Source organism: Antennarius striatus, chromosome 5 (assembly GCF_040054535.1).
Source record: "Antennarius striatus isolate MH-2024 chromosome 5, ASM4005453v1, whole genome shotgun sequence".
NCBI lineage: Eukaryota > Metazoa > Chordata > Actinopteri > Lophiiformes > Antennariidae > Antennarius > Antennarius striatus.
Window position 1 is genome coordinate 16,294,758 of NC_090780.1, and position 144,179 is coordinate 16,438,936.

Genomic DNA, 144,179 nt, shown 5'->3' on the forward strand with positions numbered 1-144,179 from the left:
TTTAACTGTGTGAAGGAGAGAGGAGACGTTGCATTCTCAGTGGGGACTAAGGGAGACCCATTGACTGTCTGCTCAGTCTGACATGTAACTGTACACTGTTTGTGTTTTGGGGGTATGGGTCTCTGCGCCCCACAGCAAGGTATAAATCTCTCCAGGTGGGATGAGGGCGTCAGGGACATGGGGAGACAGCGACGATCCCGCCGGCGATGCTATGGGAGTAACCTGAGGGTGCTGCTTCTGCTACAAAAATCAAGGAGGCAGAGGACAGGTGACGGAGTCAAGGGCAGGAAGACAGAAAAAAACAGCAGGAAAAAATAAAACCAAGGAAGTATAGAAGCTGAACAGATTCTCCTTGTTGCCTTATTTTCACCACTTCCAACCTGTTCATGAAAGAAAAGCAACTCTGACGGAGAAAAAGAAAGCAAAGACAGGAAACGACTAAATTAAAGGAAAGAAAAACAAGAAAAGGTAAATCTAATTACAGAGGCCAGATATGGCAGCAACGTTAGTTAACACTGAGACAATAAACATGGGTCTCATGCAACCAACACTGTGTGTGTGTGTGTGTGTGTGTGTGTTTGTGTGTGTGTGTGTGTGTGTGTGTGTGTGTGTGTGTGTGTGTGTGTGTGTGTGTGTGTGTGTGTGTGTGTGTGTGTGTGTGTGTGTGTGTGTGTGTGTGTGTGTGTGTGTGTGTGTGTGTGTGTGTGTGTGTGTGTTTTCATGGGCTTGATAGGGACCAGAGGAGGGTACTGGGAAAGACGAGCCCATGGCCATGTTTGTCTGTATAGATGGCTGTTTCTCAGGCCCTTGACACTGGCATTCCAGAGCGACATTCCCTGTTGCTCACACAAACAAACACACAAATACAAGCACTTATTAGTTGCTTGGAATAGTAGACTGAAATCCATGACATGGCTCCTGTCAGGTCTGAAGGGTTGAACTGTGTTTACACTGTAAAGCCAAGAAAGGAGGAAAGGAGTTAAAATTTGAAACATCTGATAGTATTTCGTGAAAACATAAAGATGTGATGCATATTTTGTTGATATTTTAAAAATTGAAAGTGCAAATGTATGCATCCCCCACTCAACCATCCTACTGATGGACAGTTTGTGCTGCTGTGGATAAACCACAAACCAGACATTAAAGTTAAAATGCCCTAAAAAAGTGAGAACCAATTATAAGATGCCACCTCAACCACTGGACTTTCAACCTCGCCACGACCTCCTGCTCCCACCATGACTGAGACCGTCATCACTGCAAACCTGGTGACGACAACGCTGCGGAGGCTCTGTTCCTATAAGGCGGCTGGACCGGATAAGGTCTCCCCAAGACTCCTCCGAGCCTGTGCTACGGAACTAGGGGACCCCCTGCAGCGATTGTTCAACCTCAGTCTGCGGCTGGTGAGGGTCCCGTCACTGTGGAAGACCTCCTTCATTGTCCCTGTACCCAAGAAAAGATGCCTTACTGAGCTCAACGACCACCGACCGGTCGCTCTTACCTCCCACGTAATGAAGACCCTAGAGCGACTGGTCCTGGAGCTCATGCGTCCACAGGTGCAGGGTGCAATGGACCCTCTCCAGTTCGCCTATCAGGCCAAGGTTGGGGTTGACGACGCTGTCTTGTACCTCCTCCACCATGTGCTCTCCTACCTGGACGTCGGGGGCTGTGCTGTCAGGGTGATCTTCTTTGACTTGTCGAGCGCCTTCAACACCATCCAGCCCTGGCTCCTGCAGGATAAACTGACCTTCGTGGCTGTGGACCCCTACCTCGTGAGCTGGATCACGGACTACCTAACGGACAGACCCCAGTGCGTCTGTATGGGGGACTGTTTGTCTTCTATCGTGACCAGCAGCATGGGGGCGCCACTGGGGACTGTGCTCTCCCCCATTCTCTTCACCCTCTACACATTGGACTTCAAGCACAACTCGGATACATGCCACATACAGAAGTACTCCAATGACACTGCAATTGTGGCATGTATTCGGGAGGGTGATGAGGGGGAGTACAGGGCATTGGTGGCTGACTTCGTGGAGTGGTGCCAACAGAACCAGCTCCAGCTCAACATCTCCAAGACTAAGGAGATGGTGCTGGATTTCTGGCGGGCACCCACCTCTCCACAGCCAGTGATCATCGAGGGCAGTGAGGTGGAGGTGGTAGGTAACTATAAGTACCTGGGACTGCAGCTAGACAGCAGACTGGCCTGGTCACTCAACTCGGTCTGTGTGTACAAGAAGGGGCAGAGCAGGATGTACTTCCTGAGGAGGCTGGCCCCCTTCAACATCTGTCCTAAGCTCCTTCTCATGTTCTATCAGTCTGTAGTCTCCAGTGTGCTGTCATACGCCATTGTGTGTTGGGATGGGGGGGCCAGGAAAAGAGATATGGATCGTCTTAACAGACTCATCCGCGCAGAGCGGGCTCAGTGGTCGGGCTGAGCCTGGACTCTGTGGAGACACTTCTGAAGAGCAGGACAATGTCTAAAGTCAGGGCTATCATGAACAACACCAGCCACCCCCTACACAACACCTTCTCCCAGCAGAGAAGCACCTTCAGCAACAGACTGCTGTCACACAGCGCCTCCACAGAGAGGCTGAGGTCCTCCTTCATGCCCCGCGCCATCAGGGGGTACAATGACTCTCTTAAGAGGAGCGGGGGAAAGGTGGTGAGGTCTTGCACGCGGTTGAATGGAGGGGAGGAGATGTCAGCCTGTGCTGCAGTGTAGTGTGGCCAAGGTGTTGTGATGTTTTGATATTCGATAGTGACGCCTTATATTTTTGACCATTGTGAGATAGATATTAGATAGATATTAGATATTAAGATGTTGTGATATTAGATAGTTGTGATAGTTGTGATATTAGATTTAAGATATTGTGATATTAGATAGTGATGCCTTACATTGTAAGAAGGATGTACCTTTCCCACCATGTGGGCCTCCTGCTAATTTTCACTCGCACTTTTTATTTTTATTTATGTTATTTTTTTTATTTTAATTTTGTACTGTTTATATTTTAGTGATCTATCTATGAACATAGTAGCACACTTAAACACCATAAGTGAAGTTTTGCTATAATCTATCCAGCAGTGTTGGATCAAATGGGGATGGACTATTCCTCGGCGGACGTCCGATGGATGGACAAGGCTAAGTCTATGTGCCCCTTTTGGCAGCGGTGAAAAATTGCAATTAACATTCCTGCGAAACATGACATTTCCTGTCAATGCCCAGTGCCTTATGTCATCCCTTTTTCCCCCTCGCTAATACTTATTCATTCACTGAATGAAGATGTTTGCAGCAGTTTTAACTCACTTACACCTTGTTGTTTTTAATGTTGTCTGTACTGTGTGTGCATGCATGTACGTGTGTATGTATGTCAGACATTGGGAATCACAGCTTCAGCTAAACGTTTAATAGAGTAGATTTTAATTCAGGTAAACTTTCACGAAACCTCTGAGTCAGCCACAGAGAACTTGACTTGCGTTTGATTCAAAGCCCTGATGATCCAGTTTGCACACACACACACGCACACACTCACACACACACACACACACACACACACACACACACACACACACACACACACACACGCACACACACCGTCCACCTACCCTTGGTGCCCCATCCAGGAGGTCAGAATGAGGAGGGGGTGAGTAGCATACCATTGTATTAGTGTACTTTTACCGTGGATAAAGAATGGCCATAAAAGGTAAAACCATCCTGTTCAGACCTGCTTACTGTAAACAAGTAGAGAGGAAAGTGGAGCGGATGAGAGATGCCGTCTGGAGAGGTGCAGAAAATGAGGAAAGCAGCGAGGAGCTGAGGAGCTGAGGAAAGGGGGAGTTGATGGGTGGCAGAGGACTGGAGAGTTTCATGATTCATTTGCTTCAATATAGACATTGTTCAAATGGTCACAAAATTTCAATTTCAGACACGTTTTATTTTCAAAATTTTCTTAATTCTCATTACTGTATTCTTTCCGCTGCGTTTTGAGCCATAAATCCTAAAAATAGATAGTGAACAACAAAACTTATATCTGTAGTTACATTCATAATAGAAATTTAGGTTTAAAATAAGAGAAAACAGAAAAGATCGATGCCCGAAGTAAAAGCTTAGAAGCTTCAAATGCATTCCACCATTCCACTATTGAACTGAAACATGTATGGCAACACTCCCTGAATTATTGCATATCAGATTTATTAACAGGCTGTCAATGTGTATTTTATCCACCTCTACAGGTGCTATCTTTTCAATATCAGGCTGTTATTTTGCTTGTGATTTTATAGTTGAATTTAGATTTCCAACTATAAGACAGATTCCCCTGTCATCTGCAAGACAATAATCCACAGGTCAGACAAGACGATCACTGTCAGAAGTATTTACTGTATAAAACAAGAACATTCAGAGTAACATTTTCCGTCTTTCTTATTTTGGAATTTCCCCACTGTGGGCCTAAGAAATCTTATGCTATTTTACCTTATCTTATCTCATCTCATCTCATCTCATTTCATCTCATACACAATGAATTAAATATAAATTAAACAACCATTGCTATGCCACTTGACACTGACGTTCATAGGTCATCACAATTTGAACGGTAGGAAATATCCTTTTTAAAATTATTTCCCCTCCCAAATATAAAGATAACTGACTCCATCTCCATTGTCCCTGACTCTTGCTCCATCTGTAGAATAAATCCGTGCATTTTCTCTAAAAATTAAACAATCATCAATTTGTGTTGAGAACATTCTACAAATACTCTGAAGACAGTGCCGTCTTCTCTCTGGGAACACGTGTTTGCCTTTGGTGTTTGCTACTCTTTGTACCTAATGTGTTAAAACATTCACTTTTCCAAACTTTGCTTTAAGATGGTTCCTTTCACTGCAGGCAGTTTGTGCATGACGGTTGATTAAATTTCTGGTTTGAGGGCATCAGCTGTATCTTCATATTACTACAACAACACCTCCCGGTTTGAGACCAGAACACTTGGTCAAAATTGTGGAGAACAAGAAAAGCGGATGGATTTAAAAGTGTACGAGACAAATAAATGAAAAGACAGAAAGATAACTAAATAACTCGCACTTCACTTGTAATAGTTAAATTGTATTGACCAAAGGCATTAAATTTTGGAGGAGTAATAGCTTCTGGGCTGGGGGGTTTTAAGCGTTGAAAAGGCATGGACAAGAAATTTGCATATGCATACACACACACACACACACACACACACACACACACACACACACACACACACACACACACACACACACACACACACACAAGATTGGCTGAGGGCAAGGTAAAGGTGCAAAGTGGAAAAACATCAGTTGGGCTGTTTAGCGTGAAAAAAACATGTCTTCAAATGAATTGTTTAAACCACAGCAAATGAAGAGATGCATCAAGGTGGAGCAGGATGAATGAGAGATGAATGGAAGCAAAAGGGTGAAACACAGACATGCTGATTTGTGTAATCCCATAGTGGAAATTGACTTCTAAATGCAATATTCAATTTCCACACTCCTGGATACGAGAGAGAGAGAGCGAGAGGCTGGCTTTTTTCGTCAATAATAATAACAAAATAATATACTTGAGACATAAAAGCAAGTGAGAATAGGCATGCTTTAGAAGGTAGAGACACATCTCTGAGGCGTGAAAACAAAGTCTGACAGCCTTCGCTAACAAGGCTGACAGAATTTCTTCTACTATGGCCTCAAACTTTCAATGAAAGTTCAACAACTTGTTTTGTATTCCTTCAACAGATATGTAAACGTAATAGTGCTGTGCAAATTACATTATTTTATGCAGTAGCTTCATTTGTGTTTGGATAACTTTCATGCGTTTAATATTGGTAAACAAGAAGATATGTGACATAAAACTGTTCAAGGTGATTTTTCGTATTTGAAAAATACGGACTGGAATGGAATGAAATTCAAATAAAGTGAAATAGAACCAAGTGTATATACAGGCAAAAATGTCAAAAGTTCATCAAAGTATTTTCACTGTTAGTGAAGCAGAAGAACAGTCAGCGTGCCGACTCTTAGAACACATAAAAGAAGACAAATGATAAAAATTGATGTATTTATAGGGGCAAGGTTAAAATAATAGTGTCAAAAGATGTTATTATACCTTCGGTTTGATTGAGATGGAAACACTCAGAAAATGTCTTGCTCTTATAAGATAAAGATTTTAATGACACATATAGTAGTGTTGTACGCTTAATCAAAATGTGCGTAGAATGGTAGCTTCCTAAACATATTTTTATAGTGGGGTTTCACAACTTTCCGTATTTTTCACATCAATCTGTTATCTTCAAATAAATGGTGCTGGTTAGGGTTCGGGGCTTTAAGACTGTTGGACTGTTTCACTTCAGTCATTCTTGGTGACACTGATTGCAAACCACTGACATAATGAGCCCTAAGGGCAAAACAATTTTTATAGTTTTCTTCGATTACAGAACACATCAGTTTAGCTGCTAAATTATATGAGATATATTGAATTTTCTTGCATGCTGTAATTTTTATCATCAAACCAAAATATGGGTAAACTCACAGCCTGATTGGAGAGTTTGTCTGACATTTGGATGCATATTCTAGAACAAATTAACCATTTTCCAAAATAATGCTGCCCACTGCCCTAACTTGAATGTGAGTGTCCATGGTAGAATATTTATCAGCTGAGATGTTTCCAAAACTTTTAAAATATAAGGTATCAGAAGAGTGCCAGGAGTTGCACTCACACACCAGAAGGGAACCACAAGGACATGACAGTTAATGTCCTGTTTGCTCTGAAGCGGTCCCTACTCCATCTGTTTGGGAACTCTTGCTCCATTTTTGTCTGACAAGTGGCTTCAGGCAGCAGTGTTCACTACTGTTCAATAGAACTGCTCAAACAAACTGGAATTTATTTTTGTCAAACCACACCTCGAGAGTGTGAATGCACAATTAAGCAATCATTTCTGTTTGGACTATAAATATACTAAACTTGGTGTCAGTATAATAGTTATTACCTGTATGTAAAATACAGTCAATAACTATGTTAGATAGACACATTTGATGGGTGGAAATATCCTCTAACAGATGATGGTTCTAAACATGTGGATGCTATTACCTGTTGAAGGTCTATGTATTTTCATTTTTCGTTGTATATTTGGATGTATTTACTATTTCTATAAGGTGATGATCTATAACTGTATGTCTATGATTATCTAGGCTTAATAAAGTCAGATAGTATGGCAGCACACCAGAGTATTATTGTAAGTCATCTCTTTAAACAAAAAATGAAGCTAACCTGTTGGAACAGGTTGAGTGAAATAAAAACTGAACACGAGTGAGACTTACGGATGTGTGTGATGGTTGACAGACAGGACATGTGCCTATCCTCATGTACAACTTAAGTATTAAATCCAATTTGCTAGTGATTGTATATCACACAAACATATTTATATATTGAACATATTTTGAAAAGATATATTGATAAGTAATCCTATTGTTTACAACAAAGAATGGGAGAGACCGCAAACGTCTAAGAAAATACAATACATTAGATAGATAGATAGATAGATAGATAGATAGATAGATAGATAGATAGATAGATACTTTATTAATCCCGGAGGAAATTGCATTTAATCACAAGATAAGGATTAGTAAATTTAAAAAAGTTGTGGTTTAGTCAGTAGCATCTGCACTGTTCATGTGAATGGATATAAAACCTCAGCAAAATAAAAGTATGCCGATAGTGAAGCATTAGCCACTTCCTGTGGAGCACCAATCCCAGACGGAAACTGCAATCATCTGATGCAGTAGACCCCTGTGGCATCTCAAAGACAGGGAGGCACAGTGACTAAGGTAGCCGATGCATAGCAACAGCAGGGGCCATAACTTTATGAGGGACCACTTGTACAAATGGCTTTATAAGCCACTTTAAAGGTTCTGAAACAACTGCAGAAAGCAAAATTCTCATCACGGCAAAGAATTTATTTTCTAAAGGGAAACATTTGATTCAACAGTTCTGATTCAGCTGAAAGAATGTTTCAGTATGCAGCAATCCAATCAATGTCCCAAGGGCACAATGTCAGTTCAATAATGACAGCGATGGATATCAAAGGGCGTTACATTGCTGAGTGTATTTTATTCAGTTAATTTGACATTCTTGAATTACCATGGAAAAAATGTGAAATGTGTATCTCCACACATGAACCTCTGTGAAAGATGTTGCTGTTGAGTTAACATTTAAACACAGGTGCACAATAGGCATTAGTCACTCACACACACACACACACACACACACACACACACACACACACACACACACACACACACACACACACACACACACACACACACACACACACGTCCGATAGCTCGAGCTATAATCAGTGTGTTTATATGAAGTGTCAAGAAACCTGGGTTGCTCTGACAAAAAGCACAGGGTGAAAAGAGAAATGGCAAGACAACGCTCTAAATGGAGTAGATCTCATCGTTCCATTGTGAAACATGCACACACACACTTGCACACACAAAGTGGCAACTGCCGGTCACTGACGAGGACTGATGGAGGCAACGGAGACAGGGACAGAGGAGTCAAACAAACGAGTGAAATATGAAGACAGCAGGAAACAGAGAGCCAAAATAAGAGAGGAGGAAGCAGAGGGATGGAGTACAGGATGAAGATGACAGTTATTAAAACAGCCAGAACAAACCGAGAGAGCTTTCCCTTCCTGGGAGCTAATATGTGGAGATTAGCTGGAAGGTGTGTGTGTGGGGATGGGGGTGGGGGCTGTTCAGGAGAGCGAGATGGGCAAAGAAAACTTCACACCTCACTTATCAGTCTTCCCCAAAACTAATTCCTATTTCTAATATTTCTTCAATAGGATTTCTGTGTTAAATGAAGTCAACTGGACTTGTAGGAAAAACAATTTCACCTCTTATCCGAGACGTTCTCTTTTTTTCTGAACAACTGCTACACCTCATAGGTGAAACCTATATGACCAGTTTTTAATGACTGTCATTATCTCGACCCCTCCCACCTGGTTGAATATCTGGAACTCCCCAGGAGCCATTCACAACTGAAGAGGAAGTCTATTGCATGAGAGACGGAATGTCTTCAAGCGTTTCCTACAAGTCCGATTGACTGATAGGACAGAGGTCCATCATTACCTGATCACAGACTGAGAATCTCCATTGACATTATCAATAAATAAGTGGCATTCAGCAGTGAAATCAGAAGATTCATTTGCTTTTCAGTTTTTTTTTTACCTACACTGTTCAGATTCTTTTATGGTCTATTTTTCCCATTTGTGTAAAAGAGATAAATAAATCTCAAGGTAATTTCAGACAAGATGACCATGTGTCTTTTTTACACTATCAAGCTCACAGCAAGAATGTCACACAAAAACACATTCACAACTCTCCATCTTCCTTCTCCAGTGTGTGTGTGTGGGGGGGAGGGGGGTAAAGAGGAAGGTGGGGAAACTAATATTTCTCTTGAGAGAGATTGATGTGATCTGTTCAGCACTTCATTGTTTGAGGACGATTCCAGCGAACAGCCTGTTCTCAGCAGACCTGGCGGTCTGCATGGGTGTGTGTGTGTGTGTGTGTGTGTGTGTGTGTGTGTGTGTGTGTGTGTGTGTGTGTGTGTGTGTGTGTGTGTGTGTGTGTGTGTGTGTGTGTGTGTGTGTGTGTGTGTGTGTGTGTGTGTGTGTGAGTCAACAGCAGACCATGAGCATTAAGGAAAGAAATTGCTCTATTATTTTAGCGACTGCAACAAATCAGTTGCTTCACCTTTGTCCCTCTCAATTGTTGAAGCGAACATGGGCAAACTCAGGCGGCACACGTGGGACTGGCTGCTATTTCGTGCACTGCATAAGCCCAGCCAAGTGAATAGACCCTTTCACATTCAAAGATAAAGGGATGAAGAGTAATAAAATCTGTATACTTTATTCTCTAATACACTTGAGCTATCCTTTCATGCAATTCACCCTCACCATCTCTGCGGGTAGCAGCAACACAGAGTCACACTCATAATGTACTACCAGAGAAACTTTACAATCTGTCAGAAATGTTTACTTAGAGCGCTGCCATTATGTAATCATAAAAGACATCCTCTGTATGACTGGCCACTCAACACCACATTGGCTACAAATCATGGTCATCATGTACCGATATCCTGCTTTAACGTCAATCTCTTGTAATACGCTTTAATACATTGTAAATAAGTAATAAGGATATTCCCTTTAGGGTATAAAAGAGATGACTACTTAAGCTCAGGGGGGAGGGGGAGGCCAGCAGGCCCAGAAATAAAACCATAACCAGCTAACAACTCTCCTTCACATGGAATTCAAACACCATCTGTACATCAACAATGTATGTCACCACTGCTTCCCTCTGTTTATGAACACTGTTGATATAATGTACCTGATATTATTTGTCACCATCAACTCACCAATTGAGTACTTCACCATCCAAATGCAGACGAAACCACTGATCTGTCTGAAATGGAAGGAACCTTACATTCATTATCATCTTGAATAAATTTTAAATTCAAAATGCAGTGTGTCCTTTTCCATCAGAATCTTCATGAAATATTCTATGGATGCTTCATAATGCCTCATGCCACTTCAGACAAAGTGTTGGTTCTTTTTTTTCTTTGTCATGTCAGGATAATGAGAAGTGTCAGGTTTCATCAAGCAGAAGAGGACAGGTCCACATTACAGATGCATACATCACTGCTCTGATTTCAACGTAATAACACCTACTGGGTTTGATAAGACGGGAGGCAGGATGGCCCAGTGTGAGAGGAGAGCAACAGATACACACATACACACACACACACACACACACACACACGCACACATAGTCACACGTGTGCTCAAACACACGCCAAACAATCAATTCAGTGATAAACATGTCACAGAATGCATGTTGTCCAGTACTGTTATGCTTGCCTCTTCATCATGTGATGACAAGGATGTTGATTACGCGAAGCTTTTCCTTACTGTCACACGTCAGCATGTATTTTAACCTGAAATCACCACTGGAAAAGGGAAAACGTGTATCTAAAAAATGTAAACGCTATCATGGTAGATGGACAAAATAATCTGAACTCATCACAAATAATTAGTGACAATTAGATTGTCTAATATCTGTTTTTGTTTTCAAAGGGTCTGGTTTTGTATAGTGTGAAATTAAGAGGTTACATCAGCAGCAGATCGGTTGGAACCTTCTGAAATAATAAACATAGCATCAGCTAGAATTGATGCAGGTTAATGCATTTAATTCAATAAATGAATCCTATCTTCACAGTTGAACCTCAAACTGAGGCAGATGCATTTAGTGACATTTCTTGAACATTAGTCATATAAATGAATTTTAAATACTATGATAAGCTCCCTGTGTAGCAGCTGCCGCGCCACAAACCACAGTCACCACGATAATGCCAAATCAACACCTCTCTAAAAGCATCCAATCAGAAATAAAATTACCATAAAAAATTTTCACAGCCATAATGAAGCTAGGCATTAACTGTTGTAGTAGACTGCATTTATTTTTTTACTGAATAAATGGGCTACAGCATGGTCACATGATCCACTTACACATTATTCAAATATTCTCTTGATGTGTAAAACATGCAGCAACACAGAGGTTGTATATGGAAGAATACGGGACCAGGCACTGATCTGAAGTGAACTTTTAAGAGTAAAAACGATCAAAGGTCAAAATAGTTATGTAATATATTGTAACCACTATTAGTGATGCACCAAATATAACCGGGAAGCTGGTGATATTGTAATGATCATTACTCAGTTTATATTACAGGTTCAAACTCATGTGAAAAAAGACATTCCTAGACACAGCATGCAGCAGATGTTTCTGTTCATTCACATATCAGACTGAAGGAGTTGCAGACCATTCAAAGCTCTTCAGGCTTTGTCGCTCTAACCGTCATAAAAGTCACACCTTATCCAAACGCATTGTTCCGCCGCAGCAAACTGTAACGATGCTGTGGATTTCTTTTCCTCAAACTGAGAAAATATTTGTATTTCACAAAGGCTAATCATTGAAAATGAAAAGCAGCCTCTAGCAAAATAAACTAATTTAATCAGTACAACATATAGACCTAGAGGTTTCCTTTGTAATCGTCAAGGGAGTGACAATGTAATGGCCATCCGCAACCCTACAGCCCAAAGCACCTGTCAAACAAACAATGTGATCCTGACATCCTTCCATTCACATCATGTGACCCTAATAACTCACACGATGGTCGATTAAGTAAATGACCCCATCGTGACCTTAACAACTCTCGCTGTGTTAATGACCTCACAGGAGGTTGCATCTGTAACACCCCATCAATCCCTTTAGCCAGCTAAACAAACCATATATCACTTTTAAATCTCAGAGGGGAAAGAAATAGGTTGTGTATGTAAGTTTGAAGTTGTATTTGTAACCTACAGTGTCCAGAATGCAAAACCGATCCCTTTCAGCTCTCTTTTGGTCTCTACCAACCCCTAAATGAAATATCTGACACTTTCCAACCCTGACAGCCGAGTCATAATTATTACATGTGCTCGAGGGCTTCTTCTCTTGAACGTAGACACACATGTCATTTTTCACGTTTGACACAAAAGTGTAGTTTTTATTAGTTTGTTTTTTTTCACACCTTTCAACTTCTCATGGTCTTAATCAGCAAATGGGGCCAGCTATGGTGTCATCACATGACCCAAGGGATGACAAATGGACCTATTTATAAGCCCACCTGTCATACGGATGCTCTGCAACCTCTAATTTCAATAGGAGGTAACACACAGCATTGTCCGCCTCAGACACATGTTCATACCATGTAGCTGGCAGATGTCTGCAATTTTTGAAAATTAGTAGAGATTAAGGGTTAAAACCTGGTTCTTGTTATATGTTATGTTTGTTGTTTACATTGATGCTTAAGCCATTTAGTAATATGAAGTATAGAGGTAACATATTAATTTAAAGCAGTATGTGTTCTAATTGTTCATTCAGTGCACCAATCAAAGCATAGCAAGAACATATTATAAATTTAGAGGTGCTTCATTAGAAATATATGAGAGAACAAATCATCTAATCGAGATATACTGTATGTTGTCTGAATTGAGACTGTAACTGTAAATTCTATTATAAACTGGTGAATAGATATTGATATCATGCTTCAACAAAATTTTGCTTCACTGGGAAGTCGCTGATAGCTTGAAATAATTTCTCATGTTACACCTTTAAGCCACAGTTGCACTCTGAAAAGCATTTTGCAGACAAAATCACACTGTGAAAGGCAAACGACAAGCAGTTACGGTATTTTCCAACAAGTTAATGGCAGGTTTAGTAATATACTCACATTTCCAGCGCCGGCGGCTGTCTCCACCATGTGTTTAAAAAATAATTAAAGTAACAATCAATGGAACAGACTTTTACAAGGACATAACACATATGCTTCATTATTAAGAGATCAGATCTTGCAGGGGTGACTTGAAGAGACTTAAATGGATTGAAATAGAGTTGGTGTTCTGGTAGAACTAGAGTCTGAGTGTATTCTTCAGTTCAGTCACTAATTGTTTACTGCTGTCAGATTCGACGAGTAAACCTCCAACAGAAACATCAGATCCACGTAAACCACATGCAGTAACACACATGTGCATTCACACATACGTACACAGACACACAGCAGAAGCAGTAGAACAAGGCATTACCCAAAATTCATTAGAGTGGTTGAGCAGTATTTATAAACATGTAGAGATGTTAGAGATGTTGTATACAGTGTCTGACTGGATAGATTACACATCTACACAGGCAAGTGAAGGAAACACTCCCAATGTACACACTGTTTACACTGGAGGAGTCAGGGACAGAGGGAAGGGAGAGGGAGAGAAAGGCTTTTGAGTATATCACTCTACAATGTTCCCCCAGTACCATGTTTTACAGAGCGAAGTAAACATCCAATAAAATAAACACCACTCAGCTGCGCTCCAACGCTTTGTTCTGTCCCAGGACGGCGTAGAGACACTCCTGTGTGCATCTGCCAACACAGCAGGAGGCTGTGTGTGTGTGTGTGTGTGTGTGTGTGTGTGTGTGTGTGTGTGTGTGTGTGTGTGTGTGTGTGTGTGTGTGTGTGTGTGTGTGTGTGTGTGTGTGTGTGTGTGTGTGTGTGTGTGTGTGTGTGTGTGCATCGCATCCACAGGTGTGAGAGGCGAGGAGAGGAGAGGAGAGGAGAGGAGAGGAGAGGAGAGGAGAGGAGAGGAGAGGAGAGGAGAGGAGAGGAGAGGAGAGGAGAGGAGAGGAGAGGAGAGGAGAGGAGAGGAGAGGAATATTTTTGGATTATTACAAATTTACATTAACTTTTCTCTTAAGAAACATGCATATAAACACACACACATGAACACATACATGAAAACGCACAAATAATGTCCTTCTTGCAATGAGTGAGAGGTGAAGTGACACCATTTTCATGACAATTTTCTAGTCCGACAGCCACTTAAAGCAGTCAGCTTTCATTTATTCATCCGTTTATTCCTCCATTTATTCATTCATCCATTCATTCATTCATACATTCATTCATTCATTCATTCATTCATTCATTCATACAGCTGGTACACAAAAAAAGATTCACACCACCTTTGATCAGTGCTAACATGTCCCACCTCCACCTTGAACTCCTCTGTCACACCTACAGCACACCTCACCACTGTCTTACAGTCCTCATACATGTCCTGCACCGCTCTAACACACTTCTCTGCCACTCCAGATTTCCTCATACAATACCACAGTTCCTCTCTGGGCACCCTGTCATAAGCTTTCTCCAGATCTACAAAAACACAATGCAGCTCCCTCTGACCTTCTCTGTACTTCTCTATCAACATCCTCAAAGCAAATACTGCATCTGTAGTACTCTTTTTTGGCATGAAACCATACTGCTGCTAACAAATGTTCACTTCTGCCCTTAGTCTAGCTTCCACTACTCTTTCACATAACTTCATTATATGGCTCATCAGCTTTATTCAGTCAACTTACACACTATCCAGTCAACTTACACAAATGCAGGAGGGGTGTGGTCTGGAATGCAGGAGGGCATGATCTGGAATGCATGAGGGTGTGGTTTCGAACCCCAGACATGGCGAACACTATCCAGTGAGAGTCCTTAGGCAAGACCCTTAATGCTATACCAGCCTACCTCAAACATGAGTGAACACAATAAAGACAGAGTCATACCAGCTCGGACGTTGCCCGGGTTAACAAGGTCCGCGTCAGTTGCTAGGGAACCAGGGCAATCTGATGAGAAATGGATTACTGGAACAAGACACACATGGACAAGGGCGGAGAATACGGAGTTGTTGGAAAACTACTACACAAGTAATCCCAGAGAGAGGGGATATATGGGGCGGATGTGGGACCAATGGATGCTTCGAAACCCACAATCAAGGCTAACAAAGAAACAGCTGTTAGCCCAGTGTTCCAACATCCGTAGCAGAAAACTGCTATCACAACTAGATTTCGATGAAATACTACAACAATGCTACGGCAAGGGGGAGCCAGGACGCCAGGTCAGCGGGGGGATTTCACCACCCCCCCACAATCCAAGATTGGGTACCAAGCCCCAAGAGACATAGACAGCCTCAATACAAGAGCTGCTGACCTGAGAAGGAAGATCGTGACCCAAATGGAAACCTGGAGCCTCCGACAAATGCCGAAGCTAAGTTGTCAAGTACCTTCAGAAGATTTGCTAGAAGATGCGAATGCTGCGATAAGAACTAAACCTACAGGGAACATAACTGAGACCAACAAACTGATTCACAGTACAGCAACAGTAATCTTGAGATGCTGGGATATAAGATCAACACAGGGCATAACAAGCAATACCCTCCATGGAAGAGATGGTTAGAGGCCAAGATGAAGGCGAGACGGAGAGAAGTCAGCCAGCTAGCCGAGCTGCAGAAGGGGAACATGGTGAATAAAGGGGTACCCAGGAAATACAGCAAGCTCTCCATACCTGAAGCACTCGAAACTGCCAAACAGAGACTAACGGCTCTGGCTGCCTGACTGAAGAGATACACCAAGGGGATAGAGGCCAGGAGAAGTAAACAAGACCTGCTCCACTCAACGAGCAAAGGTGTACTCTCAGTGGCAGGGAAATAGCATCCGGCCAGACCCACCAAGAGCTGAGGTGGAGAAATACCGGAAGGGCATATGGGAAGAGAAGCATCACACAACACCGATGCCCAGTGGCTAGTGGACCTGAGGACTGACCACAGCTGCCTCCCAGAACAAGAACCAGTAACCATCTCAATGGCAGACATCCAAGAAAGAGTGTCAAAGATGAAGAGCTGGTCAGCACCGGGCCCCGATATGATCCATACATACTGGCTAAAGAAGCTGACAGCACTCGTTGAGCGTCTAGGAGCACAGATGAACCAGCTGCTAAGGAATGGGACGCACCTAGAATGGTTGACTGAAGGCAGGACAGTCCTGATCATGAAAGACCCACAGAAGGGATCTACCCCATCCAACTACCGGCCAATAAGCTGTCTCTGTAAAACATGGAAGCTCCTATCAGGCATCATGGCGGCTAAGATGAGTTGGTACATGGATCAATATATGAGCGGGGCCCAGAAAGGAGTTGGTAGTAACACCAGGGGAGCCAAGCACCAGCTACTGGTGGACAGAGCAGTACACAGAGACTGTAAGAATAGGCAGACCAACTTCTGCACCGCCTCGATAGACTACCAGAAAGCCTACGATTCAATGCCACACAAGTGGATACTGGAATGTCTGGAACTCTATAAGATCAACCGGACACTAAGAGCCTTCATCAAGAACTCAGTGGGAATGTGGAAGACAACCCTGGAGACTAACTCCAAGCCAATTGCCCAAGTTAACATCAAGTGCGGCATTTACCAAGGGGATGGACTATGACCACTGCTGTTCTCCATAGGCCTGAACCCCCTCAGTCACATCATCACAAAGAGTGGCTACGGATACCGATTCCGAAGCGGGACAACAATCAGCCATCTCTCCTACACGGAGAGTTTTACCTAGGGTTTTACCTACCAGGGGGCAGGATAGGAGACATGAAGGACAGCTACAAATACCTTGGAATCCCACAGGCTAATGGCAACCATGAGGAGGCCGCAAGGAAGTCATCCACAGCCAAATACCTCCAGAGAGTAAGGCAAGTCCTGAGAAGTCAGCTGAATGGCAAGAACCAGGTCCGAGCCATCAACATGTATGCACTGCCGGTCCTCAGATACCCCGCTGGGATCATAAGCTGGCCAAAGGAGGAGATAGAAGCCACAGATATCAAGACTAGAAAGCTCCTCACCATGCATGGAGGGTTTCACCCCAAGTCCAGCATCCTGAGGCTGTACACCGAGGACTAGTGAGCATCAGGGCCACTGTCCAGGATGAGACATCAAAAATCCAAGAGTACATCAGGAAGATGGCCCCAACAGATGAACTGCTCATGTGTGTGTGTGTGTGCGTATATATATATATATATATATATATATATATATATATATATATATATATATATATATATTTATATATATATATATAGGGATATATATATTGTATTATTACAAATGCATTATATATATATATATATAGGGATATATATATTGTATTATTACAAATGCATTATATATATATATATATATATATATATATATATATATATATATATATATATATATATATATATAATGCATTTGTAATAATACAATTTTCCTAAAGTGATGTGGTGAGGTTATACATACAGCAGATTTCACACAAAGATTTAGACTCTAAATCTTAGAAGCAAAAACTGATCCGCAATGTTTTGTATTGTTTTTTGTTTGGTTTGGTTTTGTCAGAGACTGCCAAACAGCACTGAGATACAACTGTTTCTTTTGAATTACTGGTGACACTGGCCTTGACACGGGATGTAATAAAGCATGCAAGGGCACAGATGGGAAAGAAGGATTTACAGAAAAAGTGATTTGGGTGTTGATGGTGCAAGAAAAAAACAAACGAGTGATTTGGAGATGTGGTGAAGAGAGAGGGGATTTATTGTCCTGTGGAATAGCATATATAGAAGAGATGTGAGGAGGAGGCAGGAGGGGGAAGGAAATTAGACAGGTTGTACTATGAGAGCACACACAGACGCACTCTGTTTAATGTCTCACTGACATTTCTGTTCTCCATCTCCTCCCCACCGACCCTCTCACCGGAGACAAATGGGCAGAGAAGAAAAGCGAGAGAGAAAAGAGAAAAGAGAGTATCAAGGAGAGTCTGCCAGGAGAGGCATCGTTCTGCTTGTACTTGGCTCAAGGTCATGAGCCCCAGACAAAGTCAAAGGTCAAGGTTCATTGGAGGGCCAGCCAATCAGGAAGTGAGCAAATATGAGAGGGGTCGGATTTCATTCCTGCTCAACCCCAACTCACACCACTGTCATGTCTGCTCTGCATCTTCCTCATTGATCGCCTTTTTGTTTCATTGATACGGCTGTCTCTTATCTTCCCTTTCAGTCAAAGAGCGCATGCCTCCTTTCTCCTCACCAGTTGCCACCTTGTTAAGAAGATATGAATGTGGAGAAATGTGAGCATGACTTTTTCTGCAGGGCATTCTAGTGGCTACCAAATAGTTCACTCCATGAGTCCTTGAGTGGATTCCTTCTGGGTTCCGTCACTCCATTAACCCATGCAGTTAGAGTGTGTGTGTGTGTGTGTGTGTGTGTGTGTGTGTGTGTGTGTGTGTGTGTGTGTGTGTGTGTGTGTGTGTGTGTGTGTGTGTGTGTGTGTGTGTGTGTGTGTGTGTGTGTGTGTGTGCACATGCACATGTGCATCATTGAGGCATTCGTTCACTGTCACTGCTCAGTGTCTGGTACTCATTTCATTGCTCTAAACCAAACCATCTGTGTGTTCAATGGCTGGAATGTTCTATTCACACACACACACACACACACACACACACACACACACACACACGCCGCTGCAGCCTCCACACCTCCTATTGACCCAGCTCTAAATGGTGGTGTCCATATCACCAGATGAAAGATGTTAGCTACCAACTTCCTCGCTGGCCCTGATTTTTAAGAATTGACTCAGATTGACTCAGATAACTATGAGCTCTATGTGCTGCGGTCTGTGCAAAGCTGGTCTTTAAATGGTCCTGGGTATCAGACATCAAAATGAGGCAATAGTAATACAACAAAACCAATCATTTATACTGCCCTTCATTGCATTTCTCCCACCCATTACGCTCCCGGTTCGGTCTGAGCAGAGCAGTCGTCTGAAGTCTTGCACTGCAATGAGCCGCAGAGACAAGAGGCAGCAGTGTGTGGACTCCTGGCCAGACCTGAAAACACTTCACTAACCTGATCAGCACCAAAACAAATAGAGGGGTGATTGCTTCTTCGTGGCACATCTGGCTTCTCTTAAAGCAACAGGAGGGGAGAAGCAGGGGTGGGCGTAGGCTATGTGTGCGAGTGATTGTGTGTGTGTGTGTGTGTGTGTGTGTGTGTGTGTGTGTGTGTGTGTGTGTGTGTGTGTGTGTGTGTGTGTGTGTGTGTCTGTGTGTGTGTGTGTGTGTGTGTGTGTGTGTGGTGGGGGTGTCCTTTAAAGGCTGCCACTTTACATAGGGTATTTCAAACACACCGCCGAGTTGCTGACCAATTACAGCCAATCGATGCTGTCGGCCCGGCTGCTTTCACCCGTCAATAAAAACATTTTCGTTGGGGCTGCTCAGGCCTCTCTGGACCACAGCCCGGGCCCAAACAAACAGCTCTCTGACATTTTTGACATTCCAAAATGGAAGCAGTAGAATTAGCGGAGGAAGCCAAGAAGCGAGTTTTCTCGTTGAGTCGGGGAGGAGGGAAACAGTTAGAGCGTGTAGGTGTGGGTGGGTGTGTCTGGTCACACTGGAATCATTTTCCATATGGTAGGTATGTGGCTCCGTCATGTCCTCTTTGTCATTTGAAGTGGTCGGCTGCCATCCTGGTGCACGGTGATAACCTGAGACGACCACCTCCACACTAGAACTGTGCCAACTCAGCTCTACTGGGCACCGACTGAAACTGAACCTAAATGCCTCCACCTAAAGGCTAATGATGGGTCAAAATTGGAGCAAAATGTTCTGCAGCGTGACTGCCCTCCTCGCACAGCCCCGCCTGGTGGCCATACGAAGAATAACAGTCAAACATTTCCCAGACAGTTTCAGAGCATCAGCTAAAACAGATGTAAAACATGTCTATATGAGCCGGTTGGAGCATCCGCTCAGACGTGCATCCACAGTTCGCCTTCTCTGTCTCTGCTCTTTCTCTCCTTCTCTCTGTTTCTCTTTCTTTGAGCTAATAGTAAACAGAGATGCTGTGGTTTGGAAGCTGTCCCGAACAGCAGGACAATAATAACTGTTTGTTGTCATCAACACACACTGGAGCATCTGGCTTCTGTTAACTGTAACCAAGCATCTGAGAAACGTGTGTGTGTGTGTGTGTGTGTGTGTGTGTGTGTGTGTGTGTGTGTGTGTGTGTGTGTGTGTGTGTGTGTGTGTGTGTGTGCATGTGTCTGTCGAGACCAAATGTATTGTTGGCTTATAGTCTTTCTTCCACCACCCTCAAACTCGCACAAATTCAGGCAGAATGTTATAAAAATTCATTTTAAAAATGAACTTTTCTGTGTGTGTGTGTGTGTGTGTGTGTGTGTGTGTGTGATTGTGTGTGTGTGTGTGTGTGTGTGTGTGTGTGTGTGTGTGTGTGTGTGTTGTGTTTGTGTGTGTGTGTGTGTGGTGTGTACACGTGTGCACAGGTTGAGACTGAGGAATGCCCTACCCTGTTAGGGAGCAGGGGCCCAGGCTAGGGGCTTTAGGAGAGGGGCTCTGTGTGTGTGTGTGTGTGTGTGTGTGTGTGTGTGTGTGTGTGTGTGTGTGTGTGTGTGTGTGTGTGTGTGTGTGTGTGTGTGTGTGTGTGTGTGTGTGTGTGTGTGTGTGTGAAAGAGAGAGAGAGAGAGAGAGAGAGAGAGAGAGAGAGAGAGAGAGAGAGAGACGAGAGAGAGAGAGAGAGAGAGAGAGAGCAAGTGGGAGCTTAGCAAGGGGGCCTGTGTTTTGTTCTGTTCCACATCAATGGGACGTCAAGCCAGGTTTGGGCCTGACAGCACCCGGATTAAAGGTTTTCTACCAGACTCTTTCTATCCCTCCCCCAACGCATATACACATACACACGCACCACAAACATGCACGCACGCACACACATGCAAACATACACAAAAACTGAAAGAACATAGTCTTAACTCTTGGAGTACTTAATTGTATTTGCAGGTGGCACCAGGCAGAGGACGGGCCTTTTCAATGATGAGAGAAGGGGTTTCAGAAGTGTGCTGCTTCTGTGTGTGTGTGTGTGTGTGTGTGTGTGTGTGTGTGTGTGTGTGTGTGTGTGTGTGTGTGTGTGTGTGTGTGTGTGTGTGTGTGTGTGTGAGTGAGCACACACACGTGTCTCGTATATGTGTGCCACCACAACAAATGAACACAAGCAGTCTTAAGGCATATACCCCTTAAATAACAATCACATTTAGTTTAAAATGTTGGCCCCCAGAAGCTGCTCATTCCTACATAATTTGTTTTTTATTTTTCATGAAAGAGTTGATGTTTTATTGACCGGCATGAGTAATTCAGATTAGTAAAAGAATCTGGGAGGCAGACGGTATAGATAAATACCCAAACACGGTGCATGTGTAGCAGTTGGCAAGTGGGAATAATAAGCCTTGTGATCTGTAGTGAGAGCAGGGAAGAGGTGGAGAAGAAGCTAGAGAGGTGGAGGTTTGTTCTCTCTTGGAGTGACCAGGAAGGATAGGATCAGGAATGAGTACATCAGAGGGACAGCGCATGTTAGAGGTTTGGGAGATAAAGTCAGAGAGGCCAGACTGAGATGGTTTGGACATGTCCAGAGGAGAGATAGTGAATATATTGGTAGAAGGATGCTGAGTTTTGAACTGCCAGGCAGGAGGCCTAGAGGAAGACCAAAGAGGAGGTTTATGGATGTAGTGAAAGAGGACATGAAGGTAGTTGGTGTGACTGAAGAGGATGCAGAAGACAGGGTTTGATGGAGCATACTGATTCACTGTGGCGACCCCTGAAGGTAAAAGCTGAAAGGAAAGAAGAAGACACATGCAGGAAATAAAAGAATATAAAGGCCACACTCACAAACACTGGTAAATTGCAGGAGCGGGAAATTATCAAGAAAAGGAAAGGGTGGCCATAATTCAATATGTGTAGGTTTTGTTTTGAGTGTTGCAATAGTAAGACACAATCAGTACAGCAGATACAAGTAATGTATTCATTCATATCGCAGCATCCTTAAATGTCACAATGAACCCACCTGCAGCATTTTGCACATTCTCTCTTGTTATCTTTTTGTCGATCCCTTCGTTCACAGAACAAAAACATTTTGGCGATGCTTCATTGAAGTAAGTATGGAACAGTTCCACATTTTATTCCTGGTGACAGTCGTTTCATTAATCTTAATTGGTGAGAGTCTTAAAATTAAATAAATCAAGGTGACACTGCTGTGAAAGACAGGTTGGACAATTTGTCTGATTTTACAGGGGGTATTAAAATTATTTTTTTTCTCTGGTTGATTTGTAATTACCACGCTGAAGACAATAACAGCAGCCAAACCAGACTTTGCATTCTTCCCTTTTTGTCATTAGTTTTTCACTTCTTTGAATATAGGGCAAATAACAAAAGAACCTCTGCTCTTGTTCAGCTCTGACATACAGATAGCGGTTATGTTTGATTCAGAGAACTCTGGCATTTGGTGTAAATGTCTGAGCTCTACAAGGGGCAGGAAGATGGAGGGAAGGGTAAAAAAATAAAAGGGAATAGATTCTCCAGTTAGAACTTCAGCTAAGAAGCTGCAGCTCTTACATTTTTCCCCAGGTGGCTCTGCAGATCCAGCAACTCACGCCTCAACCGGACATTCAGCTGACAATAAACACGTTTGATGCTGCTGTTAGGCTGTAAATTTCCCACTAAGCCCCCACGGTCTGGGTGTTGGGGAACACATCCATGCTGGCCTCCTTGGATCCCCCATGACTTAATTAGTGCTCTCTGATTCTCTGCATTAGTTTACTGTATAGGAACAACTTTTATCCTTAACTGTAATCAGCCTACCCAGAAGAATAGTCCACAATAAGAAGCCTGTTTGAAGTTTTCTTTGTGTTATCTTCAGCACTTCAACCAAAGCCCAGTGCTACTTGCTTCAGAGAATAATGCTGGGCCAGTGGGCAGCCCGGTTCTGGAGAATGTACACTGGTGCATTCTTTAAGGTACCTATGGTTCTGTTTCCCTAAACTAAGCTTGGAAAAGCAATTGTTTTTATTACATTTTAATGATGAATTTACTGCACTCAAGCTTGTGGGCATGTTGGTTCCTAGAGGATTGGTTGGTTTGGGTGGATAAGAATTCATCTTATATATAGAATACTTTCAAAAAATTTTTTTTTTTTAAATTCAAGAATCTAAGCAGCCTCTGCACTAGTCTCATGACAGTTTCCTCTCCTGATTAGACGGCTAATTCCTAAAGTGAATAAATTCAGCCATTTATTACCATTTGCCCTCCTCACCCACTAAAAAAAGATCCTTGTGATGAATTCTTGAGGTGTCATTAATATGCATAATCAGCCAAAGCTGGACATTAGCCTAGCCTTTTAGGTCTATTATCAGCAGATGACCATGACAGACTGCACAGCTTTTATGAACCTCTTTATATTTCTTATAAGATATTCTGTTCACTCTGATGATCAAGGTGACCGCTAATTTCATGGCAATCCTCCTCATTCGTCCTAGCAAGTATAGTTATGGCATCCGGTCAGAGTATTTAAATTCAGAATTATTTATTGAATGTGAAAAGGAATAATTATTCTTTTAAAAGGCTTCTTGTGGAATAGGCTTGCATAGTATATAATTTTTGTGCTGAGTGAAATCATTACAGACTATTCAAATTTGATTTCAGAAAATTTCAAGTGCTGTTTATTTGAAGTTTTATTCACCAACAGACGGTATTTTTATTTAATGTTCTTTTCTTCTTTTAATTAGTTGATAGCTGTATATATTCCAGGATAAAGTAAGTGCTTTATTCAGGCATATTTCTTGACACTACGGTGCTATATGGCGTTGCCACTCAGCCGGACTGGCGCACAGTCGGCTTCATTCATGGTATAATTGCGCCATCTAGTGTGCAGAACGTAATATAGTCGTTTTAAGTCAGGCAATTAGCACCTCCTGCTCTGAAGTGAGGACAAGCACCACTTTTCACCTTAAATATTATTACACATCACCTGAGAGACAAATTATGAATGAACAGCTGCATCAAGGCTGAAGTACCCTGATCACAGTCAAATGTGGTTTTAATTCCATGTGTGTGTACATAACACACCTATGCAAACACATGCATCAGAGATCAATGGAAAAATGAAGTTTGGATGTAAGTTTTTTTCTACAAATCTATAATAGCCCAGTTATAAAATCTATTTGGAAGACAAGCAGATACATGAATTGATCCCTAACATACATCTCTCTATTTATTCTAATCTACAGCAACACCTGTAATGTCTAACTGTACGTACAGAAGGGTTTGTCATTGCACCTCTAACCCAGCAGAGGGCATTAGGAAGTTATTTTAAGGGTTTCCTCTCAGGTGTCAAGAACTTGAGTTTGTAGTTACTCCAGTTACTGTGGATTAAAACCCAGCGTATCAGGGTACCAACCAAACCACACAAATGTACGTATTCTTGACAAAATAAGCTATTTCTTTTAAAAATATATGAGTGACTGGTGTCATCCTCACTTTCCTGCTGGCCCCTTTTTACCTTTAAGAACAGGTCACCCATACTTGAGCTGAGAAGGTTGGTGGGTTGACTCCCAGACACTGCAGGTTCCAAATGAAGTGTCCTTGAGGAGGACAATGAACCCCAATTTGTTCTCAGTCTGTGCTGTAAAGCACTGCGAGAGGTCAGTTGTACTAGAAAGGTGCTACAGTATATACTGTATGCCGACAGTCCATTTACTAATTATAATTACTTCACTCTAAGCTGGAGGGTTTTGTCTTTTTGTATATATTTGTAGACATTGTATTTGTAGACACGAAAGTTTGTGCGGTGCTGGATCTTTGACCAAGGAAGAGCTGAAATCAAGGAGAGGCACACCCTAGCAAGGAAAAAGCCCTGAGGGCCAAATGGTCTGACACTTCTTTTTGGAGAGTACACCTATGCCATCAAGTGGGAAAGTAAAGTTTGCCCCTCCAGTGCCCAATTTTTTGTTGAGATCAGGCTGAACACAGCCAGCAGTCCCACTAAATCTCAGGCATTTGGTCAGGAAATATCTGCTCTCCTGGTGAAGGATGTTTTTGCAAAAGTCAATTTTTAGAGCTCCAGAGGCCATTGACTAACTCTAAAAAGAAGCACAAGTTTCACAGTGTGATCAAATGATCACCAAGTCACAACATGAAAAAAGTTCAGTGATTGAGTCAAAGGATACATATTGTGCTTCAATAATGCTGCATCACAAACTGTACCTGCATTTTGCAATCAAAGGCAGAGTGTTCTAGATCAAGGAGCACCTATCCAGTACTTTCCTAGCCAAATTGAATCTTAAGATTAGAAGGGCCAATGATGCAGATCTTTCCATTTTTGGAAGACTGACTTCTCTGCACACTGGCCGAGGACTGGGCAGACCTGGAGGCTGTGGCCTTTCAGCTCCATGTGGCCCCCAGTAGAAGATTTCCATCAAATAGACCAAAAAAGTGTCATTTTAATTGGACTAACACTGGACACCTGTCAGATGCTGACCTTCTCGGCTCCAGAGAGAGGCCATACCTTAAGAGTGTGATCACTAGGGCACTTATAGCCCTACCAAATGTGAAACGATGGCCTCAATTTGCATACACATATGTAAGAGTCACAGCGTTCAGCCAAGACTTTCTTGAATTGATGCCATAGAGTCAGAACATATTTGAAGGTGAGGGGATTTTTTGTTGTTAAAGCCCAAAACAAAAAAATAAAGTCAGTACCTGACTTCTGGATGACCAGCGGACCACTCCGCCACTTGGTGTCATAGCTCAAACATTGAAGGCTTACATGAAATACATACATGGTACACATTTTGTCTCACACTTACTGCACATTAATTTAGAAGACTTTCCGAAGAGTAACATGTGGCCTACATGTGCACAAGACACATATCATTTCAGTGAACAAACCGCCTCAGGCAGTCATCACTCATAGAGCTCTTCAACAGAATAATGCTGAGTAAAGCCCTCATTTATTGCAGCAAGTCAGAGAGGCCAAATAAACAACCAGTTACCAAACAGAGGACACTTTATCCCTACACTGTGTCTGCTCAAATGGCAGCTGTTGTAACACCTGCCCTCTTGTAGTGGCTGTACAGTAAGCCCACACACCTGTCCTCCATTTGCACACAGGTGAAGCTGACAGCTGCCATGTTAGCTTCATACCTGAATGCATGGATTCCTGCTCACTCAAAAAAGTCTGTAAAATTACTAGCAGAGTAATATTCCCCTGAAAGGAAGAAAGTACTGAGCATTTAATGTTGAACAACAACATTAAGAAATACAAAATTGGTGCAGTAGTTTCACCATGCTTCAGTACAGAGGCTTCAGCCCCTGAAGGATTCCATTACTGGAGAAACAGTGATCTACTTGGCAAATAGTAAGGCAAGACTTAGATTACACTCATGTGTTGAAGCGATTTCAACATCAGAACCAACTGACTTTTGCAGTTCATGTTGCTTGAGGATTAAATCAGTGAGTGATGAATGCTTTCCTGCTTCAAGGCCGTTGACGTTGGTTTAAAGGACATTACATTCCAAAAAGCTGGTACTTGTTTTTCACACACAGACTATTGGCAGCAGTCTGTGCATGTTGACACAGGCAGTGTATTGTGAAAACATTTTATGCATGATCACACTTTACTGAGTTCGTAGGAAGATAAAAGAGGAACGCCAAGAGTATAGGATTTAGAGTAGGGACGTTGAGTTGGAACGATGACAGGAAAAGGTAGATTTGGTTGACATGATGAAGAGAAGGAAGGTAGACATACTGTGTGTCCAGGAGATTAGTTATAAAGGTAGCAAGGTTACAAGTTTAGGAGCAGGGATCAAGTTATTCTATCATAGTGTACATAGGAAGAGACATGGAGTAGGAGTTATCTTAAAGGAGGAGTTTGTTAGGAATGTCCTGGAGGTAAAAAGAATGTCAGATAGAGTGATGAGTCTGAAGCTAGGAATCGAAGGTGTGTTCAATGTTTTTAGTGGGTATGCTCCACAGGTAGGATGTGAGCTGGTGGAGAAGGAGAAATTCTGGTTTGACTTTGATGAAGTGACACTGAGCATACCTAGAAGTGAGTTTTAATTGGTGCAGACTTCAGTGGACATGTTAGTGCAGTAAACAGGAGTGATGAGGAGGTGATGGGCAGGTTTGGTATCCAGGAGAGGAATGCAGGACAGATTTTGGTTGACTTTGCAAAATGAATGGAAACGACTATAGTGAGTACTTTCTTCCAGATGAGGCAGGAACATAGGTTGACCTATAAGAGTGGAGGTAGGAGCACACAGGTCGATTACATCTTGTGACGGTGTACTCTGAAGGAGATCAGTGACTGCAAAGTAGTAGTAGGCGAGAGTGTAGCCAAACAGCATAGGATGGTGGTGTGTAGGATGACTCTGGTGGTGAGAAAGATGAAGAGGGCAAAGGCAGAGCATAGGACGAAATGGTGTAAGCTGAAAACGAAAGATTGTTGCGTGACTTTTAGGAAGGAGTTAAGACAGGCTCTGGGTGATCAGGAGGTGCTTCCAAACAACTGGACAACTACAGCTAATGTGACGAGGGAGACAGTAGAGTACTTGGTGTGTCATCTGGAAGGGAAATAGATAAGGAGACTTGGTGGTGGAATGAGGAGGTACAGGAGTGTATACAGAGAAAGAAGTTAGCTAAGAAGATTACCACTGAAAGGACTGAGAAAAAGTAGACAGGAGTACAGGGAGATGCAACGTAAGGTGAAAGTAGAGGCGTCAAAGTCCAAACAAAGCGCTTATGATGACTTCTATGCCAGATTGGACAGTAAGGAGGGAGAGACTGATCTATACAGGTTGGCAAGGCAGAGAAACACAGATGGGAAAGACTTGTAGCAGGTTAGGGTGATTAAGGATAGGGAAGGAAATGTATTGGCAGGTGCCAGACGTGTGATGGGACGATGGAAAGAGTACTTTGAAGAGTTGATTAATGAGGAAAATGAGAGACAACAAAGACTAGAAGGGGTGGCTGCTGTGGACCAGGAAGTGGCAAACATTAGTCAGGAGGATGTGAGGAGGGAATTGAAGAGGATGAAGGATGGAAAGGCACTCGGTCCTGATATACCTGTGGAGGTATGGAAGTGTCTAGGAGAGGTGGCAGTAGAGTCTCTGACTGGGTTGTTCAATAGGATCTTAGATAGTGAGAGAATGTCTGAGGAATGGAGAAGTGTGCTGGTGCCCATTTTTAAGAACAAAGGAGATGTGCAAAGTTGTGGCAACTACAGAGGAATAAAGCTGATGAGTCATACAATGAAGTTATGGGAAAGTAGTTTAAGCTAGACTAAGGGCAGAGGTGAGCATTTGTGAGCAGCAGTATGGTTTCATGCCAAAAAAAAGAGTACTACAGATGCAGTATTTGCTTTGAGGATGTTGATAGAGAAGTACAGAGAAGGCCAAAAGGAGCTGCATTGTGTTTTTGTACATCTGGAGAAAGCTTATGACAGGGTGCCCTTAGAGGAACTGTGGTATTGTATGAGGAAGTCTGGAGTGGCAGAGACGTATGTGAGAGCGGTGTAGGACATGAATAAGAACTGTAAGACTGGTGAGGTGTGCTGTAGGTGTGACAGAGAAGTTCACGGTGAACGTGGGACTGCATCAGAGATCAGCTCTGAGCCCCTTCTTGATCGCTATGGTGATGGACAGGCTGACAGACGAGGTTAGACAGGAATCTCCATGTACCATGTTTGTAGATGACATTGTGATCTGTAGTGAGAACAAGGAACAGGTGGAGGAGAAGCTAGAGAGGTGGAGGTTTGTCCTGGAAAGGAATGAAGGTTAGCCGCAGTAAGACAGAGTAAATGTGTGTACTCTTAGAGGATACAGAAGACAGGGTTAGATGGAGGCAACTGATACGCTGTGGCGACCCCTGAGGGGAAAAGCTGAAAGGAGAAGATGACGACACTTTACCGCGCTAATTTGTTGTGTAACTCAGGGTTGGTCTGACAGGATGTGGGATCTGTTAAGACTTCTATCAGTGTTTTGTCTTTGAAGCAGAGCATGGCCTTCATTGGGGCAGCAAGGTAACAAATTAGATGTACCTGTCCTTTATTTTTCTAGGGAAGGCAACCATGCATAGTGCTGTTCATACATTTGTTAATCCATCATCCATCATCTTGAGAACACTCATCCATCAGCTGATAAAACAACATGTGCAGTCCTGTCGAAGAGCAGATACCTCAGAGATGGTCATGCATTTAATATTGTTTCTTTTCCAAGTTGAAGAAAGTGACTTAATGGGGAAAACAGGGAAAGCCTCACCACTTGTCTCAGATACCACCTAAACCCATGAACGTGTTCCATCACCAGCACAGGATATTTGAGAAGGAATGCCAAATCAGTCAGATTGTTGCACAAAACAACCGATAATGATGCACATGTGCAGATTGACAATCACTCGACCTTCTGAAAGATTTTCAGTGCACAGAACTGAGGTCAGATGCTTCCAAATTTGTTACAACATTTAAATCTAAAGATTAGACATGAAAGTGTAAATCCAGTTTCATGAATTATGCCCTTGAATTAAATGTACTCACCTTCTAAGTAAAATCATCTTTAAACCCTGTGTATGTCAATATAGGACTGTTCACATACCAAGATAAAATGTCTCCTCAGTGAGAACCATTGTCTGTACAGGTAACTTTCCTGTGGATGCCACGAGTAACAAAGGAGTTAAATCAAAAAAATTAAAAATTAAAACAGAGCTTTCAAGATATTTGAAAAAAAAAGTTTATTAATTTAACAAGCATACAAAACAACAATCATCTTTTCAAACTACTGATGCAGTTTCAGTGCAATTTCAAAATATACATTTTTTTCAGCAGGGCATGTTAATCCAAGTAATTCCCATCAAAAACAGCCATTTAAATATTTCATTTGATTATCATTTGACAACTGTCCCAGCCAGAGGAAGCTCACAAGTGGTACCTTCTTCAGGTAAAACTGTACACATCCAACTTCAGACACACAAACAAAAGCACTGTCACAAATGAAATATTAAATACATGAATGAAAACATGAGTACCATAGCACAATACAGTATAAACCAATGGTTGTAAACAAATCTTGTAAACACAAAGGAAGTATGTCATATAGATATTTGGTTCGTGGATTTAATACCTAGCTGATGGTTTTCCACAGAGATTATTTGGTGTGCAAGTGTAGCAGAAGCAGTCAGTTACAATGTTAAGGTGAAGGATACAAAAATCTGGACAAGATTTCCTTTTCAATGTATATTTTTTCACAACAAAAGGCAATAGTATATAAATAAGATAGGAAGCCAATTAAAATAAAGGACATAGGTTTTTTTTTCTCTTTCAAGTAAGATGGGAAACTCCGTATTGGCTTCCTCAAAATTTCCCTGCAACACAGAAATCTCAGAATTATAGCATCACAACAATGAAACAAGAGATGAAGATGGCACTAACTTGAGTTGAGTCTGTGATTGGAGCCTGCAGACGCTCCTGTCTGGCACAACAGGCTGAGGAAAAGGCCTGATGACTTGGTGATGACCAATGAACACACAGCGTTCACCCCTTTTTAGAAGTAAAAGTAGAGTTTTGTGAAGGACTCTACCAACTTAAACTTAATGTTAAATGTGGAATTCACTGAAGGTGATGAAGATGACGTACAGTAACTCCCCTTTATGGAGCTGTACTGAGCTGCTACATGAACTGAGTGGCAATGTGATTAAAACCAGATCAATCTTATCTTACCAAACTTTTGCTTCATGGTCCACATTAAAGTGTTACAGAGCACAGCAAAAGTGCACCTTTTGTTAGTTTCTTCTCAGCCATCAAAACGGAAACTCAGCTGTCCAGACCATATTTTTGGAAGCACACCCAATGCATAATTAGGTTAGTATCAGATAACGCTACAGTCACATCCACCTGGGTTTCAAACATGTAGTACTGTTGTCAGGTGACTGTCAAACACTGTATTAGTAGATCAAGATGTCTCACCGATACGTTACATCTTAAGGTTAATGGAAATTAAATATGCTAGTCATAGTAAAATGCACAAAACTGATAATATACGTGTCATTCCATACTTGTGCTATTTCTCCAATGCATTGAATTTAAAAAAACAAAAACAACTCAGCTTTCACTAAGAACCAGCCACATAATAGAATAAGCCTTTCTGTCATGACTGTTCATAAGAGTCTCCTGTTATTACACCCTATTCAATGTAAATATTAACAGGATTATCGTTAAAAAAGATGGGTCGGTGAATTGTGGTCATCCTGTCACAAAACTGGGCTGAACGCAAATGGTGTGAAAAACAAAAAAACAGTATAAACTGAAAAGTTCAACTGACTGATCACACCACACTCTTAGCCTCTTATGGGGTTGATCAAAACAAATTAGTTTAATGGAGACTGATGAGAAGTAGAATACGCTAGATTAAGGAGTCTAGTCGTTTCTTACTTTCAGTCTATAGCAACATGTTTAGCAGACATGTCTACACAGCCCATGCACACAAAAAAAGGCAAAAAGAGCATGTGTGGCCATGTGTCTGTACTTTTACAATAAAAATGCTATGGGGAACGGCATGGGCACAGGTCAAAAAGTAATTCATCACTAAATAAGTTGTGTAGGGCCAAAAGCTTGTGCTGTACTGTTTCCTATAGGTTTGAATTTTGCACAATAGGAGCTGTGACTTTATTTAGGGTCTGCATCCTTCAAAGGCTGTATTTGAAAACCAAATGCACAGCGACACAACTTAATTTTTTTCTGCTTTTCTTGGGATGCAAAGGATGCATGTGCTCACCCTACTGTGGGAATCATTGTGCGTCAATACTAAAGGATCCCCCCACCCCCAAAAACCGCAGATTAAAAAAGGATGGGGCCCAGCAAAAGTAGGTCACATTTTCAGGAGTCTCCCAATCAGTCTTGTCGTGTCACTGTGATGCATTCAGTCATAAAACACAGCCTTCAAAGGGCGCGGCCATTGAATTGAGACAGTTCTTATGTTTCTGACAAGAACCCAGTTCATGATGTCACAAGTGGTTGTTCAGCTGTCCACAGCAACACAGCTGCTGTGACATCACTAATTGGAATGTGGCCAGATGCACCCTACAATTTAAGAGTTCAATTCATGCAGAGGAGTAAAGTAGCATTTTTCTACCCCATCTGATAGTGTGGTATTACATTTTAATGCCCGTCTTTTCTCTCTTATCTCAATGCATGGTTTGTTCACTCAAATGTTGGCCTTTCACGTCTCCGCCATTGTCCGTATCCCTCTTTACCTAATACACTCCTCCTCTGATGGGCTTTCCGATTCTTCATTCTCACTGTCATCCAGCTCAGGAAGATCTCCCCACAGGAGCAGATTTAGACCTGTGAAGACATCAAATGTTGACTCATTATTCACTGTTTGTTTATTTTTTGGATTCCCGTTAGATTTACAGATCAAAACACTTTGCAATGAATTCTATCTTGGTTCTACATTTAATACATGAAAAGGTGATTGTTATTATGTTTACAAGTCTTAAAAGTTGGCTTAGTGATTGTTTGGATGATCGTGTTTGGTAACCCCCTTCCAGCTTGCCTGGTAGTATGGAGCAAAAATTGGAAAAGGGTACCCATGTTATTCATAGAGGCTTACTAACCTGTTGCATCAAGTCTGTTTAGAGTAGATACAGCATCGCTGTTGAACATCCAGAAATGGCCGTTGTTACAGGAGAGAAGGCAGGGTTTACAGGGGGCCACAACATGATAGCCCACAACATTACCACTGACGGAGGGAGGGTGACAGAATAAAGAAGAAACGTTTGTCAGCATTTTACTGTTCTGAAAAGTGCCAACGTCGCTGGTGGGTGTCTATTATCGAACAGATGTTTGTTGTTGGCTGTGTAGAAAAACAAAAGACTGAAGAACACAAAAGAGGCTCTATGATGCCTCAAAATAATACCAAACTCTTTTAAGATAATAGATGTAAACTTCAAATGAATATAATTTCAACAACAGGCTAACTGCAATACATAATTACAATACAGATAGTTTTCAAGTAGAGGATTTAAATATTCTGATTTGAGCTTCCCAAACTGAGACTATAATCTGCTTTTCTCAGTTTTATACAATTGAAATTTTAGATCTTTGGATGTTAAACTATGTACTGTTGGTCAAACCAAACAAGATGTACAAAGGTTTCACCTTGGGCTCTCAGAAAAATGTAATATGTATTTATTTATTATTTACCATTTATCTACCATTTAAAAATGCAACTAATGAATCACTAAAGATCACATTGACAGGCAGTCTAAATCTAGATCTAGAGGTGTAATCTATGAAAACAGGTTAAATGGCTAGGATCTCTGAGAGCTGTTTGCTTATCAACATATCAGTGTAACAGATGTCTCACATACCATTTGAGACATGCAATGTCCCTCAGTTTGCATTTGCAGCTCTCAGTTGAGTAGCAGCTGGCCACAAAGTCAACAGTTCTTAGGTGGGGGTGGGGGTGGGGAGTCAGATACAAACACAGACATTACATTAATCATGTGAAATCCACTTAAATTTCAGATTTTTAATCATCAAAAACAAAATTAACATATTAGTAAATTGAATGCCTCACATGCATCGGTGAAGCTAGCTTCAGTTCTCCGCACAAGCCATACATTTCTGTCAACAGCAGACACACATAAAAGGCTAGTCGAGATGCTAACTGGATCCACACTTACCGATTAGGAGGTATATCAGTCGAAAAAAGCTCAACCTCGGTGTCTGCAAGAAGCACTGCTTTCATGCCTCTTGTGCATAGCAGGCTGTCACAAAATACGCAGTTAACTTGGGTCACACACTTGTTTTTGAAATTAGCATTTGATGTAGACATTGTCCTGCTAAAACGGACTCGGCTCTCTTTCTCTCTCTCTCTCGCTCTTTCTGCCCCTTGACAGCAAGTGCAGCAGGAAAAACAACTGAGCTGCCTTTTAGCTCAAAATCCCTTCGATTTGGGGAAAACAAAAGTGAATTTGATGCTAGCACAAGCTCCAGCGTCGTTATGCAAATGTTAGCTTTACCCCGACGAGCAAACGGAGAACGGCTAACACCCGATTCTATAACAAACGAAACGATATCGATTTTCACGATTCAGTCTCGACGTGAAAGAAAACGGTTATAGCACAGATAAATACACGGCAACACCGAATCGGACCGCCTCAGCATCCGTTCAGGTGTACTTAACACCTAGCTAAGAGCTGTCAGATTTGTTTATAACTTCCTGGTATTTAACGGCACTTCCTGAAACTATCTTTAAAATACCCCACACCTGATTCTGATTGGATACAATCCACACCAACAAACGCTATTGGTCTATTTCACTCCAAAGTCTAGTCTTAATTGGTTAAAATACAAGCGGACGTTCAAAATCCCTGGAAAATGATTGGTGTTACTCGATGTCACTCAAGTCCTGTTTCCACGCTCTTGGAGTGGAAGTAAAGTGCTTGTCCTGAGACATTAAGCGGATCGTTTGTCTTTGTTGATATAATACACACGACAGAAACCTTAAATACTACTATTCTATGTAAAAAAAAATACTAAACGCTAAGTGTTAACATAGAATAAAATAGAATAGAATAGAATAGAATAGAATAGAATAGAATAGAATAGAATAGAATAGAATAGCATGCAACAACGAAATCATAAAGACAACTGGTGCAAAAACTCAGGTGCAAAAATAGAACGTGTGTGTGTGTGTGTGTGTGATCTATGTGTGTAGAGTTTAAGTTATAGTTTGAAATCAAGCAAGGATCTAGATTAGATTCTAGCTGCAACCGATAAGAAGTTGTTCAGTGTCATACATGCTTCAGTAATAGATCATATAAAGATATCCCGAAATATCTCCACATTGTTATATAACATAAATGTGCGACTCTACCGCGACGTGATGCGTTCACTATCAAACATTTCGGTAAAACATGAGACAGCATGATCACTTTGTAAAAGCAAGACGGAAATGCGGAACTCGTTCCATTCCGTTAACGTCGGCTCCACAAATGAACGCTGTGCGTCCTGCGCACTGAGACTGCTCAGCCAGTCCCTCCATCTCTCCTCGGGTCCTCCTCTCACGTTTCACTCGGGAAGAGGGGAGCAGTTCTAACAGCAGTTGTAGTTCAGACTGCTTTGAGACCGACACACTCAGGGCAAATGCTAAAATAAACTACTTTAGAAAACCTAACTAGTTATGATTGCTAGTTTTAAATTTTTGTTTTGAAAGGGAATGAATCTTCTTTCACTTGGAAGTTGTTTGCACCATAACCGGTTTTGGGGAGGCAGTGAGGCGCGGCGGCGGATGGGAACCTACAGCAAAAGCAGCCTCAGTAGCGCCAAACTCACAATGCGCCTGGAGTGAACCGAGGCGAGGACACAATACTGATCAGCAGACACGTTGAGGGGCTGCGATCTCATCTGCTCTCTTGATCTTTTTTTTTTTCTTTTTCTTTTCAACACTGGTTTAAGAGGGGCATTTTTTACACGATTTTAAGATTTGATTTATTGATTGAGACTCCGCGACGAGGGCAAGTGGGTTGATCTCCAAACTCAGCCATGACGTCTCCAGCGAAATTCCGCAAGGAAAAGGAGATAGTGGCCGAATATGAAACTCAAGTTAAAGGTAAACTTTTGTGAAGCTCCTCCTATGATAATGTATAACTCTTAGCAAAGCGATGTGTCGTGAAATATGTTCTTTGTGACTATATGGTGTGTTTTCCTCCACTTGGCTGAATGCATGGATTTGTGGAGCCTCACCTCAGGCGTAAAGGCTGCGCTTGCCTCCGTTTTCTCCCATCACGAATGATTTGCGGAGTTAAATTGTCACTATGCGGACATGGTCGATTAATAATACAATACAGATAAAGTGATCGATTAAATCACAATGAGAACACGATGACCAAAGTGTCCTCATGCGTGTCATCGTCCGCTTGAACGCATCTCACCGATGACCAACAAAGACGGAAAAATTACGCGCTGAAATATAAGAGTTGTCGTCCAGATGTGGTGTCTGTGGGGGTATTTAAGGAAGAGCCGAGGTGGAGGTGGTGTGTGAGGGGTTTTTATCGACTGCCCAGAGGACTGGGGGTTTCTTCATGGAACAAGGCAGGGCGTTTTCTCTCCCCATGTCTCCTGCGTGTCTGTGCTGCTGCTGTGGACCACCGTCCTTTCATGCCACCGACGTGAACGTGCGCGTTAACGCGGTCCACAATGAAATGATCGATTTGTTTAAAGGCTTGTCCATTGATTACAGTTCAGTGGTGTCGCTTGTAGGAAAGCAGCAGGGCGAGAGCAGAGGCTGCTGATGTGTTAACTGTTTACTGCCTGATCGGTGTGTGTGTGTGTGTGTGTGTGTGTGTGTGTGTGTGTGTGTGTGTGTGTGTGTGTGAGGGGGGGGGGTCGCTGTTAGTCAATTCATTGCTTATCAGAACTATTGGTTTAGGGTTAGTGGCTTGGACCCCAAGCTTGGGAGGACTCACAGGTGGCAGGAAGGAAGGAGAGAAGGATGTGTGTGTGTGTGTGTGTGTGTGTGTGTGTGTGTGTGTGTGTGTGTGTGTGTGTGTGTGCGTGTGTGTGAGGGAACAGGATATCGCCGTCTTTCCACTGCTGCTGTGCTGCCAAATCACCAAATGAAATGAACAACTGCTTCCCTCATCACACCTACTTATCGTTTTATTTAAACATCATCCTCTTCCCAGCCTCGCCTCCATAACTGACACGTTGTTATACAAATTTAAGTATTCTAAAACTGGAATTTCAGGTGTCACTGAACTAAAAGTGTTGAGTGCAGGAAAAGCGCCATTATCACACTGTTTCATCAGATCTGGCGCCAGCAAATTCCTTCCAGTGGCACAGAGGTGGGAGGTCACCTCTGGGAGGATGAGCAGCATTCTGCACAGATCGCCATAGGTGTTCACTTAAGTTGATGTCTAGTGATTGTGAACGCCGTGCAGTGCGATTATCACCATTTTGGTATCTCAGATTACTTTAGCGATCCCCTTGGTTCTTGTGTGGAAGCTGCTGAGTTCACCAGTCCACCCCAGTGGGTCTGATTTGATCTGGAGGAAGTTAAATGACAAAGGAATGAAAGTGATGTCAAGTCTGATTCAGCGTCATTCACCACCACCTACTGGTCACCTGCCCATCTTCAAACTCCTTTAGCTGTCTCCACTCTCACATTAGCTTTGTTGTCTCTGTCTGTCCTGAGGGGCGGGGGGGGGGGTGTCACTGTTTGTGCGTGGTAGCCTGAGTAAAGGTTCTCTGTCAGTGGTGCACAGTGAGGGCTGCCTGCTGCATCTGTCAGCGTATTGACTTTTGGCTTACTGTTTGTCCATCGACACCCTGGATTGATCCCTGGCGTTGGTGTCTTCGTCGCTGAACATCTGTGTTAAGCTGTCTCCCTTCTCCTCGCTGCCCAAACATCATCTTAATTATCCATGCTTGAGCAGATGAAAATATTAACCTGTGCATCCACATTACTGTTTGAGGTGTGTGTGTGTGTGTGTGTGTGTGTTTCTGTGTTTTCACATCTGTGCAGAGATGTTCCAGGTGTATCCGTCCTGTCTGAGAACACACAGACAGTCTGTCATTATCTTGCACGTTGCCATTAGCCACGGTCTAATGGAGGGTCTGGAGCAGAAATGCATGAAGTATCTACACACCTCATCTACTCATGTTTGCTACCACATGTCTGTCTTGTTTCCCCACATCTGAAATGGATGCGCTGTTGCATTCTGGCGATCTGAGGGATCAGACCGGTTTTAATCAGGCAACACTAACAGTTTCCTCACACTGCAGCGTCACATGGTAAATAAATGAAAATCCTCCCTTGACTGGCATTCATGAATCTCTGTGGCGCCAAACGAATCTTATTGATGCGCACAGACGACAGCTTGACAAACGCTCAAGTGCTCAAAGAATGCTTTTTGTTTTCATTTTAAAAATGCTCCTCCTTTGACCTCCAGCAGGAGGTCAGGTGACCTTGTTGCACCTCACCTCACCACCGCTGTATTACCACATTTAAAATAGTGGTATACACGTACTGTAGTCCCATGCATGAACAATATGGACTATGATAATCATGCACGCATGCTGTAAGTAGTTGTGGTTAGAAATTTGGTGCTGATCCATGCTTCTGTTTTGTATTCATCCTACTATGACCGGTTATTGTGATGCTGCTCATATTTTGAAGGAAACATAACTTGTTCATCTGTAATGAGGTCATTATTAATAGTAGGTGTGGAGAAGTGGTGCACACCTTCGTCTTACCTGTTGACGTATGAACTGAAGGATATGACATACACACACACACACACACACACACACACACACACACACACACACACACACACACACACACACACACACACACGTATTGCTGCTTGAATACGTACTCCCATCATTTTCTTAGCGCTACTCTGGGATAACCTGGGATTATGGGAGGAATATCGCTGCTGCTGGGAAGAGAGTGTATGTGCGTGTATGTGTGTGTGAGTGAGTGAGTCAGACAGTGGATGAATGATGGGCAATCGATGAACATCCATAGTTAACAGAGCCTTGGATTGAATTGGATCCAGAAAGCTAATTTGCTTTTTGAGAGGCTGTTGGTGGTTCCATTCGACTCCTCCAGTGATCAAGCATGGAGCTGCTATCATCATTCCTAGTTTCCAGTCTGCAGGGTCACTTTATCAAGAAGTTAAAGCTTTAAATCAGGCAATGGGAAACATTTTAGAGGGAAAATTAGGGAGTGCTGAGTCTTTAAATACATATGACAGATGTTTCATTTTTCAAGTACATTTTGGCTCAACCCATCTCCATCTGTCAGTGTTTTACTCATCAGGGAATGTTAATAAGAGGCTGCTTTTGTAAATAACTGCTGCTTCATCCACTCATAAAACACACTGATTATGTTTTTGGAGTACGTACGGCCATCCTGTCGGATACTGTGCCGAATAACTTGTGTTTGATCCTAAGACTAAGCGCTCAAAAAGAGTTATGGACAGGCGGTATTTTCAAACATATGTAGGCAGTTGTAGCTTTCCAGACTGGCCGTCGAATGTGTTAGGCTCTGCTGATATGTTGATCCATCTCCCCCTGAAGAGGGATGAATGCCTGTTGCCATGAACCCAACCTGTGAGTCCGCCTGCGTATTCGTTACTAAGCTGCCTGTTTACAAGGCCGGCAGAGGAACATATTATTTAGGATAAATGGCTGCTTTCACAAGCTCACAATTGGAAAGGTGGTGACACAGCAAGAGGTTTGTCTGCAAGCAGGACTATGGGTCCGTGTGTGTGTGTGTGTGTGTGTGTGTGTGTGTGTGTGTGTGTGTGTGTGTGAGGCTCCATGCCTGGTCAGAATCTCTTTTTTTCTGTGTGTGTTGCAGGTGATTGATGTGTATTTGGTCAGGAGGAGCTGGGGCGTCCTAGAGGGGCCCCTGATGTAAATCGCAGGTCAAGCCTGTCTCTCATTTATTAACAACTATAAAATAAAAAGAAAAGAAAGGATAAGACAAAACAGAGGTAGAAATCACTCGGCCTGTTATCGTAGCTCTGACTCTTAGCTGCTGCTGCCTTTTTCGCCAGCAAACGTCACATGAGAGTGAGAGGATGTGACATAATGTCCTTCATCTAATTGATCTGCAGCTGATGTGTGTGTTGTTGTCATGACACTTTGCTAATTATGGCCGTGGTTCATTTATAGACCAGACGTCAATCACTTGACTCTCTATGGTGGTGGTTACCTGTGGTGATTGTATGTGTGTGTGTGTGTGTGTGTGTGTGTGTGTGTGTGTGTGTGTGTGTGTGTGTGTGTGTGTGTGTGTGTGTGCCGGGACAGCGTCTCATTCTGTATGGCTGACAAGCTAAAAATATCAGTCAGGAAGGATATTTGTGTGAAACCAGGGTTCAGGAGACACGTGAATCACGCAGGCAGTGTGTGACGCTTCCTGTTTGGCACCCCGGCTTTGTGTCTGGGCAAAGGATTCAACTGCCTTTCACAAAACACCAGCACAAACACATACACACACACACACACACACACTCACACACACACACACACACACACACACACACACACACACACACACACACACACACACACACACACACACACATACTGTCATTTTACACGTAGCGTGGCTGATTTTTAGCCATGCAATCAGCACGCTTGTCTCTGAGAATTAAAAAAAAAAAAGCAGCAAAGAAGCCATTTTTTTAAAAGAATGAAAATCCATTTTCCCTGTGTGTTCCACAGCGGGTGTGTTCAGCAGCAGTCACCATGTGCTGTGTCAGCATGTCAGCAGCTGAAACACTCTGATTTTCTCCCTTTCTAATCCCTTTTTACCCTTAAACATTTTGACAATTTGCGACGATGCTGTTGAGGGACTTGGGAGAAAAGGCACATCGTTATAGCTACCAACACTGTAAGCACTGAGATGACCTTTGTCAGTACACACACACACACACACACACACACACACACACACACTCACTCACACACACATGCACAGCCCTTCTACAAATCAGTGTGTATGTGATACCAAAATTCAGATTGAGGTTTGTAATCCCGCCCTTCCTAAACACCCACATTCTGGATCCAGTCCATAGCAGAGAAAAAAAACAGGAATATTATGTCCGTGACATGCAGATAAACCAGTCCCAACGTTCATCAGTGCGCCACGTCTAAGGCAAACAACAAAATAAACCCGCCTGGAGCCAACTGGGTAAGGTCATAGGTCAGCTGCTAGATGTATGCTGCTCATTGGTGCCAGATGTTCCAGATGCTCTGATTGGGCAACAGATGTCCCGCCTGCCTGGTTGGCTTATCCTAACAGCCGTCCCCTTTCAGACTGTCAGTACAGAGACATGTTTCGATTGGCTGAAATCTCCCCTCTTCACATTTCAACGTGTCACCTGCGGCAGCTTGAACCAGGTATCAGCACTTTCAGATTCAAACTTGTGTGACAAGGCCTTTCTCCATTGTTACCTGATCACCATTTGTGAGCTAACTCTAAATGTACATAATCGCCCCAATGGCTTCTATTCAGTTATATAAAAACAGCAGGATGAAACATGAAAGGTCATATTTTTCTCACAGTTCTTGGGTTGTTTTTCACAGTTTCCTGTTTGAGTGGCGGCTGTCAATGATGTCATGTGGCTGCACTTTTTTCTGCTGTGTGTGTGGAGAGTTAAATTAGCATCTAGCACCACTCGCTGTTTATCTCTGGAGGAGCTAAACTTTTCCATAGGCATTGTGCACCGGACATTGATTCACCACAGGCTTTAGAGGAAGGATGTTTGTTTTAATGTACTTGTGGATGACAACACCTTGAAGAGGGCTCTATGTAAACCCCAGCACTGCAGAGAAAAAAAACCCACTCATATCCTTTGTAAAACAATCAACAGGAGAACAGACTTTCAGCTGTAAATAAATAGGAAAGATGCACAGAGATGGGACGGTGAGAAAACGGTGAGTGGAAAGGATGAATAATGGTCCCGGGGGATGCCAGAGGAAACAGGTTGTGTTTGAACAGTCTTCCTACGTGGCCAGAGAGCAGGACGAGAGAAAAAAAGTGTTTCGAAGGAGGGAAAAGGGAGGAAAGGGGGGGTGCAGAGAGAGAAAAGGGTAAGAGGAGGGATCTGGGAAATATGCAAGAAGAAGCCTGAATAGAGGAGATTTTTTTCAGAGGTATGAAGGAGGGCCCACAGCCCACTTCTACGAGGCTGCAAAGTCCATTCTGCTCACGTCGGTATGTGTGTGACTTACTACAGTATGTACTTGTATCAGTCTTTCTACTCCCCATCTCTATCTCTCCCTCTCTCTCTTCATCTCTCTTTTCTCTCCATCAGCTGCCTCCCGCAGCACGTAGGCACATTTGGTTGCTAGGGTTACTGAATTGCCCCCATTTTTCTGGGTTTGTGAGGAGCAGAGGGAAAATGAGAAAGAATAATGTAGATTTGTCTCCCCTGTAGGGTCTTGCTAATCAGGTTACCACTACACACACAAACACACACACACACACACACACACACACACACACACAAACACACACACACACACACACACACACACACACACACACACACACACACACACACACACACACACACACACACGCTTCAATTTCACATACAACCTGCAGCCCTTGGTCTTTTCAGGTTTTCTTTACTTCACATTCCTGTTTGCAGTCACCTCCTTTATTCCTTCTTTTCATCTCTTTCTTTTTTCCATGGCGTCACTGCTCGCTCCTCATCCCCCTCAGGCTGTGTGTCTGTGTGCTGAAGATGAAGGGAGTCAGGGATTGATTAAGAGAAATTCATTTGTCTGTGTTGTGTCTTGAAACAAATTTGGTTTGTCATGGATGTTTTGAAAGCTGGATGAGTTTTTAAAGGGTCAACAGGTTGCACTAGTGTCAAATGGACAATTTCGGTGTGTGTGTGTGTGTGTGTGTGTATGTGTGTGTGTGAGTGTGGGGTGTGTGTGTGTGTGTGTGTGTGTTTGGACTGGGCAATCAGTGCTAGCTGGCACTCACCATTAGTTTTCACACCTCTGCTAATGCTGTTTTAATGAAGCCATTCATCATCTCTTCTTAGCTGAATCAACCTCTCTTTATCCTCTTTTCTTCTATACGAATGTCTGCAAGGACACGCTGTTCTTCCTCCTTGCTGCGAGGATGCACTGGTTCTATTTTCGATTTTCCCAGCATTAAAGCTGCTGTGGCGGATAATCCTCTCATTTTCATCCACTGTTAGCTGCGCATTTGTGGTCTCATAAGGGCTTGTCTTAATTGTTTTTCCTTTGTAGCCCCACTCCCAAAAAATGTGTGATGTTAAAGCACGCTTATTTGAAAACTGTTCAAAGACAATATATTTGATTTCCTACCTGATCTCAGCCAGAAACCTCACCACATTCTCTGACAAGGACGGATGTCATTAGGCATTTTCTAAATACTTTTTAGAAATTATGGACATCAGGCACTCTTGTCTGCAAAGGTGTGGCATCATCCTCAATCAGCTGGTGCAAATATCATAAACCAGCATCTGTGATGGTGTGGGGGTGTACGAAAGTCCATAGGACGGACACTGGTGAAGGCCCCATTAATGGGGAAAGATGGGGAAAGTACAAGCAGATTTTTGTGCAACATATGCAGATTTTTGTGAAGCATTCCCTGCTTTCGGGGACTTTCAAGTTTATTGCAGCAGAGAAAAAAAATCAGTCTGCATTCTGCATGTTAAATTTTTTTTAATTTCAACAGGCTCTCGACAAATAAAAGAAGTGTAGTAGAGTGTAGGAGTGTGACAATCAGGAGCTAATGATAAGCAAACGATAAGTCTGTTTGAACATTAAATACCCCCCTGTGTTTGTTCTGTGTCACTTGACTTTTGGTCCGAGAGGATTTAGAATTGGTTTAATTTTTGTGTTTATTTGTTTTAAGCAATTGATGTGGAGTTGCACTTTAAACTGTAAATATGGGAATATGATGATTTATTTCGTCATGACTACAACTCACAGGACATATTTTCTCCAATCCAGCCGAATATCCTCTGTCTCTCTGTTTCCTGCTTCAGGCATCTGGATTGATGCTGGTAACGCACCAATACGACTTTCTGTCAGACTCATAAATGCATGAGTACATCCATCTGATTACTTGCTGATATCAGATGATATGAGTACTTGATTACATTGCAGTTCTTCACATTGTACAATTCTGCTGTGCTTTTTGGAGCAAACACAACGTTGCCACCACATCTAACCCGCCGCCTCAGCGACACCTCCCTGAGCCAAAGGCTTCTCGTTAACAGCCGGCTGGAGGGTGTGGGTGACACGCTGCAGGTTCAGGAGTCCAGCACCACTCATGTCCTCCAAAGTGTTTTTAGTGTTGTCCTGGAGCACAACATGAACCAAACTTTTCAGAATGCCTCGTGTCTAAAGCACATTGTCAAACCAACTTGGCACAAATGCAAACCCCTGGTGGGAGACGTTGGGCTGACACCTCAAGTCTAAATATGAGAGGTGAGGCAGAAGCCCTAAATGCTGAATAACAGGCAGCTGATGTGCATTTTCAGTAAGTTGTGCAGCTTTGATAGTTTGGTGTTTCAGATATAATGACCTCTGCTCATCTCGGATTTTGGCTTTGAAAGCTGACAAGACAATGACATTATTTTAAGAGTACCAGAGCCCACTATTGGACTGATGCTTGATTCTTAGTACAGGTAGCCCTCAACTTATGAACATTCAACTTACAAACATTCAGAGATATGAACAATAGTGCGCCGCCATATCCCACTACTGTACTGCAGTTCCCCTTTCTACCACAACCCGCTCTGAGCACCACTTCTGTGCTCATGCATCCACAACACTCAACTTCTTTATCTTGTTCCCTGTTTTTGAGCATCTCATTGCGTCAGGCTTTGTACTTTGGATACTTTACTGTTTATCAAGGATGGTAAGCTAAGGCTAGTGATTATAGTAGTAGTGGCGACTATCTCTCTGATGTCAACTCAGACTCCGACCGACAATAATTCCTCCCTCGTCCTCCTCTTCCTTCACTCTGAAGGTAAGCTACATGCTACATTAACATCAAAAGCTGACTGGTTGGTGTTGTTGGATGTGCTTAAAAACTGGTTGGGAGTTCCTTGAACTTTCCTCTTCTCCTCCACAGGGATTTCACATATAAGGAGCAAAATCTTACCGCAAACTAACCTGAATTCAAACTAATTGCAGGAATTACAAGCGACACATAACGGTAGATATTGTAACTATACGTGCATATTTTAATATGATTACTGCATATGTTTTTATCCCTATTTATTGTTGTACTGGCAATTATGGATTGAAATCTAATAAATACTGACTTATGAACAATTCCGCTTATGAGAAACTTCTGGAACCAATTATGTTCATACGTTGAGGACTTTGTTTATAGGTACATCTCTACTGCACACTCAGATGCACTTACTCTAAATCGATCCACATGTGTCAGCGTCTTAAACAGCACATTGACCTAGCTGGACGTTACCTTGAGGTAACTGTTAGACAGTTTTGAGGCCACAGGAAATGCATGTGGTTATAGGACTTCCTTTCGTTGTCCATCCACATGGCAGATCTCATGACACGAGCACGACATGCAAGAGAATCACACATTTTAAAAGAAATATACCCCTCTTCCCAGCATAAGCTTACATGCACATCCTTGTTCAGGTGAATCTGAAGTTAGGCTTAGTTTCCAGGGGTTCCTGAACCTCTGCCCTTCCAAATCCGGGCAACACTCTTGTCACCTGAGCCAGAGCTACTGTAATTGAGGATGAGGTTGAGCATTTTGACAACATACACAATATGACGATTCAGGAAATTGCTTGTAGCACTGACACGCTAACTCAGAAAATAAGCATCACTTGTGCTTGAAGAATGTTGGCATGTTCTCATTTTAAATGAACGATAGCCATATTTCCCCCCCTTTTTTATGTATAATTCATTAAGGGCTTGATCTGAAAAGGTTTCGAGTGGCAACTTCAAACAACAGTTATTACCTGTCATGGTCTCCAGGCTGAAATCAGGACATGTTGGAAGGGTGTGGTTGTATGAGCATGTCTAATTGCCTGCCTTCCTGAATACTTTTATGCCTCTATATACATGTTGGACTGATATTACAGTGGTGGTGTGTGGTTTGGATGAACACACCCTGAAAATGTGAATGTAGCCGACTGTTGGAGCTGTTTGAATGCAACGGCGCATACCTGAGGCTTGATACTTATCTCCCTGGTTTGCAGGCGCCTGTCAGACTCTTTTCTTGTTCGGCCCCCACTGACTGTGACCAGGGGCAGTTTGGTGTGTGAAGAACATGCTGATATGAGTACTTCTCTCATGCATGTTTAAGCATGTCCTGAGGCTGTGCAATATGTACTATAGAAGTTTTTCAAACTGTCATGTGCACAAAAAAGTCCATTGTTACCCCAGCCCTTCTATTGCACTTGGGTGGGAGTGATATGATAAACAGCTCAGCCGATTCTAATAATATAATCACAGACACACAGATGAGAAAGCATGGCATTATCAAACATATTAGAACCAATCATACACCATGCACCCAGTGCCATCACACATCTATGCTATATTATGCTTGACATTTGGCAAAGTACTTAGCTGTGTGAGCCATTTATCATCAGTTCTTCCGTTGCTACCAGTTGCTCCCAATACTCAATTTCAGTTCTTTGAAATGCAAGATTAAAACAAGCAAAACACATTTACACAAGCCATTCTGTACAAAGATTTTAGGATGAGTGACTCACTCATATATTTAAAGGATGTCATGGAATTGCTGTCACTGTGGTGAGTGAACGTAAACTACTTACTAATGTTAGCAATCTGCAGATATTCATCCACAAAGAAATAATTTTCAGTATTTGCATTTGAAGGATTTTATAGCAATTATAATGGTTGTGAATAAGACTCTTTTAAAATTAATGTGATGAGGTGCTGCTGGTTGTTTGATTGACTGAGGAGGAGGAGGATTAGGCAGGTGAGGGAGACCGGTGCTATCTACCCTACACAGTGAACACGCTGAACTAAACATTGTTTAGGAGAAGTTGTTTAGTCATGATTGCTATATTAAAGGAAATCAGGTTAGCCAGGTGTTGCACTGCGCCAATTTAGCAAAAGCCATTGATTTTTTTTTTTTAATTTACTGTTGGGTTGTCTGGATCAAAGTTCCCATCCAACCTGTTGGGCAGAAATTACAGAAACAGCAAACCACCATCACCACTGAAACTGAAAGTACAAGTACAAGTGAAATTTATGTGGAAGCAGAATTGAAACTGCTGGCTCTTAATTTCCCAACCTTAGATGTGAGAATGAATGGTGAAATGTGCTGAAATAATCGTAGTCTTATGATTTTCAGTGGAGTCTGACTGATGCCTCGTTTTATGGCCGTGCATCGTATTCCCTGACTGTGGCCTGGGATTGAAAGAAAGTCTTTTGTTGGTGATCCTCTCCCTCTGCGCTGGGCCCACAGTGGACTGTGGAGAGCATGTGCTGATCTGAGCTGTGGGATAACCCTCTCAGATTACTGCCTTTGCTTCCCCTTCCCACCCACTGCTGCCCCCCCCCCCCAACATTCCGACTCAGTCCATGTGGTTCAAACAGAATGGAAAGGAGAACATCCCTTATTATGAGTGCAAGCGCGCGCTCGCACACACACACACACACACACACACACACACACACACACACACACACACACACACACACACACACGGCACATACTCATTCCTGCTGTGCAGTGGTCCATACATGACAGGGGTTGGTGTGTTGCTGATGACTGCACACTGTCCAGTCACCGCCACCGAGCAGATAAAGTTCAGTCACAAGAAGAGTGTGTTTTCTTTTTAGTGAATGAAAATGAGCCTCTGGCTTTCAGTTGGAGAATTTAACAAAGAAAAAGGGTAAAAAGGTCTGGTTCCATTTAGCACATATCTCATCAATCACTTCACATTCATGGCATGGCCATGTGACACATGCATGTCCTGGTGCACTCATCACTCTTTTTGTCCACCCCCCCCCCATCTTCCACTCTTTTCTCTCTGTGATGGCTTTCTGTGTGAGGGCAGCGTGGCGTGTTAAAGGTTTCTGTTTCTGACACATGTTCACCGACACATAGGCGTTCTCTGTGTAAAGGTTGCAGTGGGAGGCAGTAGGCTAAGGGGCTGAATGTGAGTGGGGCTCTTGTCATGTGCTGATGGTATTCCTTCTGAGGAATGCGGAGAAGCACTTCCCAGTCTGGGGTGGCAGATTCCCAGTGTTGGACCCAAGCATGACTACAAGCTTTTAGGAATGCGGTCGCATTCATTATCGTACCGTCTGTGTTCTGACTGACTTTTATTGTGCAAAGACTGTCTACCAGTGTCAAAATGTACCAAGATGTATTTTCACTAAATGATGACCAGTCAGAACTTTAAAAACTCTTAATGTGAGTACTGTTTCCAAGCAGAATCTGTTCCTGAGGTATTTGGAATCCTGATAATTGTAGTCAGGCCGATTTGGAAACATCTGCTGTTCTTGGTGGCAACAGCGCAGCGTCGAAGTACACAGCGTTTGAACTACAGGGCTCAGAGGTCTGCGCTTGATCATATCCAATGGGTACATCGACTGGATTGACTCTCCCACCGTGCATCCATTATGTTTTATGTAAATCCATTTTGCATTAGCGTGCAATTTGAATTCTGAAGGTGAAAACGTTTGTGCTAGTAATACAGATATTTTGTTTGTACTGTATATATGTATTATGTGGTAAAATGTTAGGGAGTCATCCCATAACTTTTATGAGTCAGTGTTTTTTTTTCAATGCATTTATTCACAGGTTTCTGTGGTATAACGTGTTTTTAAATGCAACGCACAGATGTTTTCAGTTGCTGTTGATATATTCTGCCAGTAACCTTTACAGCATGCTAGTACATCAAATATTTTTTTAAAAAAAATCTTAAAAACACAAGTTAATAAATTATATTTAAATAGCCTTTGATCTAAAGAATTCCATGCAAGAAAAACCCGGTCTGTCCTTTTTTGCAAAGTCCACACTTACCTCATGACAATGCTGTCGATTTGGATATTCAGCCACATTAAAACACTTTTTAAAATGATTGAAAGTCAAGTGAAAAGTGCAAAAGTTTATGGACAATGTCGCAAAATTCTACTGAACTCCTGTAAAACAAAGAGAAAACCTTGTCATAACCATCCTATCATAAAGCTGCCATTGTATTTCAGCACAGCACATTGTTTGCAGTGTCTTTCTTGCGGATAATGGACAGGATGGTTTACAGTATGTGTGAGTCAGGTTCCTAGTGGTATCTCTCTCCATTGTGTCTGTCTCGTCCTTAGGATGACAATGAAGGCCACTGTCCTCAGTGAAATACAGACTTAGACATAGCTTCTATAACATGGTCTACATGTACACAGCAGAACTGGCCTCCGACAGCACAGAGGCCTTTTTCAATTCATGAATTATTATGTTGTCTTTGGTACAGCAGCGAGAATGGGTCTAATTTCTTGCAAGGGGTAAGAGAGGAGGGGAGGGTGTGTGTTTTTTCTTCTTTTTTTGAAGTATTGGGTAAGGACAGAAAACACAGGGACCTCTCCTTTGCGGAGGGAGAGAGAGGGGTGTTGCTTAACAAAGCTGGTGAGCTGGAACAGCAGGACTGTGGATCAAACAGGAAAGAAGAGAGTACCCTTTCACAGGAGAAAAAATAATTAAAGATGTTTGGCATTTATCATTGCTTCTCTTGATCATCTGTCTCTGTTAGTCTACGGAGGAAATTTTACAACAGGTGTGGACCACATGTCTGCCTTTGGTGACCTTTGAACTCTCAGGGCAGCTTCTCGTGGGCCTCAAGATCCGTGTACATGTGGGCATACGTGTTTATAACGCACATGTGTGTGAAACAGTTCTCTTTTCTCAACCTTCATTGCTATGACAGCATTAATAATTCAAAAAGATATTGCAGAACACAATTCTGCTCACGTAGCTTTTTCTCTCATTTCACCAATATTCATCTGTCTCCTGTTAGACTGCTTCTGCACCCCTTTTTTGTTTTGTTTTTTAACCTCCCCCCCGCTCCATCTGCTCTGACAGCTCACTATTTGAAATGTTTATTACGATAGCAAAACACAGGAAGTTTGGCATCTAGGTCATGAGACGACTCCCTGCAGATATATTTATGTAGAGATGTGGTGATGAGCAAAGTCTCACATCCCCCTTCAGGTAGATGTAGGGGCGCCTCCAGGATGTTGTCCTTGGGGTGGCCTGATGGGGTGGGACACCAAACCCACAAACATCAAATTTGAAGAATTTTCTTGTCTAATCTCTCACGGCTCCTCACATTCATTGATGTGAAGTTTCTCGTTCCTTTTCATCTTCCTTGCTTCCTCACTCACAATACATCACAGAATTCATTTGCGGTGGGTCTGCTCCCACTCTCACACCCTCCCGCTCTCCTGTCTCTTTACTTTTTAAAATCTTGCCAAGGCAGCTTTGAGGGGATGGCGAGGTGGAGGGGAGCCGGGAGGAAAGGGTGTGGCCGCCCACGCTGCAGCGCAGTATTGTTTTAATGATTCCTCTCCCTGACACACATAACATCACAAGGCAGGACATACAGTGGAGTCACTGACCCTATGTTCACTCTCTTCTCTTACAGAGGCGTATGCCTTTGGTATCAGGGCTGTCCATGCATTCCTGAATACAGATAGTTTTGTTTTCTACCATGTATCTGAGCCTCTTTTGACACCGGGCCCCGATAATGTGAAAGGGCAGGAAGGCTGCTGGAGACAAACTTGAACAGTAGGATGCAGGGAGGAGACTTTTAATCTAATAACGTGATAGCTACAGAGGTTTTATTCCATTGTTGGCCCTCCTCTTTGGGAGGTCGGAGCTCCGGGTCAGGGCAAGAGCAACTTCTATTTAACATGCAGCCACATTCCAATGGAGGCTTATTGGCTGTACTCGAGGAGCGAACCAGGCTGTGTGACTTAAAAATGCCTTAATGGTATTTAGAACGATCAAACTGACAGCAGGCCTGCATCAAATAAGTAAAAGTGGCTCCGTAGGCGGGAGCATGTTTTTACAGGTTGTTGATGAAATAAGAATCAGAAAGTCCTGTTTGGAAAAAAACGCAATAGTTTTAGGGCTTGTTGGATTCCAAAGAAAGACAGCTCAGCACACCATACTCCCTCTGAGGCAGAGTTTACAACTAGAAATCAATCACAGCAGCAGTTTCCTCCTCTGAATCCACAGGAGGTAAATAGAGCAATTGGCATGGTATTAAAATTCATGATAATTTGGTTTCAGGTCGTGTTGTTGAATGATACATGAACAATATCCGTGGAAATCCGTGGAAATTCCACGATAAAACAATAATATCAGACTTCATACCAAACATACAAAAACAAATGTATTGTTATTATAAACCAAGCGCACCCAACGTAGTAAAATTCGAAGTGGTGACGTAACAACTTTGTTTTTGTAACTGATGGATTGTGCTGTCCGGGCATTGCGAAGCCGTAGATGAATGTTAGCAGGCTAACTGGACAAAGAAAGATAACTCATCGTGAGATTGGGAAAGGAGCTAACGTTAAAGGAAAAGGCACCTGAAAAAAGAGCAAGGGGAAAAGAAATTTTAGAGAAGTGATAGTTCTGTTAGCTGACTACATGAACAGAACTGTATGTAGTCACATAAAGACCCTTTTTGTCAGTTGCCTGAGGAGCATTTAAGATGCCACATAGATTGTCCCATTCCAAACAGAAACCATAGCTGGACAGACTGTTCCTGCTAGCCAGCCAGTTTCACTCAGAAGTCGTGGCCGTTTGGCTGCTGTTTGGACTCTCTGCTCAAAAACATGAAAATTGTTGGAGCAGTTATGACACTCTAAAATTATGTTAACTGTGAAGTCTGTGTATAGTTATTTCTCCTCCTAACATAGCAGATGCCTTACGCCATATTCTTCATGTGATTCGTTCTGGTAGATGCACCGTGATTGGTTGGGCACTTGATTGACAGGTAGTGGGTGGAGTTGGTGACAGCGTGAGACTTTTTGAAGTGAGCTTAATCAAATATATAGGTGGGGAGATGTGTAACAACATATGGACTGATTTACACGATTAACATGAGCTTTCCTCATTCATCTTTAGTGTATAAAAGCACTCTGTAGGAGGAGACAGTGGTTAAAATCAGAAATATTTGTCAGGCTTCAATCACACACCTGCTGTAGGAAGCTCATCCGTTGCCTCATTACAAGTTTATTCATCATTGTGTTAAAGCGGAGCTGACCCAAAAATCCCTTGTCTGTCCTGTTTAGTGCTTTTAAAAAAATTTTTTTTACTAACTTTCAGTGGCTCCAGGCTGTAACAGGATACCACAGTTGTGCCACAGACATGTGACGACTATAACACTACCCTGCGTTTCAGCGCTCCTGGTCTTGTGAAAGTGCCTTGAGGTTTGGGTTTTGATGATGTCTGACTACATGGTGGAAGACTAATCGTGTACAATCTAATAAAGTTTAATGGAGTGTCTCTGTGCTGAAGCTCAGCTGGATGAAGGAATGTAATTGCAAATCCTCTGAAAGCTGCAGCTTTAGAATGACTGTTGCTCTTCCGAATGCAGAAAATATACATTTATGGTGGCAGAACATTATTAACTACAGGATAGATTTCATGCTGCAATGTATTATGTAATTTCTGAGGGGAATAGTCAGGTTAATCAGGAGTATGTAAAAATAAGACTAGACACCGATTAGTGTATTCTCATTCTCTCTTATGTTAATCCAATAAATGAACTGTCTCTTGCATTTTCTGGAAGCTCCGTTTCCTGCTCTGTGTGGAAACTAAAAATATTAATTGCAGGAGCATTCTCTAATGAGAAGATGTGCTATATCTCAACAGTGACCTGTGCAGCTATGGCACTTCATCAACGAATAACTTCTGTCTGAGGGTTCCAGTGATCACACTTTATGTGGCAAAATATAATCATCACAGCTTAAAGCGATGGACAGTCGGAACTGCTGTGTTAAATGTGGAACATCTGTATTATTTTTCTATTTGAAAAAAATGTTCTTTGTAAAATATCTCTATTAGTGGCATACTTACAGCTTATTTCATATTCGGTAAATATTGCATTTTGGAAATGAAATATTCTCATAGAGAACGTTTTCCAGCGATATATTCCCATTCCAGGGCGTAAAAAAGGAAACTATGGTCGTGCTGGAAAATTTTGTGATAATGGACCTAGAAAATGAAAAATCAGATGCAATAAAGTGCTCCACTGAGGTTCCATGAGGCTGTTATGGATCTAGACTCCAGGACCGAGAGTTTAATCAGTTTTTTGTTCATCGTTGTGTCCATTCTTCATCCTACCTCCCTCAAATTGGAACTGCGTCCTTCAATCGATTCCAGTGGCATGGCTTCTTTTTGACTATCTCGTCCGTATCCATACATGTGTCACATTATTAACCAAGAAACTCTCTGAGTGTTAGTCATGTCTAGAGGACTTTTTTTTTACACTACCAACTGGTGTAAAGGATATGAAAGAGAAGTGAAGAGCGCTAAGAATCGAAAACTTTGTCTTTACCCTTAGTTAGGGTAAGTTAGTTTCCCCAACTATTTACTATTTACTATTATAAGTAGCGGGAACCCGTGGAAATTCCACCACAAAAAAATAATATCAGACTTTGTTTTTTTTCTTTTTTTTCTTCGCTGTCACAAGAAAACAAACCTGTGTCCAACGAAGCCATAACGGCTTTGTGTGTATAGGACGGACGAATGTGAAGACAAAGAACGCTTCGGTGTTACGGTCCGGCCATCCGGGTATAGGCACAGACTTTGTGAGTTTGGTTCTAGTGAATAAAGCAACTTGAGGTCCGCCACATTCAAAGAATATAGACCGCTATGTTTGACGAAGCCAAAACGGCTCTTTAAGTGAGAGACATGGACAAATGTGAAGACCGGAGATAAGTCGACTAGCGGCCTGAACTTCCAGGTGGACACTGGGAGCGTGACAGCGTGAGGTTTTTTAGTGAGCTTATTCAAATATATAGGTGGGGATGATGATGAAGTTGCTTTTTTTTTCATTATAATCGTAAATGTAAAACAGATAAAGAGCAAACAATGCAGACAACCAGAAGGGGGAATAAAAGTCTTTTTCTGAAATGCGTCCCCTGTGTTGCTGCTCTTGAGCTGCTCTACAAAATTCAGCTGCAGTGGTTTGTTGTGCCGAGGTATTTAGTTGTCTTCCTCCCCGGGAGCCTCTTCATGCAGCTTGGCCCACTTTTTTCTCTCCATCTCCCCCATGTTTCTGCACCAAAAAGGTGTGTATATGAGCAGATGGTGAATGTGATCTTCACTGTGGGAAAGAAGTGAGAGCATGGATCTACACGCCCTGTAAGCTCTTCACTGATTGTATATACTATTCCATGATGGGTGCAGCTTTGACCTCCTCAATTTTGGATCGTATGTCCTCTACATATCCTGAGGCTTTTTTTTTAAAACTATATGGTTAACTGTAAACCTTCTGCTGCAGGGATGCTTCATTACAGCCTGCAAACACACATAGGTACAAATGCTAGCAGACGTGAACGTGGGTTAAGCCTCTGGAGCATCTGGTTGGAGAAAAGATGAAATGGGTGCAGGAAAAAAAAAAAGTTCTGTTCTACAAACTAGTTGGGCGACCTTGAGTGCTGAGAAAGACGTCTAATAAATTAAATGTATTATAGTTGACAATGATAGCAGCAACAGGCTTGTAGAAAACTTGACACTTTGTGTTTTGAAGGGCAAACTAAGCCTCGAAGCTCATTTCCAGCAGAAAAGAAATCTGCTGTCAAACTCCTGTGGGATCCGACTGTTGTGTTTGTTTTGCTGATGCAAAAATGTGAAAATTATCTTAACCAGAACGTAAATTTTCTGCTGATGATGTCACAAATGGCATCCCATGTCATGGCTAAAGGATTTCAACTAGTATCCCTTGTAAGTTTTGAGCTGCAATTCAAAAAGGGACACTGAAGAGCGAGTGGTAGGGGGGGGAGCAGAAATAGGATTGGGCCCAAGAGTGTGTATTAAAGTTGGCGTCATCTGAAGGCTACTGTCGCTCCCCGTTCTGCATTGCCATATCTTGTGTGTTTGCTACATACCCCCCCCAACCCCCCACCCTCTGCTGTAAGAAAGCTGTAGCTGGAGAGAGCGATGATGTGACCTCAAGGTGGATGAGGTGATAGCATCTCCTGTTATCGACTTTTGGGTCTCATTCTGTCTCTGATGGAACATTGCTCACACCCCCATCCAGCTCCAAAATAACACATCTACACACACACACACACACACACACACACACACACACACACACACACACACACACACACACACACACACACACACACACACACACACGCACACACGCATGCAGCCTCACTGGCACCTAGATAAGGATTGGCAGCCATCAGCAGATGTAGCCTTAAACTTGCAGCGCCACCCACTCTCACTTTTCCTCCATGATCTCCATCTTTTCCCTTCATGCCACTGATGCCTGGTGGAATGCAGCGATAACAGTTTGCAGCATGAGGGCATCCATAACAGTCACAAATGCATATTTAGTATCATGCATGTTTTCCCCACTGAGGTTGTGTGTGTGTTCTAGCGTACAGTATACTGTGTGACGCAAGCTGTCATGCACTCAAATGATGAAGAGAAGGCTATTATACACTGTGTTAAGATCTAAAGTGCTTACCATGGGGCACTGGGGGGTGATTTCATTAAATCACAGGCATCTACTGGACTAATTCTGACTGGAATGAAAGAAATTAAAAGAAAGACTCTTAAGGGATGACTGCTTTAATCTCGACATAGTGAGTCATTGCACATTTTCACTGGAATAATAATGAGTGCTAACCTTCTGATGGAGATGGGAATGAACCTTTGCCTTCCCAGTGATGTGTCTGCACATGACAGGAGTCCACACCCATTCACTGCTATTATCGAGTCCCACGTCTCAGATGATTCTAGTAATCGGTGCTTTGAGAAAGCACCGTCCAAGATTGTCGAGATTGATTTAAGTTCCGATGCAAAGCCTCAGACAGACCACTCACAAAGCAGAAACACACACACTTCCCACACTTATTTTGAGGATTATTCTAATCCACTGACTGACGGCAAAGATGATTTAGGACGCTGTTCATCATGCTGGTCATTCGAAAAAAGCTGGTTAAGTATGTGACAGAGAAACACAAATAAAAATACACGATGGAAAATCTGAGCATAATGTGTTCTCTCAAAACTGGACCAGGATGATATAATATATGTGTGTGGTATTCTACCTATCTACCGCAAACCTCCTCAGACAGATGGATTGTGTGTTTGTGTGTGTGAAAGTGGGTGTGATGGAAAGAGGAGGAGAAGGAGATGAAATCTGTTGGAACAGACTGAGGTCCAGATGGCTATGTCCAGCAAAGATGGGAAATAGAGGTGACACCAGGTGGACAGGACTCCTGAGGGTGAACTACACAAACACACATGCACCGATTAGTCTGGAAGCCTGTCGTATTCATTAGCATAGACTTTGTAATGGATGGATTAATGGATTGTTTGTGAAAGAATTTGTAAAACTGTCACGATTGTAAAAATGTATTGCTTTGTTACGCAAAGGTGCAAAATATGTTTTCTCAGTCACAAGAAGCTAATTGAAGACGTTGGTTTGACTCGTAAGCGGGTCTCAACAGGTGAAATATTCAAATTAGGATGGTTTTGTGCAAAAATGGCTTCCTGAAAAGTAGGGAGGTGGATGGGATTTGGACCAGAATAGACCTTTCTAAATTCTATTGCAAATCCATTATTCCCTGCATCTGTGTGAGACCCTCCCATGCCAAATACTCCCATTCTATGTTGTGCTTCTTTTCCAGAACGGGTAAGTAGAGCATGAAGGGGCAGTAAATGGGTAAGGAGCTGGTTAACTTTTGATAAGCAGCCCTTTTCATTATGCATAGAGAACCCCCTCTCAATCTCTAACAGTGCAACCCCTTTGCCTCTGCAGGAGAGGAATCAGTGTGTGGTGGCTGGAAAGGGCTGCTGGTGAAAGCTTTGTTAGTAAGACATAGAATTTGTTCCTGGAACAGTTGATTGTTTTAAACCCCTGAAGAGATTATAATCTGGTAGAAGAGGTGACTCAAGCAAGTGTTAGTTTAATGTAAGTCACACACACGTATAGTTTTGTTGTTTCTGATGTTTTGCACCCGGTGGTTGACATGGGAGACTGATCCCCCCTCTGGTAGCTCTGCAATCCTTGACCTTTGACCTGTAATCCTGGCTCATAGCGCGCAGAAACCTCTGACAAGAGCCCACATGGTTCACACTGTTAACAGACACAACTCCCATCTTCTATGAAAGTCCACTCCCCCTCCTGTCACTGAAGATAAAGCATCTCACAAGCAAGTAAAGGGTTAATGACTTCCTGATCTGAGAGTTAGTGCCGAGGAATTTACCCCTGCCGAGTACCACCCCCCCACAACAAAAACCCTGCCCTCCTGTCTCACCTCTTTCTTACTCTCCATTCCTCCTCTTGTCAATGCTCCTTCCATTAATGGTGCAGGGAAAGATTTATCCACACAAATGATCAATCATTTAAGGAGAGGCGTATTAAAAGGCCTCTGTTATTATTTACCACTGGGGGAAAACAATACTGTCCTATATTAATAATAGATGAAATATTTAGATCTCAAAATTCTATAGTGCCTTTGAAATAACTCACATCCACATCATTGCTACAGCCCTCGAAGAAGGTCTGCCTCAATCCCATCTGCTGCAGGGGAAAAATACTTTGGCTATGTTCATAAATCAAACACAGTTGTGTTGTTGTGTAGAGAACTTGTTCTGCACTTTGGGAAGGCATAAAAAGGTGGAAATCCTGCAAAAGGTGACACTCTGTTTAGCATTCTGGTAAACATCTTAAGCGCGGAGGTTGCTATCTTGGAGGTTGCTGTTGTGTCTTGTAGCAACAAGGACTTACAGAACAAGTGAGTTAAGGTCGTTTCTGCTCGGCATTAGAGACGTATGCGGATGTGGACAGAACAATGTCTTCATACACTTTTTTGTATTTTTGACGTGTTCATTAATGTTTTTGGAGAAGTAGATGGAATGGAACAACAGCAGCGTAAGTGGTGGTGACAAATGGCGGCAAGTCAAGCAAAGAAGAAGGAAGTTTCACACATAACAGTTGAGAACATTGTCACCCTCGGTTTTGCAGCGTTGCATTTATTAAATGTATCATAACAATCTCCTACCATTTCCATTTTTGCTGTTGTCAGAACATTTGACTCTTCACTGCCCTCTTGTGGTTTTATCAGTATCATTGTAAAAAATACAGGCAAGTATGTGAGAAATACATCATTTGAAAGGGATATTCCTATATCTATGTCTAATTGGAGTATAAATGAGCCAATAGTTGGAGAATCATATGCAGTTAATCAGATTAAATTTACATGTGATAGTGGAGACCACATTTGGAATAAGTGGGGTGAAGACAGTTGGCCTACTCTATTCATCCAACCAACAAAATTGCTATATATGTTTCTAACATTGCTTGTTGTCTGTTAATAAGATTATGTGAGCCTTACTTCAATATTCTACTCCCTCCAGCATGAAATGTGGGGTTTATAGGGACTGGACTGTCCATCTGTCTGCCTGTAGTCATTTCATTTCCTGAGCAAAATCAAAAAATTTCAATATGTTTAAAACCAAAACTTTATACACACATATCTCTCTTATACTAAAGAGTTTTTTTTTAATATTTGGGGAATTTCAATACTTTCTTTTTGTAATCTACAAAAGGAAACTTTATTTCTGCTGCAAAACATTTTCATTTTTATTTGCTGTAACACATTGAGTTTTATTATGTATTGAGGATGATATTGAGTCCTGATCACATTTTCAAAAATGTATTAATGCATACACGGCATCACGAGAGCCCTTCTGACAACTCTTCTTGTACAACCCATGTCATCAATGTGTTTTTATTAATGCAAGCAGTTTTAGATCATTTTAGTCTGTTTTTGTGTGAAAACCGAAGCTGTAGCAATCATGAACTTGTTTTCTTGCGTAGCTGAATGCATTCTGCAGTATGTATTCAAGAATTCAAGTATTCAAGAAATATATGAAATACCTGAGAGACCCACATAACTTCTACCCTCTGAAACCCCCTTTTCTTTAGCTGCACAGAGCAGCTTTTATTACCCTCATATCCTCCAATCTCTGTCGGCCGTCTTCTTCCTCTCCTGCACGCAAAGCAGGTTTGCAGTGGTTTGGCTTTGGCAGGGTTTTCCATATCTCAAAGTCACAGAACTCATTACTTGGCATCCCTAAGATGACACAGCTTTTCCTAAAGGCTTGAAGCTCTGGGTGAGAGAGGAAATGCCTTATAAGTGTGTGTATGTGTGTGTGTGTGTGTGTGTGTGTGTGTGTTTGTGTTTGTTTATTTTCAGAGGAAAGTCCAGGCTCAAGGAAAAGACATTGCCTGGAATCTTTCCATTCCTTCAATAGTTTTTCCTCCAACACTTACTGTAGTGTAATTCTATCTTTTCCTCTACTCCCTCTCCACTCACTTGTGCATGGCTGTGAATGTGTGTCTCTACAGTAGAGCAATATTAGGTAGGCATGTCTGGAACTAATAGATTCCACCCCGCTCAAGAATCTTACTTGGAAATACTACCTATAACCTGCGGCTTCAGACTACAGACTCAATCAACTGCTTAAAAATCCTGTCTTATAGCACCACCATCAACTCACACCCGCACAAACACACACACACACACACACACACACACACACACACACACACACACACACACACACACACACACACACACACACACACACACACACACACACACACACACCCTAACATACACCGTGCATGACCCTCCCTCAACCTGCAAACTGCTGGCCCAGTTTCTCAGACAGTTTCTCTCCCCTGTTTTCCTGCCTGGTTTCAGGTTTAGAGGTTTGTATTGGTGAAGTCCACAGCTGTCTGTTTTTCTTCAGGCCCTTTCGTTTGAAGAAAAACACACACACACACACACACACACACACACACACAAACGCACACACACACACACACCTCAGTCCAACCCCCGATCTTGCTGCACCTCATCTACGCACGCACGCACGCACACACACACACAAACACACACACACACACACACACACACACACACACACACACACACACACACACACACACACACACACACACACACACACACACACACACACACACACACACACACATCCTGTGGTTGTTTTACTATAACCCTCCCCTCCTGTGTGCTCCCTACTGGCAGTGGACTGGTCCGACTGACTTCCTGTCTCCCTGTCCTCTCTTCCTGTGGGCTCAGGGATGAATGGACATATTATTCGTAGTGACGCAGTGGCTCTCACTCCCCTTACTCACCCTTTACACTGAGGTCTATTCTTTCTCACTTTCTTTATGCCTTTTTCATTCTTCTGAGGACAATAGTATGAGCTCACAGTGGTACAAGTCAACCATCCTGCTCCCCCTCCTTTTCGTCATGGCTTTGTACTACAGTATCAACCCCTGGAGCAACAAAGCCCAGGCCTTACTGTGTAAACACACTGTGGACGTGAGCTCACACACTAAAACAGCAAGATCTAAACACCACAGCTTGTGGTTGGATGTCTTTGATTTCTCAGAACAGTTTAACTGATGCTTTTTCTGATGTTGATCATAACAACGTAGCATATTTATATATGAACACCTATTTAAGACTGGATAAACAGATGCACAGCAACATCCCTACAGGAAAATTTGAGACATGACAGGATAGATTATGTAATAGCTATTATGGAGGCCAACCATAGATATGTCTGCAGCATGAAGACAGAACATCTTTCAAATGTTGTTGAGCTGATCAAGCAGATTGTGATTCTGACCCAATGACAATGATCCTCAATACCTAATATTGACGATCAATATTAATATTTATTCAGTGATAATAAAATCATCTTAATTGAGTTTTTATGTACAGCTTCCATATCAGCTTGGAAAACCCTTGGCTAAGTGCAGCCCTCATCCCTGCAGTATAACAGTGTTATATTTAGTAACATTTATCACAGTGAAAAACTGAAAAAAACAAGACTCAGGTCACGATGAACCAGAATCATCTTTTAACAGAACATCATCCATCATCTTTGTCAGTTTGCAATTCCTCTGTTATTTGTTCTTTGCCTTCACTCTCCAGCCGGTTCAAGCCTTGTCTCAAACATCCATCACTTCTACTTGTTAACAGTTGGCGTGTGTGTGTAAGTGTGTGTGTGCATGTGTGTGTATATCTGCTAACCCAGTTCAGTAAAAATGGAGGATAGATCTGAGGTGAAAGATTCTTCTAAGATGGGTGCTTGAGAGCCGCCGCCAGAATGGTTCAGAGTGACGAATTGTATTAGATGTCACATCAGCGTCGTTGTGTGTGTGGTGTGCTTGTAGCCCTGGGTGTTTTCAGGTGTAATGGTTGCTCGCAGCAGTGAGTATGCCTCGCGTATTCAGGCTAGTTCGGAAAAGTACAAGTATATGTCAGGTTCTGCACTAAAGCTGGTACAAAATCCACCTTCAGCAAGAGGAAGTCATGTGACACAACAGACGGGTTTGGGTGAAATGGTTGGATGGGAGATGAAGACACTCCACTATTTCTATTTTTTGGTATTTCATTCTCACTATTTACCGGCATAGAAAGTCAGATATGTGGCAGGTACATTCTCAGACATATTGAAACAATACCACTTCTAAAACAGGATAGAGTCATGCTAAGGCTGCAAAAGAAAAACTGCAAACAGTGATTTTGGTGTACTGTGATATATTAGCTGCCTGTCAACAAACTCAACATATAAGTTGTCTAAGAGGACAACAAATTTGAGTTTCTAAGACTTATCAACAAAGAAAAATTTAGTTTGGAGAACTTGTGATCCAAGAAAAGTATAGTCTGTAGGATTGTTTAACAAAGTCCATAGGACTTGTGAACAAAAAAAACTCAAGGCTGTTGCAGACAAAGCCAACAGCTGTACGTACAGTAAATACAGATGAGAAGGAGGAAAGGAAATAAGAACGGAGAGCTTCGGTAAAGTAGAAGAAGAAAGAAGAAAATATACTTTATTGATCCCCAGATAGAGAAATTACTTTTCCAGTCAGATGTACACACGTGTGTGTGTGTGTGTGTGTGTGTGTGTGTGTGTGTGTGTGTGTGTGTGTGTGTGTGTGTGTACTACAGGGGCCTGTACTCACTAATATATGTATGCATGCCTTTTAACCATTAACTAGAATGTGCGTTCTTAATTTCCCTTCGGGAATGAAACCAGTATATAAAATTTTTTTAAAAATTAAAAAAAATTGTGTTAGCACAGCACACAAGGGGCCTGTAAGCATGCAATTAGTACACACAAGATCAAACAGTACATGGGGAGGCAGAGTGACGGGCAGCGACTTTTGGGGTGTGCCCCAATTGAGCAGCTTGTAAGGGGGACGGCGCCTTGCTCAAGGGCGCTTTCGGTATAGGCTGGGAGGTTCACCGACACCTCCCATTGTTAGCTCACACTCCGGGTGGCTGGGTGGGAGTGGGAATCAATCCGCCGATCTCTGATCCAAGGGCGCATGCTCTACCGCTGAGCCACTGCCGCCCCCAGAGCACAAGTAGAATCCCAGAGCACAATTACGAGACAGGCTCTCATTGGTCTGGAAAATGTGACTGGACCGTCTGGAGGTCGGTGAAGGCGTCACATTCCAGTTCACATCCCACTTCTTACTGGCTCAAGGGGATGATGTCTGCTCAGAGTGGGATGAAACGGGAAGGAAGTTCTGCATTTATCTTTTGTGATAGCATCTCTCCTTTTTCCTGTACCAAGCACTGCCGGCTCTCAGATAACACTGGTCTCCTTTTGGTGTGAAGAGCATGAAAATGGATCAATTCCAGACGGGAAAGTTGGCTTTGCAGCCAGTATCAACAAGGTGTAGTGCGGAGATCTTGGCATTAGCTTAGGTTGAGTTACCCGGCTTTATGTTTTGTGATGTAAATGGTGCATGCTGTCTGAATCTCTCGTCATTCTAACATGACTGATGGGGGGCCCTGGACGGGTCTTTGGAGCAATAGGTCATGGCTTCCATGTTAAATGAATCTAAGCTCCATTAAAGCTGCTTTCTAAACATCGGGGCCACATCTGGCTGATGTGTTTACATACCCCCCCCCAACCCTCACCTTCCCACCCCCACCCCCTTCAGACTGTCTCCCCTTATGCATTCCTTCGATTTGTTATGCTCATTGTGGACGGATGCGCTTGTTTTTATTGCAGGTGTTGGTGTGTATGGTACGTGCTGTTTTGCTTGGCTAATTACAAGGCCGCTGTCTCGAAATGTGGAGCTGTAGCCCTGAGAGGCGAGACACTGACTCAGTCCCCGTCATTGACAGTGTTGCACGTCGAGATTACACAACATGCGCACACACTTAGAGAAACCACAAGTCAGTAGCACATGCTAACAATGCATATATTGACACCAGGTCATTAGCACAGACGCAGGCCGCTGGTATGCATTTATCGCTCCGTAATTGAGTATCTCTGGCGTGGTAACATAATTCCACAAAACTCCTTTCTGGCCTTTTATTCAGTGAAAGAATGGCATAACCTCTGGGGAATGGAACTTTGTTTAGAACTGTCTTTATGATATAAAGAGAAGTGGGAGATGGGGGTGGAGAGGTGGCGCAGACACATTTAGATATCCCACTTCTCCTTGTGTTGATGAGAAACTGCACTCTCAGCTGTTACAATACAAAGGCAGCATCGACAGTCTCTGTCGGCCAAACGGACAGCTGACTCTCTGTCTGTGGGAGTGTGTGCGTCTGAATCAGTGTGTTAGCGAGTGCCGTCCATGCTGCAGTGAATTTGGTATGGAAGTCAGAACTATTTGCTTTCTCTTTGGCCAGCGTTGTAAAGGTAGGACCATCCTGTTGGACTGGCCACCATGCATCTACGCGGGCTGCCAGTTGGAAAACGGTTGTTGTTTGTGTGTGTCGTTTCTCAGCTCTGTCAAAGGGATGCATGTGCAGTCTGCTTACCATTGGCAGGCGACTGTGGCAGCATAGCATTAATCTGTCAGCTGTCAGCCCTCATCCAGCTTATCATCATCATGTCCTTCGGTTGGATGCGAGCTTGCGATGCTTCGTTCTTCCAGTCCATCGCTGCAGAGGCCCAGACTCTCCAGAGGACCTTTCAGTGTGATTGACTATGGTTACTGAGTGTGTCTGCACTGAGTGCACTCTATTAATTTGAGGCTAGACTGGCGAACAGCATGGAGGAGGGAGAGGAGAAGGAGGCAGGAGGAAAAGGAAAATTGATAAGCTGTGATGAAGGGTTGTATCTCCATCTTCATGTTGGTGGAAAAGATGGCTGATTGCACATGAATATGATTCTGTATTTGTGTTCATGGGTTTATGCTTTATGCACTACTGTGTGTGTAAAATGTTCTTAAATTGTGGTGACAGCGTATGGTTCAGGAGCTCCGTCATTGAACGGAAGACAAGAATGAAGATGTTATTTCACTGTTGACACAGGTCCATGTGACTGGAGAATGAAATGTCTCAGTAGACACAGATGCTGCTGTTGTAAGTCTCTCTGCTGCATGCGTAATGCTGGTATGCTATTTGGAATCACACCCCTCTTGTGTTTTCTGTGGATAGGGACAGAAATTGTTCTGTCACTATTGTACAAACTCTCTGTAAAAAGATCTTCAGAATCCAGGATGTTCTGGGGTTCTACCAGATGTTTGACTGTAGCCGGGCTTCGAATCCTCAAGGTGCACAGAGGAAACTCTTTTAGACCATAATACCTTGCACACTCGTGGGGCAGATCATCGTGATAACGCTGCAGTGATAACAATGTGGAATGTAGCTGGTTCTCCAGATGATGATAATGTGTTTGTACAGACGTGGGTGATAGCAAACATTCAGTGCAGGTCATTGTCTGTGGCTGTGAGTTTTCTGGTGCTACCTGGACTGTGATTAACATCTTAATGTTCACAAAGATGTTGAATTTCTTTTCACCTTCACCCCTTCAGAGATCCGTGCCCAGCTGGTGGAGCAGCTCAAGTGTCTGGACCAGCAATGTGAGCTGAGGGTGCAGCTGCTGCAGGACCTGCAGGACTTCTTCAGAAAGAAGGCTGAGATCGAGGTGGACTACAGCCGCAACCTGGAGAAGCTGGCTGAGAGGTTCCTCACCAAGACGCGCAGCACCAAGGATCATCTACTCAAGTACGACACTCTCAACCAGTCACACGACCATAGCTCCACTAAAGTGGACAAGGATGTTGTGATATCTGCATGAACTTTACAAAGACATAATGGAACGTCATTGTTCTGAGGCAAAGGTAGTAACACACTGGGTTGATATTTGTGTTAAAGGCCGGCGGCAGGGCAGGACTGGTGTGATCCACAACTGGATAATATGAAACAGTTGCAGTTAGGGACCGACTGAAAGAACGATTAGAAACAAGCAAAAATATCTTCAGATTAAGGAAACAAGCCCAGGGCTCGAACACACAGCACACGTGCTTCAAGTCTGTCTGTCTGTCTCTCTGTCAGTCTGTCTGTTTGTTAAACTATAAATTTTGCCAGAAATGGCCAGGTGGTGTTTTTGTGCTCCGACTATTTTGCTGTATCTTGCTGTGTGTGCAACCTTGCCAAAATTGGGATTTTCTCTCTCTTCCTCTTCCTTCACTCACTCCACATGCGTGCACACACAAACACACACACGCACACACACACACGTTCATGCATGAAGTGCATGCAAATACACAGCAGCTGCACTGGGAAGCGTTCTCATATAATTTATCTGGAGGTTTTTGGTGGGAGAGTCCGTTCCTCTTTGGGGAAGGATTTGCTGATCTGCTAATTTAACCATAAAACACACACACACACACACACACACACACACACACACACACACACACACACACACACACACACACACACACACACACACACACACACACACACACACACACACACACAGAGGAATCAATGGACTGCAGATACAATGGAAGCAGAGGATGCAGCGTTGTAAATGTTGTTGAGGTTTTTGCTGACCTGAGCCAGTGTTTCCAACAGCGTTCATACCCAGAGGTATCATACAAGCCTTTAGCATAACAGTGAGTTTCATTCGGTCACATGTTGCTATGGCTCAGAGAAAAAAAGCAGAATGAAGAAACATCAGTAAACATATGCTGTGTTGATTCTCAGTCCTCGGAGATGCTTAGTTTGAAACTGAAGCACTTCTGTTGAGGGTTTGAAAAACCGGTAACATAAACTATTTAGAGGAACTAGACACCCTACTGTTTCTTCCAGTACTTCTTTTTATATATGAGTTTAGCATCATTCTAGGGGCATTCACTTCTCCGCTGGGGGGGGAACCCCCTTTCATGCCATCTATTTCTCACACATATGATGGCAGAAAGTTAAAGGATCAATATGGCTTCTAAGCGAAACGCAATTCCAACCAAGAGTACATACCCCCTAGACACACACACACACACACACACACACACACACTCACACACACACACACACACACACACACACACACACACACACACACACACACACACACACACACACACACACACACACACACTTGCCCTCTGGCTCGGATCAATATTGAGGTTGTTGCAGCGTGTGTTTTTCCCGTGTACTCAGAGAGGAGTGGCACAGAGGCGATGGGGGGGCGGGTAGGACATAGAATAGTTGTTGAGTAGGTAGCCTTCAGCAGCTTCAGTGGTCGGTTCACATCATAAAGTGTTCGCAGGACAAACATCCACTGTAGGACAAATATATATTCTTTGCTTTGCATTTGCATTTCTGCGCTTTTCCAACCTCCATCCAGCATCTGTGTCTTTAACCGTCTCCCTGCGTCTGCTGCTGCTCAGTCTGGTGCCATGCAGGAACTTAAGTTGTTACAGAGACGCATCAACAAAGACAATCCCTGCACAACCAGAGACTTGAGGTATTCAGGGCAAATCTCATCTACCCCCAGTACCGCCAGGGAGCTTGGCAACCAGCTCTGTGACTTCAGCTCGGGTGATGGGCGAGTCCACCTCTGAGACCTCAGATTCTACTTCCTCCATGGAGAACATGGTAGAGGGATTGAGGAGATCCTCAAAGTATTCCTTCCACTGAACAACAATATCCTCAGTCGAGGTCAGCAGTTCCCTGCCTCCACTGTAAATGGTGGTGGTGGTGGTGTATCGCTTTCCCCTCCTGAGGTGCCAGACCGTTTCCCAAAAGTTCTTGAAGGAAAGCCTCCATGAATTCCTCTCAGACTCGGGTTTTTGCCTCCATGACCACTGGGGCCACGGTACGCTGGCCTGCCTGTACCATCTCCGGACTCCCACAATTCAACAGGACTCGAGAAAACTTCTTCAACTTGACAGCACCCCTTACTTCTGGCGGTTACTGCTGCCACAAGCAGAATCAGATATATTTGTGTAAACTGTTAAAAAAGTAATGAATGATAACACAAATATCAACATTTACCTTTAGCTGCTCTAGTTGATCAATTTGTGCAGGTGCAGATTTGAACTGTTCAAATTGTCCAGAGTGACTCAAATGCTCTGCTTTCTGATCCTGAATTTAATCACAGCCATTTCCCTCCAACATAAGTCACCGGCGGTCCCTGACCTGAGGTCACACAGTGCTCCCAGCGCTCACCCGTGGACCTTCAGAGGACCAATGACATTTCAATGTTTACGCTACGATAGGCCTTCAGAAGGTCAGGTGATATTTCAGCTCTGCTGCAGTGTCGTTACTACGATGAACACTGGTGGGCTGACGGTGATATGTCACTCGTGCAAATAGAGGAACTGGTGGAGAAAACACAAAACCAGTAAAGACAGAGGCTCCGGAAGAGAAGCAGACAGCAGAGGAGAAGTTGGAGCGTAAAGTCAGACATGACCCTTGTTAAAGTTTAACATACAGTGCTTTGACAAAGGTGCATTGGTCTTTTATTTTGTCTGGAATTATTATTGTGACTGCTTAGTCTCATGACCAGTGACACCAGTATCAGTACATCATATCATGTTCTGTGACTCGCCTTGTGTGTGTAGGCATACTGCATGTGTGCTTGATGTAAATGCCCTGCAGCTTTTTTCTGTCTCTATCCAGTTAAATCGTCTTTTCACAGCACAAAGACCTTCTTTCATCCACGTGCACTCACTTGTAATCCATTTCACCCTTGAGATCACCCGCAGATCATTCCCACTGTACACGCAGACAAACACACAAAGTCACAAAGTACTGTGTGAATGCACTTTGACAGTGTTGAGTTTAGTGTTTAGTGGCTTTGTAGGCGCTTGAAGCAAAGACAAAGAAGCAGCCTTGAACCATTAGAATAAGTTATTAGTCTTTGATGGTCTCTTGTGCTGTCTCTTGTTCATTTCCCTTTCTTTCCCTCTTACTCCTGTTTGCTGTTTTTTTGGGGGAACCGTACCTCCTCCCACTATCTTGGCTGAGTCCTCTGCTTTTGGTAGTTACTGATCCTGTGTGTTGTGTGTGTGTGTGTGTGTGTGTGTGTGTGTGTGTGTGTGTGTGTGTGTGTGTGTGTGTGTGTGTGTGTGTGTGTGTGTGTGTGTGTGTGTATTCATCCATCAGAATAATGAAAAGGGCAATTAGAGAATGAAATAAAGACATAATGTTAGCAATTTATCTAAAATGACTCATGGAGGCTCCTGCCTTATTTAAGACTCCCCTTTCCACCGCCTGCAGGAAGGAGCAGAGCATCTTATCACCAGTGAACTGCTGGAACCTGTTGCTCCTTCAGGTGAAGAGGGAGAGCCGCGACCATGCCACTCTGTCTGACCTCTACCTCAACAATATCATTCCCCGATTCGCACAAATCAGTGAGGACTCTGGCCGCCTCTTCAAGAAGGTAACGTAGCGAGCCTGTGCAACACAGGAATTTTGAAGACATTGTGAAAGACACGTTACTGTCAAAAGTGCTGTAAATATAGAGGTATATTTTTTTTAACAATATTACAGACCTTTGCATCACACCTTTCAATAGGTTATTCTTTTCATGGGTGTTTATGGGTATGTTTTTTTTTACATACGGTAATACCATAATGGTTTATACTGTACATCACTCGTTGATATGTCAAACACATGTCGTATTTTCGCTTTGGCCCAACGGTCTCTCCAACATCTGTTTTCTGTCTTGCCTGATTGAATGATTTGCGGCCGCTAAGCCAAACCTAAAGTCAGGATGATTTATGTTGTCTGTATTTCATACTGTTGCATTATTTTACCTTTGCATGATTTGTGGGGTGATACCATTTTCTCCAAAGTGAGTGAAATTTGCCATGGAGTGTTAAGCTGGTTGGTCTTTGGCCTGCAATCATTTCTATCGTATCTGGGTCATAAATTAGTTGCAGATATAAACACAACGAATTCTCAGATGGTTAAGTGATTACATATTTAGTTAATTTATAATATCTTTTCTAGTTGGTGGCAAGAGCATCAGCAGTACCAGGGCCGATGTCACACACACACCCACACGCATGACTCATCGAGATTAACACCATGGTCAGAAGTAGAGAGGTCCACACATTCATCAGTGTTGGCATACAAAGTAGTACAGAATGGTATTGTCAGCAGTTAGGCTGTGTGTGAGAGCTTGTTGCTGAGAAAGAGGAAGTACAACCGGAGTTTGGACCACAAGCATCAGGGCTAATGAAACGTGCCAGATTCTAGTTTCTGTTACCTTGTCAACCACAGGTAAGATGATGAGTCCAGAGGTCAAGAGCCACAGTTGGTGGAGACGAAGGCTCGAATGTGGCTAATTGCTTTTGGATTGGCTGTAGTCTGGCTGGTTGTCACCTAATACAAGCCCCCTACAGCACTTTAAAGAGAGGGGCCAAGTCAACGTCAGCTATCCCATTACCTTTCTTTTTATCTTCATCTTAAATCTCTCCTGTCAGTGTCTGTCTGCTGCATTACACAGTCTCTGTTCCTAACCTTTCTGCTCTTTGGAAATCTCACTAATAGATTCATCGTGATCTCTGTTTCCTGTTTCTCCACCTCTGGGCAAATGCACAGCTTCTTATCCCCCATGTCTTTCTCTACCTTTGTTTCAGGAGACTTTTACCTAATTGCCGTCAACCTTTTTTTTTTCTTTTACCAACTCACTGCAACACAACCAATATTTGCTCCAGGATAAGATAGATGCTCAACATGTCATGGCGAAACCTGTTCTTGCTTCCATTCCGCGTTCCACAACCTTTTTTTTTTTCAGTTGAAATTTGGTTGCCTAATTTCTAAATCCTTCTTCATTTCCCCAATTGCTTGTTTCCTGTATTCTCATATCCCTGGTGTCATTTCTAGTTGTATATTTGTGAATCTGTGTACTCACATGCTTTGTAACCAGATTATGCCTATTTTTGGGTCATTATTAAATAAACAGCCTGAAAATGGACCTTTTCAGTGGTCTGGCAGAGTTCCAACAGATTCATTCAAATGTGTTCGAGTGTGAAGATATGTTTGTGTTTGTGTGTCAGGAATCTACTCATTTGTGGGTTTTTTATGAAGTCATCAGTCACTAGCGGCCTGTCTCAAGAATGGTAGTGCCTGTATTAGTCTCTATCCTCCCTCTTTTTATGTCTAGCCTTGTCTTTGGTCATTTGCTCCTCTATCTTGCTCTCTTTCTCTCCCTGTCAGCGTGTATAGATCAATATCTGTAGTTTCCTCCTTTAACTCCGCATTCATCAAGTCCACTACTGCCAGCTAATTTATCCTGAGCTGCGACTCCCCCGGCTCCCATTTAATCTCATAATCCAGTCTTGATTTATGCCGAGGCAAAGATGTGACCAGGTAAACGTTGAAGCAGCAGGTAATGATGCTAAGCAGTAGTTCATTGTTCACATTCGCTGTCCTTTCCCGTCTCTCTCTCTCTCTCCGTAGAGTAAAGAGGTTGGCTTACAGCTGCAGGAGGACCTGATGAAAGTTCTCAATGAGCTTTATACGGTAAGAGAAACTGCTGACATTTCAGTTGTAATGGGCAGATTGATCATAGAGAGTTTAGTGGGGAGAGAAAGGTGTCAAGGATCTTGGTATGTTCTTATTAGCGTTACTTCAGTGCCTTAATATTTGGAATGAATAACCATGGTCTCTTCAGGAGGGATATTAGCAAATTTGGTAACCCTTAAGATGTCAGTTGCGACTTTCATCACATGGGAATTTTAATTTGCACAACTTTGCCGTTCATGATAAAACTTCAGGGACATTCCCATCAATGATGGCTGCGCTCGTACAGCACAGCGTACTGTGTTTAGTAGTAACTAGGAAATTGTAGCATGCAATCACATGCTGAATCATGGTGATTATGTTAACTTTAACTTGGCTAAACTTCAGCAAGTAGCGCATAGCATTGCCATTGTGAGCTCGTCAGCAGATGTTGACATTTAGCATAAAGCACCACTTAAAACGCAACCCGGAAATGCTGGTAGCATAGCTGAGGCTCTGTTGATTGAAATATTATAATAAGACTATGTAAAGAACGGCATTGAATTTATTCATGCTTTACATTAATGCTTCTGTAAGGTACCAGCCAGACTGGTTTGATTATGTATGTTTCAAATATCATGACTGTTGTTTCGTTCTTCTTACGCTGCCAGTAGCAATGTAGCATCTGGTTTCATAAGTCTGCCAAAAGGAATGAGGCAATCAGAGTTTGTTTCACAGTGGTGTGTGTGTGTGTGTGTGTGTGTGTGTGTGTGTGTGTGTGTGTGTGTGTGTGTGTGTGTGTGTGTGTGTGTGTGTGTGTGTGTGTGTGTGTGTGTGTGTGTGTGTGTGTGTGTGTGTGTGTGTGTGTGTGTGTGAGAGAGAGAGAGAGAGAGAGAGAGAGAAAAAGAGAGAGAGAATTGGGGAAGGCAAAGTTTCCTCGAAAAGCACAAGCTTGAGCAAAAAAACCCCAAATAACTTTGGCTCAGCCAGCCTCATAAAAGCAGGTCATGCTGTAATTACAGTGTATAGTAAGAGATAGGTTTGGTTTGAGTGACATGAACATGCTCACACACATGCTCACACATATGCTCACACACACACAGGCCAGTGTGTCTATCTGCAGCGCTGTGGAAGGTTTGAGCAGCTTAATGATGGCTCTGGTGATGGTCGCTGGAATAAGGCTGACATTGCACACACACGTTGGTTTCATGTGTTTCACTCATCACGTCAAACTCATACCACCATGTCCAAACAGTGTGCAGCAGAGGAGGCTGGCTGTGTGACTCATTCATGACAAATTTTTTAAATGACTAGCTCTGGTGGTTAATTCCAATTTGTGTGTGTGTGTGTGTGTGTGTGTGTGTGTGTGTGTGTATTTGAGTCTCAGCTCTACTGATGTTACAGCACCGTAAACTATGCTTGTCCTGCTCCCAGGTGATGAAGACGTACCACATGTACAACACTGACAGCATCAATGCTGAGTCCAAGTTGAAAGAGGCGGAGAAACAGGAGGAGAAGCAGATGGGACGCTCTGGGCGACAAGAGGACCGCCAAACACCGCGTTCCCCTGACACCCTGGCCAGCATCAAGAGTGAGGAGAAACCTGTCAGACGCTCCAGCGTCAAGAAAATTGAGAAGATGAAGGAGAAGGTGAGAGGAGAGAGAAGAGCTGGTCCACCTGTTGTCACACTGGGTTATGATGTATCCCATGAATAATTCATGAGGGCACAACTGGTTTAATGCTAGCCTGTCAAAATTACATTGTTATTATCCATAATCCATACTGAGGCATTTCACTGTAATACAATGACATTTCTCCTTCCCATCCCTGGCTCTTCATGCCGTTATCCTTCTTCTCCACCCCATTTCTTTCCCTCCCTCCTTTACAACCTGTTTTCATTCTCTCTCTCTCTTTCCCTCCTACCAGAGACAAGCCAAGTACACCGAGAACAGGCTGAAGGCCATGAAGGCCAGGAACGAATACCTGCTTGCTCTGGAGGCCACCAACAGCTGTGTCTTCAAATATTACATCCATGACCTGTCTGACATCATTGACGTGAGTCAAAACACACTGTGGGGTCAGATAACATCTGCAGACAGAGTGTGTGACTGTGTTCCAGCCACCGGTGGCCCCACTCGGTCATTCTCTTCACATTAGCTTCAGTGTTACTAATAAAGGCAGCAGACGCAGCAACTTACAAGGTGTTTTTTTTGTGTTTGCGTGACAGTGTTGTGACCTAGGTTACCACGCCAGCCTGCACCGGGCCTTGAGGACCTATCTATCCGCAGAACAGAATGTAGAGACGTCCAAACATTCGGGCCTGGAGACGCTTGAGGGAGCGGCGGAGAGTCTGGAAGCTAACGGGGACAAACAGAAACTGATGGAGTCTTACAACAACGTCTTCTGCCCACCGTCTCGCTTTGACTTCCAGTCCCACATGGGAGACACGGTACAGTTCTACTTATTGTTACTTATCCTTTCTTTAGCGATGAATACCTCTTACTGAATCTTGCATTGCTAAGGGGATTGAGCCAGGAGTGTTTTTATAAGGTTGTTGTCTTACTTTACATTGTTGTTGTGTTTGTGTGGGTGAGTGTAGATGGGAGTCATGTGTGCACAGCAGCCCCTAGAAGGCGAGCTGCTCCAGAGGTGTCAGCAGCTGCAGTCCCGTCTCTCCACCCTGAAGATTGAGAATGAAGAGGTCACAATTCTCTCTGCTTCCCTTGATATTATTTATTTGTCTGGGTTTCCTTTTAGTTTTTGTTTCACAACGTCTCTCCTTTTACAACCTATCAGGTGAAGAAAACCATGGAGGCCACTTTGTCGACCATCCAGGACATGGTGACGGTGGAGGACTACGACGTTTCTGAGTGTTTCCACCACAGCAACAGCATGGAGTCTGTGAAGTCCACTTTCAACGAGTCATATCTGAGCAAGCCCAGCCTAGCTAAACGACGGGCCAACCAGCAGGAGACGGAGCAGTTCTACTTCACGGTTAGTGGCACTACAGGCACTGATTCACTAGCTAACAAAGTTGTGATCTTCCCTGCAGTGATGCATGAGCACATTTGTGTCATTTGTGTGTTGTAGAAGCTGAAGGAGTTTCTGGAAGGTCGGAACCTGATCACCAAGCTGGAGGCCAAGCATGACCTTATAGAGAAGACACTAGGAGAGAGTAAGTCAGTGTCCTTCATGGTGTCTGTGCTGAGTGCCTACCCTCACTAGTGAAAGGAGGCAGATGGGTTCAGAAGGCGTCTGTTGCCCAGAGGCAGAGATGAGTAGTTAATGGATGCATATCTGTGTGTGTGTGTGTGTGTGTGTGTGTGTGTGTGTGTGTGTGTGTGTGTGTGTGTGTGTGTGTGTGTGTGTGTGTGTGTGTGTGTGTGTGTGTGTGTGTGTGTGTGATTGAGTGACTCCATCACTGTAACAGCGACTATGTGTACCTTAGGCTGTGTTTAAGTGTGTGAAGGTGACGCTCCTCAGAGTCTGTATTACCTTAAAATGAGAGCCTTTCTTTAATTTTGTGTTTCTTCAATTGTGTGTCTAGTTTGAAGTTTCCTTGTTTATGTCCTTCTGAAGCAGTTTTCTCATCTATAATCATCTATCTCCCTCTCTTACTCCTATCCGTCATTTCCTGTTTCTCCCTCTTATAGGTCAGAAAACTGACTGTTGCCTTGCCAGGTAGCTCACACACACACTCACAATCACTTAGAACCACTTACAGTCACTAGGAATCGCTTACAATCACATGCACCGTAGCAGCATTAGCTTCGATTCCCAGGGGTATCACTTGTTTGTAGGTTTTCAACACAAGTGTGTATGCATTGGTGTACACAAATAGACATGTGAACATAGATGCTGACATAATGACAGAGTGACATTTCTTTTTCTCACATTAGTGGACGGAGGAACTCATCAGTACGGAAGCAGGTAAGCAGTCTGTCTCCGCATTTCTGTTTTTAACTTGGGTTACATTTTGTCCTTGAACCCTCCACCATAAGATACATAGGTGTGTTGAGATTGACACATTGGTTTGGCACATATAATCCAGTGTGCATTTATACACAATTGTGTCTGCAGTCACCTCTGCACAGTCTATTTGGTGCAACCTCACACAATCTAAAATACTTTTGTGATCAAAGGCGACTGCTCCATGGGGAATCTTGTGTTTGTGGCTCCCCCTTGTGGGGGCTTGTTGTTTTTTTGTGTGTTTTCTTTTTTTAGCACTTATTTTATAGAGAAATTATCTACTTTCAAATGACAGTCAGATTCTGAACATATTAAAACTGAAAGCTGGATCATTGTAAAAACTGATACGTAAATTAATTCAGTCAACAAATTCCTGACTGCCGTTACATCTCGGGAGACATTTCTGGAAACCCTAAACAAAGGAAAGGAAAAAAGTGTTGTCTCCTAGCAACAGTTAGGTACAGCACCCGCCCTCTCCCCACATGAAATGTGTGCACCGAGGCGTGTGCATTTGCAAACCCGTGTGCGGAAATCCTCCTGACAAGAAGGGCTTGATTTCCACAGCGGCCTCCTGTCTCATCATCCTCTACGGGGAGTAATTCTTTCTCTGCCTGTTTCAGGACTCTGGTGAAGCCATTCCTCTGATGGTGGAGAGCTGCATTCGCTTCATCAGTCGCCATGGTGAGTGAAATTTTACAATAAAGGTTCAGTGTGGGCTTTTCCCATGCTCTGATTGGTTGCACTGTTGTGTTACGTGTTAAAACCAATTATTCAGCAGAATTGGTTTTAACTCTGTGTGTTTGTGAATGTGTATAGGTCTTCAGCATGAGGGCATCTTCAGAGTGTCAGGCTCTCAGGTGGAAGTCAATGACATTAAGAATGCCTTTGAGAGAGGTAAGACTAAGACCCATCTTGATCATTTTTTAAAAATCACATGCTTCAATTTGTCCCACTCCTCCCACCTCTCTTGACTTAGGCGAGGACCCGCTGGCGGGGGACCAGAACGACCATGACCTGGACTCTATCGCTGGCGTCCTAAAGCTCTATTTCAGAGGACTGGACCATGCCCTCTTTCCTAAGGAAGTCTTTAATGATCTCATGTCCTGTGTCTGTGAGTCTCTCATCCTTTGGAGTGTTTATTTATATGCTTGATTCTGTGGCTAACCTCTTGGGTCTCATGGTTGTGTTATATTCCAGCAATGGAGAGCCTCCAGGAGAGAGCAGTCCACATTAAGAAGGTTCTGCAATCTCTGCAGAGCAAAACTCTGATCATCATGAGATATCTGTTCAGCTTCCTCAACCAGTGAGTAGCAGGACATGCATGAAGAAGAGAAACAAAGAAATCAACAAGCTGTAGCTGTTCCATCAATAAAAGGGTTTTGTTAAATTATTGAAATAAGGTTAACTGTTTTGTGTGACAAAGAAGATTCATACAAACTAAACTATCATTTGAATTGCAGTTTAGGTTGTAACAGTAAAATCAGCAAAACAATCACCACAGTAGTATTTGATTTCATAATAACGTTTTGCCAGGGGCCTTCTCTTCAAAAGAGGCCAAGTGTTGTTTGTTGTTTCATTAGTAATGAAAACACCGTCGCTCTTCACAATCAGCATCGTTGTAGAGGAGTGCTTTCAGTTAGTGGATGACAAACAAGGTGAACAGTAGTAACATTGTGGCAGCTGGACTGAAAAGCCTTGCTGGACACCAATGGCTTGCATTCATAATGGATTCATGTTTATTTGTGTGAAAAAATTACTTTGATCAAGGGTCGTACAACAAAACATGAAAGCTTAGCAAGGCAAAATATTAAGAATTAGTAATAGAAAGAGTTCTTCGAATCTCATTTTGGGTCCAGATTGATATCCACCATCAACAACCATTTTCAAAACGATGAATGAAACATCAGCAGTGTAGACAACTTCTTAAAGGTAGCCTTATATAATGCTGCAAATAAAACTTCGCTAAATTGTTTAGCACAAATGGGGCATTGCTAAACCAAATGTCCACCGGCTTACGTCCCTGCCGTTGTCCTATTTGTGGTTCAAATACAGAATAGAAACAGAAATCCCTTAAAATCTGTTCACTACTTGGACTTGCTTAGTGACTGCTGCTCTGAACCCAGAAGTACCTTGGGAAGATAAACAACAACAACAAAAAACAGCAAAAGGACTTAAATAAATTTGGAACACACAAAAATAAAGCTAGAGATTACCTGTGTCAAAGAAAAATCCACATTGATCCATATTTGACATACAGAGCACAGTGAAATAAAATGAAAATACATTTTAACATTTGGCTACTATTATCCTGATGGAATTTAGGCAAATATCACATATTGTACAAAGAAACAGTAAGTCTATCCCTTTAATTTGTCTGCATTTTTGCAGAAGTTAACTGTAAAGAGAGATGAGGATGCAGACGACAGGGTTAGATGGAGGCAATTGATTCGCTGTGGTGACCCCTGAAGGGAAAAGCGGAAAGGAAGAGAAGAATAACTGTAAAATGTGGATTTGCTTACTCTAGTCACAAAATCTGGCTATGAGGGGTTTAAGATCTATTAAATGCTTTGATGTTGAATTTAGAATTTTTGTTTGAATTTTCCAAGTCAGGTTGGAATAAAACAGGGAGAGGGAGGTTGAAAATTAGGTTGAATTTGCAACAATTATGATCTCAAATTGTTCACTTCCTTTTTTTGACATTGTTTAGTTTTAGTTTTTTTGCTCACATCAACTAATATGTTTGAAGAGCAACATTTAAACCAATAAGCTCTGTCTGATGAGGGAGAATTTGAAGATCAGTTTACACCCCTGTGTCCACACAGTCAATGCATAGCCTTCAATTTTGGGAGGCAAAAGACAAAAATGAGATGTGGGAGACCTGGAAACTGAGACTCCTGGGTAAATCGTGTTGGAGACAGAAGGGAAGCTTCTTCTGTTGCAAACATGATTTACAGCCACCCCAAAGCTCCAACTTCTTATACACACAAACACACCACCAGACTGCACAAATGAGACGACGCATTGATGGAGGATTAGCTGGACATGATGTAACCTGATAAACGTGGATGTCGAGTCACAGTTTATTCACAAGCAGATGATGTACAACAGTAAATGGCATGTCATGGTTGCGTGCACAGAGAGTTTTGTGTATATGACACATTTAAGAGAGAAGGATGAGGTAATTCTCTTTGCTTTCCCTTCTGCCCAGTTTATCTCAGTACAGCGAGGAGAACATGATGGACCCCTACAACCTGGCCATCTGTTTTGGTCCCACCTTGATGTCTGTCCCAGAGGACCATGACCAGGTCTCTTGCCAGGCCCACGTCAATGAGCTGATTAAAACTATTATCATCCACCACGACACCATTTTCCCTGGACTGCAGGACCTGCAGGGCCCCATCTACACCATCCCTGGAAGTGGAGATGACTTCTGGTAAGGGGCGTTGGGGTGGAAATAAGTTATGATAGGAAGAAATGGAGCATGGAGAAGGTGGGGAACCAGATAGAGGTGCAGTTACCATGGAGTGAAAGGGGGGCCGAGTCTATTGGATCTTGTCAGGGCAGGGGGCCACAAGGATCATCTTACCCTCCATCATACAAGAGATTAAAGCACCGCCCGAACACATCACCTGGGAGAGCACAGCATGCAAACCCTAACACAGTGGTCCCCAACCTTCTTTTTTGCACCAAGGACCGGTTTAATGTCAGACAATGTTTTCAGACGGGTGTGGTGGATAAATACTACAAAATAAAATGGTATAACCAGCATAAAAACTGGTATTCTGCAGGTTTCATTTTCTTTGAAGTCATAACTTTTTCTTCTGTCTCCTTTAATGCTATACAAAGAAACTTTCCATGGCCATTTATGTTTTTGTTCGTTTTGCTAACTCCGGAGTTTCAATTTAGCGGTATTGTGTTCTGTGTTACTGCCGGAGCGGCCCTTTTAATAAGCGAGGCAAGCTCTTTTGTCAAGAGTGATTCTAGACAGATGTGGCATTGAGAATCTGATAACCCCCCCCACCCCCCAAAAAAAAAACATTGTTCAGAATCAGATAATAAAAAGGAAAAGGAAATAAGTTGTGTATTTTTTTCTGTTCGGCCTCGTCCCAATTTATCCATGGATGGGTATCGATCCACAACCTGGGGTAGGCACATCGCCACTTACAAAAGGGCTAAATGAAAATGTCACGGATTAGCCTTGACACCAGTTATGATAATTATTAATTAATAACGCCTTTCAGTGCCGTTTTACAACACTGGAGAAAGTATTATCACACTGACATGGTCTTTCTTGTGGAGCTTTTAATATGGCTAGATCACCGTGCTAACATACAGTATACTGCACATCAAATGGATCCAGATGAGGTTATGTTCCCAGTTTCTGATTGGAATTTCGTGTTAATACTGTGTTTTTTCACAAATTATTTTCCTGACGATGTCCTCTCTGAACAAAATAGGTTTTTATTTGACGGAATGTGCTGTATATGCAAACTTGGAAAGATTTATATTTGGAATGTCATCGCATGAAGTTGTGTTATTACAGCAGAGCAGCTCAAACTGTATATAAAGCATCTCATTGAGGATTTTTTTCCTCTCTCATGGAAACTTGTAGACATTCAGGTGATATTAACACTTTACAGTTTTAGACTGTATTTTGCTTGAGGGATGATGAAGGCACAGATGCTCCAGAGTTATGGAACGTACACTCCTGGTGCTGTGGTGCTGACAGTATGATTTGATTTGATTTCACAGATTATAGTAAGACTGAAGCATTAGTAGTTGTCACCTTGTCTCATCTATTCTTCTGTTCTTATAGCGACAGTCCACACTGCGAGCCTCCCCTGGTGGAAGAGCCAGCGCCTGACACCGTCTCAGTCATCCACAACAGTGAAGATGGTACACAACATGCTCACACACACAAACTAACACATGAATAGATGCACTTTGTGAACCCTCCTCTTGTCTCACCAGTTAATGGGATTCTAACATTTAAACCAGCTCATTCTGTTCCGCTGTTATTATTGTTTATTATGCTGCTTTATTGCTGCTCAGCATTTCTAACACTTGTGCAAATCCATAATCCAGCACTGCTATACACTAATCTGGCATCCTCTTTCTTCACTTCTTCTGTTCTCTCTCTCCCATTTGTTGCTGCCCCTTGCTTCGCCATCACCTCCTGTGCCTGTCCAACATACTCTGAATGTCAGGCGCATTGGCTGTTTCAGAGTCCGACCCATTTGAAGCCATCGCTCGGTTTGACTACTCCGGCCGGACTAGCCGAGAGCTATCATTTAAGAAGGGCGCATCTCTGCTCCTGTACCAGCGGGCCTCCGACGACTGGTGGGAGGGACGCCATAACGGCGTTGATGGACTAGTGCCACATCAGTACATTGTGGTCCAAGACATGTAAGATATACTCTAGCTGTAAATATCTACCAAACAATGCAGAGTGACCTTAGAAGATTACAGTATTTGACAAACTGGGTATTATTCCGTAAGCGCAGAAAGTTCACTGGGACTCCTACAGATGAGAAAGATAATCTGATATGATGTAGAAAATCACAGATTACACTGCCTTGTCAAATTTATTTGTTGTATTCATACTGACAGAGTTAACTGTATCTTTCTGAAACGATACACACGTGTGAAAGAAAGCTCCCCTCTGTTGGGTGGTGCATGTTGACGAATACAATCATGTCTGTTTCAGGCCTGACAGTGGCAGAGGAAGTCCCAAGCCTGATGGGGACAGCAGGGACCTGCTGGAGGAGAGGGTGTCCACTAGAGGCAGCGCCGCCTCTCCCACCGGCGCTCACGTGGCCGACATCTACCTGGCCAACCTGAACAAGTGGGTCCTATGAAGAAATGCGCTATTTACAGTGTAGCATAAATAACGAAATTCCGCGATATTGCAACAAACTATTTTATTATTTACAGTAATTTAAACATTTACGAACCCTCCCATACTGATATTAAACCACCATATATCTTATATTCATCTGTGGTTGTGTGTATTACAGGAGCCTGTACACACTAATATGCATGTGTGTGATTAACTAACAAAAACTAGAGTGTGTGTTCTTAATTTCCCTTCGGGGATTATAACAGTGTATAAAATAAAATAAAAAATTTAAGAAAAAATTATATCCTAATGGCCTTTTCCCACACTCTCATAGATTGTTTAAAGCACTTTTAAGTGTTTCTTAAATACACGGAAGTGCGCTGCATTCAGTGAGTCTTGGAACGCAGCGCACTTCCGGATGCTGTCAGCCAATAGAATGCGCATACGGTATCACGTGACTACCTACTAAAAATCCGCGATGAGGTGAAGCAGGGCATCTTGAAGCACGAATGCGTGAGGGATTACTCTACTTCAAAAATAACTTGTGTTTTCTTGTGGGAGTTTTGCTACGTGCGTTCTCTGAGTTTGGTAACCCCTTGTACCAAAGCCCAACATTCTATTAAACAAAAAAAAATGCAATTGAAATGTTTCTCCCATTCAGGATGAGGAGACGTCCAGAGTCTGGGAACATCCGAAGAACATTCCGGGGTTCAGAAAGTGACAATACCAGTCCAGGAGCCAGTGGAGGGGTGGGTGGAGGTATGAGAACAGCTTCCCTTCCTGTTGGTGGGGCTCTGGTGAAAGAATCTGGAGACAAGAGACCGATCAGTGCTCACAGCATCCTCAACTCAGTGTCTCGGCACTCCTCTCTCAAGACCAAGGTGTTGAAATAGATAGATGCAGTTATTTGAATATTTTGTTGCATGTGGGAATGGTTTTCAATAAAAGTTTTCATGAACACTTAGGTGGAGAGTCCACAGTTACGCAAGACGACTGCAGCAGGACGTTCCAAGAGCTTCAGCAACCACAGATCACTGGATCCTGAGGTCATAGCACAAGAACACAGCTCACAGGTAGAGATCAGTCACACCCCTGTCCGCCAATTTGGTTGTTTTCATAAAGATGCTAATATTTGGTCTCACTTTGCAGGACATTGAATCGACAATGAGTTCTGCACTGAGCGAACTTAGTAAGTTTGAGAGACAGAGCACCTCGAAGCACACACACACCCCTGACGTGGTCCTGGACACACTGGAGCAGCTGAAAGGTGTGGGTGGTGGTGGAGGAGGAGGAGTCTCTGAGCCCTCCAGCCCTCTTCACTCTCGTCTGCTACGGGATGGCGACGGGGTTTCCTCACATGCCCACCCACTTCAGCGCAGCGCCTCCTCTGCCAGCGACGTTCCCTCCTCATTCCGCCCCGCCAAGAATCAGCCACGAAGCCCCTTGCCCTCTGCTACTTCCCCCTCTCTTTCCTCTTCCTCCCTCTCTTCATCTGTACCTTCCTTCAGGGAGCTGCGCCCTCCAGCAACAAGGCCCAAACCGGTGGTTTTCCCAAAGAGTGGAGGAGGCAGTGGCAGTCCAGCCACGGGTTCCCCTACCTCTACCGTGCCCCCTACTCCTCCTCCACCCACAGGTCACACACACTCGCTTCCACATACCCCTCCTCCCCCACCTCCCCCCCAGTCTAATGACAAATTTTGCCCAGTTTAGGATATGTCAGTCTAATTCATACTGATTTTCGCTCCTCCTCCAGGTGCAGAAAGCACTTAATTTATTTCCTCAAGATCTAACCCACTTCTTATGTGTAGCATTCACCTCCTGGTGTCTGGCGAGAAAATAAGACACCGTGTTCTTTTAAATGTTTGAAGAGTTATTTCTGCCCTCTCCTGGCAGATCCTCTTACTACAGGCCAGCTCTCAAAAGGAGTACACCCTTCACCTTCATTTCTGCCACCACTGAGATTCCACAGATCACTAGTTTTAAAAATACAAAGGAACACAGTTTCACTCTACACACTCTAGTTTGTGATGTTTGAAATTGTGTTTACATGGGGGTGCAAGAGTGCCACTTGCCTTTACACACAGATCTAAATGAGGAACAAAAAGCACTGTTTGATTTTGTACAGTAGACATAACAGAGTGTTTCATTTCATGACTGTGAAATGTTACGCTCCCATTCTGAGTAGAAGTGAAACAAACCAACTCTGTGTCTGATGTGAGATTGCAGATAAAAGTGGGCTTTCAGATGATGATGAAGGGAAAGAAACTTGGGACAAGAAACAGTGTGATTTGAGCTTGAGATTGATTTTATCTCTTCTACCAGTGTTTGATATTTTGATGATTTTTTTTTAATTATTATAATTGTCCAGTGCTTGTGCCACAACAAGAGCTTAGCAGGAGCGGCGATCTCCAACAACAGTCTAAATTCTGAGTGCAAATATAGCAATAAACACAGTGAAATCTGCCAGTTTGAAACATTATGCTGCTTCCCTCCTGCAGCTCTATTGTGTATGTAGAGGACCACTGAAACCCAGCATTTTTACAGGTAATGTTGGACTGTGCACACATGCATTCTTTATAAATATGTGTGTGTGGTGGAATTTTGTGGCAGCTAAACGCGTTTCAGGTTTTCCTTGCATGCTGGGGTCATATACGGCAGCCACAGTGATGAGTTGGCTGATTGCATTAGTTTATATATCTGCAGTACCAGCAACAAGATGACTTCAAACATAGTTAGAGCTTGCTTCTTTAATTGAATATGTCTGACCTAACAGTAAATCGATTTTTAATATTCTAATGGTGTGTGTGTTTGTATGATAATCATGGTGACAACTGGAAGCATGGAGCTCAGGCTTCTCCTGAGTGTGTTTAAATATAAGCACAACCAACCACCTCATCTGACTTGTGTTTAAGCAAAACCTTCTTTAATTTTTTTTTCTTTTTTTGCATTTGTTTATAAGTGCTCAAAATCTGTAATGCTAAAGTGTTAAAATGTGTAGCTGCCTGGATGTGTGCTTGTGAGTGTGCACCTGAGTGTGCTTGTGTGGATGTACAGTAGAAGATGTATGCGCCTCACCTGATCCCCCACACCCATCCACCATAAAGAGATGCCAAGAGTCACTCAAAGGAAATCTTTTTTCTCTTTATTTCGGAATTAAAAATGCCGTCAAGATGAGTAAGATGTGGCCAGCCCATGCAGGGTTACATGACATGCCTTCAGTCGCTGCTGTAACAACACCAGCAGCTCGCCAGCTTTAAATGGAAGGAGGAAGAGAAAACCAAATCTTTTTATGCATATATTTTTGGCTAAAAATTATGTTACAGAATATAATCTGATGATCTGATGAATGTCTGAATAACTTGGCACTGACTTAAAAAGTGGACGCATGCCATTTAGGCTTATCTGAACAAGGCCTGGTTTTATTTCACATCCTCATTTCTTTTTGAACTAGTATATGATCAGCCACATTCTCCTTGATCTTTCTAGCATCCAGCACACAGTGCATCCCCACACACCCACAACCAGGTCATGACAAATTTTTCTATACACAGTACTGTTTTTTGTGTGTGTGTTGCCTGTGTATATGTGTTGCTCTTACCTCATCATCACAACTGGAGGGTATGTGACCATATGTGTGTATGTGTAGAGAGATGTACTAATCTTACCAGCAAACACACACACAGACATGCATGTGGTTGGTTAAAGTATCGTGTCCCAGCTGCGCTGTGAAGGGAAGCTGGGATCATCTTCGATCTCAAATCAATCAATGTGCACTTGAACAACTTAGCTTGCGTGCGGACTAACTGTGTGGGGATGATTTGTCTAAAATGAATATTGTTGAATAAACCTTTTTGTGTCTTTGAAAATGGCAGAACTAAAAAACAAGACTGTAATGTCAAATCTATTTATCGTTGTTTCTGTATTACTGGAGAATCCTGTGTTTAGATAAACTTTGTATATACAATGTTGTACATTACAGAGGTACACTCTTTTTTTTGGTACAATATTGTACATAGCAACAGTAGTTTAATCAAATAGGCCTTATATAATTCCATGTGTAGTTATTAGGTAGACCTGTTTTTTTTTATTAAACAATGCTTGCTATATAAAGATTCTTGAACTGTTTGATGTTTGCAACAATAAAGAAAAAAAAAACTTTCTTTTGAGAAAATCATCCATGAAAATCCTGATAAACATTATGGTAGGATATAATGACATCAGTGTCTTTCCAAAAGAAGTATACGGTTAATAAGCAGCTTGAAGTGAGCAACCAAGACAAGAGAGACCAATAAAGCATGAATGGAAAGGTGTCAATAGCCAACATCAACTGAAGATAAAAGTTCAGAGCTACTTCAGCAGTTTATTATTTCATGTCTATTATCATGCATTCTCACAAGTGGCAGATCTTTTTAAAACGCATTTAAAAAAAAAAAATCAAATGACACAATAATGCACAGAACAGATTTGTGGTATTTGGAAGGACCAAGGGCCAAAGATAGTCATCATTGAGAAAATATAGACTCTCACAGTATCACTAAAATCATTCTGTTTCCCATCTGTTTCCCATCCAATCCTTTTTACACTGATCTTGAGGTGGTTTGTGGTTACAAGGTAAGAAGGATAAAACACCCTTCTTGCCCCTGCTGTGGGATTCTGGGGCATTTCCAGGTAAGGTGTCATGATTCTTCCAGGGAATTCCAGTGTGACCTGATGTTCTCCTCCTAGTTGGAAGTAGGATTTTCCTACTATGGTGAGATCACAAGTAACAATGCTGCTTTAATCAGGTGTCATGCTTTTGTGTCCCCAAGTAAGATCCCAAGTTTTGTTGTTTGTTTGTTTTTAAATAACTCATTGGATCCCAGGAATCACATCAGGGGGGTCATAGTGCAGTATAATAAACTGCCTTGCTTATTATTGAGGAATACATAAAAAAAATACACATTCTATCTAGTTCAAATCTAGTTTAATAGCTTCCGTTTCTTTTTGTATTATTTAGATATGCAGGCACAACTCTTCTACGCCATAACGAGAACCGATGGAGTCAGACTGCAACACCTCACGACACCCCTGAATGCAAAATTTCACCCTGGCCTACTAACATAGATCAAAGCAGTAACTTTGACCTATGGCCTTACTCACACTGGCCTTATTATCCAGTTCCTGAGTGTAAAAAAAGATACTTCATGTCGATGAGTCGAGTCCTGCGTGTCGGTGGCGGTGGAGCTGCCCCACTGCTCGGCGACACTGTCGGAAGTTCCGTCACGGAAAACTGTAGTTTGCAGCTCACTCAGCTACTTTGCCGTCATCGGCTTTTACCACAGTCGACACGCGTGAAAATCCACACTTCCTAAAAACTGTTTGCCACTATGCAACGAGTGACTTCTCTCTAACCAACTCTGATGCGATTTGAATCAATAGCTGGAATTAAATTGGATGCATCGTCCTGAACCGATTCTAAAACGTACCTGTTGGGAGAATGGCCTCTAGGCAGGTATGTGGACGTTTTGTGACGTCGCGGAAGAAGTTCCACACGTAGGCGTCTTTTGTTTTTTTAAAAAAAAATAATTAAAAAAAAACACCTCGGACTTTCCGTAAAGCCGTGGATTAGGTAAAAGTATAACTCGGTGAGATTAAAGAGGACTTTGACGTCACATATCCTGAGATAAACAGTCCTGACGTGACAGTCCGCCTCCTCTGAGACATGTACTTCAGCTGCTGACGTGAGTCACATCATGGCTAACTGCAGCGCCACAGGTAAGCTAGCGCAACTTTATGCTAACAGTTCATCCATTCACATTAATTTGATAACTAGCTTGCTAAGCTAGTTAGCTGCTAACTACGCGTTTTGCCACAAATACGTAGTTATTTGCTAATTCTTGTTTTAGTGCTAACTTTATAACTTATTACTGCATTACGGTGTAACTAACTGCGAAGTCATCCGTAATTAATTTATTCTATCACTATTTTTGGATTCATATGTGAAGTTACAGTAACTCGGGGTTGTATGTCCTAAATAATTAACCAGGTTAAAGTTTTATTCCCTAAATCACAGATAAAGGTGGCTTGTCTCTCCATCCAAGTTTCTGTTAAAGGTCGGATTGATGTAGTTATTTATCATCCTCTCCGTTTTACTTCCCATATGCCAGCCATGACAGCCAGTACAACAAACTATCTGTGGTCTGTGAAAGACGTCCTGGGCCAGGGGGCTACAGCCAGCGTGTTCAAGGCCCGCCATAAGGTAGCTGATAATCACTGAATGATTGTACCCCTTCACGTCACTGTCGAGCTGTGGTTCAATGAGCAGCTCGTGACGTCACGACTGCCTGTCCTGCAGCTGTGGGGGGGGGGGGGGGGCAGACCCCCACGTGACCCAGTCTCGTGCTGGAGTTTCCACACATTCCGGAACATTGGCGGCTGGTTGATGTAGGTGCTAATGATGGGAAATGTTGAGATGACTGCTGACTCCGCATGTCAGAAAACGGTTTATTAATGTTCATGAACCGCAGGGACATGCTGTGTTTATATTTAAATTATACGTTCATTATTTATTTATTTGATTTAATTTCATAATTTATTTAATAGTGTTGACAAGTAGCCCTAGTTTGTAGTCCTTGTTTTATTGCACAATGCATGGGAAGAGTACACATTCATACGAGTTCAATACCTTGAGTCTGGATTTTTTTTTATAATTTATGTATTCCGTATTTGACTTTTTAAATCTTGAAAAAATTTTCATAATGTTTCAAACATATGTTGAAATAAACTTTTTATTTATATATTTTGACCTGACACTCCAAACAGGATGTTGCATTAGAGATTGCAGGAGCTGTTTTTTGAATATCCTTCCACGGAGCTGTGATGTGCTAGCCTGAACTGTGTGCATGTGTGTGAGTACAGAAGTCGGGTGAGCTGGTAGCTGTAAAGGTCTTTAACGTGGTGAGCTACAACCGCCCTCATGAGGTCCAGATGAGAGAGTTTGAGATGCTGAGGAAGCTCCATCACGGCAATATCGTCAGGCTGTTTACTGTGGAAGAGGTAAGGAAGAAAGTCAAGAGAAATGGAATACAGACATGAGATGAGAAGATTATAACACCAAATTAATTATGAGCATGGTGTTTGTGGACCTGGTTTTACTGGAATTGGAATGCTGCAGTGGAATTAGATTTAATCCTTAATGAATTAATAAATTCATTACAAATGTGTCTGCATTAACAGTTTTCCGTTTTCACTATATCAAAGAGTTGTTGATGCAGGAAATGTTCCTGCTATATTTGTGGTGCTGACAGTGCTGAATTAAGAGTTAACCATCTCCTAATGTATTTCTCTAGCTGCCTACTAAACAGAAGGTACTAGTGATGGAGTATTGTTCAGGAGGAAGTCTGCTCAGCCTGCTTGAGGAACCTGAAAATGCTTTTGGCTTACCTGAAACAGAGTTCCTCACTGTTTTGCAGTGTGTCGGTGAGTGCATGTTTTGGTATTTCCTTAGAATTTCATATCCCTAGGCTGAGGTGTTTCTCCTCTTCTTCATTTCAGTGCAGGGGATGAACCACCTGCGAGAAAATGGAGTGGTGCACCGGGACATCAAGCCGGGGAACATCATGCGGCAGGTCGGTGACGACGGAAAGTCTGTTTATAAGCTGACTGACTTTGGAGCAGCGAGGGAGTTGGAAGATGATGAGAAGTTTGTGTCGATCTACGGAACTGAGGAGTATCTGGTGAGTTAAAACCTGGGATTAAAATGAGCCAAATTCATATGCACAAAATATGAATTTCCTGAAGTTTTATTGAAATTTGTTATACTGTTTGTGAAAAATCTGTTTAAAAATAATCTACATGTGTGAATATCTTCATCAGTCTATACTTTGATTAACAAGAAAACTGGATTTTTTTTGTTTCACTTTACTAAAATCAGAATCAAAACCATTTATAGGTCGAGTAGTTGTTGAGATTATGACAGGCATGCAGGTGATCTCAGTATAGCCTATAACCTGCCCCATCATATTCCATCACTGCTTGCCAAGATGCAGTTTGTAAGAACTGAATTAGTCAACCAGCAGTAGAAACAGTAACTCAGTAGGGCTATCAGTCTATAGAGGTTTAATAACAGTTGCCCCTTTAAAGAATCTGAGGTGAGCTAATGACTAGAAAGCCTAGCCCCTCAGTGGACTGGGGGCCACTATGCTGGTTGCATTCCACCTCAGCTAACATTAGAGCTAAACAAAGACAAAGTGAAACAAATTTCATATTATTGTAACCTTCAATTATCATCCTCTCTCAGAGCAAGGAAGAAGAAGCAGCTTTGCCTTTCACTGTTGTGATAGTAGCTTTTGAGGAAAGAACATTTCTTTGCTGTTTTTAGTTTTACAGTCAGGGGGTAAATCAGTATTGTGTGTTGTATGTAGAATTTCTTTGACTTTTTTTTCTTAAGAGTCTATAACCTTATTGCTTTTCCTCCAAAGTCAGGTTTGAATTCTCTGTTTCATGTCATTACAAACTCCTTGTTACAAATTAATCTACTGCACTTTAATGTATAAATTTTGTGTTACTGTTTACCAGTTCAAAGATGATCTAACTTTGCTTACACGTTTTTTTATTTGTCTTTTTTTTTTTAACGAGTCTGGTAGTGTAAAGCCAAGACTACAGTATATTATCAGTACGGTACTAGGATGTCCCCTAGTGGACAAATGGCAACCAACCCACACGCGTGGAAGAATTGCAGAGCGATTATGTCCCATATAATTCACTGTTGGCTGTTAGATGAAGACACAATCTACACTGTGGTGGGACATAAAAGGGCTTTTTCCTTGATACTTCTTTTTTTGAGCATGCCATAGAAATCAGTGAAGTTATTTTTTTAAGAAGTTTTCACAGCAGTATACCGACCTCTGCAGATTCTGTAGGTGATTTCTAATTGTCTGAAAATGTGTGTCTGTAGCATCCCGACATGTATGAGCGCGCTGTACTGCGTAAGCCTCAGCAGAAATCCTATGGTGTGAGTGTAGACTTGTGGAGCATTGGTGTGACGTTTTATCACGCTGCCACAGGAAGTCTTCCCTTCATACCATACGGAGGACCCCGCAGGAACAAGGCCACCATGTAAGTGAATGCATCAGTTGTGTAAAGGAGAATCATAAAAGGCACATTTCTGGCATCACAACTTATTTTCCAGGTCAATGGCTGAAGATACTGCATGTGGTTTCTTCAGAAAAGCATCTGGTATCAAGTAGAACATAAACATCTGTCAGTGGTGAAAGTGCCTGACTGTTATTTTAATGTACAGGTATAAAATAACTAAAGAGAAGCCTATGGGAGCAATAGCTGGAATACAGCGGGTGTTAGATGGGCCTATAGAGTGGAGCCACCACCTACCTCACAGCTGCCAACTGTCACAGTAAGTCACCCATCAAAGAGAATTCAAACTCCAACTATTTAGTGAGAGTGAATGAAATGCTGACTCATCCTTGATGGTCACCATTTTTTTCTGTAGAGGTCTGACGGCTCAGCTGGTCCCAGTGCTAGCAGGTATACTGGAGGGTGACCAGGAGAGATGTTGGGGTTTCGACCAATTCTTCACAGCTACCACCGACATACTGAAGCGACAGCCAGTTCACTTGTTCTCTCTGGAACAGGCCACCGCGCATCACATCTACATTCACCACTACGACACGTAAGTCTGACTCGTGACTGTAAGACCTTTTTGATTACTTTTAGTAATTAAGACTTTTAGTAGCGTTGTAGTATGTTTGAATTTACTGCAGTTTCTCATAATATGAGCTGAATCATGACTTTTTTGGTTAGTTTTTACTTTATATGACATTCTTCTTCCTCTTCTTCTTTTCCTTTCGGCTTTTCCCTTCAGGGGTCGCCACAGCGAATCAGTCACCTCCATCTAACGTACTTGATATGACATTAATGGTGTATAACTTTCAATATCTAATTGAAAATATTTCATGCACCCTGAATTCCACAATAAATTTGTGCAGATAGTCACTGTCCCTTTCTCTCTCTTTCTCTCTCTCTCTCTCCCCTCAATCCTCCCAGGGTGTTAACATTCTTCGAGGAAGTAGCGTGTCAGACTGGCATTGGGGTGCAGCAGCAACATCTGCTGTACCTGGGTCACGACCTCCCTCTAGAAGGCAACATGAAAGTGGTCAACCTCCCGAGTACGTCGCCTGCACACCCCCTTATTCTGCTCAACTACGGGCTTCAAGCAAATACCAACCTGCCCTTCAGAGAGCGTAAGACAGTCAAAGATGTACCTTTTGATATGTTTCTTCGTTCTTTGCTTCCCTAGGGAGATGAGACAGAGTTTTGATGTGAGATGAATCCCATCTTGCTTTCAAGACTTGTATCATATCTTTTTCAGTACATATCACAGATCAGTGTTGAGAGCATAATAAAGGTTTTATTTTTCTTCTTTTTTCTTCTCTATAGCAGAAACTCCCGTCATCCCTTCAAGGTTTGACGTAGTGGCAGACTACAATTTCTCCAAGGTACTGCCCTTCCTCTCTGTGACTGCAGTTCTTGGTGTCATGTTCATGTTTTTTTATTATTTAAATTTTGTGCATTACATTGATTAACCTTTAACTCCTTTTCAATCCCTTATTCCAGGTCATAGTGGGAGTTGTCTACCAGTATTTGAGGACAGTGCAGCTGCTGCACACACACCAAGATTTGCTTCTGCAAGGATACTACAACTACATGTGAGAGACACACACACACACACACACGTTCTTAAACAAAGATTATTTGTTTTACTGTGTGAGCCGTGTTGCCAAGTTCCTCTCCCTCCATTTCATGTCTTCCTCACTCTCACTCTGCCTGTTCCTTAGGATGAAGCTGAGGAAGGAATGTGGAGAAGCGATGCACTGTATCACCACGATCACCATCAGACTGCAGTCTTGCCTCAATATCGTGCGCAGAATTCACACGCAGTCAGTTCATCCACATGAGTGTTTACTCAAAATGAATGTTTTAGGGGTTTTGAATGGAACAGATTTCATACAATAATCTATATTAGTTTAGCGTACAGTAGTGGGATTTAATTTGTCACAGTGGGTGGTGTAGCATTTGATTGTGTTCTGTGTGAAAGGAATGGAGAGATATACTTTCTTGATTAATGTAAAACATACATATTTGTTACTGTCTTCATACATATTAACTATCGTCTTCTTTTCTCCCCTTATTTGTCTCGTGTCTTTATTTTTATAGAGGCCACTACGCCACAGAAAACGAAGGTTCAGTTGATAACAGAAAAAAGCTGAAGCTGGTGAGTGCAGTCAGAAGGAAGCATCAGAATCCCGGGTGACTGCTGTGGCTAATAGAAATGGTGTTCCTTTTTTTTTTTTCTGTTTTGATGGCAGGTTTCAACCCTGTTGACATTTACTTGTGGGGATTAATTAACCCTAATTAATCCATACTAACGGACTGTGAGCTGTTAATCCTCTGATAGACGATTCTGCCTGCTGTCTCCACAGGTCCATGAGCATTTACCCATATATACAGCTGGCATCCATGAGCTTGAGAACCAACTGGACCATCTGCACATCGAGCAGGCTAAGCTTGCAGACGGGCTAGCCAATGACAAGAGGTGTTTGACATGTAAATCACCAGGATGATCTCATGGCTGAGTGATGTTTGACCTCTGAAATGTTGTCTCTCACAGCTGTCAGAAGATGGAGAAGCTGCTGCAGAAGATTATGGAAATTCACCAGCATTATCGCAAAGACAGACTTACCGGCAGTATGTATGTTTACTTGATGTTATATTCATTTCTGTGTGTCTCAATAGAAGGACAAAACCTATTCCTGTTTTCACTGCAGAGCTGGCATATAATGATGAGCAAATCCACAAGTTTGAGAAGTAAGTGTGTGTGTCCACACAGCTGCTGTCCTGCTCAAAGAACTTGTAAAGGTTTTTATCCTCACCTCTCCTATAATCTGCTTGTTGTTCTCTCTTTCCAGAATCCACCTGTCATCCCACATTAAGCGAGTGAAATCTCTCTTCAGAGAGGACTGTGTTCAGAGATACAAAGAGCTGCTGGCCTCAACGAAGACCTGGAGCAGGTCAGAGCAAGCTCTCAGATTGCATCTTAAATACCAGAGTAGATTTTGTGTGTGTGTGTGTGTGTGTGTGTGCGTGCGTGCGTGCGTGCGTGTGTGTGTGTTTACCTAAGTAAGTCTCAGCCAGTCAATGTAAAAGCACAAGTGACGATTAAAAGAATGTAAAATCTTGATAAATTCCAAAACTGTTTTCAATTACAATGAATAATTACATATTTGTTATTACTTGTCCAAACATGTTTGGATCACATTTTTGGAAATTTTAAAATACTGCTTCCAAAATGCCTGTAAAATCCCCTGTTTTTAGTGTTTTGCTGGAGATGCACACACGACTGCAGGACTTCAGCTTCTTCTCCAAAGGCTTGCTGGCAGACCTGGAGATGAGTGAGCAGCAACAAAATAAGGTCCAGATTTCACTTCCTCTCTGTGACTGAGTTTCACATCAAACTTTTTTTACATAAATGGATGTTGAAGAGTTGTTTGTTATTTTTGGAGACTTTTCTTTCGTCTTCTCTTTACCTGATGTGTTAATTCAGTCATTGGTCATTGAGAGAGTGTAAGTGACCACCAGTGTTTTGGTGATGTCACTAATGTAGGATATCAATGATCTGATGATGCAATGTCTTCTCACTCCTCAGGCTCTCGATGGAATCTTTTTCAACCTGCAGTCCAAGAGCGCAAAACAGCCTGAAATCACACCCACCGACAAGGACCAGATGGTCTCCAGGTTTGTGTATTTGTGTGAGAAAGTGTGTGTATGCCCATGTGTGCAAGATGGACAGTCGATCAATTGTCCTCCTATCTTTTCCTTTATCCTAGGATGCTCTGCCTGAAGGAGAAAATGGAGATTTTAGTTCAAGAGCTACAGTGCAACAACAGCATTATTGAGAGGTCAGTGGAGCAACCAACTTCCTGTCCGTACGTCTCCTCTCACTACTCAGAAAACGCTAACACAGTTGTGAGGACACAACATGCTGACCACTTGTTTTTCTCTCCAGGCTTGGAGCCGGCAACTGTGCAGCAGCTCTGGACCCAAGTTCAGCCAGACCCTCTACGATGTGAAATCTGGGCAGCATCTTGACCGTTTAAACAAAAATGAACAGATATTCTTTCCACAGAGCAGCTTAGTATAAATAATACAATGATGATGAGTCTTTAGAGGATTACAGTCGCCCCAGACAGGAGGAAGGAGGACGAAGAAAGACAATCAATAACTAAATGTAAATCTAAGTTTAGAGATGCACACACTGGGAAAGGAGGAAACGTCACTGATCATTTTTACTCCGTGTGTGTGTGTGTGCTTGTGTGTGTGTGTTTGCGTGTGTGTGTGTGTGTGTGTATGTGAGTACAGCTGCTCAATACAAACCTCATTAATGTCTGTAGTGTTACTGCATTTCTAATAGCCTGCCTCACTAATGGATTGTCAGATGAAGTAGAATGAAGATCAGACCGGCTGTTTTTGTGAGGCTGTTTCTTTATTGTCGCCGGGAAGACTCTGAAATGATTAAACCGACCAAACATCTTGACTCCAATCAGGGGGGTCAAATTCAATCACACACAGGCAGAAATTACAGACACGGACTCTGTTTTGAAGGCCAAACAGATTTTGCATTCATTGAACTATCAAGTCCCTGAAATATTTCAACCTGGAAAGTTACATTTGAAAAGATTACAATGACTTTTTCCTCAGTAAAAGAAATGGGTTATTTGGCTGGGACAGGAGTTTGACTCATATGAAGTATATCATTGTTAATTTGATGAATGAATAGCGATCAAATGAACAAATGCAGAAGTTGTTTTTCTTTTTAAAGTATTTCAATGTTCTTTTTCCAGCTGAGGTATACTTTATGAAGCCACTTCTTTTATTTCATAGCTTTGTTTTTACTGGAAAGGAGAAGTCACAAAATCAGGGAACATCAGCTCTATCCATGTCTCCTTTTTAAAAGAATAAATAAAAGCAAATGAACAAGAAATGATACTTTCTAATAAAGGGACATTTGATGCATGCGGCTAGAGAGATCTGTAAAATCCAGTTTGACCATATTTCAGACTTTGTTATAAATCTCTTAAATATCTTATTTTTGCCATTGAAAACGCTGTTATCTTTGTTGATGTACATCTGAAAAGTAAAGCCCACGTTAAAACCGTCTGTTGTGTGTTTTAACTTCACAGTGGTGGCATTCCTCAGTGAGGATGAATCATGTTCTGACATTCATTAAGGTCACAAATGACTGAGACAACAGGAAACTTCCAGAAACAGTCTTCAACATTTGAACTGAGAGAAGAAATGTCTGATTTCTGGTAAAACACAAGGTCTCCAGCAAAAGTGAAAACAAAGAAGCTCTCTTTTAGTTTTTGTTCTGTTTTTTTTAATTTTTATTCACAGAGAATTAAATTTTTCCCAGTCGTTTGGAAGGGTTTTGGGTCGTCTGGGACTTTCTAGACAGGGGAGGGGGGTGAAACCAACTGCCACTGTGGTTTTAGTGCTGCTCACATGATGTCACGTTGATGTTTCTTACTAAACTGACTGTTTTCACCTCAGATATGTTAGTGAGTGCATTGATCTCTCACTACATATTCAGACCATACTGTAGAATCACCTGCAAATCTTGTGTTGATTTGTCAAACCTTTATCTTTCATTTCAAGACAGCATGAAATAATTGATTTCATACAAATGAATGACTGTGTGGTAAGACATTGCTCTATTATAGTCTGTGTAAAGCCTGAAGCATCGTTTTCTGGCCAGGAAACTTCATTCTGATTTATGGCCTCTCTTCTCTGCAGCCTGCTTTTAGTGTGAGTGGTTTTCAAGTTTTTACTGTGGCTCCATCAAGACTTACGGTCCAGTTGTGAAACAGCTAGGTCATTAAAAATATCCTAAGAAAGTTTAAATAGTTTATTCAGTGAATTGGCAGTCTATAATTTAACAAATCCTTCCACATCAATTGGGGATTTGCGCGCTCCCGTCGAATTTAGAAGAAGCGCGCTCGCGTGTTTCAGAGCCACCGACCTATGACGTCACGATTTACGCTCCTGTCGCGGGTGTAAACTGAGTTTACATTCAGGACACGGAGTCCAGAACACACACCCCGACACCCAGCAGACGGACGGGATCATGGCGTTTGCGAGTGTGGTGGGGCAGCACCCGGGGCAGCACCGGCTGGCCTCGGAACCGCCGCTCCTGCTGCTCAAACTCTCCGGCGGCAGGAAGAAAATCTCCCCGCCGAGGAAACCATCCTGGGAGAAGGTGGTGTTCGGGAGCAGCTCGGAGCCCGGGTCGGTCACCGCCGGAGAAGCGGGACCCAGAACTCATCGCTGGTCTCCCAGACCGGCGGGAGGAGGTTCGGTGGTCAGAGGACAGACGTCCGGTGATGGATGCGTCACTGCGGCCGCTCCAGCTCCAACACGTAGACCGGACCGGGACGGGCAGCGGGGCTGCACCGGGTGCGACAGGAGAACCACAGCCGGGAGTCGAGCGGGTAGAACCGGACGCGTCACCGGTGACTGCAACAGCAACGTCCACTGTGACTCCAATCGGAACGCGGCTGGTCGGAACGCGTTTTCTGTAAAGACCCGGAGCGTTAATGTCATGTCCAACGCGTCTGTCAGGGATGGAGACGAAGCGGCTCCCGGGAGACGAGACACCTGGAGCGGATCCAGAACCCACGACGGACCGGCAGCGAGTCTACCGCTGGACCGGCTGACGCAGGGCCGGACCGGAGTGGTCAAACTGGCCCGAACTGAGCCTCCCCGAAGGGAGGCCTGGTCCATCTTCCCGCGGGGGGCAGACCCCCGGGTGAGAGCAGAACGGGGAGAGGGGCACAGGTTCGAGACCACGCCGGTAACGCGGGACTGGTGTGACGCGTGCAGCCGTCAGATCACTGCGGAGACGCGCAAGTGTCGAAGTGAGTACCGGAGATTATTGTTGTCTTCTTCAAAACGCATTAAATTAATCAGGATGAAGGGATTTTAATTACCCACTGATAATGTTTCATGATGTAATCTTTCCACGGACTCCGTGGGACCCCTGATTAGGTGGGTGCTGCACGGAACACTGGGTGCTTTAACTGGTCTGTCCTCTGTTTTTCATGTTTGTGTAGATTTTCTGTCATCACAGGTCACAGCAGTTCTGAAGTAGAATCCTAAACAGAAAGTACTTAAAAAAAAAAAAAGGTAGTCCAGTTTCTCCTTATTTAACCTCTTGTTGTCTGCACTGTTATTTCAAATGGCCTAATGCTTGTGTGTGTGTGTGTGTGTGTGTGTGTGTGTGTGTGTGTGTGTGTGTGTGTGTGTGTGTGTGTGTGTGTGTGTGTGTACACAAAAAGACATGTCCACACGTTTTTGCATCTTTAGAGAAAAGACTTTTACAAAGCAGCTTTGTCTCCCAGACTTCTCTCTCATTGACTTGCCTCAGTTAAAGAACAGAAGCTGTAGAATGAACACCATGGATTCCAGAAACACAATCGACAGAGCTCAGGACAGGCTCCCGTCGGCATGCAGGTGTGTGAGAGACGACTGAAGCAGCGTTTTTCATTCACGTCAGAAGTCTTGAACGTGACTCCTGCTGGTTTCTGGTCACGTTCCGATAACATCAGATAACATCACCCCCACCTGCACAACTCTGGAACACAATGTTTGGACCAGGATGGTTTCATCTTGTTGCTGTGTGGGAGTGTGTACACACCTTTATGTGCCCCTCTGTGTGTGTGTGTGTGTGTGTGTGTGTGTGTGTGTGTGTGTGTGTGTGTGTGTGTGTGTGTGTGTGTGTGTGTGTGTGTGTGTGTGTGTGTGTGTGTGTGTGTGTGTGTGTGTGTGTGTGTGTGTGTGTGTGTGCGGCTGCTGAGCTGGCATCGTGTCAGCAGCACCAGGCTGCATTGATAAAGGAGTCTGGGGAAGGATGGGAAGCAGTGAAGTGACACAGGAGAAAGGAGCAGATAAAGAGGATGAAAAGGGGAATGAGGATGGTGGAGCAGGAGAGAGGAGGCGAGAGGAGAGGAGTGAGAATGTTAACAAGACAGGAAAGAAAGCGAAGCATGGGAGACTTTTTTTTTCGTTGTGCACTGCAGAGCTGTCTGATATAGTGGACTATCAGCAGGAGCTCAGTGGAGCGAAAACAGTGATTACTGGAGCACTTTTAACACACAGAGAGAAAGAGAGAGAGATGGAGAGAGTTTGTGCTCTCATGTTTCTATCAGGATCAAGCAAATTAGCTGTATTTCTTGGAAGTCAGCAGTTCTTCTCTAGAACCAACTCCCTCCTCTTGTGCTCCTTTTGCTCGGACATGGGAGGTGCCCTGCAGTGTTTTCTATGATCAGCAATACAATTGTGGGCATTCTGGGATGTGTTTGTGGAAGGAGAAGAGAGCAAACACGTGCACGTCTTTCTACAACCGGCAAATAACAGGGAGTGAGAGGCAACCGTAAACAACCATCTTTGTGTGTGTTTGTCTTATCTGTGCATCGTCCTGCCTGTGCACATGTTGACCTGATGGAGCCTATAGAAGCAGCTATGCAGCAGCTTTGTCCTGCAGTGGAATCTGTCCGTCTGTTCTTTCATAGGCTGCTGCTCCGTTGTTGTGTAATCCTCTGAATGATTCCCAGGACTGGCTTTCGTCCATGTTTGTGCATTTTCTTTATCTGTAACACTCGTCTGGGTGTCGGATTGGAGTCTGATCTGTGCGTTCATCAACCAGCAAGCTAAGCATAAATAAACCACATACAGATGAGAGCCATATGTGGTATCAGACCTCAATGGAGCATAACATCATGAAGTGTACGACCGTGTCTGATAAATCTCAGTCTCAACATTCTCAGTCCTCCACCAAAAAGTCTAAACTACATTTTTAAATAGCCTGGGAAAGTCCAAATACAGTTTATTTCACACAGAAAAAAGATAAATGCCGTTATTAAAAAGGGTTTCTGTGAAGAAAATTCCTGCATGTAACAGTTTTCTGAATCCGTACTGCAGATGCAGGTTGTCGTCTCTCTGTCGAGCTGGCACTCAGGCAGGAAGGCGGCAGGGAGTGAAGGAGGCCTTCAATTAATCCCAGCTCCGGGTGTCTCCTGTCCAGGATTATGTCTCATGGGTGGAAAGGCTAAGGGTTTACAGACAGGCAGATGGAGTCAGACCTCAGATTAATATTTAATTAAAGCTCTCAGGGAATCACGCTGTTGTATCAGAAGTGCTCCGACACGCTGGGTTCACTCCTCTCCTCTGGTGAAATTAATTATAACCAATTAGTATTTTAAATTTGAGTTTTTCTTACACCTACAGTAGTACTTTGTAAGCCCTGGCTGGTGTTTATATTCTACTCATAATTACTGAATAGGGATTAAAAAGAAGTTGTTGCATAAAGAACTCTTACACATCCACTTTAAATAAGGAGCTTGATTACCGTTTTCCTCTCCTAAAACCGTCTTCTTCCAATCGTTCATTCCATTTGGTCGAAACCCTCAGGAATGTCATTTGTAGAAAAGTAAACTCATTTAATCTTCTATAATCACCAGAATGTTTGCAATTTAACTTGATTAATGACTCAAAAATGAGTGAATCAAATGGCTAATTTGGAACTAACTGCATCCGTTGATGAGTCACAGCGGAGATTTCTCCAAACTGGCCATGCTTGCAGGAATTTATTCCCTTCTCAACCCCAACTGTCTACTTTGGTTTGTGAATCTGTGGTTCGTTTGTCGGAGGATGAGGTGAATGCTCCAGAGATCCTCCACACACGATTTCACAACAGGAAAAAATATTTTTCTATGGAATGTTAGCCCACGGTTATTCTGAGAATGGAATACAGACCCGTTTATACTCTTTGGGCTCCAGTCTTTGTGGACGGGATGGACACTGTGTCATTACACTTCTATACAGCAGACAAGGGGTCATGCTTTGTCCATGGCAGAGAGGGAGTTAAACTCTCTGAGGCATGGCTTTCAGGATAGCCAAACACACACATAACACACACAAACACACACACACGCACATTCAGTGTCGCCCTCCCAGTGTGTTCTTTATGCCCCATAGCATTCATGGTTTTTCCCTGGAGCATGTTCTCTCCATCCCTGCCTCATTTTATTTCTGCCCTCGTCTACATAATGTAGACCTTGGCTGAAACCATTTAGCCGTTTCACATCTGTCCTGTCGCTGCTGGAGAAGAAAACATAGAATGCAGGTTTGTGTTAAATGGCTCATGACTCTCATGTCCCAACATACCACTACTGCCTTCCTGCCAGACCTGCAATGAATATAGTTTTAACAAGACTTCCACCAAAACAATCATGTGTCTTATGGTGAAAACACACAAACTCTGAGTTCAGGGCTGCACTGACCATTAAAAAGACTCGAGCTTGTTGCTTAAAATGCATCTGCTGCTTTTACTTGACCTTGATTTGAACAAAAATGGAACATACAATGTTTTTGCACGCTTCTCGCTATGCAGTGCTGCTTGATTGTATGTAAGGCAGAACAGTGGGGATTTTCAACCATGCTATATTTAGGTCACCCTTGGTGTATGGCGATAGGAGGACTGCAGAGGAAGAAGTAGCAAGGGCAAATAGGACAAGACAAGGACTCCCTCTCACATTTGTTCAGAGTGACTTGTGGATTATGGAAGAGAAAAAGCATCATTCAAATAACTGTTTCATGGCATTTGTCGTTATTGTCACACCATTGTGAGTGAAACTGTTAGGCATATCCTGTTCCTCAAAAGTCGTCAGTTCTAGACGTAGGACAGCAGAGTTCCAGGCTGTTCTTTCTCAATCTATTTCGCAGTGCATATTAATAACCAAATGGATTGTGCATCACCTCAGCCCTGAACACGTACACAAGCATCATTAGAGATGGTTGAATCACTTCCTCCAGGATGTAGGATTTCACACTGAGCAGATAGAGAAGAAGAGAAAGGGCAGTATTGATAACCACTTTCCTGTGATGTTGTGTGGAGGTTGAACTCTGTGTGGTTCTCCACTGGAGGAAATGGATAGACGAATGGAGAGAGGGGAGCAGAGATGTCAGGATTGTGAGGGGGTCTCTGTTTCTTTAAGCCAACTGCTACTGCAGAGTGTGTGGGTGCTGCAGTAGAGAGAGGGAGAGAGGAACAGGGGAGAGAGAGGATGAAGGAGCATCGATAACAGAGTGGTGTTAGACGTGAGCATGTTTCGCAGCAAAGAGAACAAAGCTACTGGGTGAAGAAAACCTGCCAGGTAGACAAGCAAAGACAGAAAACCCACCAGGTAGACTAGTGTGAGACAAGCAGTCAGTTGATAAATTTAAGGGTGTGTGTGGGAGTACAGGTGGAGGGGTGGCTGAGCGTTTGGATAAGGAGCTGTTTATTCGGAGCGTGGCACCGCTGGCAGAGTGGCTACGCTGGGATGGCAGAGGGGGCATCTGGGAGGGCTGGCGCTGGGGAAGTCCTCAGAGGGACAGGGACAACCAGGGCCGGGACAGGAGGGCCAGCCGTGAGTTCACTCACAGGACGGTGCCAGCCGGATGGTGCCGCCATGCTGCACCAATGGCACAGGTAGCACCCCTCAACCCGGCTCGAAAAACAAAAGAAGAGGCAAGGGTCGGACAGTGTTCAAGGGAAGTGGAAGGCATTGGGGTAGGCAAGACCCTTCTCGGCCAGGTGTCGCTGCAACTGGAAGAGGTTAGGGGTGACTCGGAGGGGGAGATTGGCAGCGCCTGCTTTGGACAGGTGTCGCGCAGACTTGGGCGGTTCCTGAAGAGGTTGCCCAAGTCTCGCTCGTGGAGTGATGGTTTGAGGATCCTGCGACGATCATCTTCTAGTGGATCTCTACTCAACACCACAGGTATGATGGAAAGAAGAGAGGGAACAAAAAGTTGTAAGAATTGGTATTTAAGTATTTACTCCTAATCACTTTCACAAACCAATATATTGGAATGCAAGCAAAGCTGATGAGTGGACAGGTTGAGCTGGGTTGGCCTCAAAAGCCAGTTGTGAGCCAGAATAGTTGGGTGTTGTGTGCATAGTCTGTCTGTTTGTGACCTGCAATAACCTGCGAGTCTTTGTCTCAAACCCCACACAATCCCATAGTCTGTCCTCCTCGCTTTTGTGCAAGATAAAGTGTGTATTTATGTGACACTGTGTGTCAATAGTGACGACATAGATGGATTGTAAGTGGTTAAAAAAAAACCTCCAGTGTATGTGTCTTTGTGTGTCTTACACAGAAACCTCTGCAGTTTCAAATCATCATGAAAGGCCCACCTAACTGAATTATCACATTGACTTTTACATTTGCAACAGAGATCCAAGTAAAGAGTATCGATTTCCCCCAATGTTGTCTTCAAATATAGAACCAGTCGCTTTGACTGCCAAAACTGGGAATCCATCATGTAATGAAGCAGACAGTCGGCTGAAAGAGATTACTTTAGCCCTTTTGTCAGTGTGTGTGCCCTCTGCCCTCCTGCATCAGCCTGATACGACATGACTCAGCAACGCCTCCCCACCCAAGGGATGCTCTGTCCCTCAAAACCTCAAAAGTCTCAGAAACAATCTACTTTGTTTTTTGGTATTTTTAGACTGTGTTGCCTGTAAAGAAACCCAGTTGATCTTTTTAGGAATAAATTTGCCCAAACCAAAGCTCAGTTCCTCTTTTATTGTGCTGTAATGTGTTTCAGTCTTTGATGATGCTGTAAGGAAATCCCTCTCAGGTTCTCTCAAAGGATAGAAGTATAGTAACGTGTTGACTGTGGTCTGACAGAGACAATGCGTTCTAGATAAGGACTGTTTGTTCAAGGCCAAGGTGAAACTACCCACTGGTTTCATTCATACTGAGCCTTTGACAACAGTGATATGATGTTTTCTCTGGTTCACGGGGATCTTGGAGGGCTGGCTTTGTCTGGCACCAAACACCTTTAATAGTTTGTGTCACAAATGCGGAGTTTAGAAGATGTGGACATTTCTCAAGAATTTAAGGTCAGATGAAACCATGCAGTGAAATTGGTGCAGCCTGGTTTTTGAATCATAATAAAGACTGAAAGGATTTCTTGATTCTGATCAGCCTTTAATTAATCTATTCTGGGTTCCCAAGGATCTATTATATCCTTTTATGTTTGTAAAGAAATCTTGACATGACTCCTTTGAAAACAAATATCTGATTTTAACAGCAGTAAATCTCTGTCTCAAGCCCTGACATGGTGAATCCTTGAATTTGAGAGAAATCTGACCTGGAACGTGCTTGAATTTGATGTCAAAAAGGGGGTAGAGCTCTGATTCAGACTGTTCATCTTCATGAAAGCATATTATTTAATTTCTCCATCACCTCTTTGAAGCAGGCTGGTAAAAACTAATAGAGGACCATGTTTTAAGAATTGGTGTGATGAGGCGTAGACGTTTTATTCTTGACATGGAAAATAGTCCTTTGTCAAAGATAAATCTGTTACTAAAGATTTACTTAATTGATTTTCTCCAGGAGCTTTCATCTGCAGTGCCTTAGAGCATGAGTTATTTATGTCATCTGAAAGCCTGCACTGTATAACCTGGTTTTATATCAACATTCTTAATATAACTGAACGTAACGCTCATGGGACTGAATAAGCTTTTACAAAACAAACCAAAGGTCCAAGTCTGTTCTTTCATTTGTTTGGTTAATTTAAGGAGCATCTGTGGCTTGACAGATGGAGGATTTGAGTTGGTGGGGGGATACAGAACAAATAAATCTATTATTTTTGCACAAATACACAGAGGTGTCATGTTCAATAAGGACAGATGTTACCTGGGTTTGTCGTGACTGATCAGTGTGTTCACTGATGCTGGTTTGGTCAGATCATGTTGACCAAGAATGTGAGCAAGTAAGAGCCTTATAGTTCCAGTTAATGATGCAAAGAGGGACGTAAAACAAGGGTGAGAATGAGTGTCATGGGTTGTGTGTGAGCCACACAGCATGAGAACAAGGATAACTACCCTAAATGTATTGTGATGGGATCAGACGGGATAAATCCCTCCCAAAGACCCCAAAGCTGCAGTTAGTTCCTTTGTAAGAGCTTCAGAACTCCAGTTAGGTTCATTAGTTTACTCTGTTGATGTTCTCACCCCTATATTATACCTGCCTTACCCCTACTTACCCCTTACCTCCTCTTCCAGAGAAGGAGGAAGAACAAAATGCCCCTCCCAGTGTCTCTATCTGGTGCCATACAGACGTCCACCATGACCTGCTAATCTGCCTTTATCCTCCCTTGTGTGTCAGACACTCACACACACACATAACCCGCCCACATCCAGTATCTTCTAAAAAAAATAACTGTACATGATGCAGAATCAGGACTATTATCTGGAAACTTACATTTCCAGAGAAAGAACCTTTTCTGTGACTGGAAAGAAAATATGACCAAGACAGCAGACTTCAACAAGAAAGCCTGTCCTCTTCTGAGAACACAGCCATTTATTTAACATGCTGCAACCAGAGCTCCTCCTCTCCTGTCTTCCCCCTCGGCGTCTGCTATTGATCCGAGTGCAGCACTGGAACTTCACACAGCCGCCATGCTTCATATTGAGCTAATGGAGTTTCATAGTGCTGTCTCTGGAGGTGAACACTGTTTAAAAGTAACTCTAGAATAATGGGATAAGGGATAAAGAGAGGAATCGGTGCTATCACCTCCTGTCGTGTGTGTGACGAGGGCAGTTTACCATGGTGACATGAAGGCCACACCCCTTTCTTCTGAGTAGACGCCATGGCTGTGGGCAGGAGGAGCACATGCTGATGAGTGTTTATAGATCAACTTTGTTCCTGTCATCTCTCAGTGTCCTGTGCCCACATCAAGCTGTCTGCGTTTTATTACAGCTTTATTCAGAGGGAAAATTTGTCCTGATGTTTCAGAGCATTTACAGAACGATGAACCTGATGACAAAGGCTGCAGAACATGCATGCATTACACAGCATGATTCAGACATACATACAGTCAGGAGGATGGTTTAAAGTTGTTGGACGCGTAGCCAATATTATCAATACTTTTTTGTAGTCTTAGACTTCTGATCTCTATGACCGGCAGGAATAACCAGCGATGCATGTACATGTGTATTCACATCGCTTGATATTTTATATGCCTTTTTAAATTGAAATGAAAAATCATATTATCGAATTAAAAAACAAACAAACTATGGCATACCAATGGTGTTGTCAAAGTTAAAATGTATTCTAGTTCAAGTAAAACTTACAAGTAAACATTGAGTAATATTTTGTATGACTTTATCTTCACATAGTGAATGCAAGTTTTCAATTGTTGAATCTCACATTTATACCTGTATAAAGAAGGATAGAAATACAGATAGTTAAGCTTGAACTGTTGACTTTAATGTATTTTTGTAGGTAAACTGAACAGAAGATTTTGCCCTCAGAATGCAGGAAAACAATCCCATTTTCTAAAAAATTACCCGGGGGGGGTACACACACCTCTATGACAAGTGTGGTTTTCCACCCCCCAACAATTGAAAACTTGCATTCACTATGTGAAGATACAGTCATACAAAATATTACTCAATGTTTACTTGTAAGTTTTACTTGGACTACAAGACATTTTAACTTTGACTTAGACACTTTGATTTTAATAAATTTGATTCTTGGTATTAGTCAATGTTTACTTGTAGGTTTACTTGCTATTACAGCAAGCCGCTGTCTTGGACACAGAATGTGGCTTTTTGTGGCTTACTCAATTCTTTTACACTGAGCCACAGTGGCTTAGTCATACTACCTCCTAGTGCAAGCCCAGCGTATGACTGAAGCACATTCTAGTCAAAGGGAAGAGAATACATAGAGGATCTTTTCAGATGTTCAGTATTGACTTACAGTAGTCCTCTGTCTGATCTGAGTCAGTATAAATAGGTTCTACCACTGAATGCATCTTGTAAAACAGGGTTTGTGAGGTGCGTTCAGTGTCACTTTGGACGAGAATGCAACTTCTGTTCAAAGAACATTTGCCAAACGGGGATCCACTGTGCTGTCACTGAGTTAAAGAAACTTCTCCTTTTAATATTTTGCACAACAATTTACTTCCCATGGAGGAGCGAGAGGGAACCCCCTACAGCACGAACTGGGATCACAGAGGAGAGGTTTATCTCAACCATATAAGTCACGGTCACACAAGAATCCACCAATCTCTGACTTTATTTTTTACATATATGGTCACTTCTTAACTTCCATCGACTGCTCGTCAGCAGACTGTGTAGCCATTACATGGCGGTCCACGCACATCCATACCTGCATTAAAGCAGGAACACTCCTGGATGCATACAAGACTACGCCTGGATCATATGGTTTATCATTGAGCTGCTTTTAATGTTAGCATTTAGCCTCCAATCCTTCGTCAACCTCCTTGTAAAGTAAACTTTATATCGTTTGTGAGTCATAGACCAAGATGGTGTGTGTTATCAGTGTGGGAACAGTCTGAATCCCAGGTTAGCTGTGACCTGCTGACTGAGGTGTATCTGACTGTGGGTGGAACATGTTTCGGTCTCTGACGCTCCACCCATGTTCCTTGCAGTTCACCCATCCTGTCTCCTGAACATCAGGGGAAACACTCAGGGTGGGGTTTTCTCTGGGTACCATACAACAACACAAACGCTGATTTCTGACGACAGCAGAGGAATTTGAAAAGGCAGCACTAGTATCTGTGTTTTTTAAAAAGGCTGTATTGTTCTGCTATTGTGGTTCGTTTAGAGTATGCACATGCGTTTTCATGCATTAATGTAAATATGACATTAAGCATCAATGCTCTATCTTTGAAAGAAATAACATGAATCTAGCTTAACCTGGCATTCAGAGTGGAAACATTTAGCAACAAAATCAACCTTCCAACACCTTTAGATGTTGAGTTGTGGTTAGTTACGTAGTTATGTAATGACATTTATGCTGTTTTCTTAATTTTTTGTATTTACTTTACACAAATAGAAGGTGGTATCGTTTGTTTGCTTCTCCCAGGTGAAGCTGAACATGTCAGGAGAGGCACCGTCTGTATTCCAAAGTGTTCCTGGATGGAATAAGTGAATGGAGACAGGAAAGGAGTTCCTCTCTTCCCTTCCCTTGTATGCTTCCTTTCTTTCTATCTTTCTGCAGTGACGATCAAAAACCCATCAAAAACATGTCCCTTATCTGGACTCAGCTCTTTCCTCTTGTCTGGGAGGTGTTGCAGCCTGTCTCTCTCACTCTCTCTTCCCTCCACACATACTTACGTCTGTCTCCCTCTCTTGATGCAGGGCTGTCAAAGGTATCATGAGTGAAGTATCCTTTATCAGTCATTCCCTCTTTCTGCCTGGCATATTCCTCTTGTTGCTGCTGTTCTGATAAAGTCTGACATTTAATTAACAAACATGCTGTTTTGACAAAAACACACTGGTAATTAATATTACTTTTATCACTAACTAATTAAGAGAAATTCCACACACAGGCATCTTCATGTAATGAAAGCTACTGTATTTCTACCTTCTGTCATCAAGAATCTTGTTTCCATGGTAACAGGGCTGATGCTGAATGTGAGGCGCTCAGTGGTGTCCCCTCTGTTAGCAGAATACTGATTGAACCAGCAGATCTTAAAACACAGCAGCAACAAACACCACACAACATTTTGAGATGTCGACCTATAAACAGAACAGTGTTAAGAACCTTTATGGTAAATCTGACTGATTGTACGGGGCAAAACTGTAAACTTTTATTACAGAAGCTTTCCTGCTTCAGGTTAACAAAAATATCTGACTCAGAGTTTCCTGTAGACTCTGGTTTTGAAATCTCTTTTCTTTAGTGTGGATTATCTCGGCTACAGGGGAGAAATTAGATGTGAGGCTTGGTTAAAAAAAACCTCTGACCACAATAAAGTCAGACCGAGGCTGTCATGCTTGCAACGAGAAAAGCATCAAAGAACAGCGTTGACTATTTTAGGACATTTTGGGGAAAGTACAGATTCTTTTTTTCTAAATAAGCAGTCAGACATGAGTTACCAGGGCAGCTTCACCGGAACAATTTGTCATCCTTAAAAAGACACTATCCATTATTGTGATGCATTGTTTTATAGAATATATCTTCCTCCGTTTGCTAGGCCTCGTTTTAATCCATTATAGTTTCTTTAAATGACCAGCATCAAGAGATATTTCAACAATTGATTGGTGAATGAGATGTTCAGAAGTAGATGTACAATCATAAGACGCTCAGGGCACAAGCGTGCGTTTTTAATGCATGTTTTATTAATGAATACTCAGCCTGCAATCATGCAGTCATGTGGATGTGTGTCTGATATTGGCCACTAGATGGCGGTGAATCTCTACAGATAGCCTGTGTGATTAAACATATTCTTAAAAAACTGAACCGACAGCTTTTATTAATGTTAGCACCACAAACACCTGCAGGTGAGTCATTATTTTCATTCTCTTAGAAATGTGTAGTCCACAATGTGGGTTTGTTATTCATTTCTGTGCAGCATTTGCTTCGGTCTCATGTTGTCTAGTTTCTAATTGTTTCACTCTGTGTTCATCAGACTGCAGCTACACCTGTCACCTGGAGTGCGAGAGGAACGTCCAGCTCGATTGCAACCAACGGGACAAAGAGCCCAAACAAACTTCACCTCCCAGAAGCCACCGCTCCTCCTCTACACCTCAATACAAAGTGAGTTTTTTTGGGTTTTTTTTTTTTTTTTTTAAAGAAATTGAAGTAAAGAAAACAGCATGGAGAATGATGTGCTGCTGAGCAGAAATTCATCTGAGACTCTTTTTGGATGCTATTTTGCTGAGGTGGACATGAGTCATGACCGGGTAATGGTAGGGTTCATTCATCTCTCCAAACCTACACTTTCACATAATCATCCAACTCTTTCATGCACTCCCTCCTGCTCCTCCTCCTCCTCCTCCTCAAATTTCAACTCATTAATTTATTTATAAATCTGCTCGTTTGCTTGTTTTGGACACAGAATGTTCCAAGGACAGAATACGCTGCATCACCCATGTATCTGATGATGGTCTCTTTGCCTGGTTCAGCTGCCCAGTTTGTTGGTTACATCGTTCCTCCAGTTCGTGGTTGATTCATCCAACCTAGGGGTGGATTTTGTTGTGCTCACTTCCTCATCTTCACTAAAACACAAGTAATCATTATTTGGTTGGGACATAGTTGGGGCACAGTTGGGTTTACTCAACCCATTTTCATATGTCATGTATGTTTATGCAATATGCCCAACTATTGCAATAACTCACAACAAATTGAAGTCAGAATCTTTCATTTTCAGTCCTCTCATACATACGAGCCACAGGCCATCCAGTGGTGCAGTAATTATGTATTATGTATGTAATAATTCATCCTCAAAATAGTACTTCACCCACTCTGTGTACTTCACCCACTCTGTGTGTGTGTGTGTGTGTGTGTGTGTGTGTGTGTGTGTGTGTGCGTGCGTGTGCGTGTGCGTGTGTGTGCGTGCAGAAACATGAGAATGAATATGCATTCTGTTATTGGCATTCCAATCTCAGTCACCTACAATATGTTCATGCTCAAATAAACACACACACACACACACACACACACACACACACACACACACACACACTCCACGCCCGAGGGCAGATAACAGAACTAGACCCCTGGTAGTCTGCCAGGTAGTACTACTATAGAGAATGAACAAATACCCAGAATCATGCTGCCCTGAAAGAAGTGTGTGAGAGACACCTTCAGTAGAAATGATAAATAAGGTTGTGAATTCAAAAAAATTGGCAAAATTCTTTTGTAATTCAACTCAAACAAAATAATGGCATGTAATGTTTTGGCTACTGCTCCTACTAGTGTAATGCTTGCATGGTAAAATCAGATTGAAACTAGCACTCGGGCAGCATGGAGGTGCAGCAGGTGGTGCTGTTGCCTCACAGCAAGGAGGTCCTCGGTTCGATTCCACCCGGGGCCTTTCTGTGTGGAGTTTGTACTGTATGTTGTAATATCTGCGTGGGTTCTCTCCAGTTTTTCCGGCTTCCTCCCACCTTCAAAAACATGTAGCTCAGGTGAACTCCTAACACAGAAATTGTCCCTTAAGTATTAGTGTGAGGATGAGGTGGTGTCTGTCCTTCTGTGCAGCCCTCGGGTGAATTGGTGACTTGTCCAGGGTGTACCCCATCTTCTGCCCATCGTCAACCGGGATAGGCTCCATTTTAACTTGTGGCTTAAGTGGCTGAAATAAAACGAGTGAAGGAAATTAGCATTTGTCTCTTGGAGATATATGAACTAAAGGCCCTGCTCTCACCACAGTGATATACAACGGTACTCTAGATAAGAAGGGATGTGACATTTAATTCCTTCTTCCTCTCTTTTTGCTGTGTGTGTGTGTGTGTGTGTGTGTGTGTGTGTGTGTGTGTGTGTGTGTGTGTGTGTGTGTGTGTGTGCTAGGTTATCTCAGAATGATTCCTATTTTAACCCCAGTAAGCACATTTAAGCAGCGCGCTGACCACTGCGTGTCATTTAGCATGTATGTCCTTGTGCATGCGTAGTCTTCCTCCCTCTGCCTTCCTCCCTTAGTGATTACACTGATGGAAGCAAAAAGCAGAGCTATCAGTCTTGGCTGCAGTCGATCCTGACAGACAGACAGCCGGTGAAAGGGCCACACCCGGGTCAGGAACCCTGCAGCCCTTCAGCGTGGTATAGATTTACTAAATCCATGTCTGAATAGGTTTTTAAAATCTAACTACATTCAAAGTAAATGCAGGTGCATGCACATTTGCACCATCAATCTCTGGATTGACTGGAGAATTACCTGCCATTTGATGGGGGTGCACAACCACAGTCAGAGGGCAGATTGTGGGGGCAGGAGGTCACTGTGATCTCTGTCTACAGGGCAAATAATTACTTTCTAAAGCTCAGTTGTAGAGGACCTTTACTGGTCTGAGTCTCTCTCTGATTGACAGGACTGTCAAACGATCTAATAACAACATGGTCCTACACAAACGCACATGCTCACAATGGTGGCAATAGCTCCTGCTCCACGGCTCTGTCCTGCAACAACAGAGAAGCCATCTTAGCCTCTGTGCTTTGTAAAACAGGAGGTGTGAGGCTTCATATCTCTGGCTCATTAGCGTGAGTTTGTCTTTCTATTAACCAATGCGTCTCTCCTCTCTCTCTCTCTCTCTCTGAAAGAGGAAGTGGCCGTGCTCTGCAGGGTGCAGTCGCTTGCAGGAAGCTTGAGGGAGAGTCGAGGGGCAGAAGTGGGAGGGTGCTTCCAGGCTGATAACACACTCAACCACAGATGGTTGAGCAAGGCTTGCAAGAGAAGGAGAGAGAACATAGGCGAGTGCAAAGAAAAGAGAGAGAAAGAGGAGAGGGGAAGGAAGGAGGGAGGGAGAGAGATAGATAGAGAGAGAGAGAGAGAGAGAGAGAAAGAGAGAGAGAGGCTGGGTGGGAGGCATCGGTAGTAAAGCGACTGAGGGAACCTGAGCGAGGAGGCGATGCAGGGTCTGCGGGCTCTTCTGTTGTTTGCTGTGGACTCTGTGGATGGATGGATGGATGCTCACACTGTCAGATGCCACCACAGTCGAGCTGCTGCTGCAAACGGGAGTGGAATGGGTCTGATCTGCACAGTGTGACGTCACAGAGGCACACAACAGGAAGAGAGCAGGATGTTCGCTCTGCCTGTATACCATTTATGAGCATTTCTTTGCAGGTGTAACTGGGGCCGTCAGGTGAGAGAGGTTAACTTGAAACCAACCTGTAAACTGACTCCAGGACACCGGTGTGTACCTGTGTGTGTGTGTCTGTGTGAAGGTTTTATTCTGCGTATTAGTTTGCTATGGTGTGTATGGCTCATTGTAAATCACTTGATGAGTGTATACTGCCTGGTGTTGGTGATGGCGGCTTCAGATCAGACGCACAGCAGGAAGTGACACATCTGTGCTCACTCTCGGATTTCCTGGTCCCCACCCCGGTGGCATGTAAAGCCGTGAATCGGAGCCCAAGTCACCTGTTTCATCCTTTCAGGTGCAACCCCAACTCCTTGGATGTATGAGCAGAGGAGTGTTTACTCTTCCTGGTTGGCTGAAGGACAGTCGGATACGTTGAGACTCTGCGGCGGGTGTCACGTCAACGGTGCCTTTTTTTTGAAAAGCGAAAAAAACACTTGAGCACTTCCTGTAGCTGTGAAGCAACTGCCCCAGTGCTCCCCGGGTGCTGGAGGCCATCTTTGGACTTCTATATGACTGTCAATACGGCGCCGACCCCCTCCATGACCAGCAGTAACAGCATGAGCAGCGGGTACTGCAGCCTGGACGATGAGAGCGAAGACTTCACCTTCTTCACCGCTAAGACCTCATTCTTCCGCAAGCCCAGGCACACAGTTAAGGTACAGAAACGGGCAAACGCTCAGACAGAATAAATGGTGAATGTGACACAAACTGGATGAGGTGGTGGGGATTTCAGTTGGGCTGGCAAACAAACTACGGAGTATAACAAAAGAACAGGGCACAGAAAAGCAGAAGTGTGGAGAGGAAGTGGTGCATGTTTAAGTCGGCCTCTGGGTCTGTGAGCATATGTGAGTGTGTGTGTGTGTGTGTGTGTGTGTGTGTGTGTGTGTGTGTGTGTGTGTGTGTGTGTGTGTGTGTGTGTGTGTTTGTGTGCAGTGAACATCTCGTTGTCTCACATTGATCTGCTGACCCTTCGATCCTTGTCCGTTTGACCGGTCATTTGTCGTGTGTGACCGGAGTGGATTTATCACGGTGGAGTTCAGGCGCCGCTGCTCTGCTGTGTTTTTCAGCGCTCACAGCCTCCTCTGTGGTGTGTGGGAGAGTGCGGAACGCATGCTTTGGCACCAGAGTGTTGTGTAGGTGTACTGTATGTGTGTCTGTGTTTGCAGGGCACAACTGCTTAGCTGTAGTGAACCATTTTCCATGTCACCATGGCAACTCAGTTTTGTTAAAAGTCACTTCCTGAGATTAGGTATTTGATCTGTGTTGCGTTGGGTGACTTCACATATAAACGTGGTAAAGTGTCACAGCATTACTTTTATGTTAGTGGGATGTCGGGGCTTTTCCCATGATGCAATTTACTCCAGCACAAGAGCGGTAGAGAGGAAGCTTGGTGATAACATCTTTTCAAATGACAGACATTTGCATTGATGAAAAACAGCCTCAGATCTTCTTGCTGCTCCTGCGCTGACGTGGCATTTTGTGTTTGACCTGCAGAACGGAGAAGGTCTGAATAATTGACCATCTGCGTCGTCGGGAGTAAAGTTAAGGTTGCATAGACATGAAGACAGTGGTGTTAGCTTGTCTGAACCCACACACACACACACACATACACACACACACACACACACACACACACACACACACAAAGCCCTGCAGTGAAACCGAATGTTTTCCTGTCTTTGAATATGTAAAAGGAGGTATACAAACTATGTGTGTGTCCTCCGGTTGAAATGTGCCTTCATCGGAGCAGATGGGGAGAGGACACGTCTTTTCTTCATGCATTATTTCCAGAGTGGTACCTTTTGCTCCAGATTCTGTGTGTGTGTGTGTGTGTGTGTGTGTGTGTGTGTGTGTGTGTGTGTGTGTGTGTGTGTGTGTGTGTGTGTGTGTGTGTGTGTGTGTGTGTGTGTGTGTGTGTGTGTGTGTGTGTGTGTGTGTGTGTGTGTATTCTCCCTTTTCTAATGTCTCCCAAGCTTGACCTGCATGTCATTTGGTAGAACATTCATTCATTCATCTTCTGACCGCTTCAGCTGCTGTAGCGGGGAGCTGGAGCCTATCCCAGCTGACTAAGGGCGTGAGGTGGGGGACATAATACACACAAATAATACATTTGAAATGAACTTGACTGTGAATTTTAAATGACATGTTGCTCATGTTACCAGCCTATAATTACAAAGTAGTGAGATTAGCACTGCTGCTGGGACATTTAGCATCAAATGACTGAGTCTGAATCTTTACATGCTATCTTGTATTAATTTACACTGATGATGTCATCATAAATATGCATACAGAACACGTGATGTGTTTCGCTCTGTACTATTGGTACAGTTAGCCTGTTAGATCAGAGTCTTGTGTTACCGGAAGATCATGTTGTCACACACACACACACACACACACACACACACACACACACACACACACACACACACACACACACACACACACACACACACACACACACTGACAGGTTTCCTGTGGACTACACTGCAGCAGTTGTGCGACCTCTCTTGTCTGATCTGATCAGGGCTAGAGCATCAACACTTCGTCATGTCAACCTGAGGGCTCTCTGCATGTGTCTGAGCATTTGCATGTGTGTGCATCTGCAGGCTTGTGTAGATATGTGTGTGTATGTGTGTGTGACCCTTATGTAACAGTCCAACATATCCTCCATCCTTAAGCTGCTTGAGATCTGTTTGCATCACACCTCTAAATTGGATTAAATGACCTGCACCTATTATATCATTATTAATCATCCAGTGGGCACACTTGTTTCAGATCCTGGCGTTATCTGGGTAGCACTGACCTTTAGTTGCTGTATTTGATCCTGTTTCATCAGGCATGTTTGAGGTTCGGATGCTTCATGTCAAGCCCTCTGATTATGGAACAGATACTAAAAAGAAGTAATCCATCTTCTTGTAGATCAGATGATTGCATTCGCCTCATCTACAAGCGCTGGTCCGCCTTGCAGGTCACGAGAAGATGAAATCAATAAGAACTACAGGAGAGTCTGATCATGTGCTGAATCATGTTGGACCAGTTTTGACATAAAACCTAAAAATTAAACCGCGCTTTAACTGACAGATAATAATAACAATGGATCAGTGTTCTGATCAGTTCCCCTTTAGTATCACTTATATAATGGTGTAAAGTGATTTATTTAATTATTTTTATCATATTTTTCATGTCTTCACAAACAAGTCAACCAAATTTCCACAGAATCCTAGTGTCCTAAGGACTCTGTAGAACCTTTGTGGGTGGAAACATCTCTATTTTCCCGCTCTATTGTCCCCTGGCCACTTTCAATGGAATGCAGAAAGGGAAGGTAGAGCCTTCATACATTCAGAGACCTGCATACAAACACAGGAATTCCTGCAAAGTTCTTTTCACTCTGAGGAGTTTAGGTGCAAGTCAACTCGCACAGATTCTTTTATTAACCCTACTATTTTCCAAATAAATTCAACATGTGTATTAAAAGTAAAATGAAAAGTTCAGTCAAAGTTTTTATTGTCTTCTCATGTGAATGTGATTTGCCTCTTAGTGAGTCTGTGATGATATCGAGACGGGGGCTAAAAATGTCACCTTCATTATTTCAGTCACTGATTATGTGACATTACAGCATTAGCTGCTCTACTTTTTAAAGGCAGTAAAGGAAAGCAACGTATCTGGCGAGCCGCTCTTTTCTTTATACTGTCGTTCAAATAACAAGCTGCATTACAGACCTCAGTACGGTGTGTCAGCTGCTCATCAGCCGGCGGGAAAACACATCCCAGAAAATAACCAAACTGCCCCATCATCACTGGAGGACAGCTTCAGGTGCTGAATCTGAATCGAACTATTTACGATAATTTTTATTCTATTCTGTTCTATTCTGTTGTTTCAGAAGTGTGATGAAAGCAGCAATAGAAAGAGCACAAGGAGTCCTCAACATACAAACACAATTTGTTCCGAGAGGTTGTTCATAAGTTACGTGAATTATGCTCTGATTCACTTTCTTGTAATCAAAAGTCTATCATGTCACCTTATGTTTCATTATCGTGTTTTATTTCGATTAAGTTTTTCAGTTAACGATAATTAACATTAGCTTTAAAGTCAGTTAATGCTTCCGGACAGAAAAGTAACTCGACACAGTGGCTCCTACATCATTTAGCTCCCACAGAGGGACAACTGGACAACATAGAAACAGCACATAATAAATCAAAATACGGGTACAGGTTGTTTCAAGTTAAGTGTTCTCAAGTGTATGTAGGGTTTTATAAGAGAGTACATGGAAAAATAATAATCAAGTTTATGTCATTTACGAGGGTTGTGGCAGAAAGGGGAAATGCAGATCAATAATTGGCTGTGGCGGCTAGCCTTTCTTCATATCTCTGGAGTCGAATATTAATTAGTTGAGTACTACCTGTATATTAAACCACAAACATACATGCACACAGGCGCACACACACACACACACACACACACACCCTTCTCCAAACAGCTGACACCGAAACACTTTCCTTCTGCATCTGTGTTGAATCAGTGACTTTTTCACAACATGAGGACTCCCCTACATAATTTATTCTTTTTTATTTCTCTCTCTGTGTCAGTCTCTCTCTCTCTCAAACGCACACACACACACACACACACACACACACACACACACACACACACACACACACACACACACACACACCCACACTTCCTCTGCCCCAGAAAATGCACACAAATAAAAGAGAGAAAAATTACATAGTGAGATAGAGGATGCATCCTGCTGTACTATAAATAACCCAGTCAAACTCTGTGTTGCTAAGGCTGGTTTAGCAGCCTCTCTTTCTTCACTCCTTACCCCTTACTCGCATCTTTCACTCCCCCAACCCTTTGCTTCCCTCTCTTTCATTCACTGCTTCTTTCCTCCTCCACTCTAGCCATAGAGGTAATGATTAAGAGGCAGGTTTGTAAATATTTTTGAGTTGTAATGCTGATTTGGCTTTTGGCTCCGTTCAAAACACTTCCTGTTCCTGTATAGAGATGTAACGTCAACAAGAATCCCCATCAGCCTCTGTCACAGAGGAGAGGGAAGCATCTTCTCCTCCTAAGGATAGAAGAAGGATGAATTCTCACAACTGTCTTCTTTGTAGAGGTCTTAAGTGGTTTCAAGGTGGAAGTACAGTCTCTTGGTTCTTGTGTGTTGAAATATCTACCAATGAATATAGCAAAACAACATCCAGTGTTGCTTTTTACTGTTGTGCTGAGAGCAGTGCCATCTGCTGGTGAGAATAAAACTGACATCCCTTCTGTCTCATCTTCACAGCCGAATGAAGCAAAGGAGGAAGTGGAAAGGGAGACAAAGGACCTGTCAGAGGAAGACGTACGAAGAAGAATAGAAGAGTATAATGCTCATGTCTCCGAAAATGGGATGAAACTGGTAAGCTGTAGCTAGTGCATAGTCTGCAGTGAACGGGAGTAAAGTTAGACATAATGAAAACAGATTTTTTTAACTTCTCACTTTCATTGGTAGATGATAGGTAGAAACAAGAAAGGTATGAGAAGAAGGAGCCTTTCCATGCTAAATAATGTTTAGTGGAGTAATCATTAAAGTGTACACTGTCTTTAGCATTCACAAATTATTCTCATTTAATTCCTGTCATACATGATGTACCCGGGATGGACCTCTACAGAGAGTTGTAGCAGGAAGCGCATCCGGCCCAAAAAATTTTATCAAACAAATTTGAGCATTCATCTAAAATTTTAAAAAAAGGATGACACAATGTGGCGACTTCTAACGGGACAAGCCGAAGGTATCCATAATTAAGTGTATATAATGACTTGGATATTGGTGAAATGTAAAACTGTGCACCAAAGATAATCAAATCCCAGATGTTAGCAGTTAGTTAACCATGCTGAGCTACTAGGTAGGCTGCATGTTTACCAGGTAGGTATCTGACCACTTAGCTGTCTCGTCTCTCTTGTCTGTGTGATCCAGGCTTCAGATGGCTCCTTCACAGGCTTCATTAAGGTACATCTAAGGCTGAGTCGACCAGTCACTGTCCCCGATGTGGAGCGGGTGGAGGGAGCCTCCAGACAGACAGACAGCACTAACCAAGCTCTGTCTGAATGCCTGGAGGAAACAGACTATGAGCACAGTGACAACAGGACTTCCTTCTACCTACCGTGTGACTGCATGAAGCAGCTCCACATCAGCTCTCTCAACACCACCAGAGAAGTCATCCAAGGTTTGCTGAAGAAGTTCATGGTGTTAGACAATCCTCGAAAGTTTGCGTTATATAGGCAGACACACCGCCATGGACAAGGTGAGGAAGAGGAGCTCAGTAGGTCCATTTTAGAAAGCATTGCGTTGCGTTGTAGATAGCATTGACTGATGTGTTTTTACCTCCAGATCTGTTCCAGAAGCTTCCCCTGTGTGAGCGTCCTCTTCTCCTGAGGTTGATAGAGGGGCCTGACCCCCAACAGCTCAGCTTTGTCCTGAAGGAAAATGAGACGGAAGAGGTTGAGGTGATAAAGCACAAACAGATACACACAGACACAGACATACAGACACATTTTTGTGCGGTACAAATTTTAGGAATCTGTGATTTCTTTTTTAATTAGTCTGTAGTTAGCTTTATTTGATGTTAAACTTGTACAGGCTGCTAAGGCAACATCTTCTTTGGTAAACATTCATAGAAAGCTGGGAACATCCCACTTTAACACTAAAATTGATCTGCTCTCCACCCTCTCTCTGACAGTGGCATGCTTTTTCTGTCCCTGAGCTTCAAAACTTCCTGGTAATCCTGGGGAAAGAGGAGGCGGAGCGTGTCCGGGCAGTGGAACAAAAATACGCCGTATACCGACAGAAACTACAACAAGCCCTACGACAACATGACCCTTGACCCCCTCACCTGCTTCCTCATGACCTCAGCCCAGGGAGAGACTATACCCTTCAACCCCTAAGGACCGAGACTATTCCAAGACTGGAGTAGAACTTGTCTCCACTCTTGATATTTACACCCTCACATACAGTGCATCAACACACAGATGAATACCCAATCTCAGGACACATACCCCCCACCTCCCCCCTCCCAACTTATACACTTTCTGAGAAGAGAGATGCAGGAGGCTGCCTAATGTGCAGTCTGGTTTTTTCTTGTCAAGAACAAAGATCACAACGAGATGTGTAACTCCAACTTGAACTCTGATGTGTGCTGATACTATCAGTGGTGTTTTTAATCTTTTTAACCATCCCTCCTCTCCTGCTACAGCTGCTGCTACTGCAAGTGTTACTTATACACCAGTCTCTCTCAGCGCCATTCCCAAACACGCAGAGGTAGAAGTCAAACTAAAGGCATGAAAATGTTTTTTAAGCATTTCCTTAGAATGGACAATCATACTGATTCTTCTGGGTTTTTTTATTTGAATTTGGTGTATAAGGTAATTAATTACCTTTTGCTGATGCAGGAACACAGGACAGGACAGGACAGGACAGGACAGGACAGGAAAGGAAAGGAAAGGAAAGGAAAGGAAAGGAAAGGAAAGGAAAGGAAAGGAAAGGAAAGGAAAGGAAAGATAAGGTACATGACCTAAATCTTATCCTCTTTTAGGTCATTCCATTTACCTCCTGTGATGCCATGTGGAAATTCACCACCATGTACCAAACCCCACAGATCTAAACCACTTCTCAGATGTTAACTGAGATTTTTCTTCCTTTCTCTCCTGAACTGACCTTGCATGAAATCTACCTGCTGAGGAAGACTACTGAACAAGGCATCCGTGCACCTGTACCGACTTTAAATTCTATTCTCATATGTATTGTTTTATATGGAATGTATTTGAATGTGAGAGGATTATTACACCAAAGCTTAGAAAGACACATCTACAGAGAGGATTACAAGGGATTTAAAAGTAAATCTAATTAAAGTTGGTTTATGTAAGATGAAAGCATCTTCTGTTAAAGCACATTTAGGTGCAGGTCACTGAATGATTCTTTGAACTCCCCACCATCCGCCTATTAGATGAAAATATCTAACATTTATGATAATGGCTCTGATATACCATAGATATGTTTGCAATGTGCAATGTATTACGAAGACACTGGAAAATATAGTGACAAGGTTGAACTTTGTTGTTGTTACATGAATTCTTTTGGTATCCTGCCTACTGGTAGATGTGTGTGTGGTCTATGACAGTGAGGACAATGTGAACAGTCATGTTTAATGAGTGTTTTATTAGCGCTCCCTCATTGGCCTCACTTATCCAGTATTGAAACATGCATGTAGTGCACATGTAATATACAGTAATACATGACAACTGCAAACTAGGTTGTTTTGGGAAAAAAAATGTGCGGCATGCATGACCATAAAATGTGTTTAACCAAAGCATTTCCTATGAATATTTTCCATAATCATTTTTATTTTAATGTGACAGAAATACTGTTAAATGAGGCCTGTTGTCTATAAGCACATCTTTCTTGGTAAACTCACACCATTTCATTTCTAAAGACCCCACCCAAAATCCTAGCTGTCCCTGCTACCAGTGCCTTTTGTTTTATGTGCTCCTGTGTATCAATGTATGGTGTGTTTCTGCACACATGTGCCTGAGTGTATGTATGTATGTATGGGTGCATTTTCAGTCTCAGATCTGAGTTTCTTGGGTGGTTTTGAATATTATTCTTTCTCCTCCTCACCCTTAACACATCAGTCTTTTTGACAGATCGTCTGTGTGTGTTTATGTGTGTTATTTATTTAATGGTCTACCCCTTCCATGTGATGCCGAGTCAAGGATGTTGAGACTTGCTGTTTTCCAATTTACTTTGTTTTAATTGAAGAAGTGTCTTTGAATATATCCATAGAACTGTACAGAATATCAAAATGAAATAAAAAAGGTCATCCCTTTATTGAAATGTTCTCCTGACCTTGTGTCTCTGGCTTTGACAGCAGTATTAAAACACCCCCAGAGCTGCTGCAGACATCTTGAGCAGAAATTTACTTCATATATCACATGAAAGACATGATCACAATCATGCCATTTCTCTTATTATTATAAACGACACATTTAATGCATCAGTGATTTCAACAGAAGGTTTTGCCCAGACATGACCTGAACATAAGTGCTGAACTTAGCATTTCATGATTTCCTCATCTGCTTGTATTCTCTTCAAAGTACCAGCAGGTGGCGATACCTCCTCTGAGCTGCAAGTACAGTACATATACTGTATAGAAAGCTGCTGGTAGATGTGTGTTATGTGCAGATGTATGTGCGTGATTTACTTTTTTTAAAATATATATGCTAGACATGATGAAACCTTTGTTTGGCAGTGCTACAGCTTTACACAATGTGTCCCCTGATATGGTCATTTTCAGGCCAATTGTCTTTCAAAGGGGTTTCCAGACCTGTACATGTTAGGCCAGTCAGCCCACAGGTGTCAGTGTCTGTCACAAACTGAGACCAAATACAGCCAGGACCCACCAACCCCCACAAGGACCTATAGGTAGCTTTGCACCTGGTCCCTTCTCTTGCTGTGGTTGTAAATTCACTGGCTGTGATTAGAGCACAGCTTGGTCCACAGACTTACACCTCGAACTCTTTTGGGAGGAAAGTGCAATAAGGAGGTCAGTTTATAGGTATTGTCACCTTACTCTCTCTCTACACTACCATCTATGAATAATCAGCATTGCCAAGCTGGCCTTAGAGGCTGGCTGCTGTCCAGGGGGCCATCTGAAACTGTGTCAGTATGCTTATTTATGGCAGCAAATATAGACAGACCCCTCTTCTCACCTCTGAGAAAGAGCTAAGATTAGCATAACCCTCTGCCTAGCATGTATCACTGTCTGAATTTAGCTTGTTCCCCCTTTCACGCCTGCCCAGTCTCACTCCGTCTGTCCTCTGCCCTGCCTCTAACTATATCTAGCCCTGTGTAGATCTTCATACCCTCTCAAGTTTCAGTCCAACGTTCAGCCTTCCCCAATGGGGTCAGCAAAGTGAATGGCCTTGCACCGTGTGACTGAAGGATGAGCCTTCGCAGCCTTGGGTTGAAAGTGGTGGTTATTTGAATTATATAAATGATACTAAGAAATTTGAAAAGAGTTATGCAAAGCATTTTTATTGTGTCACAATAACTTATTTCATCTTTCACCAATCATAAACTTGAGACCACTGGGGAACCCACCATCAAGGGTGTCACCCCACTAATTCAAAAATCCAGTGATTGAAATTATTTTGACACTTAACGTCTCAAACATATATCAATAAAATAATTTGTATTTGGAAGATTTGGATACATGACAGCTCAGAGAGAGCTCACAAGTACACCTTTCCCGGTTATTAAGTAATATTGTAATTCTTTACAGATCCATAAACTAATAGAAACTCATATCTAGACTTATGATATGAACCAATTTAATTTAATAACAAATCAAAAACGTTTTTTACTGATTGTTATATCAAAATATTCATCGGTGTCTATAACTGCATATCTAATTATGCTCTCTATTATTGTTGATTGATGGAAATCCAAATGAATGGTTCTGAAACTGCATTATCTCTGAGACACATGGGTGTATAGAGATGTAGAGGAAGAGATTTCTCATCTCCTCCTCTCTCTGTGACATTAATGTGACCCAGCCCACACTTCCCCCTACAATATGCATTTATAATCGCCAATATCCAGATTACAATCGACCCCATTTTAAATTTGAATGTGATCTGGATCTCAATCCAAATGTGAAACATCATGAGTTGCCCATGCCTAAATATTCTCATTGTGATACACTTATTATTTTTTGCTGAAAATCTTGTGAAAACGTTAAACCCTGTTTCACAACACTGAAGACAGTGAAGTAGTAAATCAGACTCCTTGATGTGCCTGTAAAAAAATAATGACCTTTTCTCCCAAGATCCCAAAATACGAAACACTTCAAAAACAAAACGTTTCAAACTATTCTAGATCTAATGAGGTCAAACATTTGTACATTTTTTTCATTGCCGCAGTACCTGAACTCCTTGAGCGTGTCCACCGTGGGTCCTCATTTGCAGTGACCTCATTTGTCCGCTACGGGGAGCCCTTCCGCCTGTCCTCTGGTTGCTCTCTAAGCCCCGCCCCTGGCCCCTCCCTCCTTCGGTGCTCCTGCTGGTGATCCGGGCTGGGTGAAGACGCCCTTAGCAACAACACAGCTTCGACGAATAAGATACTCCTACCGCTGACGAGACGGACTGAACGCAGCTCGCCGCGTTATTACACTGTGTCCGGGTGAAGCTCTGCCGCGAAGACGATGTGCCTCTCTTCCCGCGGTTAACATGGGGCTTGACTACAGCTAGCGAGCTAGTCTGTGTTGGCTAGCCTTCCCGAAGACGAAAGAAGGAAGCCTCAAGCTGTCCCGAAGGAAGACAAAATCCTGGGGGGGTTCACCGAGTGTTGGAATCGCTCTTTACTCCCGACGAAGTCAGCTAACCAGGACTAAGCACGGGAATGGTGCTCTGGGTCGACTCACTGCATCGACAGAAAGAGGCGAGGGGCGCACGGCTCAGACCACCAAGCTGTATTATTTGGACTCTAAACTATTTTTAACAGAGGGAGCGGCTTTCGGGCGGACGAGTGTTTTTGCGGCCGTAAGAGCTAGCTGGCTAGCTTAGTTAGGGGAACGACCCCCAACGCCTGCTCAGGTTCTTCAAACCGCAGCCAAGGCTAATGATAGCCAGGGCGAGCAGCACCCTGAATATACGACACTGTGGTTTTAATTAAATAAGGATAAACTACAGTCAACGCAAAGGAGGAGTGTAGAGATTTACCAGCAGGAAATAACTCGAGTTAGAACCACATCTAAAGGAGTCCACTTTTTTTTTTCTTTTTTCTTTTTTTTAGCAAACACTACCGATCGTGGCAAAGTTATAAATGGTGTTAGCTGGCTTGAAGTTTTCTTTTTCACTTTTTTGTTAGAGGATTTTATTTCACGTCGGATGCTGGCGTCACATTTTAATTGCAATCATGATGATTATAAGCAGGAAACCAGAGGGCCCAATAGTGACAGGTAACCACAATAAGTTATCACCCATTTGTTTCTTTCATGTTTCCCTTTTTTTTTTTTTGGTTAAATGCAGCTTTGTCTTAAAATAGAGATAATATCTCTACTACCATTTTTATTTTATATTTTTATTTAGAGCGTTAGTTACATCTGTGAGCCACTCAAGACATTTGTCAAATGGTTTGACTGATGTCTTCCTTGGGTCTCGGCTTCATGTCGGTGTGTGGGTAGAAGACAGGTAGATGTCATGTCAGGGTGTGTGGATTCTCCTCTATCTGTCTATCCTTAAGACTGGTTGTGAACACGTTTTCTTTTGTTTTGCTGCTGCACATTAATCACTAGGGCTCTGCCTGACTGTAATAATGAACGACGGTCCAGGACGCCGTGTTCTTTTAGGGTATGGATTGTCTTTGATTTGACGAGACGTTACATTAGTGGAAACTACTTTTCCCTAATAACTGTTTTTTACCATGACTGCCTTCGTTGTTGTGAATTCATTGGCACGTCGCCCATCTTTGTGTTTCAAAAGTTCCTCTCTGAAGTCTCTCAGCCTGTATTGGATGTGTTTTCTGTAAGGAGGATACCAGGAAGAGGAAGACAAAGAGCAGTGACTTTACCCCACCAGCACCTTCTATGACACATGATCTGTGAGCTTGAGCCATGTTGTCTGTCATTTGCTGACGAGAACTGAATACTGAGGATGTTTTTTGTCTTGCGTAGAATTTTTGGCTCTTGTTAGTTTGCACCACAAGGTACAAAAAGTCCCTGAGACACCTCTGAGTGATTAGGAATGTGCACTGGATCAATGTACGTCTGTGCTCGCTAATATTGTGTACGGAGCGCTAATGCTTCTGTTTGCTGTGCTGTGCAGGTCAAATGAATCTGTATCCAGGCAGCATGGCTAATCTGTCCCAGAGCTGCTGATCAGCTGGGGGACGTGGGCTTTGACGCACCTGCACACGGTCATATGCCCCCCAGGGAAAGAACACCAACAAGACACAATTTCAGGCTTTTGTTGATGATCTAACACTTCACTGTATCTCTATCAGGGGCTAATGCTAACCAGCCTCATTTCAAGCTTCTATTGAAGTAGCAACTTTAGGGCAAGCTGAATTACCGTTGAGACCAACAGCTGGGTGATGGAGTTGGTCATTCGAGTACCTCATTAGCTTCCTCCTACAATCCTAAATGCTCCCCTCATTGGCCTACTGTCTGTATCATCTCGCATTATGTGTTTGGCTTGATGCCCGAGAAGTGAGCTCCCAAACACAGCACTATTGAATGACACGCACCCTTCCAAGTGAGCACTATTTCTGAGCACACCTGGCGTGTGCACTGCATGACTCGGCCTGAATGGACAGATGGGCAGATGGAAAGATGCTGTCGTCACGGAGGCATCTGTTACCCCTATTAGGCCAATAATACCGCTTGCAGCGCTAGCTATCTGGGACCCTAAGCCCTATCTAAGCTGAACAGTTTGGAGCTCTGGCATGGGACAGTGTATCGGACACGGTGGTTCCAATAGTTGTAATAAGGACCTGATTGCAGGAAATGTAGTTTGGGGTGTCATGGCAGACAATGGCCCTTCCCACTGATTGATGGACACTGGTGTTATAAAGCTCCCTGCCTGCAATAATTCAGGTTGCACTCTTCATTTCAAGTCAGCCATTGGAGCTGGTAGATTGATGAAGTAATCAATAAGACTTCAGCTGGTTTGCATAGAACCAGGATGTTGAGTCCCCGTGTAGATTAGATTGTATTCTGTAGCTTCCACCTCTTCGCATTGTCGACATAATTTTTCCAGGTGTTTGCTTCAGTTTAAATGATTCCACATCATCTGACTGATATATTTTATTTGTCTTTGTCTCCTGCAGCGCGGCATGGTGATGGTCTTTATGACTCCTACATGAGAACAGATCATATCCTCAAAGACGACGCTGACACCAACAGTCCATCCGGACTGCCCCCCATGCCCAAACACACTGTGAGTATAAACACAAGCAAATATGCACAAAGCCAGAAAATCCATACTTCCTGTCCTCCGTGTCCAGACATCCTGTTCCTCAGAGACACCCCCCCCCCTCAGCACTTGTCCCATTCATCCCATTAATAGTCCTCCCTTTTTCGTACAGGCTTGTTCCTAAGGTTGGGTAGCGCATTCTGGTTATATCCAATCTTAATAATTCAGTCCAAGTTTTATTGCATTCAGTGGGAGTAACACGTGATCATGTGACTAATATTGATTGACCGCCTGAGGGAATGAGTGTACGCTGCAGTGGGCAGTTCTCGTGACTGTGTCAGTGGAGCTTAGAGATCGAGCCATTTTCTGTCCCTAAATATACATATAAATACAGAAATCCCACTCATTACCAGCTATCTGAAGTTTTTTGCTTGATCTTTGCATTTGCATATGTTTCACAAATCTAAAGATCCAAATTTTCTGTTTATAGTGTGATGTTCTGGATACTCAAAAGTCTTACAAATGATTTGGCAATGATTTGACTGAAGCCCTAAATATATCTCTAAGGATCAACATATTACCACTTTATAAATGTGGGCTGGAGCCTCAGTGACGTACTTTTCTGACATGACTGTCCCTCTTGAAAGCCCTTTGGGCAGAAAATGCACATGCACAAACAAAAGGTCAGCACCAGCAGGAAAAAAAGGCTAGTTTTGATTGATTGTAAAGATTTATTGGGCTTGAAAATGTGACCCACAAACAGACTGACCAGTCAGTTTTCTCCCCCACCAACCCTTTCCACTGTCTGCTCTGCTATCAGTGGGTTTGCACAGTGGTTAGGCCCAGTTTTCTATCCTAGCCTTATCTCTTTTCCTTTTGTATGTAGTGTCACACTTGCATAGGTAGTGTCTTCTGTTGTTTATCCACAACAGAAACTCATCCCAGTTCAGCTGGGCCTTTTCCATGTGATCTGTTGAGGCAATAAACAGAATTCGTCCCTGTTCGTATGACTAAAATGGGGAAAATCAGTTGGTCGTAATAAAACACTTGGTGGATCTGCTTAATGCCACTGCAGTCATTAATTAAATTAAGACTGTGACCCAGCAGATATCTCTATGTGACTATAATTTGCCAATGAGTTGAGCCGTGAAACTCACCAGTGTGAGTCTGAAGGGGGAAATAATACTAAGGTGTTTGTCTGACAGCGAAGAGATTAGCTCCTCTCCGTCTGTTGTGCGTGCAGATCAGCACACAGCAGTCTCTCCATCCACGCTACAACCTGGTGGAGAAGAAGAATATCTGGCTTTGGTTCTCGTTTCCACTGATGGTCACAATGTTTATGATTGACCTCCATTGCTGTGTTAATGTATATCTGTAAGTGGGTGAAGGGGTTCAATCAATGCATTCACTGTGTTTGCAGTACAACTTTAGGACAACAGCTGCGTACAAGCCCAGGTCAGCAGTAAGACTGTTGTAATCAGTTGAGTCTATACATTTACATGTATGGGAACCCATCCAGCATTCCACTTCTATTTTAGTACTCAATCCAAAGGCTCCACGCCAAGTTCTCCTTCAGGAACATGTAAACACGTACTTGTAATGTGTATTTCCTTGTTGCATTGTCTTTGTCAGCTGGCATTGTTTTAAAGCAGCTCAGCTGTGTATTTACAAGATGAAGGCAGAGGCGTCACGGGGAAACATAGCGACCTGATGGGACAAAAGGAATACAGGTCAAAAATGTCCCCTCATGTAGAAATCCCACAGCCTTTAAAACAATGAACCAGACACACGCAGCAGGTCTGCTCCTCTCCTGTGTCTGTATATAGAAGGCTGTGCTGAGTTTATGTCAGCGTTTCTTATTAGGAGCCACGCTGCTTCTTCAGTTTAAGATCATAATCTAAATTTAATGACTGTAATTTCCCTTGGCATCCATAATCTTGGGGAGTTTTTTTTTTCTTTGGACGAGAGAGAAGAGAGGAAGACTGAGGAAGAATGAATTCCTGCTGGGGTTGTGGAAACCAAGCAGTTTGTCAGGCGCGAGAGCACGGCTTTGCTGAAACCGTCTAGGTTTTTGGAGTTTCAAGGAGAATATGAGCAAAAGGGATCGCAAAGCATGCAGTAATTTTTGAGTCTAGGTAAACAGCAGATAATAAAGAATCAAAAACAACTGAAGTACAGATTTCATTAACAATCATTTTTTAAATTCCTGTATTAGCATTGAAAGTGTGTTGAAGCTGAACAGAATGGCTGTTGTCCGACTCAGACAGGGATTTGGGTTATTTTGCGTTAGTTATGAGGTGAGCCTGTTACTTTTGGTCAAATTTTCTACCAGACCTGCCAGACTGGTTCCAGATCTGGTTGTCCTGGTTCATCAGCTGCTCTTCATCGTGACACCTAAGTTTGCTGTTAACGTCGGTCTGCATCAAACAAATCTTAGGCTACACCCAGTGACTGTGCACTTAGTGATGTAACTCATAATTTCATCTGCAAACTCTTAGTGCACTCTTCTGATGTGAGTGTGTGGTTAATAATGCGTAAATTTATTTTTCCAAAGGGAGTTGCTATCTGTTGGAGCATTTCTGTTGGCTTTTTTTTCCAAAATAATCTTGAAAGATTTATTAACTTTATTGTTATGCATGAAATAAAAACACAATGCAGGCCAAAAATCATTTTGTGCATGGCTGTGAGCAGTTGCTTCTTTGTCGAGGTCTGCCCGGTTCCACGCAGCTCCTGCTGTGTGCTCTGTCAGTCATCTATGAACAGACCAAAGACGAGAGGCCATCCCATCTCAGAACTAAATTCATAAGTCACAGTAAATTGCATGGAGGAGCAATATGTACGCTGCATGACTGAATGTTTACCAAAGGGTTCTCTAATAGCTTTAGCGTCAGTAATTGTCTTTTTGTGTCTCTTATTAGGTTGTCAGTAACAAGACAGTAATGAGGGATCAGGTGACTGTCCGCGGTGGCCAGCTGAAGGTCAAATACCTGTATGAAGACTCCACCAATAACCGAAAGGTCAATGCTATAACGACAGCATCCACTCAGAACAGTGGGACCACTGGTCAAACACCCACTAAACCTGCCCCAGTGTCTGGCCTGTCCAAGGAGCGCAGTGTAGACAGGTGAGAATGATGCACCTATGAAGAGTCAAACTAAGACATCCATCACAATAAGTGGAGCCATCCACTAACAGCTGTTAATCAAAAGTCACGAACCATGTTTGCGTTCCACAGTACCGAATCCAGTAAGGGCTCCATCGATTCCTCCGGCCCACAGGGAGTCGGAACTGGTGGGAATAGCGGGAAACTGTGTGGCCCTCTCACCCCCGACCAGGCGCTGAGATTGTACCAATCACAGATGACCCCCCTGGAGCAGACGGAGATCCACTCCTACCCAGACATCTACTTTGTGGGACCCAATGCTAGGAAGAGGCCTTCTGTAGCTGGAGGCAACAACAACTGTGGCTACGACGATGAGCAGGGTGGATATATTCACGTCCCCCATGACCACCTGGCTTACCGTTACGAGTTCCTCAAGGTCAGAAACATGCTATTGAGTGTGTACCACAATCCCAGTGTAGTGTCAATCAATTAGCTTTGGCAGCCAGCGATTTGTAGCGATTGATCTCCTTCGGCGGACTTTCTCCGTTGTATTTCTGTTCTTGATCTAAGATTTTCCCCTCAGAGCAGCGCCGTGTTCACTTGCGAGTTGTTTGTATCACAAGCTACCGCAACTTTTCTGTCTTCCTCTGATCCTCTGTTCCGTATCTGGATCAGTCATCATTACGTTAAATTCCATGATTAGGAGCCTGATTTTCACTGATAAGCTTCGCCAGACTGTCCCCCAGCCCTCCCAGTCGAAAAACATAATTGAAGTCTATAGTTGTCATTGGCAGCCAATAAGTTAATAACCCTGTTTCTATATGATTTGTAGCTTAACCAGCCTTTATTTCTCTTTCTCGTCATCAGATTATTGGCAAAGGTAGCTTTGGCCAAGTGGCTAAGGTGTACGACCACAAGCTGCAGCAGCACCTGGCTCTGAAAATGGTGCGCAACGAGAAGCGCTTCCATCGGCAGGCGCAGGAGGAGATCCGCATCCTGGAGCACCTGCGCAAGCAGGATCGTAACGGCACCATGAATGTTGTACACATGCTTGAAAACTTCACTTTTCGCAACCACATCTGCATGACCTTCGAGCTGCTGAGCATGAACTTATACGAGCTCATCAAACGCAACAAGTTCCAAGGCTTCAGCCTCCCGCTGGTCAGAAAGTTTGCACACTCCATCCTTCAGTGCCTGGAGGCCCTGAGCAGGCATAGGATCATTCACTGTGACCTCAAGCCAGAGAACATCTTGCTCAAACAGCAGGGACGCAGCGGTATTAAGGTAGGATCCCAAATTCTATCACTATTGGCCTGTGAAATTCTCTACATCTGAAGTTGACTCATGGATTGTTGCCTCCTGTTCCCACCAGGTGATTGACTTTGGCTCCAGCTGTTTTGAGCACCAGCGGGTGTACACCTACATCCAGTCTCGTTTCTATCGAGCTCCAGAGGTGATCTTGGGTTCTCGTTACGGTCTTGCCATCGACATGTGGAGCTTCGGCTGTATACTAGCAGAGCTGCTGACCGGCTACCCCCTGTTCCCCGGTGAGGATGAGGGGGACCAGTTGGCCTGTGTCATGGAGCTGCTGGGTATGCCTCCACAGAAGGTCCTGGAACAGGCCAAGAGGGCAAAGAACTTTATTAACTCCAAGGGTCACCCTCGATACTGTGGAGCCAACATCCTGCCTACAGGGGCCACTGTCTTGACAGGGTCTCGTTCTCGTCGCGGTAAGATGAGGGGGCCCCCCGGCAGCAAAGAGTGGACCGCTGCGCTCAAAGGCTGTGAGGACCCCACCTTTACTGACTTCATAAAGAAGTGTTTGGACTGGGATCCCTCGTCTCGTCTCACCCCTGGGCAGGCCCTCAGACACCCCTGGCTGTATCGGCGCCTGCCCAAGCCCCTCCCTGGGACCGATAAGAGCCCAGGGACCACGGTGAAACGGCTCTCTGAGCACCACAGCACCTCCTTCCCCTCTATCCTTGCTAAAGGCGGGAGCGGTTTAGGCACCAGCAACAAACTGAGAAGTAACATGATGGGAGATTCTGGGGAGGCCATACCTCTTCGCACGGTTCTCCCCAAGCTGGTCTCTTAGAGAGAGAGAGAGCCCTGGTATCTCCTCTCTCTTTCCATTTCTTCCTCCTCTGAACTCCTCAGGAGGAGTCCGGCTACAGGAGGGAGCGGAGCCTAGGATTTAACTCATTTGGTTGTTCTTTTACTTGTTTTTTACTTAGAGGTGTCGACACCCCAGTTCTTGGTTTTTAATATTAGCTGAACAGAGAGAGAGAATAAAAGAAACACTTTTATACAGAGAATATCCTTCAGTGGCTGTAAAGTTTCTACCTACAGCCATTGATTTCAGTTTGATTTAAAAAGAAATGCTTTTTAAAAACCTCCTTGTGTGAGTGACAGCTTAACAAGTTGGCAAATGTTTTTAGATCTGTGTGTGAGTTGTCACATGAGTGTTTTGTTTTTAGGAAAACACTCAAGCACACCTGCACTGTCACTAGCCTCACCTCACACACTTTCTTAACACCACGCTTTCATGTGATATGAATGAAACTTGAAAAGGGCTACAGAGATCACTTTTACCAGATTAGAAGTATAATACAAAAGATTTGTTTAGCCAAAGTTATTTTATAGGAAAAGGAATCAAGTGTTTGGGCCCTGAACACATACAGTAGTTTTTCCTACACATCAAACACAAAGGCCTTTTTACAGGTTGTGAGGTATTGGCTTTACATAGAGATTAATTAGAAGAAGAAACTTTTTTTTAGCAATAAGTCTTCAATTTTCTGTCTTTTCTGATGGTGCCCTTTTTTCTACCTTTGCCGATTCCTGGTGCTTGCATGTCAGCTCAATATGTGACGTTAGTATGTGTGTGTGTGCTTTAGCTTCATGGCGCTACTGTGGAAGACATTAAGAGGGCATAGGACAACCTATTTACAGCCCCCTTTCTATCCTCCTCCAACTCCCCCCATTGAAGTGAAGAGTGGGGGTGTTGGGTGGACAGTAGCTCCACTGAAACTGTCACAAAGGTGTCACTGTCACACTTATATTTCACAAACGGGCTTGTTCGAGGCCGGCTCATTAAAGAACTTGGATTGAGAGAGCGTAGAGCCGAAAGTGGTTGCACAGACACACCTGAGGGGTGAAAAGTTGGCTTTGGAAACAAAAGGATTGTATTGTTTGTCACATGTCCACACCCCTAATTAGCTCCTGTCATCGTTGGCAGTGATAGAAGAATAATGCGAGGTGAAAAAGATGAAGTAAAATGAGCAGCGGTAGGTTTAATGTAAGCCAAGGTTTTATTTTGTTTCAGGGGGAGTGTAGGAGAGTCAGGATGGGCCAATGACAAAGTTGGATTTTCATGGTACTGGAGACGGAAGTGTTTCTCAGGGAGTCATACCTTAATCTTATATTATCTGTTCCACTTGGAGTCCTGAGGACAGGTGTAAGCATGCAGTTCCACTGGGAGTGAGCGAGAGAATGCATATACAAGGGCCTGCATGCTCCACAACGTGACCTAGATTTTCTCTCCTCCCCCTCCATCACAGTCTGTTGTTCTCCTCATTCTATTTCATGTAGGGCAGGGAATGTCAACTCACACACATTGCAAATTATGGTGCTGTCCAAAACACACACACACACACACACACAAAAACATGTCAGGTGCATGTTGTATGGACCACACCTCAGAGTTCTTTTCTCATCCCTTTTTCCGAATTGAAAATGTCAGGGATTTCAAACTACTCTGTCTCAATTGTTTTTTTTTTAAATAGAAGTGGTTTCTATTGCGATTCAGTCCACAATATGAGAGGACGTTAAATACGAACATGGAAAAGGAAGGAGTTGTATACTGTCATGTTGTTCTAGTTGTGTGCGTTAGTAGGAGGGTTTTTTGGTGTTCCAGCATGAAATCACAACCTGTTACCAGACTGAGTGACTATGAGAAGAGAAACTGTACAATAACCAAATTAAGTTGTGATAGTTTTTTTTTTTTTAAAGAAAATAAAAGGTTATTAACTGATATGTGCTACTGTGGGGTGATTTCCGAACACGCACACATACATACACACACACACACACACACACACACACACACACACACACACACACACACACACACATTTTTCGGTAACACTGATGCCAACACTCCTTATCAGAGAGCCACATGAGTTCAAACAAGGGAAGATATTTTAAAAAATGAAGCTGTTTTTCTAGTTCTAGATTTAATTAAGACAGAAGTTTCAGGTGATCGTTCATTGCTTAAATAACTAGAACCTCCTGTTGTCAGCGTCTTGTTTTTGATATTTGACACCTGGGGCGTGTGTTAAGACATCCTCAAGTGTCTCCTGTTTCACATGTGTGATGAATCACTATATAAAATGAGTTGGATTTCAGTCTGTGATTGGGCTGCACAGTCAGTCAGCGCTGGTGGATGAGTCAATGGAGGGTGGTGACTCCCTGAAGCCACTTTGTTATCATGCAAAAGACGTCATGAAGAAAGAATGAATGTAGTGTTCAGTATATGTGAAGATTCCCAGACATCCACGTTGAGACATATGCAGTGCATACAACAGTGAAATACAATAGTGGTGGAAAATTATTTAGTAAAAGAAGAAATGCCCCCCATAACAATATAAAGGAGGATAGATATTTATCATTACGTCATTAAAGTACGTATACTGAAATATTCATTTTGTATGTCTCACATTATCAAAGGATTTTATTTAAAGCTGACATAAATGTTAATTTGTAATTTAACTACAGAACTAGTTTTGTAAAATAAAATGACAAATTAAATTTGACATCTCTTCATGAAATTTCACAAAGTTAGGAAGCATAAAAATATGTCAAAATACAAATGTCTAGAAATATATCAAATGTTAATTCCATGATTTTTCTTAGTTTAAGCTCAAAGGTATACAGATTCAAAATAAAGAGACGTCACATTGTTTATACACCTGTGATTAATGTGGCCGTGTTCTCCCTGCTTCCAGTAATCCTCCTCATGGATTGGTTCAACCTGTCCTCTATACAACAGAGATGAGTTTTTCTCAAATTGGGCCTAAAATATGAAAGTGAGTTTTAAAATCTCGGTCCTCTGATTGGATTTTCTTTCCCACATCTCACAGCTACAGCTGAAAACATTTATGATGGGTACAGGCTTGTTTCTCGTAAGTTAAGAAGCTCACATCCACCCTGCTGTTGGGTGAGTAATGATGTCAATAAGTGAGATCAGGTGTTCAACATTGTCAAGTTTGGCATCTACGGTGTCACTTCTGGCTCCCTTAAGACTTCATTAATGCTTCAAAGATGGACATTTTGGAAACAATTGCAAAACTGCAATGAACAGAGCCTCAAATAGCTGTTTCATGGACCACCTCCATATTTTGCTATTAAATTAGAATTTACAACACATCCTGGTACTGTGCTAGCCATGTTTATCTTGTTTCCTCAAGATTGCATGCATGTATGAAAATACTCTTCCTCATGATGTGTCTCCACTCTGGCCTTCCTACCTCCTTATCTATCACAGATCAGATGTAAAGCGATGGAGGGGGGTTGGGGGGGTAGAGTGGAAAAGATAAAGAACGACTCAGTCAGGGTAAGTGTACACTGATCATCTCCTGTGACATTGATGATTCATCGATGTTTAGACATGCTCACCGGTGCCCGGAGCGAAGGGAATGTCACGCAACCAGAGGGGAACGAGGAACCGGTTTCGTAACGTCACCTAGAGAAGATGACAGACAGGTGGTGTCTGGTTTGTGGGAGATCTAGGAAGGGGCTGGTTGAATCTGATGCCAGCTGATCATGAAAATTTAAACAAGGTCTCAGTTACGTGTAAATAACAATTTTATGAAAACATGATTTCAAGAATAGACAACATAGAAAAGGAGGTGGAAATAATCTCAATCATATGTCTTTATCCAATCCAATAATGGTGCTATTGTTATTACTATTATTATTATTATTACTACTATAATTTTTATTTTCACCTCTGCTCTGTGAGAGATTCAGTGTTGATAGAAATATTCAGATATTTGACTAAAAGTACTATCTGTGAAAGTATTCCACTACATGTATATATCTGTAATCCAAACAAAAAAAGATCCTCCACAAAAATAAAACACTTAGATCTTCTTTGTTTTAGTTACTTTATGCTGCTGGTTGGTGTAATCTAGAGAAGGGTGTCACATTCCATTACATCATCAGATGTTTTTAGTGTGAGAACCATTCACCTGATGTAGCCCTATCTTTGTGGCAATACCTGGTCCACTGTGTTTAACAGTAACTTATTCCCCCTAATCATAAAATACATTTAAAATCACCATTTTTGAAGTGTATTTATTTTTACCCAATTCATTTTTGCTGAACTGGATTACGGAAAAATGATACCTGAAAAGTAGCCTGCAATAAGTTGTTAGATAAAAGCAGGAGAGAAAGAAATCCTTTTCGAGACACTTAGATGAAGTGGACTAACGTGAAACTACCTCACATATTAATAGGAAATTTCTTTCACGTGATTTAAATTCAAAGTCTTGGTTTTCCAAGATTATTTGCCTTGGTATTGATGTGAAAACAATAGCCACGGTCTTATGATCCCCCAACAGGCTCATTTTCTCTTCATTGATACCTTTACAGGTAAACCCCATGACAGCAGGATGCTGTTAAAATCTAAATGATGGTGTATGCCTTTGTCTCTCCCTCTCTTTCTATTAATGTAAAAGCAGATTACATCAATCCCATTAGACACCAATCCAGTTACCTTCTGACCATATGGTGTAAAGCACATATGTCCCTACATCCCCTTCTGGCACACTGACTCCTCTCCTCTCCTCTCCTCTCCTCTCCTCTCCTCTCCTCTCCTCTCCTCTCCTCTCCTCTCCTCTCCTCTCCTCTCCTCTCCTCTCCTCTCCTCTCCTCTCCTCTCCTCTCCTCTCCTCTCCTCTCCTCTCCTCTCCTCTCCTCTCCTCTCCTCACCTCCTCCCCTCTCCTCTCCTCACCTCCTCCCCTCCTCTCCTCTCCTTGCCTCACCTCCTCCCCTCTCCTCTCCTCACCTCCTCTCCTCTCCTGGTCTGCTTTGCTCTGCTCTGCTCTGCTCTACTCTGCCCTCGTCTTTACGAGAATGGGCCTAAGCCTTCAGACCATATGGAGCCACAGAAGGATGTCTGGCGGTAAGGGAGGACGGTGGTGGGGGTGGTGGTGAGGAGTGGTGACAGTTCTCTGATTACCATGCAGGTTAAAATATCTTGACCTGCTTGTTGCTCCATGTAAACATCACCCTGCTGCCTTCCTGATACTGATGCTGCTGCCATGTCTATCTGCAATCAGCTGTTGTCAAGATACTCTGAGAAGAATCGGGGGCTAGAATGATCAGCTAAACTGCAGCAGTACATTTCCTCTGATCATGCCTATAGCCACATCTTCCTTGTGGTTAAATGCCAATCACTTTAAATTGAAATATACTGTTGTGTCATTTGCATTGGCTCAGACATGTTAAGGTGTGGTTTGTTCAATCCTTTAAGACTGAAGAATTGTCAATTAAAACTATGCTAATTACAGCTTTGTGATTTTTCTTCAAAAATTTTCCACAACTGCAGACTTGCTCAACCTGAAGTTTAGCATGTGACTGCTGGTAACCTCTTTTCCTGGTTTGTCCAAATATTTGCATGGTGGAAGAATATCTTTGTGTTTCTAATGTGCAAACCGGTTGGACTATACAGTACTTCATCCCATCATATACACAAGACTTATTTTTTGGTGGTTGTTGGAAAAGACAATACAGTCTCAAATCTATAAACACACACACTGGGTCACAGAGTGCAGACACACACCAGAGCTCAGAGCGTCATGTGGCTTCAGTCCACCAGGACAGCTGAGGTACAAAGCGGTCGCTGGAAGCAGCAGGAAAATACCACAGTATCAGCCCATGTCGACTCAACAACCCATGCAGACAAGTCACTGTATAATGCTTTATGTGCATCGCATATACATACAAACATGTATGTAATGAGTAGTATGAGTGGACACACACACACACGCACAAAGTGTGACACCACATGACCCAATGTGCAGAAAAGAAGACTGCAGCCTGCTGTTCCCAGACATGTGGCCTCAGTGACACACTCTCAGCTGAGCTCACACCAGTCACACACAAATGCACACAGGCTGAACAGATGCAGATCACTGGGAGAGGTGGGGTTCTGCTCAAGGGACATTTGTTCACCCAACCCACCAATCTACATTCCACACCGACTGCAGGGCATTTAAACTGTGCTTGTATACATGTGGTGTATTTTATTTTATTTCTCTACTTTTTTTTTCTTTTTGGAAAAGGCATTTTGTTGAGACCTTTAACTTTAACTGACTGGTTGAAACTTGATCCACCCATCTCTTCCTACAGTTGCCGCATTTGCTGCCCGCATATGCAGTTCCCACATTTAGGTTTTCGGTTTCCTTGTCTTGTTTACGCGACCCAGCTGGGTCACAGTTGGGACTGGAATAGAGGATGACTCATCCCCATCTACAAAAATGAACCTAACCGATTCTTTATGTGTCAGTTTTAATGTGCGTGTGAGAATGCAGGTTTTTATGATTGTGTCTTTCCAGTGGCCGGCCTTAGGCCAGCTGATCTACGTCCCATGACACTCTGGGCATAGGATCCAAAAACCCATTACAACAACTATTGTGCAAGATATGCAAACAAAAACAAGGATATCATTCACAGCCTCTTGTTCATTGTTTAAAATGTGGATGAACATACTTTTTTTAATGACATGCAGTATTATCCTTCTGATATAATATTAACTTCGTCCATATTTATATTAAACAAATTACCCCTGGAATCTATTAAATGTGTTGTATTCCTATGCCTAAACCCATGCTCTTAGCCCTGGTGCTGACACTGAGGTGGGGATGGAGCGTTTGTCCTTATATGAACTCTTTACCAATGAAAGCCATGAATGGTTGCATCACCAGCAGTGCCCTGCCACCGTCTTCACAAGACCTCATAAAGCAGTTTTCTGAATGATGCTATCCCACCCTTCTTCTGTCTACATCTTGTTCTCCCGCACTCTTCCTCACGGATGCACCCGCTCCCTGTAAGAGGTAACTGTGTTCTGATGTTCTGACAAGACTGCCCACTCTCCATATCGTCCTGATGCTACGGCAGCTGTGCAGTTAGATGTGTAGCCATCCATGGTGAAGCAGTGGAATCCTTTTATCCGGTAAGGCACCTAGAGTCGGGATGTCGCCGTCACAACCTTTCTGTTGCTGGGTAAATGGGATATTTATGGTTGGTTTCAGGTTTCCCTTGGAAAACAGGACAACCTTTCGCAGGGGATTTTTGCAGTTTGGGAGACAGTCATCTCCTGGTGTTAATCTTGGATCTTGTTGCTGAGCTACGACTCCTTCTTTGGGCTGAGGTCAGTCTTAACATTAATGCAACTTCATATTAAACATTAAAGTTGTGCCTAATTTATAAATCAAGAGAACTGATTGGTGGAGAGTTACACTAAAAAAGTAAAAACACATGTCTGGTTGTAGTCCTCCCCCCAAGGTTTGGTGTTGTAGCGAGCTCATGTTCTGTCTGTGTTTGCATTGGTGCGCTTGCATAAACATGGGCTCCTCAGTTTCTGTCACATGTTTTGTCTTGTTTCTACTTTAACTGAAACTACTTTCCCAGGAATAAAAATTTCAATTCAAGCTTGTATAATACAGCAGGAACAAAGAATTGAATCAAATCAACAAATAACACTACTTTTTTGGTAAACAAGCTATTTATACTTGGTCACATAACATCCACGTCTTCTCCAGCAATGGGTGTGTTATAAATCAATTGATTCTAGTTAATCAGGTTTAAAGATGACACGCTGCATTACTTTGTCTAAAGAGACAAATGGTCCATTGAAACATTCCCTCAGTTTATCAAATGTGAAATTATAAGGCAATGTTTTCAGGATATGGCGGCACCAGTAGACTATACAGTCCATATCTATAAATATATATATATATATATATATATATATATATATATATATATATATATATATATATATATATATATATATATATATATATATATTTATATATATATATATATATATATATATATATATATATATATATATATATATATATATATATATATATATATATATATATTTACATGTTGGTGTGTAGGGACAGCCCCACTGGCCTCATTCTCTACAATGTCCTCTTTCTCTCATCTATCTCTCTCTCTTTTGTCACAGCTGCTGGGTGAATTGTTTTCCTAAGTGCTTTTTCCATAGCAGAGCATGGAGAGCTAGTTTCCGTCTGCTTCTGACAGGAAACATGTCGGCCTGGAGAGGAGAGAAGACTTTCCTTCGGTGACCCAAATGATGATCATGCTTGGTGGTAGAACCTCATTTTCCTCAATCTCCCTGTCTGGGGCAAACACTCCCACTTGTCCACTGAAGGAGATGGAAGAAATGTTTGAGGACAGCCCTCAGCTAAGCATTAATTATTCAGTCACTCTGCACTGTGTTAATGTTTGTGTTTCACTGAACATGGAAACTCTGGACTATATTAAGACCAGGATCCCTTTGAAAACATCACAGAACTATTGAGAATATTATAGGGAGAAACATTGTGCAAGTTCTAAAATTGGAATGAAAGCAATTGTGTCGTGTAATTGTGTTTTTTTTTGTTAACTTTCTGGTCTCTCATAGGAAACACTTTTTGAAAACTCACCAGTTCTTCCCTTTTTGGTCAGAAGACATGATAGTGTACTATTCTATACGAGGCAAGTCGTTGGTTAACGTATGTTAGAATGTAGACTGGAAACATGAAAAAAAGAAACATAATGCATTTTTAAAGTCTGCTTTTGCTGTAACTGTTACATGGGGTGCTGTAGGTTGTGCGGTTAATAAATTAATGGAGTCTGACGCATGTCTCTGAAGCTTTGTTAACTTTGGACAGAGGCAGTCTACCTGTTACCCTGTTTTCATTCTTTTTGCTAAGCTAAGCTAACTGGCTGCTAGCTTTAGCCTTATATCTGATGTACAAACAGGCCTCCTAGTTATAGTTCAATGTGTGCTAGCTCAGAACTACTTTTGTATTTTCCAATCACATCCAAAATCAATCCAATCTGCAATCCAAAAAAGGTGGTGCAATAAGTGTCACACACTTTGACACCAGTCTCTCCTGGATGAGGCTCAGTGTGTATCAAATCTTAAGTCAATGTCTCATGATGTGACATTTGAAACTTGGGCAATTGGGAAGGGAACTCTCAACAATCCAATAAGCAGGTGTGACCTGATGTCTCTGAATATGTGAGTTAAGAATGGGTGTAAACCCATACACATGCAGAGAATGTCTCATTATCTGAATCTTAACCAAATGTACAGTAATAGTTTTTTTTTTTGCCTATGCTGACTTCTTAAACCAGGTTATGTGGCGGTTTGTCCAGTTGTTTCACTTTTGTGTAATATTTAAACTAACCAACTGACCAACCAACCAACCAACCAAGGGACATGAGTGAACACTTGACCTCCTAGTTGGAGTTAACAAAACAGTGATGGTCCACCCTCAGTGTTCTTTGAGTGCAAGTCCTGAGTTCAAGAGTTCAGAGCTTAATGCTTCTAATCTTGTTAATATAATGTACCCTGAAAACATGAGGCAGTCTGCGCAGAAATATACTGTATCTTGTGCAGCAGTAGAGACCAGGGTCCATAAGGGCATCTATATATGTTTCTAATGTGAAAATAGAATGAGTTCATGTCCTACGGATCAGCAGGTGCCAGCGTGCTGCATGTCCACGTGGACATATTGTATATGTCAGGAGTAGGGTGGCTGCTGGGCATAAGACATACAGGACATGATATTGTGAAGAGTGAGCTCCAGCAATGGAAATCCACACCAGTGTGGCATGCTGGTCTGTGGGTCATGCAACCGTACAAGGGCATAGTAGAAGCACAGGGCCATCGTACGAACCCTGCACATGCACACATATCTATGTGGGTGTGTGCGTTTGTGTGTGCATTTGTGTGTGTGTGTGTGTGTGTGTGTGTGTGTGTGTGTGTGTGTGTGTGTGTGTGTGTGTGTGTGTGTGTGTGTGTGTGTGTGTGTGTGCACGGAAGGGTGGTAGTGCCAGCTGGGAAGCTTAAATATAGTGCAGAGTGGAGTGGAGCATTGCAACTGCACGGGACTCTAGGAACACATGACCGCCAGTGCAATAGTAATTCACAGCGGATTTCTCTCAGCTTTGTGATGACAGATGAGCCTAGAGAGGATGATGATTAAACAGAGTCGTTTGAGGAGATCCTGACTGAATTTTATCTTTCTAATGATGAGACTGGTGCGCTTGAATCCTCACAAATTATTTTGCTGTTTGGATATTAGGCACAATGTCACTGGTTTGATAGACATGGCAGTGCTACAGGTATTGCAGGGCAAAGTAAGGTAAGGTGTTAGGAGTCTCTGGAGCAGACATGCAGGGGCAGTGGGGCAGTAGGCTGTGTGCTTGAAGTGAATCTTAATGGCGGACTTGAGGGATTAAAGAGCACTGGACTGACCTCTGTTAATACACGGAACGGCCTGAAGGGATGAAGAATTTTGAAGGCGAGGCTGCAGGAACAGCTGCTCATTAGAGAAGCGTGCTTTGGTCTCTTCTCCCTGCTTAACACATACACACTGAAGTATGTCATGTACACAGGAATAAACAAAAACATACATAAACATCAGCTGCTGCAGTGAATTGAATTGGAGGATAATCTTGTGCACAAAGTGGCTCTTTCACCTCCTGTAATCTCGGTTTGGATTGAGATGGATTATTGGTTTACCCTCCACTGGGAGGACAAGCAGCCAGAGAGGAAGAAATATGAATAACTGAAACTTGAACCAATATTATTGCATTATGATACATCCTCTTGTCATATGAGATAGTTGGAATATTCTAATTGCTCTAAGTTTGTAGGGATTTTGTGTTTGTGTGTTATGTGTGTTGTAAAGTCTGTGAACCCTTTCTTTCAATGTGAAAGAAAGAGGGTTCACGAATCCAAATGCTGGATTCGCCTTAAGTGTTACACATTCTGCAACAAAACAACATACAGTTTCCCTGACAACATAGCTTTTCCTGTAAAAAATATTGATAAGCAGTAAAACACATGTCTGTACCTGAAAGAAATTACTCTAAAAACAGCTCTCTGTAGCAAATAAACCGTCAGAGACCAACAGATTTGATTTCACATAGCTAAGATAACCTCACAAGATTTCATTGAGCTTATCAACAAGATTGTTTGACTTTGAATTAAATTCTTGCATTCTTGTAGACTTTAACCTTTCCATGGACTGCCAAGGACTGTCTGTGGCAGAAGAAAATATTTTTTTTCTGCTGACGCAAAGCTGATGAAGATGGTACTGAAAGCATGATCAGGATGTCAAGGCATCCATTTAGCTTCTTCTCCTTTTGGCTTTTCCCTTCAGGGGTCGCCACAGCGAATCAGTTGCCTCCATCTAACCCTGTCTTCTGAATCCTCTTCTCTCACACCAACTACCTTCATGTCCTCTTTCACTACATCCATAAACCTCCTCTTTGGTCTTCCTCTAGGCCTCCTGCCTGGCAGTTCAAAACTCAGCATCCTTCTACCAATATATTCACTATCTCTCCTCTGGACATGTCCAAACCATCTCAGTCTGGCCTCTCTGACTTTATCTCCAAAACCTCTAGCATGTGTTGTCCCTCTGATGTACTCATTCCTGATCCTATCCATCCTGGTCACTCCCAAAGAGAACCTCAGCATCTTCATCTCTGCTACCTCCAGCTCTTTCTCCTGTCTTTTCTTCAGTGACACTGTCTCTAGACCAAACAACATTGTTGGTCTCACCAGTTTTGTACACCTTTCCTTTCATTTTAGCTGAAACTCTTCTATCACACATCACACCTGACACTTTCCTCCACCTGTTCCATCCTGCCTGTACACACTTCTTTGCCTCTTTTCCACACTCTCCATTGCTCTGGACTGTTGATCCTAAGTACTTAAAATCCTCCACCTTCTTGATCTCTTCTCCCTGTAACTTCACTCTTCCACTTGGATCCCTCTCATTCACACACATGTACTCTGTCTTACTGCGGCTAACCTTCATTCCTCTCCTTTCCAGGACAAACCTCCACCTCTCTAGCTTCTCCTCCACCTGTTCCCTGCTCTCACTACAGATCACAATGTCATCTGCAAACATCATAGTCCATGGAGATTCCTGTCTAACCTCGTCTGTCAGCCTGTCCATCACCATAGCGAACACGAAGGGGCTCAGAGCTGATCCCTGATCCAGTCCCACCTCCACCTTGAACTCCTCTGTCACACCTACAGCACACCTCACCACTGTCTTACAGTCCTCATACATGTCCTGCAAGGCATCGGTGAAGCAAGAACACAAATAGAAACAGATTCCGTCATTATGGAGTTTCCACTGCAACAAAATATGCTGAGCTAAATGAGTGCTTGCTGTAAAGTGATAGATGTCAGGGGCGCATCAAGTGTAACACCAAACTCCCAGCAAGAAGCGACATTAAGACAGGGAACTGATGAGAAAAGTTTGATGAGGAAAGAGAAAAAAGTGACAGTGATGATGACAAGAGGTAAACAACTGGCGTAATGCCTGAATGAACAAGTGTGTGTTTGCCTCTTCTCTCCTGGACAGGGCCAATGGCCTGGAGAAAATCGTGTACACAAAGTATCACAACATTGTTGTGTCTGTGAGGAAGTGTGTTCTGTAAAAAAGCACCAACAACTACAGACTCTTTCTGTGTGGGAGAACTAGAGCATCCCACTGTCCAGTATCACTGAATCGGCAGAATCAGACCTGTGTGTGTGTGTGTGTGAGAGAGAGAGAGAGAGAGAGAGAGAGAGAGAGAGAGAGAGAGAGAGAGAGAGAGAGAGAGAGATAGTGAGAAAGAAATTAGGGGCAGAGATGAGCAACAAGTCTGAATATGAAAAAGAGTAGAGTGAGTGAGTGTGTAGTGTGTGTACGTGTTTGTTGAGCTGGATGCACATGAAATTAGGGCATTCTTTACAGCTGAGCAGGGCAGAAGATGAGCTGGCAACAGAAGTAGGCTAAATAATCGTCCCCTATCATAAAACAACCTCTTGTTCATCGGGTGGCATGAGGGGGGAAGAGGAATGTCCATGTGACTAAAACGTGAGAGTAACAAGTTGTTGTCCCACTGACCTCGAAACAAGGAAAAGAACGAGCTTGCATTGGTTTAATCCTTGTGTGGTTTTTTCAGTTGTTGTTTTTTTTTACCCAATTTACAGATTACACAGTTAGAGCGTTTTGTGTCAATAAACATTCCACTTTACGCTTTTAATCTCCTAAAATCTTCCTTCCAAAGCAGGTTAGAGGATTCAGAGACTTCCAATCCAGCAAAAGGGACCTGATTACTTTTGCAGGGACCCTTGTTGTTCAGACTCTGCTCATATATGAAAGGTGCATTCCAGAGGTGGTCACATGCTCCCTGCAGAGCTGTAGAGGGTGCCGATTTCAGGGATGATGAGTTCTACATGACTTCCTTTGTGTGGACGCATTTGCAGATTTGTGCATCATTGTGCTGACAGCTCTCCTGGTAAATGCAACTCATGCACAACACATTCCTTTGTATGTTTGGTTACACGTGTGCAGGTGTTTATTCCTCCATGTGTGTGTGTGTGTGTGTGTGTGTGTGAGAGAGAGAGAGAGAGT

At 42.9% G+C, this 144,179-nt stretch overlaps 5 protein-coding genes and 1 long non-coding RNA gene across 10 annotated transcripts; 5 read left to right on the forward strand and 1 right to left on the reverse strand.

The window, feature by feature from the left end:
* Positions 1-30,722: 30,722 nt before the first annotated feature.
* On the reverse strand, positions 30,723-34,541 carry zgc:101564 (protein FAM72A). Its single transcript, XM_068315271.1, has 4 exons — positions 34,012-34,541; positions 33,697-33,774; positions 32,941-33,065; positions 30,723-32,668 (listed from the first exon to the last, which is right to left on the reverse strand). The coding sequence occupies exons 1-4, from the start codon at positions 34,161-34,163 to the stop codon at positions 32,574-32,576; spliced, it is 450 nt and encodes a 149-aa protein (XP_068171372.1). The 5' UTR covers positions 34,164-34,541; the 3' UTR covers positions 30,723-32,573.
* An 869-nt stretch (positions 34,542-35,410) lies between these two features.
* On the forward strand, positions 35,411-84,845 carry srgap2 (SLIT-ROBO Rho GTPase activating protein 2). 4 transcript variants are annotated; one of them, XM_068316392.1, is made up of 23 exons: positions 35,411-35,942; positions 64,948-65,140; positions 68,645-68,807; positions 70,835-70,897; positions 72,311-72,526; positions 72,804-72,932; positions 73,105-73,326; positions 73,477-73,578; positions 73,674-73,871; positions 73,968-74,052; positions 74,531-74,558; positions 74,777-74,807; positions 75,467-75,527; positions 75,663-75,740; positions 75,823-75,957; positions 76,044-76,149; positions 78,055-78,279; positions 79,663-79,742; positions 80,054-80,252; positions 80,554-80,691; positions 81,347-81,566; positions 81,651-81,758; positions 81,835-84,845. In XM_068316392.1, the coding sequence occupies exons 1-23, from the start codon at positions 35,876-35,878 to the stop codon at positions 82,393-82,395; spliced, it is 3,408 nt and encodes a 1,135-aa protein (XP_068172493.1). In that variant the 5' UTR covers positions 35,411-35,875; the 3' UTR covers positions 82,396-84,845. The 4 variants fall into 4 exon arrangements, with proteins under 4 accessions (XP_068172493.1, XP_068172494.1, XP_068172497.1 ...); XM_068316393.1 differs by having other exon boundaries at positions 80,072-80,252; XM_068316396.1 differs by lacking the exon at positions 35,411-35,942 and adding an exon at positions 63,671-63,779.
* A 1,426-nt stretch (positions 84,846-86,271) lies between these two features.
* Positions 86,272-94,896, forward strand: ikbke (inhibitor of nuclear factor kappa B kinase subunit epsilon). 2 transcript variants are annotated; one of them, XM_068316397.1, is made up of 21 exons: positions 86,272-86,439; positions 86,832-86,923; positions 87,583-87,720; positions 88,014-88,143; positions 88,219-88,400; positions 89,621-89,781; positions 89,966-90,076; positions 90,173-90,352; positions 90,727-90,923; positions 91,120-91,178; positions 91,297-91,388; positions 91,518-91,619; positions 91,897-91,954; positions 92,163-92,275; positions 92,351-92,427; positions 92,508-92,547; positions 92,649-92,750; positions 93,055-93,151; positions 93,386-93,474; positions 93,567-93,638; positions 93,746-94,896. In XM_068316397.1, the coding sequence occupies exons 1-21, from the start codon at positions 86,418-86,420 to the stop codon at positions 93,807-93,809; spliced, it is 2,178 nt and encodes a 725-aa protein (XP_068172498.1). In that variant the 5' UTR covers positions 86,272-86,417; the 3' UTR covers positions 93,810-94,896. The 2 variants fall into 2 exon arrangements, with proteins under 2 accessions (XP_068172498.1, XP_068172499.1); XM_068316398.1 differs by having other exon boundaries at positions 91,123-91,178.
* A 235-nt stretch (positions 94,897-95,131) lies between these two features.
* Positions 95,132-120,257, forward strand: rassf5 (Ras association domain family member 5). The gene is made up of 6 exons (XM_068316399.1): positions 95,132-96,653; positions 108,226-108,353; positions 116,685-116,798; positions 117,357-117,684; positions 117,771-117,886; positions 118,120-120,257. The coding sequence occupies exons 1-6, from the start codon at positions 95,864-95,866 to the stop codon at positions 118,261-118,263; spliced, it is 1,620 nt and encodes a 539-aa protein (XP_068172500.1). The 5' UTR covers positions 95,132-95,863; the 3' UTR covers positions 118,264-120,257.
* A 2,243-nt stretch (positions 120,258-122,500) lies between these two features.
* dyrk3 (dual specificity tyrosine phosphorylation regulated kinase 3) lies at positions 122,501-132,480 on the forward strand. The gene is made up of 6 exons (XM_068316400.1): positions 122,501-123,393; positions 125,262-125,371; positions 128,266-128,471; positions 128,583-128,886; positions 129,318-129,734; positions 129,823-132,480. Exons 1-6 carry the CDS (start codon positions 123,351-123,353, stop codon positions 130,543-130,545), a joined length of 1,803 nt encoding a protein of 600 aa, XP_068172501.1. The 5' UTR covers positions 122,501-123,350; the 3' UTR covers positions 130,546-132,480.
* Positions 132,481-137,350: 4,870 nt separating this feature from the next.
* LOC137595435 (uncharacterized) lies at positions 137,351-139,376 on the forward strand. The gene is made up of 3 exons (XR_011035435.1): positions 137,351-137,686; positions 137,766-137,884; positions 138,713-139,376. It is a non-coding gene; the product is annotated as an uncharacterized lncRNA (long non-coding RNA).
* Positions 139,377-144,179: the final 4,803 nt, after the last annotated feature.

Bases quoted from the DNA above. Each gene is read 5' to 3' on its own strand.
- dyrk3 (XM_068316400.1), top strand. From the start codon at position 123,351: ATGATGATTATAAGCAGGAAACCAGAGGGCCCAATAGTGACAG. The intron at 123,394-125,261 runs GTAACCACAATA...TGTCTCCTGCAG, and splicing joins AGAGGGCCCAATAGTGACAG to CGCGGCATGGTGATGGTCTT. The intron at 128,887-129,317 runs GTCAGAAACATG...TCTCGTCATCAG, and splicing joins ACCGTTACGAGTTCCTCAAG to ATTATTGGCAAAGGTAGCTT.
- ikbke (XM_068316397.1), top strand. From the start codon at position 86,418: ATGGCTAACTGCAGCGCCACAG. The intron at 90,077-90,172 runs GTAAGTCACCCA...TTTTTTCTGTAG, and splicing joins CACAGCTGCCAACTGTCACA to AGGTCTGACGGCTCAGCTGG. The intron at 93,475-93,566 runs GTTTGTGTATTT...CCTTTATCCTAG, and splicing joins AAGGACCAGATGGTCTCCAG to GATGCTCTGCCTGAAGGAGA.
- srgap2 (XM_068316392.1), top strand. From the start codon at position 35,876: ATGACGTCTCCAGCGAAATTCCGCAAGGAAAAGGAGATAGTGGCCGAA. The intron at 73,579-73,673 runs GTCACAATTCTC...ACAACCTATCAG, and splicing joins TGAAGATTGAGAATGAAGAG to GTGAAGAAAACCATGGAGGC. The intron at 75,958-76,043 runs GTGAGTCTCTCA...GTTATATTCCAG, and splicing joins TGATCTCATGTCCTGTGTCT to CAATGGAGAGCCTCCAGGAG.
- zgc:101564 (XM_068315271.1), bottom strand. From the start codon at position 34,163: ATGTCTACATCAAATGCTAATTTCAAAAACAAGTGTGTGACCCAAGTT. The intron at 33,775-34,011 runs GTAAGTGTGGAT...CCCCCACCTAAG, and splicing joins ACTGATATACCTCCTAATCG to AACTGTTGACTTTGTGGCCA. The intron at 32,669-32,940 runs GTTAGTAAGCCT...ATGTCTTCACAG, and splicing joins AAACAGACTTGATGCAACAG to GTCTAAATCTGCTCCTGTGG.
- rassf5 (XM_068316399.1), top strand. From the start codon at position 95,864: ATGGCGTTTGCGAGTGTGGTGGGGCAGCACCCGGGGCAGCACCGGCTG. The intron at 96,654-108,225 runs GTGAGTACCGGA...TGTGTTCATCAG, and splicing joins GGAGACGCGCAAGTGTCGAA to ACTGCAGCTACACCTGTCAC. The intron at 116,799-117,356 runs GTAAGCTGTAGC...TGTGTGATCCAG, and splicing joins CCGAAAATGGGATGAAACTG to GCTTCAGATGGCTCCTTCAC.